Below are 118,152 nucleotides of genomic sequence, written 5' to 3' on the forward strand. Positions count from 1 at the left end.
AGGTTAAAGGGGGATTTAAACAATACCCCAGAACTATAAACATTTTCATATATCCTACTATTCTTAGAAAATGCACTTCCATATTTCCTTTGAAGTGAGGTACGCTGCTGGCAGTTTTATGCCATTTTGTCTCGCGTGACCTTCAGTTTGAAGTTACGTAATTTTTTTTAAAAAATGGCCCAATTCCATGGACCTTTGTATTTGTTTGCCAAAGAAACTTTATGCTATATCTATATACTGATTAAAAATTGAATTGTTTAATATTTAGTTTTTTAAACATTCCTCAATTTTTTTTAAAAATGCTGTTAATTGATCTTTTTTTAAATATCCCTTTCTGGAGAAGAGGGGATCGTTAAAAAAATTAATACATTGTTCATGCCAGAGGATGCATTAGAGTTTTTCTTCGTCATTTACTAAATACGAGTAATTGAGTGATTAAAGAAACAATGTAGTTTCATTTAAACTTCATATACTAATATATCAACAGATGATTATTTTTTAAATACAATCTGCTGAAATCATACAAATTTAGCTAAATTCGAAGAAAACTAAACTTAATGTATATTTGTCACTGATTACTAAATACAGGAAGGAATAGTATATAATCAGATATAATATCGATTGCTTTTTTGAAAAACTGCACACCTTTCATATTGTTGCACCTGGCATGTTCAGTTTTCAGAGAGACTGAACAAATTAGGTCATTTATTAACCAACAATACAACACTGATCACATTAATGGATCACAAGGCAGACCTTTTGAGTCTCCTTAAACACAAGAGGGCCGACATGTGCCATTATTGAAGAGCACAATGCGAGTTCTTAGTATCAGGTCATCCCATTATTCAACACTAAAGTCATGCGCACCCCTGATGACACAGTAGTCATGTGTTTCCTTAGTAACGCTCATGATGACATATGTAGCCCAGATTATAAAGGTCAGTCTCTTTGTACTCCGATACTTTCACGTGAGTGCATAGTACAAAGACTCCTCTTAATGACTTTTACGTTCTTTATCCAGCGTGACTTTTAACATCAAAGAGTGCAATAGTGGCTTCAAATTCTTTCCTTTTTTCATTTTGAAATTATTATCCTACCGGTCTTGTCGGTTTATGTAAAAAGATCTCTTTTTGATCGTGGAAAAACGACTATAGATCTTTGTTTTATTGTATTTTAAAATGATAATACTGATTAGGAAAGCTAGTGTCCTTTACAATAATTTAGATTATTGAGAATCAAAATTTGTACATGACAAAGGACACCAGCATCGATATTTTAATCATTGAAAGAAATACGTGTCGTGTGAATTAAGACAAGATGAATTCTCCGACGTATATAAAAGTTTAATTGTTACTCGGTGTACGTGTCAAAATTAACGTTGAGACTTGGTCTTTGACTTGGAATAAGATGTTCAAATGTCCAATGACACTCATTCTATTGTGGTTGTCACCGAGGACTGCTCTCTGAGTATAGCTGACATGTTGTTTTTAACGCATCGAAAACTTAAGATTTTGTATATTGACGTAGCTGTGATGAATTTTGTTTACATTTGTCAAAAAAAAAATCTGAAACTTAAAAATAAGACATCTTTTTACGCATCGGTAACTAAACACTCTGTATACTGTACTGAAGTGAATTTCTCTTTACATCTGGTGGCTAGGAACACAAGAAAATCGGTGAATATCTGATGTATTTTTTTCATTAATACCATAATGATGGGAGGGGTAATCAGGAAAGTATAGAATGAAGTGCATTTTAGAGATTTCCATCATTGTATACTTAAGGAGTAAGCTATCATTCTTTGAGTATTGTGAGGTGATAATTTTTGTCGGGACGGTCAAATCTAATAAAACCCGAAGGGCTTTATGGTAGATTTGATCACCACATAAAGAAGATGGGTGAATAAGGCGTGTAAAATGCCCATATGAGGAATGATTAGATACTGCAAAAGTAAAATATCATTAAATCTGATAATTTTTTGAATAATAATTAAAAACAATGTTTATTTAACATAACATCGGTCTGTAACCTTTAAATATTTTAAATACATGTAATAGGTTGATTTAAACTGGCGTATGCGTGTCAAAACCTCCAAACAGTGTCATTTTAATAACTTCATTGCCTTTTCTTTTATAGAGTGGGTTTGATCTCCATATTTTTATCATAGTCTAAATGCGGTTTAATGGTATTTAAACCAATTTTCATCGACAAAAATGTGGAGAGATGACCCACTATACTTTTAAAATGTCATTTTGTAGCCCAACAATTGAACGTTCTAGTAAAATAATACAAGTCCGTAAAACCGTGGCCAGTGTCTCATACAGCATTTAAACAATGTACTTTGTTGTGAATGAAATGGCTCAGTGGTTAGAGCACCAGACATTAGCAATGATTAGGTAAATTTATAGAACTTTGGTTTTTAGGTTGTGGGTTTGATACCACCAAAGCTTAAGTTAAGGATTGAATTTGTTTTCTTATCGTTTTTTGAAATATTTCAAAGTGAATATAGTAAAAAAAAATTTACCCTTTTGTAAACTTATATTATAACATTTCAAAGATATTTAATTGAAAAATGTTAAATTTGGAATTGTATTTTATGACTAAACCAAATGGGCAGTTGCGCAATCTTATTCCCCCATCTTCTTTCAAAAAATGATTCGCTTCTTCTTACAGTTATATAATTTTCAGCAATTGTACTATTAGAATATTGACATATTTATGAGATTTTCATTTCTTATATTTATGAAAACCCCGCTTGCGCCCAAACAATACGTCGTTTGAATTCATTGGACTGTACATCCAATAATTTCACTGATACTGGTAACTCTTGAAATGGTGAAACATTTTTGACGGGACATAAACAACATAAATGATGTTAAACCTATTTACTAGAGAGAAAAAACTGAAAGACACTGTACCATTCATAAAAAACAAGAAATCAGATTTAAGATTTAAGATCAGATTTATGTATTTAATATGAGGTGATAATTTTGGTCGGTGCGTGGTCAATTCCAATAAAGCCCAAAGGTCTTTATGATAGATTTGACCACTCTCTGACCGAAACCATCACCTCATAATATTCAAAGAATGATACCTTATTACTTATATTTACATTATATCTATTTTGTACACTTTAAAACAAAATTTTAAAACCACTTTCTTTTCATGAAGCAACCGAAACCGAAATCGGTATTGGCTTCGCCACGTAGTAACTATAAGTGGCGCAGCCAATACCGTTTTCGGTTATCCTACGAGACACGCCCATTTTGTGTCGTTTATCTTTTATGAAATTATTTGGCTATAGGATTCAAAATTGATTTGCAATGTTATCACAGACAAAGACAGTTGAAAATGTAAATATTTCAACCAACTGGTATAGCAGTGCAGTATAGGGTGGTCAAAACTGAGCTTGCGTCATGTATATATAGAACATTTAATACAATGTATTTTTAAACATTGTTTTCACAGCAAACGAAATTCATGTCTACATCAGATTTTGCATAAAAGTGTCTTTTGTTTTAGCTGTTATATTTGGGTTTTGATTGGTTGGTTGGATGACGGTTGTTTTCATTTTTTTGGAGGGGTTGTTGATCTCGATCTAGTTACCATGCATGCTCTTCATACCAGTCTGTTGAGTAAATTCAAGTAGTACACAGCTGTCTCCTTTTAAAACAGTATAACAGGCATGTATATACTGGTCGAGGCAAAACAGTTCTAGGAAATGTTTTGTTGCATATGTAGCCCTCTTGGTGTTTTTACGCTAATAAAGATAAATATTCAAACCAAAAATGTTGATGGCTTCCACGAAAAGCTGGAGGGAAGTTGACAAAATCACGCTAGGAAAACAATTTACTCGCATTGTTTCACCAATTTGTGCAGTATCAAACTAATGTTCCCGCAATCGAATGTCAAGAACATGTGCTGCCTTTAATGAAAGTGCCTAATCATTCGCCGGTTTATTTATTTATACACATAGATCAATACAACAGACCAATGTGCAGTTTAAATTTGAAGAAACCGGTTACATGCTACATGTAACTTTTAAATAAGGCCCTGAGTGTTCATTGATCTATGAACTTTAAAGATATTGTCTACTACTGATAGAGTCTATATCAAATTTAAATCGATAGTTGTGTCCTTAATGAGGTTTAATTTTAGTGCAGTGAATAAGTTATTAATTTTCAATACTTAACCCTTTAAGTGTGTGTTTCCTTGGTCACTCTATATAACGGGATAGAGATTGAGTTTGCTATTACGACTAGCGATATGAAGGAAGGAGAGTCCATTTATGTATGCATAGTGATATAAATCATATTTCGAAGTCTGATTATGTCGTTATGTCGTTTTACTTTCCATCTAAGGACAAGAAATTAGATATGATATTTGGTTCATCGCAATGGATTAATTCCTTATTCTTGGTTTCTGGTCTGGTAAATAAAAATCATATACAATTTAAAAAGAAAATGAACAGATTTTTTAGGGGGGGGGGGGGGGGCTACATATACAAAGCTAATTGGGTGGTGACTTCATACGAATTTTTGACCTTTTGTTAATACAGGGGTAACAGAATCGCATGCCATTGCTATGATCTGAACACCCTAAAAATAACTTTTTTGGTCACATTATGACGCTGTAAATCCAGAGTTTATTCAATATAAACCAGTCTTTGTAACGTTTATGATCTTGTTGAGCATAAAGTTTTGGTTTCATATACTTGACAAAAAGTATATACATGTGCATGCACATGCAATCACGTGACTTGGTCATCCTTTGTTCGACAACAGAATGTGTACTAACAGAAGTTCATACAAATCTCGTAATATTCAGCTGATGCTGAATCAAATGTCGGGAAAGGAGTAGTCACCCCCGTTTTACAAATACTAGTACAGTCAGTAAGTGCAGTTACCACAACCGCCTTTTCCAATAGAGATAATATAGTACAAATAAGATTGTGTGAGTCTCCGGTGTAAGTTTATGAATTGGACAATTCTTCTTACGCCCATCTTGATGTTGCTTCCTGAATCTAAAAGGATGGGGCTATTTGTACGTGTGGTCATTGCATCTTGTTATGATAGCAAACAAGAAATACGTCAAAGTTACACTGTTTTCCGCATCGTGAGATTTAACAACGCCTTATGAATTGACTTCCACGATGATGAAATCGTGAGAAATCTACGATCATCTGAGCATGCGCGGTTGTCAAGACCGCGGATGAAGTGGGTTCGTTGAAACACTTTGAAGTATAGTCTTTTTATTGTCGGTAATTTCATAATGAACCTAAAGTATTTAGAAAATTTGATATGGTGACATAAAGAACTTATTTATTATGAGTAATCAATGCACTCTCCTTGGCCATGTGAAATTGCACGAAGTTCGCATAGCATGTCAAAATCTGTATGGTGTGGTTTAAACGCAAGTTCATAATAATTCAATGGAACATTTTTAGATGTTTTTAAATGTTGTTGACTTGTTGTTATTGTTGTAAACTACCTATTTTATAACATTCTTTATAACATGCATGTCGACCGCCATGATCTAGTTATAGAAAAAGAAATAATCGGGTAAGGGTATCAGTGTGTTATGTCATGGTATTATCAGTTTTCAAAGAGTAAATAGATATGCTCTTGAACTTTTCGATGAAAAACGGAAAGACACAAATAACTGGTTCATTGCAATGATTAAATCTGGATAGAAATCCATATACTATGCTAACCGGATGTTGTTGACGTCACCAACAGGCGAGGATTATATCGAAGGAAGGAATCATGCAAGTCTATGAAATAACTCCTCAACCTTATAATTGTCCAAAAATGGGTGGGGGGGGGGGGTACTCATTTTGATATTCGCTTATAATTAAATAACATGAGACTTGAATGTATTTTCAAACGAATGACTGTTACATATTCAATCTATTTCTGATTTTATCAGAGATAAGTAAAACTTACGGTTAAACAATAAAATGCTTTCTTAAGGGGTGTAGAAAGCATTGCATTGCAATATAGCACGCGTTGATTTTTTTTTCTGCAATAGACGCCGCCTTCATAGGCCGTATGAACCACCGAAAAAAGCATTACACTATTACTTAACATTCAGTCTCTGCTTAACATTCAGTCTCTGCATAACATTCAGTCTCTGTGTTGTCCTTTGGTTGACATTACCGAAAAAGTATTTTTAAAAAGAGACTGGGTGATCAACAAATTACTCAACAGATCTTCCTTAAATCTTAAGATATCGTTTTATTCAGGTATAAACAATTGTTCAGAAAAGAAAAAAAATTATATAATTTAGCTTAAAGATCTGAATATTTTCCTTATATCTTTATACGGAATTCTTTTTCTTAGAAAGATCATGACCACGACCCCCAGCCCTTGTAAACAAACATAATGACCTGAACAAGTCTACCCTTCTCCGTATCTATCTTATATTAACCATTTCAATCGATTAAGTACTTTTTCTGTTATTATTGATTAGCATGCTGCATAGAAGGAAAACTTCCTTATGTATAAATGAATCATATACTACAACTGTTTGCAAGTCTGATGTCAGTCCGTGCAGTTTGTATATATAATGTAGCTAGGATATATCAATCACGAAATATATATCTACTCATGGCCAACCTCAGAGACTGTACTATCTAAGTCGATTTAACGATGTACACATTATTCATTAAAGGTATATGAATATAGTTTATGGGAGACATTTTAAAAAAGTTCAAAGAACGCATACACGGTATTCATACACAGACAATTGATTGATACTGGTTTTGATTCGGTTTTGTCAGTAGCCAAATGAACACAGTCAATTTTTCGAAATAGGGGAGAAAATACTCAGTATGTTAAAAACTCTCTCTCTCTCTCTCTCTCTCTCTCTCTCTCTCTCTCTCTCTCATTTATCATTCACAAAAGAAATGTCTTCCTATATTACTTTTTGATGACATCATGGACAACAAATAGGTTCAATACTTTTTTATGCTTTAGTGCTTCGCTACGTTAGATATACTAGAATTAAAAAACTGCACGACAAACAACTGATTTGGTAATTCGTTTCAACCCTATTAAGATGGATTGGTGTAAACCAATTTGAACTTTAATTCTGAAATATCAAAATAACAAATAATTTAACAAGGACTTTTTCGCACGGACTAACACACACGACTCTTGTATATATATACAGATTTTAACAACCATTAAAGCCCCAAAAGTCTATTATCAAAAATGGTTCAATCCGCTTTCAATATCATAAAGTTTTCTTTGATTTAGACCATAGTTCTCCGAATTTTCGTTTCAAATATATTTTTTTTATTATGTACAAATATGGAGATGACATGGGATTTTATTTGGAATTATCTACATGTACAGACATGGAGATGACATGCATGGGTTTTTTTCCAAATCGCCCGCCTACACGTTGATCTTACCTTAAATTGTTACCTGTTTTTAAATTTTGATTCGATCGTACCATATACGCCCAAGCAATATTCGTCATGCATAATTTCATTTCAGAATGGTTTCTTTAGTTTTGGTGGTATTTTCCGCGAAACTACAGTCAATGTTTATGTTACTTTTGAATGTTTTTTTAGTTGTTTGGCCATTTGATTTAGAGTTTCAAAACGCATTGAAAAGGAAGACAGGGGAAAAAATCAGATAAATTCAAAGAGACCCATTAAAAATAACATATTTTCCTCTCGGATAAAATAATGCTTACATTGATGAGCAAGCACGCTCTGAGTTTGACCCTTTCATTAGCAATTTGTGGGCTTCTTTTATAATAAATTGAATACAAAATATAAAGCGAGTTGTGGTCATTTTATTTTAAAGATTTGTTTGTGTTACTTTAAACCCCTAATAACGTACATGTAAATGTACTGTACCTTCATTTACCTGAGTTACAAAAGTTGACGTCATGAACTTTTGCCAAGATCATTTCAAACAGGTTGAAAGTCATTCAGGGACAAGGATACAATTATGATGATATTTTTCTTTGCAAAATTTGGTTTCCTAGAAATTATACTACATGTAGTCCATGTATGTTCTTCAGATTATCGACGGCAAAAACCATTGATAGGTATGTAGCTTTCTTTGGTCCTAGACGATGTGATTTGTTAATTTGGTTGAGTATCAATGGATGTTGCATTACATGTATTGTAAACCAAGATCGGTGTTTTTTACTGTTGGTATCAAAGCTATCGGCCGGGACGTCATTCAAATTCACAGAAGGAAAATTTATAAATGTGCAAGATGTTTGCGGAATGATGCCCATCATGTAATTTGATATCATACGTCAATACGAATATCGTTTGTTTTTTTTGTTTTTTTTTTATTAGAATTTTCCATAGATGTGATTTTTGTAAAACGAGTACTAATCCCTTGCACGTGTCAATTTCTGTGTTTGTTTTAATTATTATTGGGTTTTTTTACACTGTTTTGTACGTCGCGTTTGATTCTAACGGCCATGGCTATCACCCACTAGTCTAATAAACTGTGAAATCATCATACGTGTATTTATTTGTTTTCAAAACACCTTTTTGTTTATCTCACTATCACTAATGAGTTTCTAGCCTATAGTTTTTTATTTCATCTAATTCACATCTCTCTGGGTGCATTCAACCCATTTATTAATTCGCTTTGTAATTATTTTTCTTGAGATGTGCCATCTACTTTCACCGGAAAGATGAAGAAACTAAGTCGACTGCCGATGTAAGAAATAAATAGGATGACTGTATGAAACAGCAAAATTATTATAATGGACCACAAACCGGGGGGGGGGGGGGGTAAGGGGGCGGGTTAGGAAGGGGATACCACTTTGCATATTAGTTTGGTCGTTGACTGACACATTGTTTTGAAGGTCCCAAATCGAGGGTTTTGTACATTTAAGGAAAATAATTTAAAAGATAGGTACTTCAAGACAATTTAAGTAGCTATAAGCTAAAATTCCGGTCAGTTACAGGTCGCCAATTTTCTGGTTAAGAATGGCGGTTTTTTGTTGATGAAACATATATATCGTTCGATCTACAATGATAACAAATAGATGACTAGGTATAGGCCTACAGGCATCACACATTTCACAGTCAAGTGTCCACCATGCAAAAAAGTAGAATTTGACTCGATTCGTCTCGACATTGGTGGAATATTCTCAACAGGACTTTAAATCAATAAACAAAAAAAACTTGGAACACAGGAAGTTTTTAAAGAACGTGAGGTCATCCCACTAACTTACTTAGTCCTCGATCGCAAAGTGCCTCTGGATCTGTCAAGTGATGATTATAACTACTTATAGTATTGTATATACTGACTGTATAAGTATACATTCTCTCGAGGGCAATCGGTTGGTTCTCGGCTAGTGTTGAACGAAATGAGTAAAACCAGGATATGTTTGATTGAATCAAAGTGGTGACAGGCCGGTTATGTTGAGTTCTATCACCTGTTATCACCAATCACCACGCAGATTAAATTCAATGAATAATTAAAGCATGGTATCTAATCTCTAAAAGATTATTCGGTGTGGTCGATTCTGATGGTTAGGAAATATTCAGTATCGAACTCTTTTATGCACATACTCAAGTAGCAGAAGAATTAAGGCATTTGAATTATTAATATCAATGAAAAACGCTGTTTATCGAAGCAAAACACCCGAAGACATTAAGATTAGAATAATATGTTTACCGTTCGATGTCGGTGGTTTTTTCCAATGTAGCACGACGAATTAGAGGTAAATTTGCAAAGATCAATGCATCGATAATCGGGAAATGGTAATGTAAGTGATTAGGCAGTGTTTGATCACTATCTAATGTAATATTATTGTTAGTTTACCTTTGTTTTGTAGGGTCCGCTTAAAATTACGGAGTCATTTTAATCCATAAAGAATTTTGTGGTGTGCACACTTTACATGAACAGTGTATGCAAGTGTAACTTGCAAAAATAAAACAGAAAAAATGAGGAGGAAATCATATTGCACTGAGAAAGATCAATTGATCAGAAATGAATTTTACCTACATTAAGCAGTAAGTTTTATTGAACACCATCCAACATCCCAACCAAACCTTTCACCCCAACCCTTACTTTTGAACATTGAATTGTAATTTTCTGGTTAAATAAGAGAATTATTGCCCTGCTTATGGACTAGTGAACAAGCAATACAAGGCCTAATGCTAAAAAGAAAGGCACTTTTCAAAAAGTTGCCAAGTGCGCTTTTGTCTCCACAGCACTTGTGATATAATTTGAAATACCGGCAATATGCTTTTGAATGGTTTGCGTTTTATTGCAGCATTTTTGACAGAAGTGATAATTAACTGTATTTTCGGGTTCATGACACAATAACTGAAGAAAATCTATATTGCATAACAACCTTGCTCCTCACATTGAAGAAACTCTTAACGGTGAAAAGAAGGCTTTTAATTTTATCAACTAAGAAAACGTTTTAAATGAGCAAGCATTTTCATTATGTCAATAAAGACTGTACATTTACGTAATTGTTATTTATAGTGCAAAGAACTGAAGTTTGAATTTTGGTTCTTTTATGTGTGTCAAAGGTTGTATGCTACCTACATAAATCAATTTTATTCGTCTAGAATCTAGGGGAGCAACAATGTTTCATGCAATAAAAACAATGGCTATAAAAAGTTAAAAAGACGGATTTATTTTACACAAAAAAATTGGATAAGCAATTTTATCTGTATTAAAGCCGAAAACAGTAGGAAAACGAAACAAACAATTGATCCGTGCTATATAGGAATAGCAAATGCAACACTATACAGTGCTATAAAAACAACGAAGCAAAATGTTATAGAATCAACACCATACAGCTACCGACAACAAGTGTTGGTAGCAAAGGTAAAACCCTCCATGCAATTATAAACAGCATTGAGAACAATAGACATGTTACAGATACAGTTTCAATCACACGTCCCAACAGTAACTAGAACTTTCTTCGAAATGTCTATGCTTTTGAAATTGATATAAAAGAAACGCGTAAGCAACGATTTATTTTCTTTCTTACACAACAACAGATACAACCAAAGAATGACACTCAGTTTATAAAAGCCAGAATCATCGCTTCTCTTGTGGTCCTGACACAGCAGAGCAAACCAATTCATGTTGTATTTTCCGGAATACAAAGACAGTCACTGCTCAATACAAGACTGAGTTTGTCGGTATTTTTTGATAACAGAAGGGCAATAGTTGTTGAGACTGCAATAAATGCAACAGGCCCCGGGGCCCTAATGCTAAAACGAACTCACTTTTGAGATATATCACTCTCTGTGAGTGTGGGGCTTAGGTTAGAAGTGAGCCCGTGGGAGTTTGTGGTCCAGGGGGGGCAGGGGCAACGTAAATCATAGGACGCAACATGCAAAAGAGATGGTACTCAGAAGATCCAATTAATAAAACCACGTGTTACAAAAAAGCATGATAGCAATGTAGACAAAGTTTGCCTTTTCTACGAAGGATGTACCGATTACCCTTATATTAGGAACAGGTATTAAAGCAAACAGAGAATGCAATGTATCATTTTGATCTAAGTCAACAATTTGAGTAAAAGAAGGCGGTCATCAGCAATATGATAAGCAATAGAGCTGGGGTAAATAGCAACCAAAGCATATCCTCTATATATGAGGTCCCACTATACTTAGGTTGATCCCATCCTAGTCGATTGAGGATTAACTAATGCAATACTGTCACAACATGAAAATAACTCATTTTTTCTTGAAATGTTTTTTGCTTCTTAATAGACATAGTCTTGGTCACTAAGGTGTCGTCTCTGTATGAACACTGTTAGAACTCAAGAAATCACTATAAATATTTACATGTACATGCATTCGCTTAGATTGTGTAGAAGCGACAAATGTGGAATGTAATAGTGATAGAACTGTATATGATTAGCTACTTCTATTTATTCCAGTAATAATGCAGTCATTGTATGGAGAAAAACCACCAGAATATATATTGCTAATATTGGAATATTCCGTCATTGCATAATTGCCTTTCTATCAAATTCATCAATAAATAATTAACCCTTGAACATCTCACGCCTGTATTACAATGAAACAGATGTATTTCACGTAACGATAATGCCGCGGGCAACATGTTCTGGTGACAAAAAATTCTACAATGTGTGTGTGTGTGGCCAATGAAATCGTTAACCCATTTTGCAATCAGCCACGTAAAAGTGGCGAACCAAAACCCCTCAACTCGTGAGGGGGTAAAGTGTATCTTGGTATTTGTAGAGGAGAAGTGACACTTCTATATATCTATCATCGTATTGTGAACTACATTTACAGATTAGTGGGGTCTTTACTCTAGTACTTGACACCTTCATTTCAATGACTTCCACGATGATGATGAGTGCGTTATCTGTATGCTCTCCGTCTTACATCTTCACAATACAACCGGGTGAACCCTGATTTGGCGACCGTGACTGTTGTGATCTTCTTGTCACTGAATTTCGTTTTTTATGCAACATCGTACAACTAAATTACAACTTTTAAAGGATTTGGAAAAGTCGTTAAAAAAGCCCAATGATTTCCATGAGAATAGACATCGTAGCTTGTTCTCGACACCACATCGTACCCTTGCTGTACATGGTGCATTAGCCGGCGCCCAGTAATCCCTCAATAAAAGGGGGAAATATATAGATATTCAATCACTGGTAGGGTCGTTAGTTACGCCCAATAAGCCACTCAGGGCTCCGACCCTGGAACACACGGAAAATCGTTTCTACTTTACTACGATATAGTAATAGTATGGAAAGGCAACGTACGCCCGCAATGTTATTGAACCAAGCGCGGATTGTTAACTTGCTACGGTGGGAAAAATTCCCGGTGGATACATTTTGCATTTGATTCCATATACGATTACTGATATTGATTTCCGTAATCAAAAAATTCTCTCTCTCTCCCTCTCTCTCTCTCTCTCTCTCTCTCTCTCTCTCTCTCTCTCTCTACGTGCAAAACCACATGATCGCCGGTTCAAAACAGTGCTCTATCGCATTAACATTGGCAAATTGTAGGATATTATGCAATTTACCTGTAACGTACAGATCATCATGCGATACTAGATATGCTGATTTTGCGTCCGGGCTCTTTGTCTCTTTAGTGACCACAAATCAAACTCAACGTTTTTTTTTCTCTTTCAAAGTGGATTACATGGTTAGCACTTTAAATAGAAACTGATGAAATCATATCTACGGATAGGGACGAATGAATTACTATATACCCCTTTTGTTATTTGACATTCAGTTACGTCTGTATAAAAATTCAAATGTCTTATGATATGAATTTTGTTGATTCTTGGAAAAATAAATATTCAAACACCAAATACATTGTAACCGTTACAAAACCAAAGCTTTACACTAGTTTCAAAACACCAAACATGTACGACACCTTTAGTTCCTACGTATAGTATACGGAGATTTATATATAAAATATTTCGTTGTTTTCTTTCGCAACAAGGTAATGTTCTTAAACTGAAACTTAATGATAATTATCCTAATCGTTCTAGGATTCAAAATACACATACACAGTATTTGTGTGTCACTCCAAATCAATACATCATAACTGTCATTTATATAAATTAAGATTCTTGATATAATCAATACTGGTAGATGACAATTTACATTTGATTTTAAAAAGAATAGAATTGTACACATGTTTTCCCCCAAGTTAGATATGTTATATAAGTAATTTGCCTGAACAACATCATTAACATATACGATATCGATTTTATAAGGGGTGTGTGTGAAATCAAGTATTGTGTTATGCAAATGCATGATGTATATACTATGGTCTACATGTATGGTGACACATCTACATGTTATATATTGCAATAACCTTGAAGAGAGATCCCTCATCCTCCGCCACAGTACAGAGAATTAAGTCGGTTCAATAAGCCCAACAGCACTGGTCATTTTTGTTGCACGGGATCAGAGAAAACAGAGCGATATAATTTCCTGATGATATAGGGGGTAAATATCCTGTAAATGAAATAAAAACACGGTGATAAAGGATAGTATGGCGCTTTCTGATCAATGATCTCAGAACATGTATATCTTGGAACGAAAAGATGTTTTCGAGCTATGTTTAATGAAACAACAAAGTGTTTAAGCGTTGCTTCAATAATTGTTGCCCCCTACTTCGATTTGAATTCCTTTGATTTCATATCGATGTACAGTTTGTATATTCAAAAACATTTATTAGTTAATAAAGCGATCATGGTACAAATGGACGAACGACCATTGAACGCTGCAGCTACAATTTGTGTCAGGTTGCTTGCCAACATATTAGGACGCTGGCGATGGTCTGTCAACAGATAAAGCAAGATGGGATTGCAGGACATCAGACGAACAGAAAACTGCAAAACAGCTACATGCTTACAGCCAATTAGGGGAGGGTTTAATTAAGCTGCTTATTTGCATGACGTCGGCAAAAAAAGAAGCAACGTTAGGGTGTTCAGGAGTTCAACGATTTGTTGTTTTGCTGTGATATGGAATAAACAATCGGCTTTCTGGTTCTGATTGCTTTTATACTATTTTCCCCTCTGGTTCTTTCAAATATGGAGTTTGATGCTACATTATAGAAGAAAAATAGGAAGTTCAATGCCCGGATAGATTATACATTCAGCAATTTTGACAAAAAGCACAAAAACTGAGATCCTATTGGGAACAAAAATACAAGCTTCTAGAGGTCTTCTTCCCTTACGATATATACTAGGTACCAACTGCTAACGCTTTATAAAATCGTTCAAAATGATACAGCTGCTCAGAACAAAGGGAAAATAGTGTTCAAAAGACTAAATAGTAGTTATAAAACAGCGCGAATTCCAACGGACAGATGTCTCTTTGTACCGACAGTGGGACTGGTGCAGGAGAAGGTCATTGCTTTTGTCATTTTTTGAATTTTAATTTTAAAATGGGGTTTGTATGAAAATAAAATGAGCAGAAAACGAAATAACACGGCACACAACTATACAGTATACACATGTACTCAAACTGCTGACAAGAGGTCAAAGGGCACGGGTGTGTGGTCACGCGTGACAAGTCAGGGAACATTGCAAAGACTTTTACATAGTATGGTGTTTGAAAAAAAATACTATAGTAGTCTGTTCAAAATTGGAATTACCAGTTTAAATAAACCTACGCGTGTGTGACATATAAACATACATCTACGTATTGTATATCAATAATACAACTATGATGTAATCGCTTCCTTTTCGTGATAAATGTATGCATGTATTCTTCAACCTTACTGCAAAGAGAGAAACAGGGGACAACATTTTACAAAGTGGGTCTTTTTAAAGAAATAATTGCACGCCAACGACTATATTGCAATGAAATATTGAATTAATAATCGTCTCCAACGTGATGCATAAAGTTTCAGTTATTAGTGTTCTAGATCCATATTAAAATGCCAACCTGGTTTTATCGCATTTAAAACAAAGGACCCAGCTTTACCCTGCATGTCGGCTGCACAATACACACAAACTGATAAATAGACCCAGATTAAACCTGTTGTTCGGTTTGATAAAGCGACTCGTGGTCAAGGCCAACAAATTTCGAAGAGATTTAAATGCACCCGATTTCGGTGCAGGTTTTTAATCCACCCAGTGTTCTATTGCAAAGAAACATTTTTGCGGGTATTACTGCTTATTAGAGAGTCAATGTCCAAAGAAGCACATGTAACTGCCCTCTTTCGCTAGCTATCGATTATGGTTAATAGGGCACCTGTTTGATAAAATGATAAATTAGCACACATGATGTTTTCGTGGTGTTTTAGTACATATGTATATCATTAAATACTTTTCTGAACCATCGTCCATACATTTTGAAATTACATAGGACCCAGCACCTGTCGAGCATCGCGAGGCAGGCACAAACAGAGGGGTCTCTCCAAAAATAGACAATTGATGGGGGATGGGTAACATGGAAAAGATTGACATGGGACGAGATAAAAGTGGTGGTGGGTGGGTCTAGTCGGTGCTTCGCGCTACTACTGGATGACCTACCGAGTGGACCCTTTCGTTAGGAAATGCAAGCATAGTCAAACCGGCTGTGGCTGTTGATATGCATTATCGAATTCTTTAGACTAAGTGTTTTGTGGGGGGTGGGGGTGGGTTACAAATGTATCTGTTTTTAATTTTTATTTCATTTTTTTTTTGTATATAGTGACTCATCCTCACGTAATAATCTACCTGACTGAAACCTGATGATTTTGTTTACATTGACATTACTAACGTTTACGGAAATGAAATGTTTTAAAAGGTGACGTGTTTCAGAGCTGTCAAATTGGCACCTACGTTTGATAAATCATACCTGTGACTTCCCTTACTCAAGGTAAATCCCAAAAATAGAAATGCAGAATTACCTGTACATAAAAATAACTTTCGAAACTAGGTCAAAGTCGGTCGGCAAGATAGTAACTTACGCAATGCATATATTCAAATAATAGATGAAGTCAAAATGTATGTCTATCTCAAATGTGCATTCAAACTGGGGATTTCCTCGAACCTTTTCAGATTGTGAAAAACAAACTCGAACTGAATTTAATTAAATAATGCAAATTTATGCTAATAGGATCTAACTATATATACAAATCTGTGTGTGAAATCATATAACGTAAATGCTTGTTGATTTACTCCGATTTCCTTAAAATTGCATCCCGTTTGCAACTGATACATTTTATACAGTTCCAGAAAAGTGTAGCTCTCGGTATAGAGCAGGACGTTATATATACTCACATTTCCCATTAAATTGCATAGAAATAAAAATTCAATTATAGTAAATGTATTTATTAAAACTACACGTATTTTCAAAAATCCTTCATCTCTAAATTCCTAAGTACTGGCTGGCAAAAATGTTCCTGATTGCTGAAATTAAAGGAATAAATTAAACAAAATGAGAACAAATGTAAGTGTTGGTTAAAGTCCGTCTCTTTTAATAGTTGCTATAGTTCCTATTTTTAAAAAATATCTTATTGGATCAGATCTGACAATGGGGTTAACATGGAGCCCCACTGGTAGATATAACGTCTAAAGACATGGATATCATCAGGGGGTCAGGCATGAACCATGCACCTGATGACTACAAATTTTGATTACGTGTTCATCGCGGCCGAGAAAAGACCATAATCAGCCACCACCACCCCCTTTTCGGACCTATAGAGGTCACCTGTTAACCGGTCGCTGCCTTCAAAATGAGCGGTCAGTGCCCAGACTCTACAAAAAGTGGCCGCTCTGAAACACACCTGCCATTGATCTGACCCAAATTCGTTTCGCAATCAATTCCTCCAAGAAAAGATATTTTATGTGCACGAATGTAAATATTTGGTTTTGTATAGTGTACAATTAAAGGCCTTGGTCAGTTAGGTGAAACAGTTTATATACCGATCTCAATGCCCGGTGGTATTTGTGTGTATTTTGTGTGTAATTGCAAAGGGTCAAATAAGAGAAAAGATTTGTTATATCTTTAATTGGATGAATATCCGTGCACATGTAATGTGTTCTTTCCATCGTTAATTAATCTTCCATATCAAAACATGCGCGGATCAATAGATTTTTCGCGGTGGGTGTTCGAGAGATGATTTTATTTTGCTTGTATTCTACATTTATAAAAAGATTTTTAAAATAAGTTTGGATTTTTCGAATGAATGTTCCGGAACCCCGACCCCCCCCCCCTCCCAATCCCTTTAGATCCGCGCATGTAAAAACCTATCTTAAAAAAAAAAAAAGATATCGATAAAAAAAATAGCTCGCAGAAGTTCAGACGGTTAGATCTTCAAGGTCTAATCCGTGCACCTTTTGGTGACCCTTCCAAAAACATTCAGGTCAACAGGAATTCGTTCGAGGTCCTTAGTTTCCAGACCAGTACAAACCATGCGCTCTCTCTCTCTCTCTCTCTCTCTCTCTCTCTCTCTCTCTCTCTCTCTCTCTCTCTCTCTCTCTCTCTCTCTCCTCTCTCTCTCTCTCTCTCTCTCTCCGATAACTTTGGGGAGGAATCTAATTTTTCATGCTAATGCTTTTCATTGAATTTCCTAGATATTTTATTAGTAGCATCTTTTTTTCTTTTCTTTTTGGTTTGTCATTTATATTACAAACGAAAACAAATACTAAGCATAGAGCTCTAATGGATGCAATACCGGCTCACTACGGAACTCATCATTTATCACTAATCGTCACAAAACGGAAATGCTTTGTCATGTTTAACATTTTGAAATTATAACTTTTGATATCTGATATAGATTAGGGTTTCAAGAGGATTAACTTTTTCATATAGTACATGAATTTTGCCCGTTGCAGGTGTGATGATGTGGAGATTTATTGGACATATTTGTCAAAGCCATTCTGGAATCGTAATTAAAAAAAATAATTAATTAACAAAATGTATTAATAATCAGATTTGGAGATAAACGTCAGAATATGGATTCAATAAGGAAATTGTGAAGACCTTTGCTAGGAATTTTCTCCATTTACACACATTGTCAGTTATTACACCCCCCCCCCCTTTTTTTAAAACAAAAATGTCCGAAAGTATGCACAACATTTTTAACGCGGGATATATATATATATAAGTTGCATTCTGACATTTAACCTTGGAAAATATTACATGTTACATATGTGATAAGAGCATGGTGAGGGATTGTCATATTACAGTGTTATTTGTGCTCAGTCTCTCACGGAATTTGTCGTATTAATTCGCAAAAGGCTGAACACACCAACTTCTATCTCTTAAGCTAGAAAAAAAATGCAAATAGCACAATCATATACAGAGCATACATAGGCCCTACATATTGCAAATCGCGTTCCTCATGGTTAAACTTTTTCACTATATAGCCCTGACATAGCGTAAAATCTATAAATTAACCATATTTGGAAAAAAAGGCGTGGTTATGATTTCAGAAAAACTGTAATGTAACGCACATTTTCATTGGTTTATAGGTAACCCTCACAACCAATGAAAATCATTTTGCTGACGCACTGCGCTAGCAAGTAAACAAACTTTGCGTTGACTGCCCCAACGTGAACACGGCAAAACAAACTGGATCTGTCAAAGGGATAACAAGTGTTTCATACATTACAGGAATTTAAAGATGGAAAACAGCAGTGTTTTTAATATTGATCAATTAATTCAAGCTGCTGAGTTTTTGGATAGGAGAGAAAGAGGTAATAAAAAATATTTGGTAGTATTTGTGTTTCGCCACGTCATTTGGAAGTGTTTAAATTTTGACAGATCTGAAAAAAATGGTGACCATTTGTGTTCCAATTTTCAGAAGCTGAGCATGGCTATGCATCGACTGCACCTATGCCTGAATTTTTATCAAATAAAAAGAAGTCGAAACCAAAGAAATCTCAGGGAAATCGGTGAGTGGAAATTCTTCTTTCGATTTGTTGATTACAAAGTTTTCACGTGTATACCACGAAGTAGTCGCCATTTTGAAATCAGCTGACATAGGCAGTACGCTTAATTGCCGTTATTATGAAACATTCCAACCGATCATAATGATAAATGATTAAGCCGGTTATTTAAATATTAGTTAAGAAGTTTTCTTCAGAAAGTAAGCTGTATCTTTCAGATTTTATGCATAGTTTCGATTTAAATTAGCCTCCTGCCGACTTGTTCGTTGACCTACTTCGCCATCTTGGTTTTAGGAAAATTCAAAACAAATAACTTTGGAAGAATAATATGCATATATTCATATTTGTTATACTTTTTAAGATAAATGGTAATGTTTTTGGATTCTTTCAAAAACGAAAAAGCTTTGGACTGATCGTTTTTTGCAAGGTTTTGCAGAGCTAGATAGTTTGTTGTGTGGGCCCAACCGAGGGCACGTAGTAACGGTCGTTTAGGAAAAGGCACACACGTAGAACGGGCCTTGATGTTTATTGAGGAAATTCTTTAGTGATTAAAAAGTCAAATATTATTATACCTTAGTATTTTTTAGCAGTATCTCTGCATACAATTTTAAAAGCTCTTTTTGTGAGTTAGCACCCAAGCCTAACCGCCAAATTTTAGAAACCATCTGCTAACCAGGTGCTAGATATTTTCCCCCCAAATCACGAACTTAGTTTGTGATCTTTTTTAAAATCGGGGTTCTGAATTGCATTTCCTACCGAAATTAAGAATAAGAATAACTCATTAAAGAACATTGTCTTTTTTATGCAGAATAGTGTATAAGGTTATGATGTAAACATGTGCAGGAAATGCATATTTAAGAAAATGTTTATTTCATTATTTGAAAACAGGCCTGTGGAGAAAATGTGTATTTCATTATTTGGAAACAGACCTAATGAGTTAGATAGAGAAAATACTTAGTTGAAAATGCCTGTGCATGTCGATATATTTATATAATTTTAGAAGATTTTTTAATCGTTTTTGAATATTTATTTACAGATCCACACACAACGAACTAGAGAAAAATAGGTAAGTGTGCCGTGAACTTTTTCGAATCAAATGCTTGAACCCGTCGGCTAACACTATGAAAATTTGATAGTATGTGGCAGATCACATGATCAAAACAATTTAAAAATCTTTGTAGCCACAAGCTGGTTTGCACATAGCTGGGGTTGACCTAGATTCTTTTTATATCTCAAGTGGGCGTAACTGCTTCATGGGGAATACCTAATCGACAGCAGTGTGTATTGTGATAACTAAAGGGTCAGTGTAGTCTATAGTGTAGTTACAGGAGCCATACTTTGATCAGAAAGCTATTGTTCTATTCATCTGCATTCACTACAATGTGACATTCAATATTCTAAACATGGACACATTGATGAGATACTCAAGACTCCTCAGTTAAGTTAACCCAATCTTGCCAACACTTACCTGATATAAAGAAGCGATTTCTTTCTTTTCAATAAGGTGAAGATTGTTTCTTTTCAATATTACTTGTAAAGAAAAAGAATTTATTGTTTGCATGGATCAATGCATGGTGGGTTAGGTAATCTTTGAAGTCCAATGTTTACATTTTATGAAATGTAAACATTGCAGTTAAATCTTTTGCATGTTAACTTCAGACATAACATAGAGCATAATCAAAAAGCAATTTTGGGTTCTTGTCTGGGATTTAAGAATTTTTTTTTTCTACCCAACAGGCGAGCACATTTGAGGTATTGCTTGGAAAAATTAAAAGACATTGTCCCTGTTGGAAGTGAATCCTCTAGACACACCACCTTGGGACTTTTAACGAAGGCGAAAAGTTTTATCCGAGTATGTATTGGACTCTATGTGAAAGTCTGGTGTATGTTTATGATGTGGGTTTTATTTTTTGTAATATTTTTTTTTGGGGGGGGGGGGGGGGTTTGCTTGGAGTATTTAGCACTAGGTTGTTAAATTGTAAACATCTGGAAAGCACAGGCTGAATTGCTAATGATGCCCTCAGGAAATAAAACGTACAGAAAACCTTTGATCTGATTTAGGCCAAGTTTGAACTTGGATGGTTATTGAATTGGTATTGAATAAATGAATAGCTCATGTTCTTGTAAATATTTTATTAATTATGCTTATATATATGCAAGATATTTGAGGATTTATATATTGAATCAGAATAGATAGCTTGTGAGCATTCTTCATAATTTTTTTTTATTACTGACAAGAATTTAAAGGGTAATATATGCAAAAAATACTTGGGATAAAAAAAATTTAAAAAATGAATAAGCTTAACTATGTAAATAGTATTGATCATTCTTGGTTTTCTGACCAGCATTTTTGGTTTGTTTGTGTAGATGCTAGAGGATAGAGAGAAAAAGAATCATTCTACAAAAGTGCAATTGAAAAAAACACAGCAACAACTCCAGAAGAGATTAGAGTCATTAATGCAGGGCCAGTATCGTCGACAGGAACGCAGCATCAGTGAGTGTAGCACTACCACCAACTCCACTACCTCCTCCAACTCCGAATCCGGTAAGTACAATGAAAGAGAGAGGGGGGGGGGGACTTGTTATCATTCTAAAAAAAATCTATTTGCTTAGGAATGCAAAGAGGTAAACTATTACCTTTATTAATGCATCAATGAATCGGGGCAAATAAATTACAACTTTATAGCAGTAAACAGTATTGAGGAAGTGTTTACATTCCTGTGAAGTAGAATTGCCACGTGAAAACCAGCCTTAACATAAAAAGGAAATTTGTCATCATTTTGATATGGATTTCTGAACACGGATGTTAAACATTGTATGTTTCCCTTTTCTTTTTGTAGATGAAGTTGACATCTTAGGGTATGGAAGTTCACCAAGTGATACCGATGAAAGCTGTGGCAGCGACGGATACTCCGTAGATTCCAAACGACTAGTATTAAACTCATCTCCATTTTCAGAGTCCCTATGAAAAAGAGTGAAGTCTGCATGTATGATAGAGATGGAGATGGAGGATTTTTTCTTTTCAATTTACATTCAGAAACTGTGTATGTCTGTGTAAATATATGTGTATGAATGTTTTATGTGTAGAAAAAAGAGTCAAGATTTTTTTTTTGTTAAGATCTGTTATGTATAGTGTAAAAAGGAGCGGAATATGTATGCTGTTGAAGAGGGAGATTAGTTTTATTTCTGGTGTCAAGAATTCAAAGAAAAATACTTTATGTATTAACAAAGTCGTACTAAGCTTGCATATTTTGTGTATATTTCCTGTGTCGAAGCCAAATATTTTATCAAACACTTTTTATTTTTGCTGTGAAAAGAGTATAGGACAACTTTCTATGGATTTTCCAATATACTTCTCAAAGCTATAACTTCTTAGATAAGCAGTCAATTTTATTGAACCAGTGGCAGTGACCTTGGATTTGTGGACATTCACTGTATTGAAGACTGTAAACTGGACTAATTAATAATACTCATTTACGTTTGTTGATAATTGGGAGTTATGGGTTACACTTTAATAAGCATTGTAGCAGAGATCTTGCCACTCTCTCTCTGGGAATTTAGGACTTCTTTTTTGTTTTTGCACGTTCTTCTATGATTATCAGGAATACTATCTACGCAAAATGGTAGAAGCATGATTTGAGGATATTTCACTGCCTGAAATACAAATAATTTAAGCAGTAAGTATTCTGTACCAAAATGACTTTGTTAAATCTTCAGGGTTACAATGTATTTTTTATTTTTTTTTTGCTGTTGTGCAAATATTGATCTCAATAAGAAAAACGCTGTCTTGTTGCTGAATGAAAGATTTTGTTTCCTGAAATGGAATTACGATATATGGAACTCTGCACCAGGAGAAGGCAAACACAAGAAGTAATTGTCCACTTTAGACTCTTCTAATGTTTAACTTTCCGGTGTACCCATTTGTTTTTAAAAATGGAAATTAGTAGGACTTAACAAGATTTTTTCGTGTAATTTATTCTTTTCTGTGCTTGTTGAGTTTTACTTGTTTGGTTTACCTGTGCAATTCAGTGTGGGTTTTTATTCCAGAAAAAAAAAACTGAAGTGACATTTACTGGATTTTCTGTAATAAATAATTTTTGCAAAATCTGTTAAAATTCCAAACTGGGAAGTAGTGGAATTCATTTTCCCCCAAGGCAGCATATGTAAGGTTTGCAAAATATTAAAATAAAACAGAGGTCCTGTACTATTTTACTGATGAGAGAATAATATATTTATGTAAATGTATTGCCTGTCCTATTTGTATATAAATAATTTATTTTTATCTTGTAAATTTAACTTATTAACTACTTTTTAAATGTTATGGAAGGTCATTTCTTCTGTACCTTTTAAAGAATTTAGTGGAAATGTTGGTTCACAAGATGGGGGTTGCTGTGAACTGAATATTTTTTAATTGCGAGTTTGAACGACATTCTGTTTTGAATTACTCATTTCTGCTGAGGTAGTGACAATCTTTTTTTTGTGAACCAATATTTCAATGTATCCTAAAATTTTTACAAAGGATACCAGAGGCTGTTTTCTGTGATAATAATGATGAAAGATATTAGAAAATCCCTATCTCTGTTCATTTATGATAAACAATAATTGCCAAGTATTGTCTTGATGTATATATATAAATGCATATGAATCTACAGGAGTTTAAATTTGATTTGTTTTGAACAGAGTGAGAAATGGTTTTTTCTTTGGGGGATTGCTACTTAATAAGCAAGTTTTTGTTTTGTTTTGTTTTTTTTTTTTACATTTTTTAAAAGATGTCTGGAAAAAAATCAAACTTGTTACTTGGTTGATTTTAATGTTATTTCTTTTTATATCCTGTGCTTAATGACAAAATGGTATTGGTGCACCATGCCCCGTATTTCTCCAAAAGATCATTGATCTGCAATTGTGAAGTGCTAGTAGCTAAGTTAAAATAAGCCTGAAATCAAGTTGGTTAAAGTAACAAATCTATGATCTTTGTCATTCCTAACCCTTTAAATACTTTGACAATCATACAGGTAACAAAAAATCGGCTGAATGAACGAAAAGAAATGTTTGTACATATGTATATATGGACATTTATCAGTATACCAAATCCAGAGTTGATGAGGATTTTCAGAATGTGAAGGGGTTGTCTGTGTAATATGTTGGTATAAGAATAGATATATTCTGCCATATATATATATACATGTGTATCTATGTAGAGAATTCCTTGCCATTCCCGGTAAAAAATACAAAAAAATTCGTGTAATCTCAAGGTAGACGTTTTGCTTCAGTTTTATATGCAGAGATTGTGAGATATTTGGTGCAAAGTGAACAAGCATATGTTGTGCGTACTTGTAGAGAAATGTGAATATTAAGCTCGACACATTTTTACCACCCAAGTCATGTGATGGCAAATATGGACAACAGAAAGGGATTTAAAAATCCCACAGTATATTTGGCTGTTAATGTGTTGACATCTTTTTTTTTTTTTTTTTCATCATCTTTTTGATAAAACATGCATGCAGACTTGGTGAGCAGCGGCCTGTTAGATCTGCCGAATTGGACAAAGATTTTTGCATAAAATCTTGTTTTTTTAGATTGTACTTGGAAAGGTGGATCTAACATGGGGAAACGAGTCATTTTTTTTTTCTTTATTGTGACATCTGGATTTATTTACACAAAAAAACTGTAAAAAAAAAAATGATTGTTATTACATAGTTGATGGACACTAGGTAATATTGTATGTATGTGATATAAACATGAATGATCAATGTGTAAGTTAGTTCAAATCCATAGAAATCATTGTGTATACTTGTCAAGTTGTCCATTATTGTTTACCCCCAGAAATGGGGAATAAAATTTTATTAAAATTTACTGCTGAGTTTTTTTCATTATATGAAACTGAGTATAAATTTTCAACAAACTCTAACGGACCCTGGAGAGGACTATAGACTATAAAGCCTTTGGATGAATGCTTTAGGACGCTATTGTGAAATTAACAAGATTACTGTAAGATTTTCATCATGGCCAGAGGTGTCAAATGATGTCCAGCACTGGATTTTTGAAATAGTCCATGTCCAATGCTTGTCCAAGTATTGCTCACTTTAGTTATGCATATATGCAGTGAAGTATAGGATTGTAAATGCATGTTGTAATATTCTGCTAAATGTACTAAATTCTGTAACATATATCTTGGGACAAGATGATTAAAGTGGATACAGGAAAGGTTGCAACCTTACACAGATTATGCTTAATTTAATGTAATAAAAATGTGTATAAATAGCTTCTTTTCATGTTTGACTGCATGTACCGATAGATAATATCTTTATAGCCCTGAAAATGTATGTCTGACCCCATCTTTATTAGTTGAAGAGTTGTTGGGGGATAACATAACAGAACATCAAAACTGAACAGACAATTCACATACCAGTACATGTAATTACTTGTCGATAGTTCTAATATTATCTGGACTAGCTCTGTATATCAAGGTCATATGTACTATCAATGTTTATGAGAGTGTTTTAGTGTGCTCGCTACTCTCTGTACTGTTGTCCTTTCACTAAACTTCATCAAAGCATTTATCAAGCCTGGCTATATAGGCATGAATAACAAAAGGTTAGATTTATAAATCTAAACAATTATTCTCTTCAACCTGGATCTTTTGGTATGGCAAAGAAAATTGTTCCCAGCACACTAATTGACATCAGTTTATCGGAAAATCAGGAAGAAATTCAAGGCAAAAAGATTTTTAATGGGTCAGTTTTAACCAATTAAGTACAGAGCCTGAAAAATTATGACCTTTACAAGTCTAGTAAATTGCTCCAAGCTCGAACTATCTAAAATTCTAATGGACTAATGAAAAGAAATTCAAAATTCCCACAACAAAAAAAAGTAAGCACCCGAGAGTCAATAATCACCATGTTCTGATGGTGAATTTTTACCTGTGTAGATTTAAACTGGTAGATCATGCATTAGTTTCTGGTCATGTACCAGAACATGTACTTATATTTCTTTAAACAATTAACATGAAACGACGGGCAGTGCAAATAAATCTGGGTCATCACGATGCATGGTTGACCGGTGCCCTGACTGTTAACTGCGAACAGCTGGGAATGGTAAGATGTTGTAATGTATGTACAACAAACATGTACAGGTCACTAATGGCAGCAACTGTGTGACAAAAATACCACAGAGCTCTACACAAGGTCATCAAGGCTCTTACTGTACACCACACAGGTGTGTCACAGGTATATAAATATAGGTCAGCGAGTCCTTAACTCAAGAATACACCTGTAAAGATGTTGAATTAGGTCCAAGAGAGAGAGAGAGAGCAATGAAGTAATCCTCCACCCCCCCCCCCCCCCCCCCCCTCAGCAAAAAAAAAAAAGAAACAAAAATCATTCACAGCTCCCTCGTCTTTAAGCCAGTGTGCATTAAATGAGTAATTAACTATATTAATGACATCTGCAAGAACTTCAAAGGCTACAACTACCACATATATGTAATATACTGATAGGTGTGAAGATAGTTCAGGAGATACACATTTTGCAGACATGACCAAAGGTGATATTACAATGTTGTAAATATGTATCCTGTGGGGATCAAAATTGATCAAATACAGGCAGATAGCACCCTTTATCAATTACTGCCTACCTGAATTATTCATCCATGAACATATATATGATTTATCTACATTTGTACACTCAGTTGCAGTGATTGAAAAATATAAATGTAATATTTTAGCCACTGTTGCACTGAACTTAGACCAGTTTTTATCAACCCAACACTAAAAGATTACAGCTGTGCAAATTGATACAATGTTCATTAGCTTGGTTATGATGCATATCTTCCCTTTTTTCTCCATTTAAATGTGGGACAAAGAGCTTTTTGGAAATTGGACATAAAGAGAATCAATCAATAGACTCCAGTTACCTCCATATAATGTAAATATCATATCTAGGACTGAGAAATAATTGAACCAGCCGCTGATTAATGTAGCCAGCAAGCATATCCTTCTATTGATCTGCTGGGTCCAATCAATGGCAACCCATTGTCTCTCTTCTCTCTCAAGTGTCCCTCTTGTATTGTGCTGGCACGATCCACTGTCCAGCTACTGATTTTTTAACAGGTGAAACATCATTGACAAAATTAATGTGCAGTTTGTTTGGTAATCAACAAATAATTACTGTTTACTTCTCATTATTGAAACGGGAGGGAGAGAATCGACCTCATGATAATATTTGCACTGTCACCATGTTTACATTGAGGTTCAACCAGGAAAAGTTTATTTTGAGATGATTTATCTGGATATGATAAATATTTGCAATGCTCATTAAATTGAAATTCAAGGCACAAACCACAAATATTTTGATGAATATGCTTTTAATACTACAACACAATTAATTGTACTACACTTTTATCATTAACAGGAAATTGACCCTCATTTATTAATATTAATGCTCATTAAAAGCGAAAATATGCTTTGTGAAAAGTTTGTACAACTGCTAAAGCCTTTTTCCATATACTGCAGTCAGATGACATAAACAGATGTCATAAACAGAGATAAGGTATATAGTTCAAATCAAGGAAATGTCAACTGTGTCTTGGTGGAAACGTAACTGTACAGGATCAATGCATACAACGACCTGTCACATGTCAACAGCATGCATAACACGAATGCTAGTGTACGTGAAAACTCTTGCGTAACACTTAACCCAAGTATTTAATCTTAGTATTTGTCCTCCTCAACCCACAAGTCTCTAAGGTGAATCGGCCTTTCAATAAAAGAAATAAAAATTAAAGAGAATGTGAAGTACCAAAATATAATAGCCCGTTTTTTATCATGCTGAAAGGACCATGCCTCGAAAACTGATCAATTTAAGCATCTTATTACTCTGTGGTGTTTATAAAGTTATAGAGTGCAATCCCTTCCTGGCATACATCGACTAGGATATTGGTTACCTAATGGCATAATCTGCTTATTGTGTACTTAAATTATTGCTTACTGTGGGGAAAAAATAAGAATACTAATCATTGATGACCGATTTCAAGTCTGATCATTGTTTATTCATTATGTTCAAACACTTGAATTCTTAGCTACAAAAGCCTTCCTTTTATTACCATGCAGTGCAATGGCTGAAGGCATGATGAACATCAAGAGAAACCACACAGTTGAACAGTAATGCTACTGTATGAAACCAGGGTTTGATTTTTTAAAACAAAACAACCATCACCTGGAACTGCACACAACAAATAAGAATATATTGAACCATAGTAAAATATTGCAGCTCAATGCACTGCACTTGATGCAGACAACAGGTTTCAATTTCTGCAACATTTGCAACACAAAATCTATAGATAGCATACAAACACCAATTCTAGTCCCCCAGACCCTAGATTTATAAGATCAGGGCTACATTGCTACAGGTTAGACCTTATTATTCTTAACTAAATAACCGTTCATGTCTGGTCTCATGAATGTCACCTAAAGCAGACCTCGCTAATCGATCATTACATAACCAGGCCTAATGTTTTACACGGCCATGTGCCGTTGAACTGGGACATAAAATTATGCTGATTACACACATTTTCCGTGGATGACACAAATATGTCACACTTCCACTACATAGTACAGAGTACTCATATGTTACTACACTGTACAATTTTTAGGTACTCTTTTTCATTTCTACTTTCTCAGTGGGTTACTTGCCGCCACACAATATAGTACAAACAGGAGTATCTGTTACATTTGTTTAATGTCCAACAGCTCATACTATCACATAACATAAAATAACTGAGGTTAACTTAAAATAACTTGAAATAACTGTAAGGAAATGGATATGTATGTATATACCCCCCCCCCTTTCCTTACTTTAAATAATATGTTTTCATGGTGATGAATAATACATCAGATACTAACTAAACATAACAAACTGTGGAGTTTTATGCATATTTAAATGCAACTTATCACCACAGCGATCAGCACACTATTAATAAATCATATCATTTGAAAAATGTGTTATAACAGAATTGACAACAGAGCAGGAACATTAAATATATGATCTTGACAGCAGATATAAACAACCAGTGTGGTATGCTGTGAATGTGTACACATAAATCATACAAAATCCACTAGGATGAAATATAATGTCAGAGGTGATCATTAAATTTTAATGTGTGTCTATAACCCGCTTAATTTGTTTCTTTGCTGCAGCACTGATTCAGAAATCATCATGTCCTTTCCAGAGATTCTGAAAAAAAGAAAGAAAGAAGAACAGCATTAAATAAATGAGTTCAAGAAAGCTGTTGCATTATTCAAATTATAAAACAAAGTGGGAAATAATTTCCCATTTAAGCTCTTGGTCCATATTTTTATTTCATTGGCAGAGAGAGAATGTGCATCTCAGCAGGCTGAAAAATACCCAAGAGGCAGTTGAAATCTGCAAGTTTTTTTTTAAAAATCTTACGATATAAACAAGTTCTAATCTAGTTGAGCTAATAAAACGAGGAGATTTGTAGCATTTAATAAGACAGTAAAGTAGTAATTATGTCTCTCTGATCCCGAACATATGGAAAGCAGCATCCCTCAGCAACCAACTGCCATCTCAGCAAAAAAGAAGAAAGGGGGGAGGGTTCTAGAAAGAATAAACAATTTTAACTTAGAGGATCAGAGGAACAAAGGGGTACCTCCTTATGTTTTTTCCCCTAAGATTTTGATCAATTCAAAGCATAAAGATATATTTGATAATCTAACCCTTGATAGATGTTGCATACACTAACTATAAAAGACCAACCACTCTGGAACATACAGTCGTTCACTGCTGATGTAGCGGCATGTTTTGGGGTACATGCTGACAGGTACTTGGAGGAACCAAAAACTTTTTCAGATATTTCGCTCAAACCATCAGAAACAACAGTCAATGCTTCTATTAACTGAATGCCTGATCGACATAAATCAAGGACTCAGACAAGCTTCTTGCAATCTCAACAGTCAAGTTCTTAAATTTACGAGAACAGCGGCATCTTCTCGGAGAAATTTGACACCCCTCATCGCTGCCTTATTTTAAGAACCTGCCTGCTTTATGAACTATAAAAAATGCAAAAGGTCCCTATTATACTGGTACTAATCTTAATATAGAAATGTTGAGAGCCGCCATCAATGGTCACTGTACTATATATATCCTCTTTGTAAGAAGCAAAGCGGTTAATTATGAGTCTCTCCTGGCTCCGTGACCACTGATTAACCTAGTAAATGATCTTAGGAATCAACTCTCTTTGACATTTGCTGCTATTTTGCCTACCACATGCTTTTTTCTCTCTCCTGCATGAAGAAAGTATATTGAGATCTTATGAAGTATAAATAACCATGCATAGTGATATGTAGAAAACATAATTAGCAAGTAAGCCCTCAGTGGTGGTCTGGTGGAATAAGATTTTTAACTACCACTTTCCTACAAAAAAACCCCCACTATTTCTCTTCCTCATTTTACAACACTTAAAATAAAACAGAAAGCTAGTTTTGTTGACTTTTCTTCCAGTTGGATGAATTTAAACAACTAATGTGTAACAGCACTAAAACAGGGAATGCTAAGTCTCTGCTCTGTATTCTGACAGCCAAGACCATAATTACTGTCTTTCTGCTGAAACTAAATCTTGATAGATTTGAGTTTTTTTGCCTTGCTTTTCCAATTTAGAGGGATTTTTTTTTGCATTTACTCTGTTTCACATCTCGATTTTGCTAAACATCAAAACTTTTCCATCACTGGGGGCTGTCAGGACAGACTTTTAAACCAGGGAGCTTCCATTGTGTTACCAGATAAAAATCCTGGTCATCATTGACGGAGCCCAGCTGATATATACATCTATTTATATTTCAATTAAATACCTCCATTGTTATCTTGTTTCTCAAAGAACCAGAAATAGACAGCCAAACACAGTAAATCTTTTTTAACCAAGCCCCAGTAACAATGAGATCATTATCTCTAACTTGATGTAGTTTTTCTGTACGGACAATGAAATCACTCTCAACACATAAAGGTCCCCGCACATTATATAAACAAACTTTTTCATTTGAGCAATTATCATACAGACTATACTAATAGATTTATCAATAAGAATCTTGTAATAATAAAACATTTCCTGTACATTTCCTCTATTTTATTAACATAAACCATGAAAAAGCGATATGCTAGCTCATAACCAGTAAATGCAGATACATGTTACAGCCAAAATTAAAACCAGAATAAAAATACAATGCCCTCTCAATTTCCCTCTCAATCGGTTTCAAATTGATAGTTTGGAGTCTCGACTTTTGTTAATCAACACCTATATGCAGTGTGCTATAAATTATACATATTCTGCTGGTTTGTAGGAAGATACCCAAACAATACAGGGTACAAAAGAATTACCTCTACGCTTGTATATATTGATTAATTCCTGTCTGATGGACACAAGATGTGTCTGCCCGGGCAAGTTACTATCCATCTGCAAAACTCGCCAAAATGTAGACTTGCTTCATGTTGATATTACCTGAAAATTAATATAAAAATACCGATATAATTTTACAAATATTTTGGAACATATTGTATAAAACAGTACACAAAAGAATATGACAGAAATTTGGAATCAAATGTTCTTTTATCAATGATCAGGTACATTCAAATATAATACCAATCATAATGAAATGCAAGTGATCTGAAAATCAATAAAGTAAAACACAGTTTTATCAGACAAGCTTAATATAATGAATTCATGCTTACAATGAAAAAAGTTTCATTCCACTGATTTTAAACATATCAAATACAACAAATTAAATCTAATCAAAATCTCTTGTCCCTGGTGCTTCATTATGATAATCATGTTTTTCTGTATGGAGATGCTCATGAAGATATCTATATACAATTATTAAACATATGTTCAATCAACCGTGAATAACGGTTAAGGTATCCCACTCCTCAATGTTGTTGTATCAAGAATTTCTTGAGAAGTATATCATTGAAATCTGTAGACAAAACATACTTAAAAAATACAAAGATAATGGGGGGTCAGTATCCATCCCTCTGAGTTATGGCCTATTTAATTTGACTTTTTCGCACCTAAAATGCAATTTCATCCTGATTAGAATTTCTTGTCCGTATTTTTGATAAAGCAAACTTATTTCTTCAAATATTGTTTATAATTATGCACAATGGTCACAATGAATAGAGGGATTACGCAAAAAATTTGTACGAAGCTGCATAAATTTTTTTGTGACCTTTTTGCACTTAAAATAGACAATTTCTATAATAGTTACAATTTGATTTGAAATAAAAAACTTTTGGAATATCAAGAATTTTATAAGATTAATCCAGTTTGCCTAGATATGTATTCAGTATCATTTTTGACATAATATAACATGGGGGTCAGTGATGTCAAATTTTAGATATAGGGCTTCAAAGGTAAAATTCTCGCAAAATTTGGCTTAAAAAAATTCAGACATGTTCTATATATTTGCATGATTTTATGCTAAACGGCTATCACATTCTCAAGATTTGATTTTGTACATGTCACACAGAACCTATAAAAGATGTTACAAACCTATCAAATGTTAAAAATGTGAATAATGAATAAAGTATAATAAAAAGAAAAGTATATTGAAAATTCATAAAATTGCTTGTTTCTGTCATTTTCGTCTAAAAAACCTTCCGCACGAAAAAATAGTTCCCCCCAAAACTTGTTTGTTTCTTGAATTCAAATGGATTTTCTTTATGAATGTTGTGTAATTATGAAATAATAATCTATCTGTGATGATTAAATAAATAAAATCATATTCATTTCAAATAAAATGATCATCTGCGCAATGAAATCAAAACATGAGGAGTGAGATACCTTAAAGTCCAGCAGTTTCTAAATTCATAGACTTATTTAAATAAATATATAATCATGGTTACCACTGAGAATACTGGTAATTGCTCTTGCTAAAAGCAAAAGCTCTACAAAATTAAACAATGTCAATTTTTGAGAATAGTTTGCTACCAGTTAACAAAATTGAAAACCACTTTTATTTCATCAATTGTTGTCTAAATTGCATCAAGTTTATGGAGGAGGCATGGAATTTCACTCCGACACAAACTGCTTTCATCACTTTCAGTGCTCAAGTTCTATTCCTGCAGATAATTACTTGCTTAATGATACCGCCTCATTGTCAATCAAATCAATGAACCACTAATTACTCACATTAAATTAAGTCCTTATCTCATCATGCATAACACTGGAGTTTGGAGTGTATGAATAAAAACTATAGAAAAAGTGTTCTACTTGTTATCATAAACTGGTATGTATTACATTTGTATTACATACCATGGGGGACCAAGTAATGCATTCGGTGAATTACATGGACACTGAGGGAAAACAATTGTAGCTAGGGCAACAGTTCACACCAGGAATTAACATCCAAACTAAGGCTGAACTGCTGTTAGAAAACAAAGTAGATAAAATATATCCTTGTTAATTACTTTTCTTCGCAACAAGGAAATCTTAACAGCTACAAATGTCTTCAAATAAAAAAAGTATTTCCCTCTTTTTTGTTCTACTATCTGATAAATATACATAGTTACATAGCCCATATAACTTCTTCAGACCTCATTTAATTATACTGGCACTGACAAGCAGACACACAGAAAATCCAGAAAGACTGTTGGCTTCTCTCTTACTCACGTTATTGATGACTGTAATCTTAAAACATTAGCCGATTATGCTACAAGGTCAATAAATGGAAATTTTTCTCTTATCTATCTGTTAATGACAATATTTACAAAATTCACTTTCATTCTGCAAGGAGAGAATCGTGCAGAGACAACAAAGTTCAACAGTTAACTAAGCAACAACCTTTATTTGTCACGAAAAAAAATAACAAAACACAAAAAGGCAATGGACCTCTGTAAAGTAATCCACCACATGTTTCTTCATCACACAAAATCTAAACCCCCTCAATCAAAGAATGACTCTGTTAAATTGAGGCTTGATCTAGCCTTAGGAAAAAATACCATGGGAATAAAAAAAAAAGATCCCCTGTTCAAAGCTCATATGGTTATCACCAAATAACAGATCTTTCTTAACAAGTTATTGGTGTGTAATTACATTTGGCCATGCCATGTCTACTTCATGCTAAAGACACATAATTAGATACCACAGACTTGGGATAGCCTTATTGGATTGCTGATGGCGTTGGTCAGTAGAAATTGTTTTCCATTAACAGTGCCCTAATATGATTGGAAGATGCTCTCTTTCATAAATTTTGCATCCTCAACCATAATTAGCATGTTGAGAACATGCCTTTGATAGCAAATCTAAATCTAGAATTCTGTAAATTGGAACATCACCGTCATGCATTTCCTTAATAACAAGATTTCAGCCTGCTATAAAACTACTTAATCTAATTGGTATTTAAAATTTGCTGCTTAAAATTAGTATAGAACAGCCATGTTATCAAATCAAGTCCACAAAACATGCTTCAGTAGTCTGGGAGAAGACATGATTCATTGAGACCTTTTAGATACTAAATCTTTGACAGTGCATGTGGGAGAAATTTTCCATATTCCCAAGAACACCAAAATTGCAATGCAAATAATCATTACCAAACAAAAGTCAGATCTTTAACATGGAAAAAAGATCCATGCAACTGCATGCTTTAAATTAAAAAAAAAACAAAACAAAACAAAACTCACTTCATTTCAAAGATGCGATAATTGAAATAGCATGTCACATTTATAAATTGACCATGACTGAGCAATGAGCTGACGGAGTGTGTGATAGATTCAAATTCTCTGCAAGAACACCATGACAAGGGGCTCTCAATGAAATGGAGTCCAACCAATTCCAGAACATCTTCTGCTAATGGCCTGGACAGTAATTGAGTTCCAGAAGACACCCCATTCTACATGGTTCATTTGGTAATGCTCAAGTAATTCAGAAAATGACAAGGGGTTTAATTCTGTCAAATTCTATTGCCTCCTACAGAAGATAAGTAAGTAACAGATGCACAAGACCTTGTGTGCCCATTACTGCTAGAGTATTAAAAGGGATATTCACCTCCGCCTCCCTCCTAATGGCATATTACTTCAACACAATAACTAACATAAGCTAACTTCAAAAATCAGGGTTTTTTTAAGGGGTCTATACATGAGAGTAAATTGAGATTTTAAAGAAATTTAAAACACCAAAATTGAAAAAAAAAATTTTTAAGTGCAACAGAACCTTCAGACTCCACTTTCTGTCTGGTGGTTAAAATTTTTACATATACTGGGTACATAGACTTTTAACTAAAATTCAAACTCAGAATGACCTAAAACCATTTCAAGCATGGTTAAAACCATTAATGCAGCAGTCATGGTCAGAAGATTAAACAAATTTTAGTATACCAAACACCAACCATTAGAACCTCAGTGAACACCTATGAGAGCGGTAGAGCGGAGGGCTAGATTCTGTTATAACTTTGTCCTCCAGTCTATTTCATGTCCAAGGTCAAATCCAGCCCCTGTTAAAAAGAGCTAGCAGTGATGACCATGCCATTTTTACCCTTTCATCAGTCATATTTGTTGCACTGATAATTTCAGCAAGTATTCAACAACTTCATCAACAATTTAAAGTGGGCAATATTAACAGGTGTTTTATGAGGGCTTTTTCACATGAATCTAAACCTATTAAAAAACATCTTTAATAAGTGGCATGTAAATATTATCACTGACAATATCACAGCAAGTCTATACTTAAGTTTGCTACATGTATATACATACAACAAATGATGCTTAAGCAAAATAACACTATATGTATGTGAATTTTATTATTAAATTTTTTAATTGACACTAGAACGCCAAATATAACCCCCAAATAACAGCATATTAAAGTAATTGTCCCAAAATGCCTTTGCCATGCAACAAGCGACTATCAGCAATACTGGTGTTACAGTTGAACTGTGATTGGGAGATTTTTTATTTCCACCGCATCAATACAGCGACACCCAATCTATTTTATAACCCAGTTTATTGGCCATGAATAGAAATCCCCTCTTCTCATAAAAAACAACAAATATTAATTGAAGGCCCCCAGAATATTAAAGCCAAGGAAATAACTTGTCTGGGGTGAGAAGTCAGTAGGCTTTGATGTATGACAATCAGTAATATCAATAGATGGTGGGGTCACAGTAAACAGTGAATAATTAATGATTTAATGAAAATTCACAGGAGGGAAGCTGAATCAAAAGATGTTTCCCCTGGTTTTTCTAACTATAATTTTTGTGTTATTTGAAATCAATTCAGTACTGTTCAGCTGGAATAATGCTTTCTTTGTTTACTGGAAAATTCCATTTCCGACATGATTTTTTGCACCGACTAACTTAAATTAACTGAAATATAATCTCTATCTCTTTATATGATGCTGATGATGATCTTTATTTTTTCGTTCATGTTCTGATTTTGTTGCAGCAAAGTATGGCAGGGTTTAATGTACAGTTTTATTCATTAGAGACCCATAGGCCTTACTGCTCACCTGGGTGTATGCCATTCACTCTCAAGTCTAAAAATAATATTCAAGAAATTTTAAATTTCCTAATTTTTAAAAGAAAATCTCACTGGAAATGCATTTTTGTAAGTACATCCTGGTTTACCGAAAATTTTCAGGTCTGTCAAGCACTGACCCTCATTTCATTGAGAGGTCTGTCCAAGCACTGACCCTCATTAAGAGGTCTGTCCAAGCACTGACCCTCATTGAGAGTATGACAAATTCAACCAGAAGATCACTTCTCAATAAAAGTCACCTAGATTTACCAGTTGTCAAAGGTTTGATCTTACATTTTTGCAATTGATTAAAATCTCTTTTATATCTTATTAATTGCAGATCAAAACAAATCTTGAACTTAATAATTATTTCAAGCGCAAAAGATAATGTACCACATCTAAATTTTCAATTAAAGGGACTTGGACACGATTTGACTTAAAATTTTCAAATTTTATTTTTCCATTTTCAATGTTTATACTAATAAATATAGAAGTTAATAATGCTATGTCAAAATTTGAAACTAAAATATCAAGTTATAATTAAACAAGATACAGAGTTCATAATTCTTTGTTTTGTAAACAAAGCTCGAATATTGTCATTTTTTACATATTCGTTGTATTCGTGTAAATTTCAATCAAATGTAAGTTTCTTTTGTTGATAATAGAATTTATGATGATACTGAATAAGTTTAAAATGTTTTTACATGTCATCTTGTCTAAGAAATGGTATTTTTCCACATTATATCTTTAGGGACACTTAATTCCACACCAATGTACAGCAATATAACCAGCCTAAGTGTATGTCTATAATTCTCATGCATTTTGATCATTGATTGGCCCTTCATTATTGGGTACTTATGAAAACTTTAGTAGCAAACACATACACACATAATACCAGCGGAAATGAGGCTTCACACAGTGTACACCCTCGGGTCTCATTTGGGTACCTCAGCTGCTCATCGTTAGTCGTTGTCAATGGTTCAATGGTTCATCATCCAGTGCTAGTCTGGGCATTTCTTCCAAGATATTAATTTCAGGAATTAAAACCTACCCCACAGCAGACCATTTCTGCCTCCTTTCCAATCAATACTTCTCAGATGTAATAGAACCATTTTAACAAGGCCTTGGACTTTCAGTAGGATGTAACAATCTATTTTTGCATCTAAACAAGTTAAAAATGATGCTGATTTGTTGATTACAAAGAGCCAGGCTGAGTGGCGAGCAATTAAATAGACAGGCCTACGTCACAATGCTGTTTGACACAACTACCCAAAGTCCAAGCTCTTGTTAAAATGGTTCTATTTCCCTCCTACGCTGTGTCTGTCCTTGGTGAATTTTTACACCATTAAATAATGTAAATGAAATTGTGAAAGTTGTGTCATTTAATCATAGTCAATGTTATCTCCTTGCATTAAATTTACAAGTTATAATGTAAACTCTATTTCAAATCGCATCAGTTTCAGTTTTTTTTCTTGCCCCCAGAGTATATTCTTTTTCACGTTGATCACCCTTTTACGACACATTCCAACAAAGATATTGCTATTTTCAATTCATCACATGATGCATTATTAATGTAGAACCTAACTGCATTATAGTATTCTGCTTTTTCACATCTAGCTCAGGGAATTTTACATCCATTTTCAGTTTCTCTCATAAATTTTTGATAATTTTATCGCTCACTATGTGAAAACCTCACCTGAGTGAGTTCAGATGAGGAATTAAATGTGACAATGAATTGTTAAATAGAGCAATAGTTCTTTGCTTTGATAAACATTTGTTGGAGACCAATTTTCATAATTTTCATTGTTTAGCTGATTTTCAACAATTGTAAGAAATAGGACAAGATTTTCTATTAATTGGTAATGCCACTGTCAAGGAATATACGAACCCACAAAACTCTGCCATTAACGAAATGCACAAAAATTGAGACCTGTGAATATCAATGAAACCATAGAATTAAAACAAAGTATTTATCTTCATTCTATTCTTTAGGTGTGGATCTTGCTGAAACCCTATAAATGTTTCAGATGATGCTGTTTATCGATCCCAATACAATTAAGTTTTAATTTTAACTTTGAAGACTCTTAGATGTGTTAATTACAACTTTTACACCAAATTTCTGACATTATGGAGAGGCATTAGAGGCAAACAAGACTTGCTAAAAATAAAATATGTATGCTCCCTCATCTTGAACTTTCGTGCATTTTAAAAGTGTTGAATGATCATATCAAAAATATATCCTAACAAAGAAAGGGCCCCAAAAAATACCATCAAGGTCTCTGAAGCCTCTCTAATATCAAAACTTCAACACTCTCTCAGATAATACATGCAAATATTCTGTATCAGGAAATCAAATAAACAGTTAAGATTTAGTACTTCCTCACTGTTATGATAGCAGATGGTTAGCCATTCACGGTAAACACAGGGCTCCATTCCCACCCTTTTGTTTGGAGAGAGACACACTCCAACAGAAAGTTGTAATCAAAACTTATGCAGGAATGTAAATGGGCATTAGATGAGCTTTCTAACTGAGGCCTCATCAAAAGAAAATTGATTATCTTGTCCAACAATGTGTGATAATCCAAGGTCAATGAAATTGTGGTTGATAAGGCACAAGATTGGGGGGAGAGAGCAGGACCACCAACCAGAGAGGATCTGTGCCGGTACATGATGCATCTTCAATTAGGTGGCCAAAATAGTCTGACCAAAAACCGCAGAAGGCAGGCAAGTGCTTGAAAACAAAGATGGAGATAAGCTCATCACTAAGAGGCTACAGAAATTGCTTTCTGAGTAAACAAGGCCAATTTTTGAGTAAACACTCCAGGAAGTTTATAGCTTTGCATTGGGACCAATCACTTCAGCTGTGCTCTCTCATTACTGCTATCCATCACCCATTGTCAGTGGATAATTGTTTAACCTTCTCTCAGTTTCAAGGAGACTGCATGTTCTTCATATCCTCTTCATTCAGTTTATGTGATAGGCTTTTACAGTATGCATGGTGCTAGAAAGTCATTTTAAGTTCACAAACAAATTATAGAATAAAAATCCTTCTGTTCTGAATTAGGGGTGTTGCTAAAACGCGGAACGGAAAACGGAACGGAAAGCGGAACGGAACGGAAAACGGAAAATATCATATTACGTTTATCGCTTTTAAAGGGTATAGACTGGCCAGAAACAATTTACTTCGTATCATTTATTCATATCTAATGAATGATTATCAACATGTGGCTATCTTATTGATATTTTTATGAATGTCTATCAAATTTAGCATTGTGTTCAAAGCTTTAGTTGAGTACAAAACGGAAAAAATCAAATGTAATATACGAATTGTGAAATATTAACAGGATTAAGCGAGTAAATTAGCTATAAATTGTTTACTTTTTTTTCTTGTATGGTAATGCTGGCATTTCAGCGTAACGTACGCTGTAAGTGAAAGTGTTTCATGTGATTATAAATTGGGATTATAGTCTGTTGATCCCAAAATATTCATGCAGCACAGTAGGACGATTAAAAAAAATATACACATACCTGTAAAAGATGCAATTGAAATAGATGATACTAGAAAATACCCAACAAAACTTCATTGACACATTATCATTTTTTATCGGAAAAATTCACAGGATCGAAAACAGATTTCTTACGGAGAATTATAAAGGAAAACGTTGACGTCTGTTCTCTTTTTGGAAGTCACTATGAAGACCTTGCACAATTTTTCAACGTTATCATCTGGGTCTGTTGGAATGCAATACCCCGTAGACTTCTTTATTTTTAGACGTGTATTGAAACCAGCTGATGAGCTAGAGAGGATGTTCTAAAGAGGGAATAATGAGAATATTTCATGCTTGTAAAAGAAAATCGCTTGAACCCTGAGGTATATATAAATATCGAGTAATTCAGCAAAATGTGAATCGAGGATATTTCGGAACAGAATATAGTGGTCAATGCATGTACTGTTAAAGAGACAGTACAGCGCATCTTATATAAAAAGCGACTTGAAAAAAATTTCCGATAGGGTTCGGTATTTTTGTACTACTCATGAATGTATAAACTTTTAGAAAATTACAAAGTTCTTGAAATAAATCTAATTATTTCATTAAAATTAATAATTACGTATAACCTATCACATATTTACATCGCGACGTGTTATGGGGTCAGCCTTACTATACTATTACGCAAGCGTATTTACTGTAAACAAAACACGTGCAGGGCTTGCGAAGATTCTCCTGTACATGTTTGTTGATAAAAATATGTCTTTTCTACTTCTCCCAGGTAATAATTGTTCAAAGTTTTTAAGATAACCACAATTATTATTTTGTAAGCATGTAATTTGCGTGCTTATCATAGGAGTTGACTACAACCTTAATTCATTTTTGGGAGTTGATTTTAATCAACTCTCCTATGCAGTTACTCAGACAAACCGAAAGTGAAACAGTGTTTGGACCTCAGCACAAATCATTGCTGCTGACAAGACTTAGTTCTTGAAAATAATTGATAAATTCGATGTAATGTATGCTAAAGCATTGTTTTTCAAGGAAACTTATTTATAAATACCTTGAAAATAGTCAGTTTTTCAATGGTACGAACAATTTAAATATTTGTTGTAGTCGTATGTATTCCTACGCCAGAGTTCAATATAGTCTCGTTCAACTCGACGCTCGGCTGTCTCCGTAGATCCTTGTCGGAGATTTACGGTGTCAGCCGAGCGTTTGGTTGAACGAAGCTAGAGTTCAATATTGCTTGGATCCAAACAATTTTCGAGAAATATTTCTATTACTGATACATAGTTTGATTGAATTAATTTTATCTTTAAATATTATTCAACATGATTCATATGGGAGTTTCTCGACATTCTTGTCGAAAAAGTCCAAAAATTCATGCTATAAAAATGTGCGTAATTCAAATTAAAAACTACATATACTTGTCATGCAAAATAATATATCATTGATTTTAAAATAAACAAAATCAACTCCCGTCAGTTCTTCAGTACTTTGATTGTTAGTGAGGCCCCTTGAGGGGTTATTTGACATATTTATGTCTGTTCATTTTAAAATGAACCGAAATTGGGAAACCATTAATAGATTTTCGAGAAAGTGATGATGTGTTCCTTTTATAGAGTCTTTTTTACCTCGTATACCATGATGATCGTAGTCGGGCGAGGATCTTGTAATGTTCAGCTCGTGTTAATTACTGTCGATCAAAATCCACGTGGTACAAATAAACGATATAAGATTGTTCCGGTTTGTACGACTCTTAAATTTCCGGAAGCTCTTAACTACATTAATTAGGTACGTGAAAGGGGTTTTTATCTATTTCAACTGTTACAATCAACGTTATTTCTTATTTCCCAACAAAACAATGGGTGAATCTGAAGTTATTCACACGTGTTTTCAGCTGTACCGTCTCTTTAATTTTGAGGAAATAATCATTCTTAAATAAATAATCAAATATTGCTAATCTTAAAAAAAGAATTAAAAATTACATACAGTATATCATTTTCAGCATGATTAACAAATCTATCAAGTACATTGTAAATAACATTAGATAAGATTTTCCGTTTTCCGTTCCGTTCCGCTTTCCGTTCCGTTTTCCGTTCCGCGTTTTAGCAACACCCCTGAATTAGACCCCAAAAACAGCTGCATAAATAGCTAACTCAAACAAGGGTTAATTGGGAGAATTATAGCCGCAATAGTTTTTTGCAAATGATTCATCCTAGATTAAATATTGCCAATCTAGGAACAGGAGTTATCAGGATTGATTTTGTGATTTTTCCTTATCATGTATTGACCTTTCTAAAGCACCAGAATCATTTATAGCAAAAGTATGCATTGAAAAAAAAAACACCCCTGTTTTTTTATTGGTCAATAAAAATTACATAAAATTTCATGTACCAGGTAGTTCAGAAATAATGTCACAAAGATCTATCTTTTTCACTTTGTCCCTTGGTGTCAACAGCTCAAACTTAGGCAACCAAAGATTAGGTCAACCATTTACTAAACCCCAAATGTTAAGAGATGGTCTTCAAGAAGCGATATCTGCCTGCCTATATAAACCTTTTCTGAAGTAAATTCACCTCTGCACTAGAGAAAATATGTATGTCATGTTACAAGAGCTATACAAGAACTGCTAGTCAGAGAGTCAGATAAGGGTGGAGATGATCAGAATCACAAAAGGAAACCAAAAAAACTCGCAAAAACGCTGTAATACACTAATTATATACTGTCATCTGATGACCATAAAGGGCCTAGATTTCCCTCAGTATAGGTAGCCACTGCACTGGTATTATCATAAAGCCAACAGAAATCAATTAGGTCAACATGACACGACCAGTCTATAAACCCATAAGCATCTGGAGGCCTGTAGCCACACCTTATATTAGCTGTTATGATGAAAAATCCATAATGAAAGCAGACTTATATAGCCAATTATTGTGTAATATCCAGGGCTAATTTTCCTTAATATTTGATGTATTTTACAGATAAGTCCTATTTAATTGCAATGAAAATAGGAATTTTTTGTGATTTTTCAGGGCTTTTTATTCTTTGAAACAAAAGCTGTTTTTTGGTTATATTACAACAACCGGCCATATTTTGAATCTAATAGCTACTAACAATAGCCATCCAGTATCACAGCCAAATAAAAATTCCCATAACACAAGACGTTTAATGGAGCGGAATAATTGCACTATTTAAATGTGACTGTCATTTGCATAGCAAGTAGATTGGTCGGAAACTATGCACAGGAACTCTTCAGTTTTTACCTTTCAGCTTCTGATATTGTTTACAGTTGCCAGCTGTTTGGAAACTTGAAAGATTATAATGCCAATTCCAAGCCTCTCTGAAACTCTCAGTAAATCTGCCCTTCGTTTGATCGATCTGTTCCTTTGGCAGAAACCAGGTCACTGTAACAGATAAAATATATAGATTTTTTCCTCCCTCCATTGATCGTTTACTACTTTTATTTGCTTGTTTACAGATTTCTGCCTCCAAGGCTCCTAGAGATAAACAGGGACGGTACAGCGATAAAGATTCCTCTATGAATGAACAGAGGCATAAAAATCATATAAATAGTAAACAGCGAAAGTCATCTACCGGTATACACAAACATACTTTATGATAAAACATTTTTTGGTTCATAGAACAAGCTTATAAAATATTTTGGTAGCTATCTATGGAACAATTTTGATGCAATTTTCCAATATTTGTTGTTTTTGTTAGGGTAGATTGTCTAATAACATCACTCCATCTAATGCATTCTTGTTTTGAAATAATGGGGCTCTGCAATTGAATACCATGAATTGTGTACTAGAGCAAAACACATTTTTGACGTGACAAAAATAAGGTCAACTTGACACAATGGGGTTCTTCAGCAGTGTAGATTAGTGCCCCAAAGCCTTTTATCTGCACATGCTAGGATATAGTAAATAAAAACAGCAATAGATACCACTCACTATCTTCCACAAGACAGAACTTTTTAAATTATTTCAGTACGCAACCAGCGCACAAGGAAAGAATCTTTCTTCACCGCATTATCAAGGCATACATGAAATTACCCCCAAACTCATCATCATTATCAAAGGCCTGTTGACACTGCAGCTAATCAGAGGGATGTTCAAGGAATCAGTGCTGTTCCTTATCAGTGACTGACGTGCGGCCATGAGCGTCCATGGAGCTATAGATCAGTGTTTACTTGCACTTGGTGATAGCCATATGACCACTGTTTTCAAAACAATTTTGCTTTCAGAGTAAACACTATGCAAGGATAGAGGCAACATTCCCTCTCTCTCTCCTCAAAATATTTTAACCTAGATAAAGATATAATTAGTTTCTGTGGTGTTTATTTATATCAGTTACATTTTCAGACGATAACAACACAAGTCATTCTTCAACAGAATCTCTAAATACCTCCACGAAAATCCCTTTCAACTTTATTCTACAGTTCGGTAATCTTAAACAAACCATGTTTTTTTTAAATCTTTGTACCTGCCAAAACTAGTTTTAGCCATGTTTCTCCTCTAATACAACAACAACAAAGTATGCATATTTCTAGGTATGACCATGGTGCTCTTTGCTGTCCATATGTCAACCCTTGAAATACTGGCTTTAAAATCAATACCTTCTGCCCAATCTCCACAGAGATACTGGGGCTAGAAGTGGTCCAAATGCCCTGCAGAACAACACATCTGTAATTTGGTCAGCAGAGATGAATGAATTATCAATTAGACCTTCTCAACAAAGCTCAAAGCCATGGTCAAACTTCAGCTTTACTGTAACAATCAATATACCTGGTACTCTCCTCTCTCTCTCTCATTCATTTTATTAATACCTTGCTCACACAGGCAACATCACCATATGCAAAATATCTAAGCAGCACCTGTTACAATTTTATCTATATGTTTATTAAGTGAACAATTGTTTGACTCCATAAAAGATACTCCCCTCCCAATTTAGAAGAAAAAAAAATTAACATGCCCTAGACAATAAATGGAGCAAATCATAACTACTCAATGTAAACAAACACAACTCTTCCCCTCCCTCGTTCTGTCTTGGCCAATGGGAGGCATCTTTACATCAATCTTGGTCAATGAATTCGAGCACAAATGGCTTATACACATAACCAACACAATTACCTTTATATCCTTTGATAATCAATGAGATCTATGCCGTTAACACAGGGAATGTCAATGTTGGTGCTCTAGTTGTTGACCATTGACAATAATGGTGGATAAACAACAAAATTGCTGCCATCTCTAGCTACGTACCCTGACATTACCATACATTATTACTATACATTATTTTCCCAGCACTTGACAATGCCTTCTAGGTTTCTTTTGACCCCTTTTAATTTACACTTTAAAAGCAACAAATACAATTTTGGAAATCTAATCACAAGATAACCATCTTTTAGAATCTACTATCAAATATCAGGCCCTGCATGATAAATGGGATAATTCCAGGTACCATGATAATCTGGGTTTTTTTCTTTCAATCATCTGCAATACTTCTGAAGTGCAAAAAATTTTTTGACGAATTCATATAATTGTGAACTGTAAAAAGAATGTTTGGGGCCACCTATACAGTGTTATCTTGGGGGAAACTGATTCACTGCCGTCTTTTGGCATTGTTCATGTTTGATAAGTATAAAGTGACCCAATAGCCCAACTGTTCAAAAAATCTAAACCGATAAGCTAGTGTGCGTGTATATTTACATATTTCTTATTCCAGTTATGACCAGCTCTCTCTGATTTAAATACTTAATTTACCTGGGGTTGTCTTTAATCTGAGTTATATATAAAGACCCCCCCCCCCCTTTCTGGTTAGCTTTTACATGATTTATTTACAAATCTTTTTAAACTTCAAAAGACCCCAACTTTAGGTCAGTTTAACCAGGCAAAGAAACCAAAAATAGTTTTGTCATAAGGCATATGTGTTTCCTAGACATTGTTTCCTTTTCTGATACATTGCAATAAATCGTAAAATTTGGGCTGCATGGAAGCATTCAGATTTTAACAGAATAAATGCATGCATATATTCTCTTTATAAAGAAATGGTCAGTCCTAGCTTTCTTCCAATGGATGAGGGCTATGCTTGCATGTTCTCTTCTCTAAAAAGAATAGCAAGTATATGCACAGTCTGTGACTTGGAGTAATGAAAAAAGTAATCTGTGTCATTGTGCCTTCGTAAACTAAAGCATTCAATATAAAAGATGTGTCTGCTAGCTTAACCTAACAAGAGGCCCATGGGCCACATCGCTCACCTGAGGAACAATAGGTATGATAAAATCAGCTTAATGGAGTCGTAATACAAACTATCTGGACAATGTACAATAATACATGTAGATCCTGTATAATTAAAAACCCTTTTTTCCTTTGAATATTCTTATGTTTATAATCATTAGTCCCTTTTCTAACAGGATGATTTTATAGTCATATCATATGTTGAGTATTGCAGTTCTCAAAAAGATCCTTAACAATAAAATTTATATAAGGGATATAAACGTACATCAAACTCAGAACCTTCTCGGGAGGCCAAAGAATTGTCCTGGGGCAAAAGTCTTAACAATTATGAAGAATCATCTGGCTGATTAGTTTCTGAGAAGATTTTTTAAAGAATTACCCTATATATTCCTTTGTTAAACTTTGACCCCCCCATTGTGGCCCCACCCTACCCCTGGGGATCATGATTTTCACAACTTTGAATCTACACTGCCTGAGGATGCTTTCACACAAGTGTCAGCTTTCCTGGCTGATTAGTTTCTGAGAAGAAGATTTTTTAAGATTAACTCTGTGTATTCCTATGTAAAACATCGACCTCCCATTGTGGCCCCACCCTACCTCCGGAGGTCATGATTTTCACAAATTTGAATCTACACTACCTGAGGATGCTTCCACACAAGTTTCAGCTTTCCTTGCCGATTAGTTTCTGAGAAGCAGATTTTTAAAGATTTACTCTATATATTCCTATGTAAAACTTCGACCCCCCCCCCCATTGTGGCCCCATTCTACCCCAAGGGGTTATTATTTTAACAACTTTGAATCTACACTGCCTGAGGATGCTTCCGAACAAGTTTCAGCATTGCCGGCTGATTAGTTTCTGAGAAGAAGTTTTTTAATGATTTACTCTATATATTCCTATGTTAAACTTCGATCCCCCATTGTGGCCCCACCCTACCCCCGGGGGTCATGATTTTCACAACTTTGAATCTACACTACCTGAGGATGCTTCCACACAAGTTTCAGCTTTCCTTGCCGATTAGTTTCTGAGAAGCAGATTTTTAAAGATTTACTCTATATATTCCTATGTAAAACTTCGACCCCCCCCCCCCCCATTGTGGCCCCATTCTACCCCAAGGGGTTATTATTTTAACAACTTTGAATCTACACTGCCTGAGGATGCTTCCGAACAAGTTTCAGCATTGCCGGCTGATTAGTTTCTGAGAAGAAGTTTTTTAAAGACCTCCGGGGGTCATGAATTTCACAAATTTGTATCTACATTACCTGATGATGCTTCCGAACAAGTTTCAGCTTTCCTGGCTGATTAGTTTCTGAGAAGAAGATTTTTAAACTCTATATATTCCTATGTTAAACTTCGACCCCCCATTGTGGCCCACCCTCAGGTGAGCTAAAAAGGTGTTAAGTTTACAATACAATAAGTTGTTAAAGTTGGTTTCTGGAAGAACAGAAAATTTTCTTAATAAATATTGACATTTTTTTTTACTTTTTTAATCTTTAGTTTTTAAGATCTGTGTACAAACATAGAATTGTGAGCAAATCTATGTATCTTGCTTATAATTCGAAGTTTAACACTCAAATATGGTTAGTAAATAGAAATTGTAAACAATTAAACACAAGAAACATGCACTACATGTATAACAAATAAAGAACACAATTTATTTTTTCGAAGTATATACCTACATATTTCCGTCAGCGATATCAAACTCTATTTAAACTGAATAAACTCGAGAAAATGCCGAGCATCTCAACAAAACCTATTGCATTAATCTTCCATTACGCAAAAGATAATGCCGAATTACCGATAGAATGAATTGTATTTCAGTACCCCTACATAGATTTTGCTTAATTTGCGCAGGAAAACAGTTAACTGTTTGATATACCGAAGTCTCTGTTTGATTTGATACGTAAAAATCACGAAATACAGACGATAGTTTCCAGGTTACAAAGCATAAATAATGAAAACGAAACGAAAATCAGAACAAGCTAACACCAACGTCATGTGTGAAAACTGTCAACGCATTGAAATATTTAGCCTGAATTTACTTCACAAAATCGGCACCAATATATTTTGCATGTTTCAAAATTTCCCTTCATACGCGAACTGTTGCACAACAAGCAATTTCATCATAATCCGATCGACCCTTTTCGTATATATATAATGTCATGGCTGCTTGAAACAAAGAACCTCGTTTTAGAAGTATGGAATCATTTTACCGGATGCCGAACCCGAAGCTATTAAACTGATTGAAACACGCCTTTCCTTTATTATTATTTTCGTAATAACTCAAATTTGAAACAGAATTACACCTTAATTTTTGCAATTTATATTTTCCTTCCCATAAGGATAATTTATGCTAAACTGCGTTGAGTTTGCATCGGTAGTTCCTGAGAAGAAGATTTTTAAAAATGCACCCCCCTTTTTCTACAGTTTCAAGGTTTTCTCCGCTTTGAATGCAGATCGGACTTTTATTTCTGCAATTTATATTCGCCCTCCCATAAGGATGCTTTGTGCCAAATTTGGTTGAAATTGGATAAGCGGTTTTAGAGAAGAAGTTCAAAATGTAAAAAGTTTACAGACGGACAGACGGACGGACGGACAGACGGACAGACGGACAGACGGACGGACAGACAGACGACGGACAAAATGTGATCAGAATAGCTCACTTGAGCTTTCAGCTCAGGTGAGCTAAAAACACTATTCCAGGTATATTTATGTGTCATTTTCCTGGAAAAGTTATGTCATAGCATAGAGAAGGAGATCGGGTGTCGATGGAATTTGACCTTTGTTTTCTCCTTAGAGTCACAAAGACAGTCTAATATGAAGTAGTATTCTCTTGATGGTATTGAACAATCCTCCAATTTAAATTCACCATTATGCCTTGGCAAGAAAACTGCTCAGTCTTAAAGACTGAGTCTCAATTATTGTAAGTACATAGGAGGTAGAGAAAACAGGCTTACATCTATATCTATTTCAAAGTCTTCTGCTTCAAATTACTACTATTGTATTGATGTTAATATTCTGCTTTCCTAAAATTACTGTCCTTCGTGTAAAATTAACTCAGCTAGTAAAATAATCCTGACTCATTGTAAACATCCTCTAGTAATTTCACACCTTCTGACATTGCAAGGCATGTCAAGATGAGGGGCTTTTAGAATTTAAATTCCACAGGTAAAAGAAATCTTATCAACAATTACCTGTGCAAATAAAAACTTCTGCACTATACTTAGAAGGCAATTGTATCTTTTACACCTCCAGTGAGCTCAAATTCACTCCAGCTATTGAAGACATAGCAACATCTTTGATATCAAGCGTAGCATGTATTTGCTAATTAATCCTGAACTGTTGTTTATGTAACACAGCAAATATAAACTGTGTATTTCCCTTACCTAGTAAATATTACATAACTGCATACTTTGGCATACTTATCTTTAAGGCAGCAGAGTAAATGGAGAAAGACAGAGTGAAGGAACTTTCCCCCATTTTTCCTTCTTATTTAATCTAACTTAAAGGAAATAAAGAATATTGCAAGCTTGCAAAAAATGACCCGCATATACCCATGTGTACAAAGGACTTGTTTCAATCTTTGTGATTTATTTTTCTCTAGTGTTATGCTGCTCTGAGCATAGGACAAGATGCAAAGATAAACACTGTCTTCCACAAAGGAAGGCCTTTTTTCTTCTTAATAGTTCCCATTTTCTGCCATTGGTGATGAGCAAATCATACCTTGACATAGCAGACTTGGAGCCAACTTTTTTGAATGTGCAATAATATAAAACAAGAACGGTTACAACTGTGATAAAAATCTTGGCCCCTGTATTTGTAAGCCCTTGGAACTGGATTACAACCTCCTAAATTATAAGCTTGAGCCAAAATCAAGTGGCAATTTTCTTTCTGACATCATTTTTTTCTGATTAGATAAAAACTTCATTAAGTCAAGCACAATAAAACCCCAATATTTTTAGCCTCTGGAGACCTGATACTACCATCCACAAGATAGCAAAGTATACAATCTGTTGGACTTGCAGCCAAGGGGGAAATAGTCATGGCTTTGTGATCTTGAAAGGATTAAAAATGTTGACTGAGACTTACCTTTGTGTACAACAAAGTACTTTAATTGTTCTAACTCACAAAAGAGCAGGGCCGTTTGTAATAAAGTTCAACAGTGCCTTCAGCCATGTCACAAGATTTACACATATATTACAATGACTTTGAACCCTAAAGTCTAAAAAAAAACTTTAATTTTCAAACGTGTTGACATCTTCTTTGAAACGTTATCAGTCGTAATTGTGCTGCGTCAACACAAAATGTGACAGGGTCGAGATATTTCGTGATAACCCCATGTTACAAATTACCTCCAATTGTTTACAAATGACCAATTTAAAAACCTACTATATAAATCACCATACTTGAATTTCCCTCAAATTTATCGAAGATGTTTTTGAAGCTTATTCTTCATATATAGCATTATAGCCCAGGTGCAATTATGAGCTCTAAAACTCGCGAAGCATAATGAAAAATAATGGGAAGGTGAAATGTGATATGGACAACGGTGGGATTAGTTACCATCTCTGACAAATAACAAGTGACAATCGGAGCTTCTTTACGATTCTGTTATTACACAATTTCTATACGGACTCTCAAATGTCTTACTTTTTCTTTCCAGTGTTTTCACAACCTCTGGCTCATGTCGTAAATCTTGACAATCCAATTGTAGAACATTGAACTGCGAACTGCACCTTTGTTTCGATAGATCAGGATGATAAATCATGACAAGTATCCTACATCTGCAAAATAAAATGAAAAAACAATTCTTCACTGTTTCTTAATCATCAAGATGATTTATTATCTACTGTTACAAAGAAAATTATTTTGTCTTCAATGTTACAGTCTATAGAAAATGACTTATGTGGAATGCTACACCAAAATTTAATTTTATGGATCGTTAAAGTATCATTTCCCAAACATAATTTCACAGATATATATATATATATGCCGTTTATTTATGACATTTTGATTCAATTTCTTTTTTTAAATTGATTGTTTTATATTTCTTCTCTATAAGACACGTCTTTTCAAAAGATTTCATCCATTATAGGTTTAAAAAATATGAACAAAAGAGGTTTTTTTTAATCTTATTAAGAATTTTTTTTATTAAAAAGAGGTAAACTTCTTTTTGACATTTAATACTGGAATAGTTTGTTAGACATTGACATCATGCATTAATTGACAGCAAATACTGTAAATTCCTAATTAAACACAAGGAATTAATATCCGCGTAAAATCGCAGGAAGCATCCTTCGCGGATTTTAAAATCTCGCCATTATTTTCTGACAGTTGAAAACTATAAGAAAAAAGGAGAAAAGTTCAACTTTCGCAATTTTATGTCCTCGCGATTTGATACAATCCAGTGAGATCGCGGAATTAAGTACTCGTGTTATAAAAGGAATTTACAGTATTAAACTCTACAGTAGGTGTGTCACTTCAAGCCTAAACAGATATTTCACTTTATCATGATACAAAATTTTATATAAAATACGGCATATGCCTATATCACTCTTTGAACAATGAAATCATGTTTCAGAAATGATACTTTCATATGATCTGCAAAATAAAATTTTGGTGTAGCATTCCACCTTAAGGCTTTAATATTGAAGTAATAACTTACAAGAACTCTCTTTCATTTCAACAATTTAGAAAAGATGGTTAAAATCTAGCTTTTATTTTTCGAACAGTTGTGAAGTTAAGAATTAATTATAACATAAACTTGGTCCTCCTGAAATTATATTCCCATGCTTTGATTCAATTCATAAAACCAAGAAATTAGGTACCAGCAGTACCCATGTAAAACAAGGAATCTATAATATGTTTGCAAGGTATTGCTACGTCAGTGTGAACAGGCCCTACCACCTGCTCATCATTCAACAAGTGACCACTTTGAATTTGCAGATCAGGGGTCGATGTTCACCTACTTATATGTTACCTTGCTTTTTTTAATAAATATACACTCAGGTGACCCAATCTATATCTGAAATAATAACTCATTAATTAATTCATCATAAAACCGGAATAATTTGACAAGATCTAACTGCACATTATGCGAAACTTTTTTCCAAAGACTTAGATTTGTTTTTTGTTCAGACAAGAATCTTGTCTAACTTTATATATGGTAACAAAAGAGCTGTCAATTTCAGATGAGAAGAGCAAGGAAATAACAAACTGAAATAGCAAAAAAGGTTCCAAAAGAAGACAATAGACTAAATATAGAGAAGAGGCTCCAAAAGAAGTAGCTTTAGGCAACCTAAAGACCTTGTAAAACATGTTTCGATAAAAATAGAATGAAAAAAAACCCATTGTTTTTCAACACGCTCTTTCTAAGAAATGACTGTCCAGATCACATCAATTCTATCAAATTAAGCTTGAAAGCCCCACTTCTTATCGGAATCATCACTGACAATAGTTTTTGTTTTTACTTTCTCTAGCATTAAAGCTGTTCTTGTGATCTTGACTATTCTAATTTATTTGTCTGGCCACAAGGTCTTGTCTCTTGCAGTACTTTCATAATTTCTATCACTTTCCCCCCTTTTTTGATTTTTTTATTCGCATTTGTTCATCCAGAAGATAATAAAGAATTGAATTGAATACAAACATCTCACTCTCTTGTCAAAGTCCACAGACAACAATACTAAAGGAAAACATGCACCATTCAAATCACGAAATTGATCTACTTGTTAAACCAACCTTCTGACTACATTATGACTCTGTTAACAATGAACCTTCAATATCTTTGTAGAGTAATTAGACAAATGGAACAATGAACAAAAGTACAAAAGAAAGCAAGGAGACCCTTTACATTACAAAGATAAATTTACTTTGATACGCATTCCAATGAAGTGAAATATTGATATTGTGCACTAAACCTCTCGAGTCAATCCCTTTAGAACTCCTGGACTTTATAAAATTAAAATCATTACAGTAAGCTTGTGAACTGTGAACTATCTCTGCAATGCTTTAAGTACAAAAAATATTGAGACGACAGCTTATTGATATACCTCCCATTATCTAACAAGTTTATAATAGCTCTTATATATACAAATGAAATTCTGAAATATCAACTCAGTTTTGAATACATCTATCATTTTTCTTTCTCACTCTTTTTGATATAATTGTGTGAATTTGTATTTCTTTTCTATATAAAATTAAGTATTGAGTAACAAAATTGATTCTCAACACATTAATGAGAACTTTCTGAAAGTATCAGTTTTTCTTTATTTACCCATTAATACAAATACTTGTTGAGCTAAATTTAAATTATCCACTCACGAAACAGAAAAAGAGGGCAAAGTATAGAAATAGTTACTCTAAACGCCATGATGAAAGCCGTAATCTCTTCCCATGCTTCGGAATTTCCACTTTGGTGTAAATGAATCTGATACCTTTAATATTATTGTCAAACAATTGTCAACTGCACTTAAATGCACAGGTCGAGTGCATATGCATAGAGGGAATTTCAATACAAGCACAAACCGACCCATCAGAGAGATAATCAGTGTTATAACAAAACAAATGATCTCAACCTCATTAAAATTTCGTTCCACCAAAAATAAAAATCAACGGAACTGCAGCGTGTGCATATCAAATATAAAAAACAAGACCCATGCAAAAAACTTGAGGGTTCATAAAGTGTACCACAGCAATCCACTGCATACTCAAAGGTCGAAGTTTTCTTTCCTTTTTCAGGGAATATCAAGATTTGTATCTTTTTGACAGCTGTTATCTATTCCTTGTTTAATAATCAAAATGAGGAAAGACAGTTGCTAGATTTACTACTATGCACTGCACACTCGGGGAGGTGTAGCGCAAATTAGTCACCCCACACTCAATGGATCAATGGAGAAGTTTTCTGCCATTCATCTTGATATCGAGTTTTGATGTATATTTAAAGATGAAATTTTTTTTTTTAGCCTCTTTTTTTCGATTGAGATTAAATCACAAAAATTTGCACAAATGTTAAAAAGTCATAAAATACTTTGCAGTTCAATCGACTGCATGAACATGATGAAGGTAAAATAGCGGCTAAAATGACCTGCTGCTCATAAAACAAGCAAATCATAGAATTATCATGTTTCACATAAAATGCTTTCATGCTATTTTAATATTCAGGACAAAGTTTGGGTCAATAGCAGGTGTATTAACTTTGAACAAAGGAAAGCAGCATTTCAAGGTTACTAGAATCAAACATCCAAGGTGCTGATATGGGTGTTGGTCAAAAAGGAACCTCACCGAGGGTCAGTTTTGATAACGAAAATGTCACTTTATTCTAAAAGCTGAACTCTTTTTATGATGGTTTCCTTTTCTATTTTCAGACTTACTAAAGTCATTTGTTGAGAAGAAAGTCAGTTAAACCTTACACAAACAGAAACGGAATCCAGTTGAAACTAGTGTTACGAGAATTTAAAGGTTTTCTTTTTTTTTCTCCTTTCTCTCTTGCTTCAAATTGTGGCAATGCCTTTCCTGATCAAATTCCTGATAACTGGGTTTTTCTCAAATGACAATCAATTTTGTATTTCATTTCAAAGATGATCACTATATTTTAACAGCCCAAGAAATATTTCATTAAATTTTTTTTTTCAAGTCACATAAAATTCATTTTCAATTTTGACAAATTGACAGAACTGAACTATTAGCCCACAGAGGGCCATATAAGAATGACCTTGCGGATACTAATCAGTGAGATGCAAAAATAAACAACTTTATTTGCTATGCCTCATTTTAGTATCAGGTATATGTAAATTTCCTGCATTGTTGTTTGATTTTATCACATCTAATCTTGGGTCTAAAATTTGAAATAGACAAAAATGTTAATAGATATAAAATACATGAATGACAAATGGAATCTCTGATCGAATCTTCACCCTGCTCTGAAAAATTCCTCTCGCGCCATACTAAAAAAAAGTGATTAGTATATCATGTGATGTGCGTCTCTGGAGACCAAACTTTGATAAATCACTTTTCAGTAAGGGACAACAGATATTGCTGTCATAAAAGCACTAAACAGGATTCACTGTGTTGAGAAATTATTCAGAAAATTTTCTACCCATTGTCAATTTGGCTTGTTCCCCCAAACTTTACAGTCTTCATAAAGTAACTAGTCGTGCTTGGCCACGCTTTTTAATAATCAATTGCCTTTTCATACCCTCTCCTAAAACTAATAACAGGAGATTGCAATTTAAAAAGAACATCAAAGTGGGCTTTCAATAATGACTTGCTACTTTTCTCACTTTTGGTATAGATCCCATTGAATCCTACTCTATCAGTAATGGAAATCTTCAGAGAATGGAGGTGCAAAGTGGATCCATAATGATGCATGCCGAGTTGTCAGTTACTAGTTATCTCCCTTTAGTACAAGGGTCATTACCCCTTAATGGTCAAACTTCCAGCTGATTTCTATTGTGTAAGGGGGGTTGGGGAGATGAGATTACATCACCTCTCTCCCCAACCTTCTCACCAGGTTTCCACTTCTCATTCTGAAGTCTGGAACTGTGTTCTCCACCTACCAAAACGTATGTCAGAGATATACAAATTTAAAGCTGACACAGGATTTACTCAAATTAATTACAGACAAGGTTAAAATGTTCTTCTTAATGTCACCCAGGAAGGCATAAAAATCCCATCTAGTTATGTAATTTTTCCTGTCTTATCACAGACAGATCTCATTAATGGCAGCTCCCATCTCCTGCTTCCACTTGGCTCAGTTTTATCTTGTCCATTACTTTTAGCACAGGAAAAAAAATGATTCTACAGCAAAATCTTATTTCTACTCCTTGTTTCAATTTTGCATTGAAGATTTCCCTTAAATCCATTAATAATTGAACTTTGTTTCCTTTAAGAATAGAAGCCATAATTCATTAAAACCACAAAACCACACACTGACTTAAAACCATACAGCTCTATAAAAATAAGGGATAGAAGATAAATCAAATACACAAAACTTGAGAAGAAGTCACTTATACAGTGCAAATTCATTAACCAAATAACATAACAGGTGTAATATACAGTTAGCTCTTACATGACCTGTGATTTATCAGCATTAAGGCAAAGTTAGAAAAAAAAATCATTTTTTTTACCCAATACAAAGAAAGAGTAAATATGTTGTTTTTCAAAATACATGTATCTAAAGTTGTCCAAGAGGGTCTTTTACCTATGCTGGGTCTCTTTTGGATAAATGCCATTTCTATGACAATGATATTAATATGACCTTGAACTTAGTCAAAGGTCATCACACAAATTCTTGCGCCAAGATGGAGCCTCTAGTTATATTCCTTTTTTAAAGATATAAACTTAACACAATGGAGAAAGAGAGAGGCCACTGCCGTTAGGCTTTATCCCTAACGGCATATATCCCTCCTACCCCCTCTAGTCTTTGTGAGACATACATGTATACTGTAAAATGAAGAAGGATTGCCTAAACAATATGAAAATATCTGCACACAAGTGAATGCAGCAAACAAATTTTACGAAATGTCAATGCATTAGTTATTTAATACTCCACAAAAAACAATTGTTTTGGGGTAGGAGGGGGTCTATCTACAGCAAGACATTTTCTCTAGATCCCAGATAATCTCAAGGATATATGTATTTAGTATATCTGTAATAACAAATAACCCACAGACATGCTGAATAGGATTTTACCCCACCCCCACCTCTTTTGGAAGTCAGCACGGGAGGGGGGGGGGGGGGGGGGGGTTCCTTAAATCAAGATTTATCTCCAGTTGCTGCAATAACATAAACAATCACTGAACTGTTAATAAGCTGATGCCAAAGGGTCTTTATGTCACCCAATCAATATTTGTCCTTCTCTGCAGGATTAACACCAGCTGCTCCAAGAGATTATGGAAAATACAAATCAACAATTGAAAAATTACAAAGTTGTGATAATATTATTTAATATATCATTAATTCCTGGTCAAAACAATTTAAATGCATCAAAGGCCTGCAGTGTGAAAACAATAACATTTTCATCATGACAAAAAGCTTACATCATGTCCTGTCTTCATAAATCAACTGTTTATTTAATATTTTGAAAAGCCTTATAAACACACAATTTATTTATTCTACCTATGCAAATGAATTTTGTAATGACATGGCATGGATAAGAGGTGACAGGGGGTTACAGCATATGAACTGAATCCTTCTGCTATAATTTATGAGCTGATGACATAATTACATTTCCACAAGTTACAGATATATATAGAAAGAAGTTCTTCCCAGTTATGTTTACTTGCATTCTAGATGAGACGTCCAGGAAAAGTCTATTCCTGTACACACGCACTGAAGTGAAACAGACATGTCACCTTAGTTGTGATAAGAATAAGGGAGGCAGCTTTTTCAGACTGAATTATGTAAGAGACAAATCTTAAATCAACTTGTTCTTCTAAAATGAGAATTTATAATTATCATAACAATCCTCCAAAAATTTGAATTCAGGCATAAATTGCAATATGTCCATACGGATCCCCATGTATGGAGCAGCTCCATTTTAAAATCTTTTTACAATGAATATAGAACAAATTCTTAGCTTGGCTTTTAATCATTTCCATGACTTTGAAAAGGCTTGGTGTAAAATCTACAAGAAGAAAATATTTCAGTGCATGGATATCAATTAGCACAAAGCTGTCACAGAAACCAAAGTCAATGCCCACATAGATGTCATATAGTCTTTCAAGGACATGTGCATGCATAATATAAACAACTGCAACAGTTTTAATATAATCAAGACTACAACGACCAGCCTGGACTTGTAATACAAACATTAATGCAACTTGCAGGAACTTAGCTTGCATACAATGCATCGCCACTTGCATCTATAAACACTCTTGCATGTACATGCTTACCATTATAAAGGGATCTCTGGACTACTTTTTTTTTAATTCTTGTATTCAAAAACATGTTTAACTTAAACATAAATGGTGTATAATTTTTCTATGTCAATCCCTGGAGCAAACAATTTAAACTCAAAATCATGGCGAGTTGTTCAAGTTGAACAGAGGCATGTTACAATAATATTGTTACATATCATCTGTAAACAACTTCATACGCATTACTCCCACTCCCCTTTCCTTCAAGGCATGCATCATTCAAAACAACAAATAGAAAGGGACAATGATTCAAAACACAAAAAAGTGTAGACTACGTGCCTATTTACAGGGGACCTACTACTCTATGCTACGTTCAGAGACCAATTAGCCATCAGCTAGGGAATTAATTGTGGTCCCATTTCAAAGTTATTCCTACTGCGTATACTATACCCTAATTTCTCATCTATATCCAATTCTTCATGATAGGCTGAGACATTAACAGTAAATACAAGATTGATTCCAGTTACTAAAAACAAATTTATCTAAAAACGAGTCACATTAATCTAATGGACCATGGATGAGTCATGAATATAACAACTGGCTGAATTGAGCACTTGGTTGCAGACTTTGCCAGTATAATTTTATCCACAGAATCATCTGCACTGTATGATCTTAGCCTCATTTACAAATGTAAACATTGCATCAGCTCACAACACAAAACACACTTCTGTTGCATCATATAAAAAAAGAACCACTTGTCTGACACATTCAAAGGGAAGTAACTCTACTTGACATTTTCATAACCATGACCTTGAAATCTGAGTTTTTGATAAGAGAGAAAGAATTTCTCAAATATACTTTTGAAATGTTCTCACAATACTGTATTAAATGTTTATGTGAACATGAATCTCATTTGTTAACATCACATCCGTCATTGCTATTGCAGCTATAAATGCCACCATTAATTATCTTCATAATAAAGATATATAAGCTGGGGCTGTCTGTCTTACTAGCAATGTCAGAATGACTGGAACTCACTGAGGAGTTATATATAGCTTGTGTATACAAACTTACAATCTCCATGTCTGTAACTTTCCATACACACATAAAACATAGACTAAACAAAACAATCTCTCTCTCTCTCTCTCTCTCTCTCTCTCTCTCTCTCTCTCTCTCACAAATTGGCTGTCACTGAATGGTACACATGCTCCTCAATATCTTATCAACACAATTCAAACTTTATTTATATAACACTTTCTATCAAATGATCAGGAAGTGATCAAAGAGCTAACAAGTGGGAATTTCTGCATTATAATCACACAAATGTAATAAACGAGCTTGTTACTACTTAAAAATATCAAAGTACCGGTAATGAACAAAATGAAATACCAAGACTCTTCAACCCTTTCCCTTATACCATTGTCCCCCACAATAATATCCCTTAACTTTTTTTTAACCAAACAGGAGTCATCTAGGTAATCAATATACAGATAAATATCAACACAAACTCTGTTCTCTTTTGAGAAGTGGATAGGCATAGCCTACATACTATGGATGTAGGCTATGCCTGTCCACTTCTCAAACGAGAATACACAAACTCCACCCTGATATCGCAATACAATAAATATATTATTCACAAAAATCTTTTGCATGACTTTTTTTCTCAGCGATATTAAAGCACGATTAAACTTTTTAAAAAGAGTGATAGAGATGACCTTCGGCTTACATTGCCTGCATGGTTTCAATTGCCCGCCTTGTGCAAGTTGTGTTTACAATCTACAGCCAGTGGTGAAGCAAGGTAGAACCACGATGGTTTAACCTTGGCTGCCAACAAGTCTGCATGATACAAATGTTTATCAAGCATAGTGCACATTCTAAGAAAAGCACTTTTTATGATCTCCAAGGCTGAGTTTTATTGAGGACTTCACAGCATGGCTTTTCCTTTCACTCGTTACTCGTTAGCTGTGATATTTATTTCTGTCAGAGTTTTATTACTTTTATAACTTTTATTAGTTATAGGACTGCAACTAGTTCAAATATTACAAGTACTATTTTTGCTTATCATTCACTTTCAAATAATTTATTAAAGGAGTATATCTTTTTCCTGGTCTGAAAAGGGTTAAAGGAAATAAATGGCATATGTATTATATGTATTTTATGTATTATAGTTGATGCTTGTTTAAACATAGACGTCGGAACCGCCTTTACAAAATTATACATAACCATAAACCAAAGGACCATTCTTTTATTTTTTATTCTTTTTGCTTATTAAGAATTTTGATATAAGTCTAGCCCCCCCCCCCCCCCCCCACTTTCAATTTTCTTCCGCCGCCCCTTAAATATATATCATACATGTATTTTGACTGAAATCCCAAACAATTACCGCATATATGAACATTTGCCCTGATTTAACCAAGGGCAACCACACATCCTACTGCAACAAAAAAGATTACATAATTCTGAGAGGACACAAACCCTTGTTTTGACAAAACTTAAAACAAAAAGTTTGTTGGCAGCTTCTTTAAGTTTAAATCCAAGCATTTTTCTTTCTCAAGCGAATGATGTTAGTAGGCAGATAGTTCCACTCTGCTGTGTATCTATCATCAATGAAAGAGCTCAGCAACACCGCTATTACAGAGCTAAAAATAAACGGCAACAGATCAATACCAAAGTCTTCAGGTTCTTTCTTCTTCTTTTTTTCAACCGTCTAAAATATCTTGGCCCCATGTCAATAATGAACACAGCATAAGTACAAAGATATAGACCAGGTTTTCTTATTGAATTATGTCATTAATCCATTCCAGGCAGTGCATTCAAGTAAGCACTGTCCTCTCACTCTTTGAAGTTTATAATTAAACTTTTCAAATATCTAGTTAGTTAATTGGAAACATGATTATTGATACAAATCTTTCACATTGAGTGATTTTGTTCACCATCAGGAGTTGTCGAGTTTTATCTCATAGGCTTAATACATGAACATGAACATTGTAATTCATACTACCATGAACTCCTCCCATTTCCTCTGGCATGTCAGCTAATTTTAATGTAATACAGTATGTTTAATATTTTCTCATATCTTATATTTTAAAGTTTTTTTTTAGATCATCAGATCATACAGGTGGTATAAAGCTGTTATACACAGTAATTATAAACCGATGCAATAAATACATGTCACCTCTTGGATCCCTTCTGAAGCAGCATGTTACCCTACACCGACATTGATACTTCTAAAGGACATCTATCTTATCCTACACCGACATTGATACTTCTGAAGGACATCTATCTTATCCTACACCGACATTGATACTTCTGAAGGACATCTATCTTATCCTACACCGACATTGATACTTCTAAAGGACATCTATCTTATCCTACACCGACATTGATACTTCTGAAGGACATCTATCTTGGGGATCAAATATGAACCATGGGTATGAGCACAGCAATCTTTTAAACTTCAATAACATCAAAGAGGACGAAAAAGTATCAACTTCCATTTTAATCTCTTATTCTCTTTTGAGAAGTGGACAGGCATAGCATACATCCACATGAATGTGGACTAGGCCTGTCCACTTCTAAAAAGAGAATAATCTCTCTCTCTCTCTCTCTCTCCTTACATTCACAAATGACTGATATCAATCAACTAGCAAATATATATTCAAGCCATCTAGCAATATGTTGATGGATTTCATAATTGTTGATTTATGAATCACAACACTTATTTTTGATATATATTTCACATCTTTTGACATATGATTCGATTTGCACAAAAAAATAACTATCCATCATAATACCAAATGTCGTCCTTCTAACTAATGCATTATACCTTGCCGATGTCAGCAGAAATCTGAACCAATCAACAACTCTTGCTTTAATACATCAATCTGCTGATTACGATCAGAAAAGGTAGTTTTTTCATTCCATAATGAAGTCATCCATAATTCAAACAGGGGGATAATGATCTCTTCTTTAAAAGTTGACGTCAAGCATAATTCAAAGCAGCTTATACAGTCAACATTAATCTATGGGCATGGACCGAAGCTTTTAAGCTGAACATGTTTTCCTTTTGAGGAGTTCTAAGCTTGATCATTAGAGTTCTTTTTGAACAGCAGTGATCTTTTTTTAATTATCACTTTCATCACTGAAATAGCTATAAAACAGGCTGCAATGTATGCGCAAACATATTAATACACAGAAGAGCCTTATATTGATCCAGCATTGAATATTGTTACCACTTCATAATCATTTGCAAAGCCTTTAAAAACGTATGAAATAAAACCTTTTCTCATCTGTTTAAAAAAAAATTTGCCTGTGAAAAAAAAAAAAAAAATAAAATCTAAAATGACAAATACCTGGCTTGAAACAAAGATTACAGACAGCTTATTTTAGACAGGCTGGCATCATCAATATTTCCATTGAATTATTGATTTTCATCCACATTCTGTAATAAAATTTGATAAAAGACAAATGCAATATTACACAATAACATAATTACGATCTATGAAATTATATCTTATATTATCTTATCAACCGATTCATTGTTTTATTAAATGATATAATTTAAACTATTTGTCATTTTATAGATAAAATATTGCACTATGAAAATCTAAATCATATGCTATAGTATTGTCTATCATGTGCTTATATATAATTTTTTTAGACAACACAATACATGTATTGTAATATTGCTTAATAAATATGGTAATATGAATGTTATATTTTATGCGATATCATATCAAATATATTGCAAATTATCATATATTATATATACATTTAATAGTTTGGGTATGCCTCAGACTAGAATGTCTCGGCGTCACTGGATGAATCAGGTCACGTGATTGGCTTATTAATTTCTTTACACAGCGATGGACATAACGTTAATTGAGCTGATTTTTTACACAAACGTTCAACCACACCTTTAATTTATAAGCCCCAAGATATTTAGAGTGACCCCCCTTTGCCTGTGACGTAATATTACGATCCTACAATGGCATCCAGGTTTGCACAGAGGACTGACAAGGAAGGTAAAAAATTAGAGAATTAAGCTATGAATTTAATTGTTATACAATATCTTTTGTTTGTTAGCATATCAAACTTTAGGTCATCAACAAAACAAAACACTTATTAGGTTTGTTACTGACTGTTTACAGAAATTTGTGGGGTTGGTAAAGTCCATAGAAGGCGAGGCAGAGCCGAGCCCACAAATTTCTGTAAACAGTCAGTCACAAACCTAATAAGTAATAATATCCACAGTCACATCAAACAAGCAAGTGAAGTAAGATCAGCAGATACACAAAAACAGCTCAGTAAAGCATTGGGAAAATCAAGATGACTGCATGATCAAACAAACTTTAAATGAACGATGAACCAAAAACAAACACCAACAACCACTATTGACCATCTACTACTGTATACATTACATGTACCAGTCAAAGTACATCATCATGTACCCACAGGGAACTGAACCACTATAGAACAGTGCTCTGATTAACCTATGACTTGCCTTTTCTCTGTCAAGACCTACAAAATCAGTTATCTGAAATCATATGCCTATGGCAGGCTAGCAAGTGCAGATCTGTGTCCACCACACACTGTGATATTCATCTGGATTTTTACACTCAACGTAAGACTTCTTACTAATATCAACAGAAGGGCATTCACCTTCCCTTGCATTATCTTATTTCTTTATACAATCACCGAGTTGACAGAATCTCTTCTACTCTGACTGAAAACCCTCCAGCGCGCTTCATCTGTATGCTATCATGACCTACCAGCATTTAATTATTGTTTTAATGGCCTGTTTTTCTCTTCTTGTCAAAATCCAGCTATCAATTTCATAGCATGACGCCAATACATTCATCATATTTTTCTATGTTCAGGGAAAACTATTAAGTATGATGCTGTGTCAGTAGATCAATTCAGTGTTTGATAAAGAGAAGCCTTGTACTAGACAGGCAGAATAAAGTTTTACAATACACAAGTTTCAGTTACTTTATTTTGGAATGTGTAGAATTTTGTGCAAAACTGAATACTTTTACTATTCATATCTCATGCAAGCTCCAAGGTATCAAGTATTATTAACAAATAACATTCATGATGGAAAAAGTCTGATAAACTTCATAATACTCATTTTTATATACCTTGTATCTATGTTTTTTAAACTTTAATTTAAAAAAATGATATAAGACAGCGGAATAAAAAAATCCTTAAATCTTAGTAAGAGATGAGATTCCAGTTTCTAAATCTTTTAGAATACTAAAGCATCATTGGTGATAGACGGAGACCTGACAGCACTTAGTGAGTGACGGTACAGATTGATATGTCTCGGTCCATCATGACATTTGACCATGAAACATAAGTAAGCTAATCACGCAAGCTGGCACATTCATGCTAACACTCAAAATGGGTTACAGCAAAATAAAGTCATAAAAAAAATTGTAAGACAAGATAATTTTTGCCTTTTTTAAATCAATACTGTCAGGACTGACAAAAAGCTTTTTAAATTAAATAAAAAATGTTAATCTCAAACATACATCAAATACTATGGGAAAAAAAAGTTTTTTTAACAAAGTATTTTAAAACGTACTCTTTAATTTTCTTTAGTTCAAAATTATGTTGTACATGTATAAGCAAAAAGTAAACTGAATAGGATCAAATGTTAATTGAATTTCAATGCATCAGAATGTTGAAGTGAATATATCATTTCCAATTACATCAAAATTGAAAATTATTTGACAAAATAAATGGGTTTAAATGTCAGGAAAGGGTTTTTTTCATTTCTTAAAAGAAAGATTGTTGCTTCAGATAAAAAGATAAAATTTGTGCATTTTGCACCAAGCTCATTTTCTAATATATTCTGAATTCCATTCAGGCACATAGCTTTCCTCTTCTTCTTTTTTATGCAAATACCAACATGTTGCTTATAAATCTACATGGTAATCAAGTTTGAAAGAAAAATGAAAAAACAACGAGCTACAAAATAAATATAAACATTCAGGGAAATCAAAGCCAGATAAAAGGGATTCTGTGTCAGCACTTATCTCCATTAGTATAGTCAATATAAGGCCAGCCAGCTGTGTATAGCAAAACACTGCAGGGGACACTAGTAAACTTGTGTGTTTAGTATCCCAGTGACAGGGACTGTTACCAGTACTTCCTTATCAAATACTATTAAACTCCAGATCCATAACACCCCCGGGTTCAAGCCCTGGTCAGTGTGGCAGACTGTCACATCTCGGAACTGAACCTACACCATTAAACCTTCAAGTGACCCCGAAAATTCCCCCATCAGGTTAAGGTCATCTGATTTATATATAGTCTAGCCAGCTGTAGAGAGCTCGTCACTGTAATATATTTTTTGGAGAACACTGAACATCAAGCGATTGTTTTGACAGATCATAGTCATCACAGACCTCTGCACTATATGATGTCCAGCCAAGGTTGAGGAAACATAAATAATTCAGGTGGAAGAGAAAATAAATGTAGAAATTGTCACTTTTTTTTTGATAAAACTGCTTCTCTTTCTGAGGTACAAAAATAACTTCCATTTCTTTTCTTTATGAGATAGGCATACCATTTTCTATACTGCTGATCTGAGATAAATAGTTACTGATACCACTGTGTCAGATCCCTATTACATTTCATATTTATTTCAAGCACATTCACACTGTGACATATCAGACAAATGCTATACTTTTCAAAGGAAATAAAATATATATCAACTTGAAGGATGTCCCAAAATATCATTAATCTACAATTACAACTTAATTCAATCCTAGCAGGAAATTTCATATTTCACAAAGAAAGTGCCATAGCTTTAAGATTTAGAATTTGTGATATATATGCCAACTGAAATTCATCATATTAAAAAAATGACGCCAGTAGAAATTGAATAACATGAAATGAAATACAGTTCAATTCAGTATCTCAAACAGTGATATTTCCAATACAATGGATATGATGAAGAGATTTGTAAGTCCCATCTACTTAAACTTTTAGTAATTTACCCGTGATCTCTCGAATATTAGGATATCTCAAATTTTTTTAACCAAACAAGGTTTGAGTGTACATAAATTGGCTACACTAAAATTTAATTGTCCATCACCAGATACCTGTGAAAAAAAACGGTAAATGGGGTGGGCTTGATATTTAACACAATGCATCTGAATCCGATGAATCTTTTACTTATTTATAACTTAAATACCCAGAACATAGCTCCATTCAATTTTTTTTTCAGTTTGAAATTAATATAAACAACCAATGAGAGATAACTCTTACACTACATGCTGTCCCAAATGATTATGCAAACTTTTTGGCAAATTATCTGAAAAAGAATTAAGTGGCTAAATGTTTACCATAGTACATTTTCAAAACATGACATAAATTTTAATTTTATATAATGCATGCCGCTTTTCAATAGAATGAGCAGACAAAATCACAAAAGTTGGCAGTTGTGTACAGCAATTATGTTGTTCACAGACAGCAAGAACCGACTACTGGACACGGTAGACGGACGTCTCGGCCCAACGACACCTCGGCCCAGGGCGGTTGACACCTCGGCCCAGACGGGTCGGCCAAAAACTATTGACTCCTCGGCCCATGAACAAGACACCTCGGCCCACAGAAATTTTCAGTTACAAATATGTACAAGACACCTCGGTCCAAAGAAACTTTTGTTAGCATTTTAAATTATAAACAGGGGCAGGTAATTACTGTATCTATTCATTTATGTCGTTAATATTTTGCTGCTTCATTAATTTTCATGTCGTATGAACGTCTCATAATTAACTGCTCCTAAATTAACCCCCATTGACACCCGTGACATGCGTTTGAGACTCAAAAGGAGTGTGCCGTATCCTCTTGTTTGTTTATCTATTGGCACTTAATTGTCGTCATTTTCATAATTTTACTTTCTTGCTTGCTTAACAATTAGCACTAAATGGTCTCGTTTTTTCCTGATAATTCAACTTCTTTTACAAGTATTTGATATGTAATATTTTAATACTTTTAACATATTTTATTGTGAGTGTGTGTGTGTATATATCATATACATATAGTTATATGACACAAGTTCTTGCATCTTACGAGGTCTTTACCATTAGAATGGAAAATTTAAAAAAAAAAACAACTTACAACTGTTAAATAATTTTTTTATTAAAAATTTAATATATCATATAATCTATATTCAATAAAATAAAACATGAAAATCATTGAAATTTTATTTAATTCTGCTTGAGCCGAGATGTCTTTTGCTTGAGCCGGGGTGTCTCAAAATTTGGGCCGACCCGTCTTGGCCGAGGAGTCCTGGGGCCGAGGTGTCGTTGGGCCGAGGTGTCTGACATTCCTGGACACAATGAAAATTCACACGGGCCAACAAAATCAGGGACGTATATACTAACATAAGTATATACGTCACTGACAAAATCACTGTCAAAATGGTCTATCCTTAATTTATAAGTAATTGCATCAGTGTTTATCCTTCTGTCCTCAAATCAACACACGCTGTTCAATGTTACCAGGTTACAGCAGATAGTTAAACGCAAACAAACTGAAATATTTCTCTATATGAAAAATATTGAAATGCTACAATGTTTTAGTATCTCTAAATAATTATTTAAAATGACAATTGATTATTCAATCATGGTCAATGTACCCAGCAAATCCAGGAGCCCCTCCCTAACTTTGACGTGCATGAAGTTGAAGAGCATCAAATAATGATAGGGCAATAATCGCAACTCCATACACGTCTTTTTCAAAAATCAACTTAATAAAAAGTAATCTTACCAGTTACAACAGGCCAAAAGCAGCTGAAGCTGTCAACATAGTGTAGTTTTCCAGTTAAAAATCGTAAACAATAACAATTATGGCTGTGACAAAAGCGCGCGAATTTTACACACCAATTCGGATTTCTTTTACAAAAGAGTTCTACTTTAGGGTATGACTAATTACTGCAAATAGCATATGACTTGAATGTGAAATAGGTTTCACTCATATGCCTTTCCACAAATAAATTCATCATCGTTCTAGTTTTTAATCATTTGATTTTTTAGTTGATGAATATCAATTAACTTTTTCTTTCATAAAGTATCAAGGCAAAGATTACTTAAAGCAAATACAAATACAAATATTTTATTGGCACAAACACAATTACAATAATTGGCAAAGGCCCAATGAATATATAAGAACATAATACAATATCATAATATATAATATACATAGGATACAATTAGTATCATATGATACAATATAATATCACATAAGACATCACAATATTGTAAAATATGACATTATTGCATAATATTGTATTGTATGATATTGTATCATATAAAATACATAATATGATATTGTACCTATCATATGATACAACATTATATCATACTATATCATATGTGATATAGTTATATATCACATAATACAATATCATAGTATACAATAGAATATCATATGTTACAATCGAGCAGGTCAGTGCCGTATAAGTTTTTATCAGTACTTTGCGTTGTGTTAATTTTTGTTTTGAGACTGAATTTGACCTCTACATTAAGAATTAAACTTTACTTAATTATAAATAAGGTATGCAATATCATTTAACAACAAACAAATCTATCAAAGAGGTCTGAGTGAGGTAGGAGACTTTTTTAACAATTCCTTAATAATGGAGATCAGGTTTTACTTCTGAAGCTACCTCTGCGTTTCATTTATAATATAGTTAAATCCTTATTATAATGGAGATCAGGTTTTGCTTCTGAAGCTACCTCTGCGATTCATTCATATTATAGTTAAGTCAACTATGCAAGCTATTATCCATAAAACATGTTACCTGTTCTATAAAAAACAAACTAAACCTCATCCAGCATCCGAAACCTATGGCTCAGATTCAGCATTCAAGCCTGTCAGGTACATCAGTATCATAAGACCCACCATCCATGCAAGTTTGGTGAAGTTGGGAGCAGTAATAACTAAGATATAATCATCAGAGGGCACCTGCTCTAAAAACTTTAACCTCCTCCAGGATCCAAAACCTCAGATTCAGCATTCAAGCCTGTTTGGTGCATCAGTATCATAAGACGGACCATCCATACAAGTTTGGTAAAGTTAGGACCAGTAGTACCTAAGAAATTGCTATAAAAGGGCACCTGCACTAAAAACTTTAACATGCTCCCAAAACCTTAAACTTCTGAAATTCATGGCCTAGATTCAGCATCCAAGTCTTTCAAGTCAATAAGTAGGTCCAGATCCATCATCCATGCAAGTTTGGTGAAGTTAGGACCAGTAATAACTAAGATATAATCATCAGAGGGCACCTGCACCAAAAACTGTAACCAGCTCTAACAAGAGGCCCATGGGCCACATCACTCACCTGAGGAACAATAGGTATGATAAAATCAGCTTAATGGAGTCATAATACAAACTATCTGGACAATGTACAATAATACATGTTAGTAGATCCTGTATAAATAAAATCCATTTCCCCCCTCGATATTCTTATTTCGTGGACCCTGAGGTCCACGCAGAAAATATATAAGCGAGGTTAAACCGGATGCTATGGGGAAAATTCAGCCTGCGCATGAGCTAGCCTGGTTCCTGTGCGTAGTGGGTAGCTCAGGGAACCAGGCTAGCACACGTTTATCTGAATCGGGATCGGGATTCCGTGCCATATGCACACATAAGTTCAAAGGCGCTGTAATTGTAAAGTTATCGGTAAACAGTACAGAAACACAGTATTCCTTTTAAAGAAATGATTGGCATGTGATATGAACTATCAATATTATGAGATAAGTTAATGTTATGCCGAAACTACAACATGCATCAAATAGCATAATTTGCAATGTTTTGTTGTTTTCCGAATACACATGTAACTTAACTTTACTTTTATAGTAGGTGAGGCTAGAGAACTTCCCGATTAAATTTTTTTAAGCATTTAAGTATGATTGAATAATTATGTCACTGTATAAAAGTTTAAATCTCAAGAAAAATGTATCAAAATATGAAATTTTTAATTTACACAAAGCTGTCACTGCATAGTTAACAAAGTAGTGCGAATCGTAATGTGTGCGCAAATAGTAGAATTCACCGAATGCCTGATACTATACATGCAAACTTCATTCATAGATAGATCATAATTATTTTAGAAGTATGAACCCTTAAAATTCTGAGATAAAAAGTCAGGGCTATACATACATGTATACGTAATACAACATACAAATTTAGTGGTTAAAAGCAGAGGGCTAGAGTCGGTGGAATCTCTGATAATCTTAAGGCTTTCACGTTTTCGTTGGAAACACATGCTAATGGTCCACGTATTGTAGTCCTTTTTTAAAGGACAGCAACTTGTGTTTATAATCATAAGTCCCTTTTCTAACAGGATGATTTTATAGTCATATCACATGTTGAGTATTGCAGTTCTCAAAAAGATCCTTAACGATTGTTTATACATGTATATGGGATACAAAGCTACATCAAACTCTGAACCTTCTTGTGAGGCCAAAGAATTGTCCTGGGGCCAAAGTCTTAACAATTATAAAGAATCCTCTGGCTGATTAGTTTCTGAGAAGAAGATTTTTAAGATTTACTCTATATATTCCTATGTAAAATTTTAACACCCAACCCCCCTATGTGGCCCCACTCTACCCCCAGGGATCATAAGTTTCTCAACTTTACCTGAGGATGCTACCACACAAGTTTCAGCTTTCCTGGCTGATTAGTTTTTGAGGAAAAGATTTTTAAAGATTTACTCTATATATTCCTTTGTAAAACTTCGACCCCCCCCCCCCCCCCATTGTGGCCCCACCCTACCCCCGAGGGTCATGATTTTCACAACTTTGAATCTACACTACCTGAGAATGCTTCCACATAAGTTTCAGCTTTCCTTGCTGATGAGTTTCTGAGAAGAAGATTTTTAAAGATTAACTGTACTCTATATATTCTTATGTAAAACTTCGACCCCCCCCATTGTGGCCCCATCCTACCCCCGGGGGTCTTGATTTTCACAATTTTAAATCTACACTACCTGAGGATGCTTCCACACAAGTTTCAACTTTCCTTGCTGATTAGTTTCTGAGAAGAAGATTTCTAAAGATTTACTCTATATATTCCTATGTAAAACTTCGACCCCCCCATTATGGCCCCATCCTACCCCTGGGGGTCATGATTTTCACAATTTTAAATCTACACTATCTGAAGATGCTACCACACAAGTTTCAGCTTTCCTGGCCGATTGGTTTCTGAGAAGAAATTTCTAAAGATTTACTCTATATATTCCTTTGTAAAACTTCGTCCTCCCCCTTTTGGCCCCACCCTACCCCTGGGGGTCATGATTTTCACAACTTTGAATCTACATTACTTAAGGATGCTTCCACACAAGTTTCAGCTTTCATGGCTGATTAGTTTCTGAGAAGATTTCTAAAGTTTTACTCAGTATCCTAAGACGGACCATCCATACAAGTTTGGTAAAGTTAGGACCAGTAGTAATTTAGAAATTGCTATCAAAGGGCACCTGCACCAAAAACTTTAACCTGGTCCCAAAACCTTAACTTCTGAAATCCATGGCCTAGATTCAGCATCCAAGTCTTTCAAGTCCATAAGTAGGTCCAGATCCATCATCCATGCAAGTTTGGTGAAGATAGGATAAGCAATAACTTAGATACAGGACCTGCAACAAAAACTTTAACCAGGTCCAGACGCAGACGCGGAGGGTATAGCATAAGCTTCCCCCAACTTTGTCTCAGTGAGCTAAAAATGAATAAGTCAAGAAATGTCATTTGTCATGCAAGGGCTCAACTCCTCAGACCAGACTGTTTGCATGCACCATGCAGATACAAATAGGTCATGTATCAGTTAGAAGAGTACTTGAACTTAGAAATTCAGATGGCCTGGGTTGGAATCCCGGTCTGGTCCATCACATTTCTCCCATCCCATTACATTTGGTGCTTTGACCAACCACTGGAATTGACAGATAAACTCTTGCCAAATGTGTACACTTTGGATGTTGACCTGTTAAGGTGAAAATATTTAGGTGGAAGGATGCAGTACATCTGGTTTGTTCAATTGCTGGTGCCAGAAAGCTCAGTTGATAGAGCACCTGACTAAAGATTTGGAACGGGGGGGGGGGGGGGGGGGTCTTGGGGAGGGGGGGGTCTTAAGTACAAAACCCAATATAGTCTCCCATTATTTCTTCCATCCTCTTACAGTTGATTCAGTGTTTTGGTTTGGTGCCAAGCTAAAATCGTTTTAAATAACCTAGATATTAGAGTATTTTAAGTAACATTACCCAGTATATTTTGCCTAAATTACGTAAAAGCATTTGAAGAAAAATAATTGAGCGCAATTTCAATCATCAACTAATTGGATATTTGACACAGAAATATATCCTTTATTATCGAATACACTTGCATCAATGTTTTCTAACAAACATTTACATTTTAAAGTACATGCAATTAAGTTGACAATTAATATTAACATGCAAAACTTTTCAGTGAATTTGCATCCAAACTTTCAGAACATACAACTATTGCTGCATGATGACTAGCTAGGACTAAAATATCATAAACACTAGGTATGCATTTAAAATTTTGAAATCTCAAAGAAACAGTGGCTCTAAAAATAATTCCTTTATACTGTGATGGTCAGACCGTTTCGAATACCAGCACCAGATAGCTCAGTTGGTAGAGCACCTGGCTAGAGATTCAGGGGGTTCGGGTTCAAATCCTGGTCTGGTCCGTCATTATTTCTCCCATCCCGTTACAATACCAAGACTTGTTTGACATTAAGATCATCTGAAAATTAGCCAAACAATAATCTACTGGATGATGCACCCCTTTTAAAAGGAGCAAGTGAGCTCTGTATGAAGACAATGGAAAATACTCAAAATTGAAAGCTAAAATTTTAAAAGTTTATAGCTTTTCATCTCATATCTAAACATATGAGGTAGAACTGTCTGTTAATTTGTTGAACCCGAGACTCCATAAATTATACAACTACGGTTTGCAATGTCAGCAAATGTATACATTGTATTAATTTTCATATGTAATACTGGTTTTGGTTGGGTATTTTTTTGTTTATCTTTTTCTCTTTCTTTTTTTTTTGTTGTTGTTTGTTTTTTTGCTTTAGACTTCCTACACATTGAACTCAAAACCATGCAATGGCTTTTACCTTTATTGAATAATTCTACCAGTAATTTGATAGATTCAGCTTCATCAACACTGCTGTTCATACCTTAATCATGAATGAACAAAATGCAGCTACAAAATGCAGCATCCAAGTATGAAAATTTGTAGAATGGCTGTGTGTATTACCACAGACATTGGTATAACACAAGGACATTCTGAACCGGTTAAAATCAGTTTAAGCTTTCACATCAATATCATTGCAAATGTATAATCACTCAATTAAAATATAAAACTGACACAACAAAATCAACTTTCCATTTCAAAAGCTTATTTATATCTGATCAACCAATTAATACATATAAACAAAAATTAAAATCTAACAATACATAGCACTTCTGAAAGAAATATTAAATAGATAAATAGATACAGCTAGGTAAATAATTTGGTTTGTAAACAAAAGGTTACAGCTCAGACATTGAATTTGGAAGATATGCACACAAGTAAAAATAAATCGACAAAAAATAATCTGATGAAAATTTACTTTCACAACTCAAAACATCACAACAGTTGTAATGTTCATTGTCTTACTCCCCATAAATAAGCACCCTCTGACAATGGAGAAATTACTGTAAATGTACTATATTTAGCGTGCTCCATATTTGGCGGAATATGATTTTTTTCAACAAGTTAGCATGGATAAGATTTAGCACATTTCTGAATGCACCTATTTATCTTAATAAATGTTTTACATTTGGTGATGTACTTGATTTAGCAGACGCCGTTTTCCGCCAAAAACGCTCAATAGAATACACAGCCAAATGTAATACGTTTACAGTATATTGAATGAAAAGAACTTTCTAACTTGTACTCTATTTGGATCAAAGACCTTACCATTAATTGAATGGCACATCATAGATTCAATAGAATCAAAATTACATATCTTTATATTCGAAGTGGTTATAGATATGGGTTTCAAAATTAACACTAGCTGACAGACCTGTAATTGGTCTTGAATTGTAATTTCATAATACATGCACCAGTACATGCATAAAGGAGTGTAATTTGACTGAACATCAAAGTATTAGAATATTCACTAAGTACCTATGTATCAATCAAAAACCACAATTCAATTAATACAATTTTTTCCATAATATATTTGATATTATAAAAATCTAAAATCAGCAGAATTCATGATATTTTAAATATTCAAGATAAAATCTGCATATTTATAACACAGAACATCAATAAACACACCAGTCAATAAATCTACCACAATTAAGTTGATGTACAATGAGACATAACAATTTACTAATATCCAAGGCTTTATTTCGGCACTGCATATAAATGGGGGAGGAAATGATTGCTGAATTGTTTGCCAGCACGTAGAACAAAACCTAAAGATACACTATATAGGTTAATCTTTTGTGGCATATCCTTTACCAAGCATAAATTTGGAGAATTCCTGATTATCATTAATCACAGAACATAGGTAATATCAAGGATTGAAAATGTGTTTCATTTCATGGTTTTACAACTTCTGACACTCTTTGATCGAAACAATAATTTAGGCATGCAGACAAGTTAGTCCCTCAGTGTCCTTTATGCTACTAAGATGTTCTTCTACAGCTTGCACTCAGTGACAGCTGCGTGAATAGCATTGGCCACATACTCCATATTGGATGTTGTCAGAGCACACATGTTGATACGGCCATTTTTCAAAAGGTAGATGTGGTATTTCTTCATCAGAATGTCTACTTGAGCAGCTACAAATACACAAAAGTAATGTAATACATGTACATAAATATCTGAAACCGATCATCATTCATAAAGTAGATCAATTCAATTTGTGAAGTCCAGTTCTGATCAATTATCTATACATGCAGGAACATGCTCATTAAAAAAAATTATCATTCAAGTATGGGTCTGTAAGCATGAGACTTAAAATTTGTGGCAATTAACAAAATCTTCATTATGACTCCATAGCATCAATGTGTAACAAAATACAGACATGTTGGTAAGAACAATTATTATGATCATTTTTCAATGATTTCCTTTACAAGCTACATTACTGGTAGTAGTTTTTATATAATTATAAAACATTCGAAAATAAAGCATACATAGCAACACAATTGTCAATGTTTTTAGGTATACATTGATGTTGTCTGACTTACGATTCAGTCCTGTGAAGCTGAACATTCCCTTCTGTTCAATGATGTGATCCCATTTCCCGGGGGTACCAAGTGACTTTAGTTTCTGGAACAACATCTCCCTCATCATCTTAATTCTATCTGACATCGTCTTCACATGCTCTTTCCTGCAAAAAATAACCCCAAATTATACTCACATATTTGAATTATTCTTTAACTTTTACTTTGCAAAAAAGAAGTTATGAATGAGAACAAGCAAATAACCCTACACGGAAAACAAGAGGCCAATTGGCCTGAACGGTCACCTGAGTAGCATATATCCAATACACAAACTTGTCATGGAGTCTCATATATGCATCTAATTAATTAGGTTTCATAATGGAGTAGAAAAATTATAAATTTGTAATGACAACCACATTAAATTCAAAGAGAACTGTGAAACCTATAATTTTGGTGAAAAACTAAAAGATCTGGTCTACAAAATAATGAATTCAGTTTTCCTTTCAGGTGTGTGGGAGTAAAGAAGATAATTTTTTAACGTTATATGCATTAACATCTATACATCTATTTTGGCCCTGCCCTAGAGTCAAAACCCATACCCCAGGGGACATGAAAATTAAAATTTCAGTAGAGGACTTCCTGGTAAACATAATTATTAGTCGTTTTTTTTATACAGATGTGTGAGAATAGAGAAGAAGATTTTTAAACATTATATGCATTAACACTTTATTGCCATATTGCCCCTCCCCCTCATGTCCTGAACCCTGACCCAGGGGCCATGAATTTCACAATTTATGTAAAGGAGATTGTGGATATCATAACCATGTATTCAGTTTTTTGCCCACATGTGTGGGAGTAGAGAAGAAGATTTTTTAAGATTTAAATCATTTTTACTATATGGCCATATTGGCCCCACCCTAGAGCATGAACACCTAACAAAGGGGTCATGAATTTCACAATTTTAGTAGAGATCCTCATGGACATCATAATCATGCATTTAGTTTTTAACAAATATATATGGGAGTAGAGAAGAAGATTTTCTAAGATTTAATACATTTTTACTATTTGGCCATATCGGCCCCACCCTAGAGCCTGAACCCCTGACCGAGGAGTCATGAATTTTACAATTAAAGTAGAGGGCTTCATGGACATCATAACCATGCATTTAGTTTTTAAAAAATATATATGGGAGTAGAGAAGAAGATTTTCTAAGATTTAACACATTTTTACTATTTGGCCATATTGGCCCCACCCTAGAGCCTGAACCCCTGACCCAGGGGTCATGAATTTCACAATTTAGGTAGAGGGCTTCATGGACATCATAATCATGCATTTAGTATTTAATAAATATATATGAGAGTAGAGAAGAAGATTTTCTAAGATTTAATACATTTTTACTATATGGCCATATTGGCCCCACCCTAGAGCCTGAACGTCCCTGACCGAGGGGTCATGAATTTCACAATTTAGGTTGAGGGCTAACCCGGCTTCATGGACATCATTATCATGCATTTAGTTTTTAACAAATAAATATGATAGTAGAGAAGAAGATTTAATATATTTTTACTATTTGGCTATATTGGCCCCACCCTAGAGCATGAACACCTGACCCAGGGGTCATGAATTTCACAATTTAGGAAGAGGGCTTCATGGACATCATAATCATGCATTTAGTTTTTAACAAATATATATGGTAGTAGAGAAGAAGATTTTCTAAGATTTAATACATTTTTACTATATGGCCATATTGGCCTCACCCTAGAGCCAGAACCCTGACCCAGGGGCCATAAATTTCACAATTTTGGTAGAGGGCCTCATGGACATCATAACCATGCATTCAGTTTTTTCCTCACATGTGTGGAAGTAGAGAAGAAGATTTTTGAAAATTTGGCTTTTTTTGCATATTTGGCCCCGCCCGTGGCACCCCAGGGGTGGTAGAGCCATAAATTTCACAATTTAGATTCTTCTTACCATAGAGATGCTTCACACCAAAAATGGTAACGATTGGCCTGGTAGTTTTCAAGAAGAAGTTAAAAATGTAAAATTGTTAACGCACGACGCACGACGCACGACGCACAACGCACGACGACGGACGAAGACCAATTGCAATAGGTCACCTGAGTGACTCAGGTGACCTAATAAAACTGTGGATAAAACATTGTAAACTAATATTTTTCAATGCAAGTTAAATGTATGGTTAACATGATTAAAATTTTTTTTTAAGTTTAGACCTTATAACACTCTCTTTCACAAAACTTGATTATCAATTCTCCTTGGACACTATGAAAACAAAAAGCACTTGATGCCTCCTGTTTATATTTTTTATGATGGCAGATGTGCAGACCGTAGTTTAAATATACATGTATATTATATATGATTATCAGTAAATGTATTTACCATTCTGCATAATATGCTGGGTTGTTGAGTACTGAGGCTACAATTCTGGCTCCGTGGTTCGGAGAATTGGACCAGGTCGTCCTGACAACCATCTCCATCTGGGATTTTACTCGCAGCTTGGCGTCCTTATTGGCACAGATTATGGCTAAGTTCCCTGTTCTTTCATCTGTAAATAGTTAAGATGATTAAGTACCGAAAATTTTGCTTGAAATTCTGAAATTCATCAAAGTAATAAATACAGATGAATTGCAAATAAAATTATTACAAAATTTGAATACCCAGGTACTACCAGTATGCAAGTTATTAAAAAAATCATATTGGTTATCGAAATGACTGACTAGACCAAAAAGATATTTTCTTCTGCTCTATTAACATGCAGCTTTTATTAATGTTTATCTATAAAAATCTATTTTCCAGTAAAAATGTCACAATGATACTTACTGTATAAACCAAAGTTTTTAGAAAACGACTGTGAGACAAAAAATTCAAATCCCCTTTTGACGAAATATCGAACAGTGTTTCCATCCTGCTCCAAGTTACCAGAAGCGAAGCCCTGATAGGCCTCATCTACCAACAACATGAACTTCTTCCTCTGTCAAAGAATACAAATGCCATCAACTTTAAAATAATTTCTACATGCAGTCAATGAAGAATTAATCAATTTCAATCAAACCATCTGCTGGCTAGTGATTTTTTTTTAGTAAAGGAGATAATCAAGTGAAATCAAGACAGAGAGGACTTGAATTTATCTTCATGAAGATTTCTAATATAATTGCTGTTATTTTTTAAAGCTACTTTCAGATACTATCTCTAACTTTCTAAATGATGAATAGATTGATCCAATCATTAACTAGTACCTCTACTAAGTCTCCAATTTCTTTTAACTGTTCTTCTGTTGGGTTCACTCCAGTTGGGTTGTGACAACATCCATGTAAAATGACTACAGTCTTTTCTGGTGCTGCCTGGAAAATAAACAAACTTTCATATCTGATTAACCAGAAAAAAACAATGAACTACCAGTATACACGTACTAGTATATATCTAACAACAACCGATAGACAAGTTCAACTATTGGTACTTATATCAAAATCTTTTGCTGGCAGATGTTGGCCAGAGGGGGTCAAAGATTGACCACATACACAGTCACATTTCAATTTCAACTTTAACTCCTATCCCTGATATATCTTGTAACATTTAGCTTGAAAATTTGATATCCTGGTAAACATTTGGTGCTTAATTACCAAAACTAATTTAGCAATAACAAATTTTATGGATTAAACCTCTGCAACTTTCAATAAAAAGTACTTAACTTACATTAAATTATTAAGTTATATACCAATAATACCAAAAGAATCAAGAGGAGAAATTACATTCAATTCACCAATTTAAGAAATATGATATAAAATAATTTTGTCCCAAACTTAACATGTATAACACTACATACATTTAAGTCTTCCATCATTCCATTGAAGTCAATGGTGCGATTCTGTGCATCCCAGTATCTGTATTGTTTGACATTAGAATATCCACAACTCTTGAAGATACCCAAGTGGTTGCCTAAAAAATTCAAAGAGATGTATTACTTCTCCTGCTCATCTAAAAGAAATATAATTAACTGAACGAACAATAGGCGGAACACAATGAAAGTAAAAGAAAAGGCAAAATGAGCCAAATATGATTCTCTATCAGAACATTTAATTACCCCATGTTGGGCTTGATGTGTACATGCTGTCGTATCCCAACATCTTCTTACAGAAGTCTGCACACAGTCTGATTGCCCCTGTCCCCCCAATGGCCTGAACACCCTCCACCTGAATAATAAAGAACATTATTTATAATTATAAATAATATCTATCATATTATCCTGGTACACAAGTGATGATAAGCTTTTAAATTAGTGTTTATTAAACAAAGAAGATTGATTTATATTTTGTTTCTTGTCATAGATTTGCTTAAAAAAATAGTTAACAAAAATAAGAAAAGGCCTGTCTCATATATCCACATCACAGTGAGACAATTAAAAGAGATTAATTTGATTTGAAAATCTACCACTTTTGAGATTGAACTTAAATGTATCATACTCTGATCAATAAATGATCAACTGAAATTTAATCATATAATTGTGAATGTAAATTAAAGTATACTAACCCTGTTTTCCACAATGGCAGGAGAATCTTCTCCCAACAAGAGTCTGAGAGCAGCCAGTCTAAAGTCTGGCATGCCGGCCACTGGTAGGTATTCGTGATTCAGTGTGACATCAGTCGCCATCTGTGCTTCCACTGTACGCACGACTGGCAACACCCATGGTTTCCCCTCATCTGTTCTATAGGCTATAATGAAATGAAATATTATACAATTAATATACATTTAAACTCCACAGTGTTTATATAGTAGGTTCACCATCACATATTTTGTTTATCAATTTGTTATTGGAAGTCACATGATAAAAAAAAAATAATATATATTAACTTCAACATCTCACTATTTTAAATGTTGATATACCAATAACATTGGCACATCATCTTTATCCCTAGATAGAATGTTCTATCGTTAAAATGACAGATATCCTACAGACACGGTTTAACTGTTTGTGACCTGAGCGTAGCCTGGTCACGGTAAGATTATTCTTTCTACTTTAGGGACTACTTTATCCCTAAAAAAGGCTAATAGGATCAGGATATGTGAAAACATTTTTTTGTCAAGCAAGTAAGCACTGCTTCCTCTGATGATAAACTGAACACTTGAAACACTGGTTACTTCTTGTTCTACTTCATATAATTGTACCATCACTACCAAACACATGCAGACAGAGTGTGATTCATATTCACCAGTAGTTTTTTTTTTCTTATAACTGTACCAGTAAATGTATATCAATCCTAGGGTTTTAAGTCTGTTACATTATAATTGTAAAGAATTCAATGTGCATAGTTTTTCATAATGTGCATGATACACGCATGTATTTCTTGTAGAGGACTTAAAATTTGAATGTGTTACTGTCGTTATACATTTTGATGAAGTGCGATAGACACAGTGTTATACAGTTGTTTGACCAGTTCCGAATAGGGTATAGATTTGGAGGTGCTGTAAATGTTCCTGGGTGTTATTTTTAGATCTAATTTTTTGGCCGATATACACCATATCCCTGCTGATATAAATGCAATATTACTGTATTTAATTTTTTTTAAATAGAATTTTATTCTAACAAATTACGTGGGAAGCCATTTTACCAGTTGCGAATAAGCCGATGGGTTCCGAATAACATAACTGTTCCTATACATATGGAATGTAGATAAAAAAGTTTCGGTCCTAAAACTATTGATTGAACCTGTTGAATAACAGGTTTAATGCAAACATCTCAGTTATTGATATTTTCTTAACAATACAGTTTGATTTGCACGGAAATGACAGACAAAATCACCGTAACAATAATTTAGCCTGGTTTCTAACACCTTGTCGGAATACAGTCGCAGCCCCTCCACTTATCATTATTGTGGTACAATATGATTTATTTAAGACGGAGAAAGACATTTAATGAATTTCAGAAGTATTTGTTTCAATCAATATCTTCATTAAATCCTAAAACAGAGGGAAACAAATTGGGTATTCGGAACTCGTAAAATGACGGCTAAATAAAATTCTGCTTCCATTTGCGTTTTTATTTTATTTTTTATCCTGTTTGCTTTTGGGTATGTTAGAATACATACTAAACCTTCATTTAAAAAAAGAAATCTTGTTACAAGTAAAAATTTAAGGCACCGACAGACGATTGTACGTGCATATTAGCGTTCCAACGACCTGGATTTATTACAAAGCGAAAGTAGGTCGACTAATCTAAGACCGATATCAAATACATGTATGACCGCAAAAATGAAACTACAGCAGAATTCAAACAAGCATTAATACGTGTTTATATTAAAGGTATTGATTTTTTCCCACATTTTTTATTTCATTAATTTTTTGCTATTTAACTTCTTAACTATTCGAAACTGGTCAAAATTCGGAACTGGTCAAACGACTGTATCCTTCAAACCCCCAACCTATCAAGGAGAAGGTCAGGAGATAGACTATTCTTCAGCTTCTTACGTGCATACCATTAATATTTCTAATGATTAATCAGCTGTTCAATATACCCTTTCGGAAGATTTTTCAATCTCATGATACAAAGGTCCATCAAAAACCGTTCAATATTTCAGAAACCTCTGATATGGTTAATTATAAATGGTTATAATCAACTGACATTGCCATCATATGACGACCATGTTTCTACTCCCACTCAACCTTGCCTGTCATTGCTGGTGTTTTAAATTCATCCCACCCCCACCATCCCCTTTACTTTCACTTTACCTCCGACTCCGAGGTTAACTTTTTGTGGATGGTTGTCCTCGTTGTACTGAGCTGTCAAATTAAATACCTCGATCGGTGGGGCAATCTCGATCCCTCCAAATACTGAAGCCATGACTCTTCCAAGTGTTTCACTGTGCGATTTACCAATGCCAAGGTCAAATGTTGTCAAGGTGGCTGTAGGTTCCTAGTGAATTTCATCCACAGACGATTAAGATCAGGATAGTTAACCCCACAGATCTATTATGGGTTTTTACAATTCATGGCACACGCCTTCCAATTTCAAGTATTAAAGATGAATTCAACATTATTAAAATCGAAAGATTTTGAGACCATGCTAACATGATAGAATCATATGAAATAGAATACAACTTCATGTACATTTTGACAGACGTAACAAAATAACTAGCCAATTTGCCTTATTTGATTTGATGTGGGTTTTTTTTAAAGTTTCTTGAATTTGTCAAATTTTAATGTATTGTATCTAAATTGTTCATAACACACCTTATTGTATTTGATTAAATATCTAAAGACATACAAAATTAAAATTAAATGTTGATAAGCCATGTTCAACAAAAAGACAAAAAAGTTATAACGCAACCAGTATGTGCCCCTATGCACTAGCCCTTCTGTAGGCTAGCTAACTGCCGTACATCATTTAGTTTTCAAATGTGTTTGACGTGTTTGATAAGGCAACGTAAGTGCCCAACATCATGCGCGGATCTTGAGTGGGGGAAGGGAGAGGGGTCCAGACCTCCCTGGAAAACTCCAAACTTGTTAAATTCCCAAAGTAAAATTAGAAAACCATAAACCTTTGAACACAACCCCCCCCCGATGGACAATTTTCTTGATCCGCGCATGGATGACAAAGCTTGCTCAAATCTCTATGTTTAATAATTCGTTATAATTAGTGCTCTCTTCAAATGATACCAAACAACAAAACTATGTTTGATAACATGTAAGACTAGTCAAAATCCTAAAACACAGTAAAAACAAAAAGTATAGCAACAAGCATAGCGACTTGAACAAGTCTACATCTTCACAACAAAACCTTAAAATTGTGTCATTGTTGTCAATCTGTAAAACCCACAGGCGTCGGAACCGGGGGGTGTATGTGTAGGGGCGGGGTAGGGGCTGGGATGGCTTAGCTTTTTGCAAAGTTACCATCAGGCACATAGCATTAGGGAGGGACAAGCCCGCCCCCCCCCCCCCACACACACACACTTTTTCTCGCAGCAAACATAGTTTTTCTTTTTACATATCAAAAATTGAAGTGTCAGGATTTTAAAACACTTAGTACTGAAATATTAGATAAATGCCCGATACCTTACATATCAAAAATTGAAGTGTCAGGAAGCTGCCACCCCCTCCCCCCCATTTTCATTAAAAGGAATAAAAATGAAAATAAGGAAATATTAAGAGTGATATTGAAAATTGCAGTCATAGGTATACTACGCCCCCCCCCCCCCCCAAACACACTTTCAAATTTGCTGCCGACGCCACTGAAACCCGTGTGTCGGCATCATCGTCAGATGTCAAAATCTTTTCAGAAACTATGACTGGATGGCATACGCTGGGAATAGACAGTTTGTAAACATTTGGATAAGAAGACAAAGAGATCTGACAAGTCATCAACCAAATAATCAGAAAAAGACAACATAATAGGACTTAAAAAGACAATAAAATACTTAGCAGTGATCAACAAAGACAGCATAAAGATTTGACAAATAAGTCAACATCATAGGGTGTCGGAAGCAAATTCAAAGTGGGAAGTGGCAGACTTATCCAAAATCTTGTCAAGCAATTAAAAAAAACAACACCCCCCCCCCCCTCCAAAAAAAAGTATTCGCCAGTCCTGTAATCCCCTAGGAGGAGAGGAGTGTTACCGCGGTGCATTGAAAAATTTAATGATAGTTTTAGTATGCTACTATTCAGGTTAATTTTTTCCAGATTAAAACACTTAAGCCTAGTACTGAAATATTAGATAAATGCCCGATACCTTGGTCTTTACAAAAAAAGTTTAAAACAAGGACGTACGGTCAATAAAGAGTTCACAGGGAGTGACTGGGCCTTACACCATTGCAAACAAAAATAAAACTCCGGTTTTGCTGGGTTTCTTACTTTAAATGAATAACGCTCTGAAATATGTATTTATTTTATATTTTAAATGAATAAATTATAACATAACTTGTGTTTAGCAAGTTTGTATATACATAGAGGATCTTAAAATTGATAATTGATTCTATTTCCAAACCAGCGAATCAAACACTTGACATAAAAACAAATCCTTTCATCTGTAGATAATTTCAAATACATATGTTTATCAGTTATTATTCATGCAAAGCATCCATCTTTGAAAAGAAACGTTTTAACGGCAAGTGCCTACAGGTGCGACGAATCTTAATTTGATCGGGTTCGATATTCGTTTTAGTTTACATCAAATTGGTTTCCTTTTTCTGACACAGGTAGAATTTCTACAAGTTCTGACAAATCAATATATTCTACAATCATGGGTGATGGGTATGTATTTACTATAAAAGTAAGAATTCTCTGCGCAGCCATATTCAAAGCAAACGATCTTCGATCGTGAATTAATTAGAATAAAGATGTAGTGATCAGCTGACCAGTTGCACTCATTCATAATTTGACCTTATTAGTGAGTATGGAGGCTGAAAAGATGTCGGATACATCCTTTAGCGTGGCTAAATTTTTGTCTAGCAAGAAGTCAATGCTACAGAGTTTATTTGATAAATTTACATCTAAAGGAGAACAGGAAAATTCTGTTGGGTATGTAGAAATTATATTTTACATGGGGAGGGGGGGGGGGGGGGGGTGGGGTGCTTGTATATTGTGTATTGTTGGAAAGACTTCAATACTGTGTATTGTGCATTGTTGGGAAGGCTTCAATGAAGGTCTTGTGTATTGGCTAAAAATCATATTAAGTCATAAATAGACCCATGTTATATATCTAAGTGGTTCGATAGATATTATGATTTGTAAATCATTTTAAAAGTTTATGTTATTACTTTGTAATCATTTTCGATAAAAATCATAGCCAATCTATTTACTGGTAGGTCATGCATCAGTTCCAAATCTTCTTAAATAGCCTTTATATTTTATCCAATAAACTTTTTTCTAAAATGTGTATGTTGAGAGGTGGTAAATTTTCAAACCAGAGTTTGGCAGTCATGTAATTCATAGCGAGATAAAGTTAAAATCTGAATAATATTTAAAGGTTGGTTGGGAATGATACACATCCTTGCTCCTGATACATCATTCTTTATGATAATTGTTCTGATATGTTTGCTCATTGCAGTTTCACTGATATAGATAAGTAAGTAGAGGCCTCATGATTATTCAACCCATTGAATGCAGAACCTCCTGTGAACTGTTCATTCAACAAAGAACATTCCCCTCCAGTCTGATGGATTACTAAAACAAATTATTACCGTACCTATTTTTTTTTATTTTCAAGAATGTGAATCCCAGTGTTTCATTAGTTTTACCTTGGTATAAACTATAAGTCGGTTCATAAAAGTCTGATAAAGCAGTGAAAACGTGAGAAATCCAAAGTACTGTAATGACTTTTTTTAATTGCCATTCGATCATACCATGTACATGCAATGAAATTTTAATGGAAAATGTATACCCATTAACAAAATTATAACATTTTGATGCATTTGATAGTAATCCCCTTTCTGTTGTCCTGTCAGCATCATATCTTATTACTTTAACACAAACATGCACTTTTGATTACCATCAATGTTTTGGGGATACATTCTGGTTTTACCTATAGCGATTAAAAAAAAGAGAGGTGTTCACACTGTTTTGAGAAGTCTGTAAGGTAATAAATCAATCTGAATTCAAGGTTTGAAGATTTTGATTTACAACAGCCCTGCACCTTAACATTGATGTGCCAAATGACACAAATGTGTACTGTGGAATTATTTTTATTAATGGGGGTCAATGTTCATGGGTGGCCAAAATTTTCCTGGTTTGTGGGGACATAATTTCGTTGGTAGCAAGCATGAATTCTGGGAAAATAGTCCTCTGGATTGCATAAACTAGAACGCAATAGCCATATCTGATGTCTTTGCAGTGCTTAGAACTGAATCGTTATTGGACAAATTAAAAGCTAACAACATTCAGCTTTTACATATACGGCTGCAAAGGCTGATAAATTATAGTCGTATGACCAAGTTAATGGAGCATTTTATCCTGCTATATACAAGTCTAACATGTGACTGTGATAGACAGACTATGTAAACAGTAAAAAGCAATTACTGCTTAACAGTTTGGGACTACTCAAAAGTTCATTACAGTATTACTTTATTACTTATCTTATATTGTTACTGTCATTTTTTGATTCATTGTATTAAATAATGTTATTATTTTTTCTGTTCAAATAAACACATCGATTTTCTCCTTTATACATGACCACATGGGTCCGAATGTATCAGTCATTTTATGACAAAAAAACAGCTAGTGTAATAAATATTCATCAAATGCTTGAATACAATTTGTTGGGATGTAAAATTCATGGGCAAGGGTAACCCGTGAAAGCCATAAACATTGGTCTCCCACAAACAATGATGATTTAACAGTATGTTTGATCCAAGGTCACTGCATTATCCCTCTACTAAGGAAATGTGAAAAGACAATTACAAGATTTCAAGAAGTCTTAAGTAGGCACGTATCGGGTACCTACTATATTTTACCAATGATTTTTCACCTGTTTGGTTTACAGACCAAGTTTTGAAGAGGTCAACTCCATAGCTCAGAACATTTTGGGTCGTGTGAAACACCGTCCAAAGATCGGCATCGTGTGTGGGTCCGGTTTAGGTGGTCTAGCAGACGATGTCCAGGATGCTGAGATTCTCCCTTACAGCGAAATACCGACTTTCCCAGTCAGTACAGGTAGGTCAAGGTTAATTCAAGGTTAAATGTTGACTACAGTTCTTTATCTCATATATAAGTATAGGGCCAAGGTTGTTCATTCATCTGGATTGTTTGTCTTCAGGGTTCTCCTTTTATTTTTCTTTGAATAGTGATTATGAGTGAAGGAGCAAGTACATGTATAGAAAATCACTTTGCTTGCAAATAACTTTACCATAAATAATTTAGTATAACAAAGTAAGTTGGAGTTTTAAAAAAGTTTTTGTTATACATTGTACATAGCAATATATGACTTCTGTTCTTCTAGTTCCAGGACATATGGGAAAGCTGGTGTTTGGTATACTGGAGGGTAAAACCGTGGTGCTAATGAGGGGACGGTTACACTGCTATGAAGGCTATCCTATGTGGAAGGTGAAGCACTGCATGATTGAAGACTCAGATTGATAAATGTATTATGTTCCTGAGAACTAGAAATTTCCTTGTTCCACTCCGATCAAATCCATTCCATGGGGAACTAAATGTATTGTCATTATAGACTAAAAGGATTGACACGTCACTTCCAACACATTAGGAATAAGAGTGTCATTAATTGTTTGGTAGATTTATGTCTCTATTAACTCTTGATGAACATTTCATGGGATATGTCAAAGAATCTATTCTTTATGTGCCAAATATTTTATTTTCCATGCTCTTTAGAAATAACCATTGCTTTAACTGTAGATTAATACTATATTAAATAATGCTAAACATATAAGAATTTAAGGAGATTAATAATGCATAATTTTATTTGTATCTCTGAATATTTGCTATTTCTGCTTTATTGATTATTGAAATACATGTATTAATATTGGAAACCTACTGGTATATTAACATTAAACAAAGAATTGATTTTGAACTCAGACCACAATTCCAATCCGAGTAATGAAGGCTCTGGGGGTAACTACTATATTCCTGACAAACGCAGCCGGTGGCATCAACCCAGACTTTAATGTTGGCGACATGATGATTATTCGGGATCACATAGATCTTCCTGGCTTAACTGGCGAGTGTGTTCTTCGCGGAGCCAATGATGAGAGGTAGCAGTTCATTGATTTTGTTTTGTAGGCACCATTACATTTAGAGCCCAAATTATAATGTTTCTGTAGCTTACATGATATTACTCAGTCTTATCGATCATATGTTACAAATTCATGAATTTTCATGAATTTTCTTCCATCATGGTCCCATCCAATTTCTGTCTGATATAATGACAACAGTTACGACTCTCCTATTTCTGTAGGAACTGATCTTATCTCTGCAGATTTGGACCTCGTTTTCTTGCCACAGTTGATACTTATGATCCGGAGCTTCGAGCTACCTGCAAAAAGGTTTTCCAAGACCTTGGTCTGAGTCAGCTCATGAGAGAAGGAACCTATGTCATGATCGGGGGACCGACGTTTGAAACAGTGGCCGAGTCAAGGTTACTGAAAGCCTTTGGGGGTGATGCAGTCGGTGAGAATCTATAATTTTGGATGTAAAAAATCTTAATAATTAATTCATGTGTTTGCAAAATTGAAGTCAATTGGGATTGACTGAAATTGTCACAGCAAAGCTACCATAGAATAAAACTTGTTGACAAGGTTAACAGGCAACAGTTGAACTGTTGGACTGAAGTGTAAACTTTAAACGTGGGCAACTGTTTTATTGCTGTCAGGTTTGGACCTCGTTTCCTTGCCACAAATTCAGCCTTGAATGCCAGTCAACATAATAATTACGATTTATCATCATGGATACTCAAACATCTTCATTTATGTATTTGTCAAGACCTTGTAAAGTTTTAAGTGAGGTATTGAGAGAGGATTGAAGTTAACAGATCCTTAAGACAAAAAACCCTTTTACACTTTTGAAATAGGTTCATTTAACCATGTGGTTAACTTTAACACTGAGTATTACATAGAGTTAACACATTATTAGGGTCAGTTTAAGATCTTTTTGTTGCACTTGTCAGTTACTAAGACAATGTTGCTTAAAAGATTTACACTATTTAATATTAAGAATCCTGAATAAAACTCATTATCACAAATAATATCTAGACAAGTATCTGGTTTGCAAATACTAAATAATACAAATAAAGGGACATAATTCCTATCCTTTCGTTTTAGGTATGAGCACCGTTGCTGAGGCCATTGTGGCCCGACACATGGGGATGCGGGTGTTTGGCCTCTCTCTGATCACTGACATGTGCTGCCTGAGTTACGACACTGCCAACCACACCACCCACGAAGAAGTTCTTGCCATTGGTCAGAAAAGAGCTGAGGATCTGAAGGCTATCGTCATGCGTCTTCTGAAGGACACAACTGTAGAATAATGAAGGACATGGTTTTTAGGAGTTAGTGAGCCATTTGCTGGATTTTTGGGTTTTGTAATTTTATTTTTAGCTTGTATTTTACCACCTAATTCCTGTCTTCCCGAGAGAGATTTTTCAAAAGACCAGGGAAAACATATACATGTACTTGCTTTTTTTTATTTTATATGTAGAATATTAGTTTTACTTACAATTTTTTGTTATTTTTTTTTGTTATATTGCATGTGCTTATAGTTTATTCATGTTGACCTAGTACTTTTATTTATTTAACATCCATTTCCCTTAGAATATTTAGTCCCATGTCTTTCATTTTGCAATTTTCTTCTCACATGACCATATCATGATTTAAGATAAGAACAAGTATTGGCATTTATACACTCATTCCTACAATAATTTTTTGCAGTTTTCATTTTTTTTTACCAGCACATTGATTCCAAGCAAAAATAATTGGTAAAGGGGAATACACATGCAAGTTTTTAAGATGCATTACTGCATATTGGTTCTGAATTGTTGAAACCCTTCTGCCCATATTTTTGGCCCTTTTCTTTAAAATGCATAAGTTTCAGCATAATTGAGAATATTTTGTTACCTACCATCTCCTGCATATGAAGAATTTCAATATTTTAATAGGAGAGGATTCTGTTTATTTACCTTTCTCTTTTTTTTATGATTTTTGTTAAAATCTTAAAGCTGTATGATCCAAATCAAAGTCTTATTCAGGCAGAACAATACTGGGTTGAACTGATTACCCTATTCATTAAATAAATGAGAAACTCTTAAATTATTTTCATATCATTTGATATTATTATGACTTTGCAGAGTTAAATAATGTTTACTATGATGGACCTTTTATAATTTTTAAAAACAACTTTCATAGTTATGTAAAAAGTTTTTATCAATATTAAAGATATCAAAAGTATTTTTAAGGAGGTCAGGCAATAATGCATTTTATCAGACCATACACCTTTATTTATTAGTCATTACAAAAACAATTGCTTAGTGGTCATCTATCAATCATATTTAATCCAGACCAAATTTCTTTTTTTCTTTCCTTATATAGTGCCATATCTTAATTCAGGCAAGGTACTTGAAAACAATCTTAGTTAGTCAATCATCATTTGCTAAAATTCCTGTCAATATGATTATTTTTAGTAATGGTGTTTTTATTTGCATTATTTTGCCCAGAAATTAATTTAAAATCACTTTAATCAAAGTCCTGTTGCTATTGTATGGCAGTGCCGAAATTACAGATCATTTTACACTGTGATATTAATCTAACAGTTCTTAATTATTGCATTGTTGTTGATAGAAAGGTTGATGAAATTTTGATATAAAATTATCAATTTCATGTTTTCCACCAGTTAATGATGATAAGTTATTTGAATTTTTGAAAATATATCTGTTTCTTTTTATATATAGAATCAATGTTATTTTATTGTTACTTGTTATTAAGTCCAGGTGGTTTTGGACATCTTCAGATATTTAAGCGACTACCATACATGGTCATTAATTTGTTTTTGTGTATGCATGTATCAAAAACTATTTGTGCTAGCAGAGTGATGCATTGTAAGTAAAAAAAAAATAGAACAGTAAATTCCTTTCTTCTGTTAGCAGGGTTGAATATTGTATCAATTTGAAAATGATGGATTTTGTGCTTGCTTGCAAATTTTCTATTAAAAAAAATGTACTGTATGTGCACTTGTAATGCTGGTATGCATAATGTAGATTTTTTTCAATTCTTGTTATAATGGGATGAATTCATTAGGTCCCAAATTTGTGTAGATCTACAAATTTTCAATGATCCTACTAAACATGTTCCTGATATATGCTTACAAACTTCCAAAGGAATATTGAATGATGTCAAATTCATCTGCATCATGAAAAATGCAAATTTTTTTGTTTCCCTCTTTTTTTTTTTGAAAAATTATGTAGTCATACTTTTTGTATTCAGTGCAATATTTGAAGATAAGGGGACAGCCAGTACTCTATGTATGAGATTTATTTGGTTAATTACATAACAGAGAATGCATCTCATTTTTGACTTGTGTAGCAATGGAATGCTTACAAAACTTTCTCTCTCTCAGGAAACTTCAATATCTTGTCATATCAAGTGTTTCTATATCTATAGATTCTCTGAATCTCAAGCGTTCTATATTAAGAGAGCACCGTGGCGTTTTCTTATTATTTGTTTCACTTCCTTAGTTAATATCTCAGGTTTAATCTCTGAACAAGCAAAATATTATTGGCATTTACTGGTACAATATTTAAGGTTTTGTATGTTTCTTCCTAAATTTTATCCATTTAATCTATATAAACTTGCAGATATTTAATTAATATTTACACAGACGTTACGAGTTATGTACAACATTTCATATCCAACAGTACAGCTTCACAATGTTAAGGCTTATTGTAATGTTCCTCACACTTGCACATTAATATGAGAGCCTTAGCATTATGGAGATGTAAAGAGTGTAATGACCGTTAACTTTGGATTGTTCAGAATTCTATTGTTATCCATCAATAAAAAAGACACACTGGTACGTAAATTGGAGTTGTTTTATTTCATATTCTTTCATCAGTAATTATAACTATCAACTGATCAAGAACCAGAAATTTTCCAGGAGGAAAAACTCTGTCTTCTTCATTCAATGATCATGCAATGGATAATATGATTAGAATAGTTGATTGAAAAATGTTGAACAATTGATTATATGTAATAATTGGCCAATGAATAAATATACTAGTTTTAGATAAACCTAATAAACTGCATGAAACAAAACAATAGTCATATGTAACAACTAAATAGGAACATGTACACTGATGGAAATTTTGACAATTTAGCAGCTAGATTACCAGTGAGTAGATTGGCAAAACTCATAAACCTTGGGATAACATACTATCCCTAATAATTTACATACCCGTTTTTTTTTAATTTGGAAACGAATCAATTAAAGAACTGTGGTAGAGATTAAAAAGGTAAAAGTTAGACATAACTCAATAAACTTCGAAAAACATTTTAAAAAGTATTAAATGAAATATATATAATTAACGGTTGGTTTGCTGGAATTGTCTGTGTACCTTGTGTCCCAGCACAAGTATGTGTTCACATCTGGACACAACAGAAGTATACAAAAGATCCCCGTATGATTACCACAAACCAGTCGAGACAGAGACAATGCTCTATTCATTCCTCTGATTATGTAAATCATTAGTTTATTTAATGCACAAGAGTCTTTCTGTGTCTTTAAGCCACAGCTGGGTCTTGAGGATTATATGGTCTCTTGCAGACATATATCCTATGGTTTGACACTGTGATAACATACATAAACTGTTCCCATATCACTGAAATTCAAAATTAAAACTTTATGATATATCATGCATGAGACCAATATTAAGCAAACAATTAACATTCAATGCCTATAAATTTGATGATAATTTATCAATTCAATAAAATGAAGAAAAAAAATCTTTAATTTTTAATGTGGCAAAATTGACATGTATTAACATTTTTACAAGGCACTGATCCAACAAGCAAAGGATTCTGAAGATATTACACAGACAGATGTCCATGTCAAGATGGGTGTAGTTTGCCTGTATCCTCAAAAATAATAGTTGTCCTCAATTCTTAAGGTTACCAGGGAACCATGTTTGATGTCTGTCAACTAAATGTTTAGACTACTGGTAGTTAAAAGATGATAAATGGGTGATATCTATGGCTTAAGTGGTCTTAGGAATCATCTACTTCTTAAGGAGTGCCTCTGTAATAAGTTTGATGTCTATCTAGCAAATTGCTCTAAAGAACTGATTTGACAACGCATAGTCTACCAGTCAATCTCCAAGTAGACTGAATCTTCACCTTTGACCCTATGACCTCAAAATCAACAAAAGTTGTTTGCTCTCCAGGTGGTATCTACCAGTATGTACCAAATTTGTACCTGTCTCCTTGATAGGTGATTATATATGATATCCAAAATTAAGTATAGAATGATGTGTTTATTTGATAAAAATAACTCATTGATATATTGATTGGACAAAAGTCTACAAATTAATGTCCAGAGTAGTTTGACCTTTGATCTTGTGGGTTCAAAATCAATAAGGTCATCATCTGTTTATTGGGTATTCATGTACCAAACAGGAAAGGGTCCAAAAGACATTGATTGGACAACCCTTAGTCTACCTACCAACATGCCAGCCAAAATCTTAACACTAACCTGAGATTTTGTGAAATGTTTCTCTCCTGTCTGGTGACACAGGTATCCTACTTGCTGTATAAACAAGTTTGGTCAATCTGTCAGCCAATGCCTCCGCATTTTGTAAATCACCTCCTGACTGAAAATAAAAAAGAGCTTTTTTGTTTCATTGTAGTGTATAAAATATAACAGCAACAAGTTGTTAAAATGTGAGTTTCCGGGTGGCAGGTAATAGAACTACAGTTACTGTGATCAAGCTCATAAATGATACACCTGCTAAGAAAATATCAAAACTGAAGTATTTCTCTATTTAAAAAAAAGGGATGCTTCTTTTTGTTAGTGATATTGAACTAGCACAAATTACCGCAGCTCAAGTCAGACACATATTTACAGGTCACAAGCAACCTTTGTGTTAAATTTTAGCTTCTTATCATTTTCCATTACAAGATAGGACCCAGACAGGAATTGAGCATATTTTAAACAATGACCTTGAACTTGCACAACTGACCCTAGGTGAAGATCACATCCTCAAGTCATAAGCAATGTTAGAGTAAAGTTAAAAATTCCAATGTTTCTCCATAAAAATACTTATGGACTGGACATAAATTTGGAACTTTTCCTGCCAGTGATCTTGACTTTGCCAAATTACCTTGGGTCAAATTCCTGACACATCATCAGGTCATAAGCAATGTTTGTGTGAAGTAAGAACTTCCAATGTTTCTCAATAAAAGATACGGACCAGACACAAATTTTGCTTAGAGGGACAGACAGACAAAGTGATTCCTATATATTGTGGGGGTGTAATAAGATAAACAATATTTTGGGCCTATTGACTTATATATGGGAATCAGTTTACAATTTTTACGCCTATAAAATATAAGCTGATCACAGTGTCCAAAGGATGTTTCCAACAAATAGCACTATCGATCAAAATTATTTCTTAGACCAATTAACACCATTTACCTCCTTTTGCTTATTGCATCACAATGCAGTGTATACAAATAATCACACTGATCATTTCTTTGCTCGATATTAAAAATGCAATAATCATTATATATATATATCAAAACATTAATACTTATAAAATATAAACTAATATATATAGTTCCTTTAGAATTTTCATTTCATTTAAGAATAAGGAATTATTCTTTGAGTATTATGAGGTGATAATTTCGGTCGGGGCATGATCAAATCCAATAAAGTCCGAAGGGCTTTAAGATAGATTTGATCACTCCCCTACTGAAATTATCACCTCATAACATTCAAAGAATGATTCCTTTTACTTATATGATTTTAAACCATTGTACGATTAAATATAAACAAACCCCCCTGGCGCCCCAATTATACGACATTTGAAGTTATGGGTTATATAGTACAAAATCGATATGTAGTGTTACCACAGGCAAAGACACTGAAAAATGTAAAGATTAGTGTATATGTTACATTCTAATTTGACATGTACTTCTGATTAGAGAGAGAGAGAGAGAGAGAGAGAGAGAGAGATGTTGGATAATACATAAAATGTGTATTTCTTATGCCCATTGATATTAGGTAGAATGGGTAAGTCTTATGTCAGATAGTACGTAGAACAGGTATGTCTTATGTCAGATAATATGTATACTCTGTCCCAAGATATCCTGGATTCACATTTTGCTTAATTGCTTGATATTTATACATTTGTAATTACCTCAAGGTTCAAACGATTTTCTTTTAAAAGTATGAAAAATTTCCAAGATTTCTAAGTCGAAACGCCCGTTAGCTTATCAGGTTTTAATACATGTACAATGCCAAAAAATGTGATGTCTACGGGGATTTTGTATTGCAGCAAGCCCAGTTGATAACGTTGAAAAATTGCACGATGTATTCCAAGTGTAGAAAAGATGTAATCATTCCCCATTATAAATCAACGTAGGGAATGTTCGTTCCTGTGATTTTTTCTGAGTGAAAGATAATAATGTGTCAATGAAATTATCTTGGAAATTATCCCTTTTAACTATTTCAATTGCACTTCTTTCACAGGTATGTGTATTTTTATTAAAAATCGTCCAAATGTGCTGCATAAATATCTTGGGACAGACTATAGAACGAGAGAGAGAAAGATACTTCAGAAAGTTACATGTGCTTAATACACCAAATAAGCTTGTTAAATATCGTTGGAGCTAGGCCCTAAATTAGTTGAAGTCCTATGGTCATGTTCCATTTGGTTTCCTCGCAAATCTTGCAAGTTTTAGTCCAAGTTTAATGAAAAAAAATAATGAATATAAATGTAAATTAAGTCATACAAAGAAATTAATAGAAGTCCTTTATATGTATGTGTAGTGTTTTTTTTTATTTGTTTATGTTAGTTTTAATGCATAATAAAGATGTTTTGTTTTATTTGTCGTCATATAATCACTAGGTAGCCTAATGGCATCCTAACGACATTGGTCGTCTTAGGCAGAGGCCTAATAATGTTAGGTGCACAGGCCCTATTGCTTGGTGCCTAACGCCTAATGGTGGCCTAATCTTGTTAGGTAGCAAGAAGCCCTATTATTTGGAGCCGAATAGATGCCTAATAGGAGCCTAACTATGTTAGGCTGTTATCTAGTATAAATACATCGTCGGAAACCCACGGTCGGTCTCGCTTCTCTTAGAAGCGAGACCGACCGTGGGTTTCCGACGATGGTATAAATATAGGTTGAGAAAATGTGTAGAAGCACTTCTCCATTATTCCTGCCTTACTTGCTGTAATATTGGTGTACAATACAATTTGTTATACAAAAGTACGGTGTTATTCTTCATTGATCTATAAAGATCACAAATCCGGCGCATGTGTTGCGGGTTGCACAGGACCGAAGTAATTTTTGTGACGTCTGAGGTTGAAGTGGAGTTATACATATTTGTTAACATCATCACCCCCAGTCGTGTTACAAATGTTATTATTCAAATTAAGTGTAACAAGTTAACCAAGCGCCTAATGTGGCACACGTTTTAGGGTAACGACTCATAGGTCCCCGCGAGATTACATTATAAGTTAAACATTTCAATTTTTTATACTTACACTTATTACAGCACCTTCCTCAGTCAAAACCAAATATCCAAGAGAGTCTTGAATCTTATCAACCCCTTGAACATTTGCCATTATGATCTAAAATAAAAAGAAAATGGTGTTTTTATTGTTAAGTATTTTTGAAAGTATATAAATTTTCTAATGCACTTGGTACTTGCACAATTGGACAGTTTGAGAGCATTACATAGGCAGATACTGAGATAGGCTCTAATAACAACTAAAGTTGTACAATCCTATTCTCTTTTGAGAAGTGGACAGGCATTGTAGGCTATGCCTGCCTGTCCACTTCTCAAAAGAGAATCTAGAATAGTACAATCCAAGTGAATGATTTGCTTTAACCAACAATAGGGCACATAATGAATCATAATCATAAACAAAATGAAATAAAATGCATACCATAAACTCAAAATCAGAATGGAGAAAATCTCCCAAAAAAAATAATCTTACTCACCACCACTTAGCAGACAACCGGAAGTACTGGTTTTCATCATGTGACCTCAATTCTCGTTAGTAAAAAAACTAGAACAAGATTAAATAAAAGCTTTCTGTTATGTTTATGATTTTCATGGAACCAAACTTTGGTGTGTGTTTTATCACTCATTTTGATGCCGAGGAAAAATAAGGCACAAAACGCCTTCCACCCGCAAAAGCATTTTTTCATATAGGAAGTCACGTGAACAGATACGAGATGTTGAAAATGGTGGGCCCTTTGACACCTCCTTCGCAAATCGATAGATAAATCTAGTTGTCTTTAAAGTATGAGGAACTTTGACACACATAATAAATTATGGTTTATTGAAAGCAATGGATTTTGTCAATACATCAAACGTTTTTGAGCTTCCAAGTTATCAGGTTAGATTTTTTTATTTATGAGATGCTGAATATTGATTTCAGCTTGTACAGAATATTAACACATCTGTACCTCTGTACTTATGCATTTATATAATGTAAACATTATGCCAGTCATATGTTGCAATTTTACAGGTAACATATATTTTCGTATTATTTTATTTCTTAGTTAAACAACCCTACAAGAATTATATATATTTATCGTCAAGTACACGCAAGGGGAGTTTATAAAAAAAATAATAATAATAAAAGTAGGACCCTCTTTTGGGGGTAAAATCGGGTTAAGTGAATTTTTGGCGTTCCTATCCTTCTATTTTTATGCATGCACATACAATGTATTTAATATATATATTTACAATAACTTCCAGCGCTCATGGATACATACATCTATAATTGGTTACTATACTTATAGTTTGTCCCAAGTTATTGCTTCCATCGCTTTTTGATGATTTTTAATAAAATTACACATACTTGTGAAAGAAATACAGTTGAAATCGTTAAAAGGGAATATATCCAAGATATCTTCATTGAACAATTATCCCTTTCCACTCAAACGAAAACAGATTCCTTACGGAGATTTATAATGGGGAATGTTTACATCTTCTCTCCATTCGGAATACATTGCGGAATTTTTTAACGTTATCATCCGGGCTTATTAATGGCTGTTGCAATGCAAAATCTCCGTAGACTTTCAATTTCGGGATGTGTATTGAAACCTGATGCGGTAGAGGGGGCGTTTCAAAACAGATAATCTGGACATTTTTTATATTGGTGGATGAACGTAGTTTGAGCACAAAGGTATTTACTATTATTGAAATATCAAGCAAAAAGTGGTGGAAGCAAAAACTCGGGACAGAGTATAAGTAGATTGAAAAAGTTAAACCCAGGATATCTATATACAAATATAGAACTCTAAGTGGGATCACAGGACAGTATCCCAATTTGGACCCTGGGCAAGTTGACTCCCCAGAAATTTTTTAAAAGTGATAAACACAAAATATTCCTTAAATCTATAAAAATCTGAAAACAATGAAGAAAATTTAATTTTCATACCACCCCTTACCCTCACATACATGAGAAAAAAAATGAAAAGTATGCTTCTTTGGTTTGTTTACATCATTACTCCTCATAACATTTCAAAACAATGTAACCTGTTGCCACTTTAATTTTTGAACAATTACAGCTATACTCTAGCATTAGGAACCTGCGTCAATCACTGAATTCATTAAGAATCTTGCAAATGTAGCATCACCTTATTTTAATGTCTTCAAAAGATGGTTTTCCATTTATAATTCTAAATAAAACTTACATTGTTTGAAAGAGAATGCATTAAATTTTCATGCTGAGTATTTTCTCACTTTCAAAAAGTCGTGCTACACAAGCTTTGCTTACACCTCTGTCAAATAGTCTGTAACATGATCAAAACAAGCATTGAAAGCACATGGTATTGTTGATTCATTTCTTCTGTACAATCAGCTTGAAGGGAAGATGTTAACTGGCAACGACTTTGCAAGTTTAAATTTTAAAAGCATGAGGAGAAATTAAAACTACTACTATAGTCTTTTGTAATCTTATTAAACCATGTCAAATTAGATGGATTTTTTTTTTTCAAAGTAATTGTAACATATTTACATAAGTTACCATAGATGACATGTACACTCTGATATGGGTTTTCATATGAGGAATCTTAAATTTTTGCAAGGAAATAAATATCTGCATCTGATTTTCTCAGATATGATGTTATCTTATATTGACTCAAGATTTTTACTTCAGCTACTGTTTCAAATCAAAGTGGCATACATTTTCTTACTAAACGTGACGTCTTAATTTAACATTACGTCGGTTTCATTCAGCAAAACATGGTTACTCCAATGTATGTTGTATAAAAGCTGTTGGTTAGAAGTAACGGTGCTCTTTATCTAACTCTGAGCACTGTTGATTAATGTCAGATGATTGAAATAAAATGGAAAAGTAACAAAATAATACAGTTAAAAAGGGCAGATTTTTGAATTAATGTGGAGCATTTAATGCTGTTTTATATTTTTATTCATAAATTGATAAGAATATGTTCAAAAATGAAATGGTTTTTTTGTTAAAGTGCTTGGAACCTTTTTTCATGCATAAAGTTGTTGACTTCTTGTAGTAAATAAGTTCTGCGGCTCATGATTATGATGTTTATACAAAAGATTGAACTCCAACAGAAGACGTTGTATAACATGTGATTAAAGCAATCTCTCATGATTTGCAATGATAAATGATTTTTATCCAATTTATGTGTTTTCTAACTAAAAAACACACAACATTTACAAGTTAAAATCATATACATGTACCATCTCTAATCATCAGAGATCCTGTGTATGTATGTCAGGTAGTCCCCTTCCAGAACCACAAACTCACAGAATCAACTAATGGTACCGAATGAGGGTACTTTATCAATGATTATGATACATAACTCTTACATATTAATAATTAATATAATTAACAAAAATTCCTACATTCATTACTGATACTTGTAACAAAAATTCCTACATTCATTACTGATACTTGTAACAAACTTCTTGATTTATATTGCATTTGGGTTTAACCAAAAATCAGAAAAAAAAATCCAACAGCTGTATGTTGAGGAGACTTGCATAACAAGATATTTCCCCTTCTAATTGACACTCGGTACAAAGTTTACATACAGGAAAACTGAGTTGGTTCTGATGATTGAGCCAGTTAAATGATTATCATTCTATTATACATGTATCTAAACTGTTGAGTGTCCATTGTCAATTTTTGTGGTTATACGCACTCCAAAACTGCATATACTGGAAAGTGCAGGGTTATTGAGAATCATATATAAAATCATCAGCTCTTCTTTATTTTCTTTTTAGATGTTCTAGCATTCTGTCACTACATTGTATAAATATTAAGTGGTACATGTGTATTAGAAATAACATTGAGAGTAAATGATTATATAATATGAAATGCATTAAACAGAGATATGTTTATTTCCTATTCATATAATATATACTGGTTCAATAAATATTACTATAGCGGACCAAAATTAGCTAATCGTCCATTTTCATAAACAACCATCCTTTTCTTATCATAGAGGCGATTGCGCCATTTGAAGCTGGTCGCTGTACGAAATTTGAAATGCCAATTTCAATCGGGAAAAGAACTGAGCGATCTAGAGACATTTTTCTGTCTCCACAAGGACAGAGATAGCAAAGGTATTGAACGTACTAACACATATGTGACTATTATAAAAATCAGTCCTTTTTTTCTACTGTGTGATGATAAAGTACTAGTATTTGACAATGTCATATGTTAACTGTTGATGTCATTGTATCACGTGCATGGAGACGTTTAGCATTGACTTGTGTAGGACTTGCTGACTTGTGTCACATCATACTAATATTCAATTCAGTTCAATGGTTTATTGACATCACCATGTTGGCATACAGTCAAAATGAAATCAAATGACAGACAAAAGAAAATTATAACATAAAGGCTACAGCATGCAAAACAGTTTCATACAATACTTCATAGTCCCTGGAACTGTTTTCTCTGCATAAAACATTTATCCAAGTAGATACATAGACATTTTGTAGCATTATAATCACATGGATTAACAATTTCTTTTATGGGATCAATACCACAGTACAATTTATCATTAAAAATATAAATAAAATATAGATGATATCAGTTATCCAGCACATGAAAACAAGTACTCTCAAAGTTTCCATTTACAATACATGTACTGTAATATACACTGAGTCAACATTTAGCATAGCATACCAAGGTAGGGTCAATAAGAACTGATAGCTATACCTTATTTATTGGTATTTTCATTACCCAGTTTGGAACGCAAAGTTTTTATTTTATTAAATCAAGTACGGTAAAAGTATCTGGTGACTTACGGTAATTTTCTGAGATTTTGTTGATAGCACTCGCCAACAAATTAATTTTCTCAAAAATTCTGAGACCTGGTCTTTATTTGATGTCAGTAAATCTATATATATCCACTCAAACCTTTAAAAACAATTGACTGTCCATGAAACTTTGTTCCTACAAATATAATTTTTTTGCAGATTCCACAGTATCGTATATATTCCAATTAAATCAACTGTATTTGACAAATATAATTTGGTTAAAATCTTATTTTATAGAAATGCAGTAAAATTAATCATGTCCACAATGTATCGTACAACTATACTATCATAATTCAATATTTTGTGTTGTTCATGTCTGAATAAATATTGACTAGGTCTTTGATTTGTATTCAGAGTTCTACCAAAGTGAAAGAATTACAGCATCTCTGGTGAGTACATGAAGCTAACTCAATTTGCCTTCATGATTCTGTTATGGCCTGCAGATATAGTTCACTTAGAACACTCGGATGACATAATGATATCCACTTTCATATGTTGTCATGTGTTAATCATAAACTTTGGAGTATTTTCAGCCTCTTCTCATAAAATCCTTAGCCAGTCTTGACCGTATTTGGTGTGAAGCATGTGTAAGGCAGGGAAAACAAAAACATGTTTATCCCCCACCCTTAGGGGCAATAAGTTTTTGGTTAAAATTGTTAAACTAAAAATCTCTTTTTACCTGGGTATTCCTGTGCATCTGCTAGCAGACAAACTAAGGAAATTATAAGTTATGATAAGCAAGGAAGTCTCAACCAAAATTGTGAAATATGGGATCTCTCTGTGAGAATTATGTTCTTGTGTTATCATGCAGCTGGTGTAATTGGTTATATTATATACTAGTAAAAATTCAATTATTCTTTCCAAAAATAATTCTTTTTCTTGACATCTAGCAGACCAAATGAGTGCATGGTTAAGATGTACATAAAACTTTAAAAGATGCTAACAAAATTGTATTGTAAAATTATTGACCCCTTGGTCAATGTTCTGGTAGGGGTCTTTTGATTATGATATTGAAATTCATTACTGTACACAGGGAAATATTCACCTTATCTTATTTTTGCCCCTTTTACCCACATTGTCAGCAGGCAAATTTAAGACTACCGGTAGGTGAATTCTTATGTCTCAAATTATCTCTCTTTAAACACAATTACATATGTATTTCTAGATGAATTTAAGATTGGGCGAAACCATTTGCAAGTAAAGAAAGGGGAAAATAACCTTGTAAACAGTAATTTATTTTTGTATAATTCTTCAGTTCTTAGCTCCTTTAAGTCTAGCAGACAAAATGAGTGTATGTTAAGTCTCTACCAAATTTATGATGCTAAAAGTTGTCATAACAACCCTTCTCCCACCTAAGAACCCTTTTCTTTTACTCATGTGTCAAGAATTGTATAATACCCTGAATACTGCTCAGATCTGCAATCTTTGGATGCATCCTTCTTTTCAAATTTTTTTGCAAGCCAACATCAATTACATAATGAACTGGAAAGTATTGCAATAATTAAATACAGAAACCATTCCTCAGTCTTTGTTGGGCTATTTTATACTCAGATGTCCCTTAATGCCTGTTAGCCTCTTGTATATTTAATTACCAATTTCTATGAAGTGATATAATTGGTGTTGATATTTCATTGATTGCTTTAAGCAAGATCTGAGATTTTTATGCAACAAGGAAGTTTGAATTATTGCTTGTCTTTGACAAGTACCGGTGCAATCATGTGCTGTAGGACACTAGTTGATCATTGAAATATTTTCTATTTTAATCGGATAAAGTCATTGCATTCCAATGCTTTATTATGCTGAAAATCATCATAATACATAATATGAATAATACAGAGTTTGTTTTGTTTTTATTCACAATAGAATCCTTCCTGGCAGAGCTTCGATATTAGCAGATATGAGGACAAAATTAACACCACTAGTCAATGTATCCTTTACAATTATAAAGCTCAAAATCTTTTTGTAGATCTACAAAATAAATATAGAATTGTTCTTTTCCTCTCGGGAAACACTCTACTTTGTTGATATTTAATTTTTTTATACAGAGCATAGGAAGATTTTTCAAAACTTAATTGATACATGTATTTTAGTTAAAACATGGACAAATTCTTTTTACACCTCATGACTTGATATGTATCAAAGATGATAAACATTGATTTTGAAATTCCTAGCCAAAACTGATTTTCACTCACAATGGAATGAATTTAGACAATTTGCACAAAGTCCATTGTGTAATGTTAACATGATTCCAATTAGTACATGTACTTAAAGAGGCATCTCTGATTTATAACATGTATTTCTCTGCCTGTACATTCTGTTTCAGAAGGAAATAGACATATTTTCTAATTTTCATGCCTAATTTATAAACTTAACTCCAACAGCTCTGCTGGTACGAGTCTGGGTAAAGAACAAGACAAGTACCCGCCTCCTCCTGGACTGGATGGTGGAGCTAAACGCCCTGGAATATCTCGCAGACAAGGTAATGTTTACCCATCAATTAGACGATGCTAACCCATACACCCAGGGTAATGCTTAATGTTCCACCCCAGGTAATGCTTACCCACCCACAAGGTAATGCTATCTTATCCATCCCACTTCCCTATCCATCCCAGGTAATGTTTACCCATCCACCCCAGGTAATATTTACCAATGTTTACCCTTCCACCCCAGGTAATATTCACCTATCCACCCCAAGTAATGCTTACTTATTCACCCCAGGTAATATTTACCCGTCCACCTAAGTAAATGCTTACCCATCCACCCCAGGTAATGTTAAATTACCTATCCACCGTAGGTAATTCTCACCTGCCTACAAGGTAATGCCAACCTATTCACCCCAGGAAATGGTTACCCAACCATATCCTGGTAAAGCTTACCCATCCCCAGGTAATGTTTCCTCATCCACCCCTCATCCACCCCTAGTAACATGCTTACTCATCCACCTCAGGTCAAGTTTGTCTACCCATCCCCAGGAAATGCTTACCCATCCAACCAAAGTTATATTTTCCTATCTACCCAAGTAACCTGCCTACTCATCCACTCAAGCTAACCTGCTTACCTACTCATCCACTCCAGGTAATGTTTACACACCCAGGTAATGTTTACCCATCCACCTCTATTAATATTTACCTACCTACAAGGAAATGCCTACCTATCCATGTAATGCTTAACCACCCATCTCGAGGTAAAACTTGCCCATCCATTCTAGGTAATGATTACCAGCCAATTATCAGGTAATTTTTACCCATACACCCCAGGTAATGCTAACTAATGTTTACCCATCCACCCAAGGTGATATTTACCTATTCACCCCAGGTAATGATTACTTACCTATCCCCAAGTAATGCTTACTCATCCACCCCAAGATGGTAATGCCTTCCTACCCACCTCCAGCTAATGTTTACCGATCCACCCCAGGTACAGCATACCAACTGATCCTCAGGTAATGTTTACCCATTTACCTAATGTAATGTTTACTCACCTATCTAATTAATGTTTGCCCATTCACCTCATATAATGCTTCCCACCCATCATTAGAAAGTGCTTACCCATGTACCCCATGTATTGTTTACTCATCCACCACAGGTAATGCTTGCCTGCTCATAGTCAGACAATGCTAACTCATCTACCTGAGGTAATGCTTATCTATTCAACTCAGGTAATGCTTACCCATCTACATCAGGTAATGCATATCCATTTGCCTCAGGTAATGCTTATCCATCCACCCCAGGTAATGTTTACCCTTTCATCAGGGAATATGAACTAATCCACCTAGAAAATCTAGATTTTGTAATTTATGCATTGTATCATTCAAAGACTGAAACATACTTAGTTTAATACAGACCATTTCTGAATGATGGTAGATGACAACAAACATGTTAAAACAGTGTAACTGGTAAATACATCTTTCTGTATATCTCATATGTAAAACATATTACTTATTTTATATATTAGCTCCAGCAGGATAAAGGCATTAAGTATGCTCCAAACACTCTCATCTTTGGAATGTTTGATCAATTCTTCAGAGCCCCTGAAGTGAAGCCTGTGGTAAGATCTTTTTTGCATAACATTACATACATATATGTTTAATATATTGTTTAAATTAGGCATTTCGAATCTCTTGAGGGCCCTTAATTATTGAATAAATGATGAACATATGCTAATGCTGTCTGACTGTTAACCATTTATCAGTAATGTATTTGCAAAATACTGGTTTATCTATGAAGAAAAATGTAATTGTAATTCAAGACTAACATGCATATACATGTATATGGATATCAAGTATTGTTTTTTTGCCCGCCAATGGTAAGTTTGGAATAGAGGCAATTTTCTGAATTTGATGTGTAAAATGAGATTGGGATATGTTTACAGGGAGTGGGTGTTGGAGACCCAGGAGTTGAGGCAGAAGATGATAAATCCAATAAGTCACAATCTGTGAGCACACAGTGCTTCCTCAAGGTGGAAATAGCCAGCACCAAGAAGTCTTACACAGCCAGTTCTTTGTCCAGGTAAATGTAAAAGTATGTGAGACAAGCAGCACATGTAACAGTTCACAGTCAGCTTTCTAAAGCCTAGCCTTGAAGAAATTATAACCTGTACTCATTTTCTTGAAACATAGTTTGGGCTTACACTAAACAATCTGAAAATCCCTTAAATACCTAGCAAATTGACTGCGTCAAGATTTTCTCTAATTCATACCCAATTTTGTGGTACACCTTGATAACTGAGTTCAAACGTTTGTCCTTTGGAAGACGAATTATCTTCCAGATGGATTCTAATTGGAAGAAAACTGAGATTGTAGGGATAGAGAAAATTAATCAAATCTTCACTGCAGTATTAAGTGTCCCATAATATAAGGCAGTACATAGATTTGACTTAGTAGAGACCTACTGATGTGTCTCATATTTTTCAATATTTAAATGAAAACCTTGAAGGACTCCTTCCTTTAAACTGATAAAGAAATTCTATTGTATATCTTACAGAATATACACCGTCTTAAGAGCAATCAAGCAAACTCAAGCCTCGGTACATAAAGTTCGAAGGTCAATTGAGGACAAGTTATTGTCCTCACAAGAGACAACAAGGAAAAGGGCAGAGCATGAGGACCTGCTCCTCAAGAGGGAACAACTGTGTGCAGAAGTGACGTGGAGGACAGCCTCCGTCAACAAGATGAAGGACCAGGCAGATCAACTCCACAGGTCCAACCAAGAACAAGGTGGGGTTCTGTGACATGCGTTAGTTCTGCCTCTGGAATTTGTAAAAAATTCGATAATATTTTTCTATATGTACCATTCATTTGTAGGCTTCAGTAACATTCACAATATGCTTTTCAGTAAAGATATGATTTTTGTGTTTTACACATTTGAAGTGTACACAGTTTTATGGAAAAAGTGCAAATTAAATCTTTGTTATCCAATTGATCTTTACAAAATTGACATGATATGTTTTGGAATTATTGTTTGTTTATTTTTTGTTTTGTATTTTTTCATACAAAAATTTCCTATTTTCATTACCAGAAACAGCAATGAAAAAGAATAAAGAGAAATTGGAAGAGAAACAGAGAGAACAGGCAGAAAAGAAGAAGGATTATGACCAAACAAGGTATTCAAGTCTTCCATAGGAAGTATCTCTATTTGTATCCTGGAAAGTTAAAACGAAACCTAAAAAATTGGTAATCTGTGATTTATTGGGAACAGAAGGATTTGAGCAGGTCAAATATGCCAAAGATGCATTTTTCAATTTTGTCGATGAATTAACTAAACTCTCAATTACAATGTAAATACATGTACATTAGCAAGGGATTAATGACATAAAAGATAAAGGTTGAGTGACTGAATAGTACAACATGTACTAGTGATTCCAATTAATCTATTTTTGAACTTCCTGGAATATTGTAAATCTACATGTAGTTCCATTATCATTAGTAGCTTATTGTTGAACACACTCCCTCCCTTTTTACTTCATGTATAGAACTGGTAAATTGTGTAGAGTCAAATGGATGATGTATATCTGAAATAGAATTTTTTAACAATTTGTAGCTCAAATCTGATTACCGGTACATGTGTAACTCTATTGAGTGTATGATTTATGAACATTTCTATTTTCAATATAGAGAAAAGCTAATTAAAGAGAGTGCTCAACTTTTCATCAGAAGGAAACAGCTGATCCGTGAATTAGCCACCTACATTTATCCAATTACTGAGGTTTTTATCTATATCCATTCAACACCAGTAATTTGACTGCACTATGAAATATTTTTTCTTTAATCATACTTCTTTCTGTTCGAATGTTCCAATAAATTAAGATGCTATAGCATGAAATAGATTCTTCAGTGAACAAACTTTTATTTGGAGTTACAGTCGGTATATGTATAAACTGGATTCATGTTCATTCATTACAGTAAAACCTGCTTATAAGGAACCTCTCTGGATGTATCTTTTAATCGTAATGACACTAGACTTTGACCCGTGTGTGCAAGGGTTGAAATTGCATATGATATCAGACATTTAAGAAATAGATACATCGACACACCATATATTGTTGACATTTGCATAACCAAGCTTTAAGCCTACAATAATGCTATTAATTTCGCTACACTTTGCTGAGTTGAAATAATCTAACTGTGTTACGGGAAAGGCCTTCACCACAGTTAAAATGCCTCCCATATACCCGTAATGTAGCAGAAAATTGGAGAAAATTAATAAAGTTGCGTTGAAAATAACAGTCAAATTGTTCATAACAAACTATTTTGAAGCTGTAAATACCTTTCTTCGAAAAGTCTCATTCTTTAATTGCAGGATTCAACATCTTTTCAACAATGTTTTTTACCCACCATGTTGACATTCGAAACTCTCGGGATTTTTATAGTAAATGCACTTTGTTAGAGCTGTCTCCCTATTTCGTTTGATGAACAGAAAAATATTTCCAATGAAAATTTACAGGCATTTGTTTTATCGTTTCTGAGTTATCCATGCAAATGTGATATTGTGGAAACATCAAATAAAGAGCGTTCTGTGATTTAGCGTGAATGTAATGCGCATGCGCAAGATTGTAGATTCCCAAAAATTCAGATGATTTCCGTAAATTTTTGAGGAATTTTCATTAATTATTAATAAGCCAACTTTGATTGAGAAAAAAATGAAAACAAATTGGTACATGTAATCTTTAAGTACCAATGATGTTAAAAAAATATATAAAACAAAAGACAGTATTCTTCCGATTTATCGGTATTAAAGCCCAAAAAGTCGAGTCTATTATTTTAATATATTAGTATAGATGTTTAAATAAAATCATTTCCTTTCTGTCCTCTTCACTATGTTCCTTATAAGTAAGATTTATTGTATATGTACCGGCAAGTTTAATTAATTATTGTTAAATGTGAATGTGTGAAAATATGATATTAAGTGAGTTTACTTTTCTTAAATAAATCTTCAACCCTTTTCATTGTAGAAAAAAGGTCTATATTACATTGCGAATGTGTACTTGCCTAATTCAGAAGATTTCCAAGGTAAGTCTCAAACATCTTACAAATTTTACATCTTAGTTTGTGATTGTATTTGAATCATATGATGTGATTAATGTTTCTGATTTGTTGTACGTGTGTATTGTTGTATGGATATTGTTTTAATTTGCTTGTTGTTGTATGTTGTTCTCCATTGTGAGAATGCATGCTCTGCAAAACTCTGAAGCCGACTGGCATCGCATTTTGCCTGCCTCGCACATTGCTTGTATTTTGTATTTGTATACTACTGGGTATACTGATGTGTATAATGGCTCAAAGTTGAAATAAATATCCTGGTAATAATATTCCTATGTAGCTTGTAACATGAGATCTGATTGGCTAATACTGAAAACCAACTTTTATTCTCATGCGAAAGATTTTCGCGAGATTCACGACAGCCTCAATGTCGTGAATATTTCTCGCCGCGAACCAGTCCTCCAATGTCTTTGGTAATATTTTCTTCAGATAAATTAATCGCCGTGAACCAGTTTTTCTTCGGTAAATTGCAAAATAAAGTAGCCGCGAACAAAAGTTGGTTTACAGTAAGCCGGGTGTAAATTTCTGTACACATGACTTGAGCCGGAGGTAAATAACGTGACATCATAATGCATTAAATGTGATGTCACAATACATTAAAGGGGCATGGTCACGATTTTGGTCAAATTTTATTTTTCTGTTTTTATTTTTTACAATGCTGTAGAAATGCATTCCTAATGATCAAATGAAATTTGGGTGCCAGTCGATGAGATTTAAGCAAGATACAGGGCTCACAACTGTTCGTCATGTAAACAAGGCTCGTGCCCTGTTTTTGTTTACATAGGTTTAATATACCAATAAAAATTCTTTTTTAAGCTGATTCGTCTATTTTATTATTCATTTTTAAGCATAAATAAACAGTTCCTTACGATCAACACATTCACTGTAGGTCTACAATGCACTGTGCACTTGGGTGTACTGTAGGCCTAAAACGGAAATTTTCACTTCAACATTCAAAATGTAAACAAAAGCTTTGTTTACATAGCGAAGAATTGTAGGCTCTGTAACTCGCTTATAACTCAACAAATGACAGTAAAATTTTGGTTGCCTATTGAAAATGCCTTACTGAAGCATCGTACACATTGAAATCGGAAAAATAATTTTTGACTAAAATCATGACCATGCCCCTCTAAATGTGTAAATGGTAAATCTTGAAAGTGTAATACACCCTTGATTGGGCATGAGAAAAGATTTATTTGGTTTACATAGGAAATAAATTCATTATCCAGGTCTGATAATACTCTGATTTGCTTGTCTTACATGTATTATACATGTATATGATATATGTATGTTTCAGGCAAGGATGACAACATGATAGGAGTTTCCCTGGGCTACACCTGTCATCTGTTGTTGATGATTTCTGGTATTCTGGACATTCCACTCCGGTACAGCATGACTCATCTAGTGTCCAAATCAGTCATCCGTGACGACATCCACAGCAGACTGGAAGACAAAGAAAGGGAGTAAGTAATTTGTGACAGTTTTTTGGGGCAGCTCCTTTAAACTGAATGTATAATGATGTTTTTCCTGATCAACCTTTCATTACCCAACATATCTTGATCAAAGGACTATCATGTGCAGTATAGTCAAATATCTGCCCCTGATTTCAACCAATTTTTAAATAGTTTCGTATAAAAATCAAATCTTCACAAATCAATGTATAGAGGATGCCTATAACTTTAATCTTGATTTTAGTCATCATTGCTCACTCGCTGTTTATCTATGACGTCACCTAAATGACCTAATACCCGCAAATTTGCAAACAAATGAAGATATTATCATTTTTGCACTATATTTTGCATTCGGAAGTATAGAGCGCAGGTCTGCTCAAGTGTGATTTTAACATATGTTTTTCTTCAGGTAGGTATACATATTACACTAAAAAATGGTACTTGAGCAAGCCTGCGCTCGATGTTTCCCAGTCGAAAAACCATCGGAAAACACCCATATTTTGCTACAAAACATCAATTTATCAAAATAATGCAATCTTCATGACGTCATTTCTACATTATGACGTCACTGTGGTGATAACCTTTAACACCTTTATTTCCAATATGATTTTTTCTATCTTTCACCTTATTTTTGAAGCTCTTTCTAAAACTTTGATTTTGGGGGCAAAAAATGCATAAAACCGCACGTAGTCCTTTAAAGGCAACATTGATTATTTTAGACAAGACATGACAGTTTTGACTGAATTGATGAATTCTTAGAAAATTTATAGGAATTGATTCATGGTCAGAAGCTCATGCCATGCCGGACTAGCCATGGAATTTTGATAATGACAATCTTCTAAATTTGAATGTTATTGACATTTATAAACTTTTTAATAATCTTTTATTTATTGAATGTTGTCAGTTATGAAAACTTTTCTCTGTAGTTAAATGCTAAGTTCGATGCATATTTAATGTTACCTATTTTAATACATGCATCTTTTTTATATAAATTTTCAGCTTCCCTTTATATTCCAAGGGCAAGGAACAAAATTTATTCCGATATGGAGTGTTCACCCTGAACAAAAATATCAGTCAGGTATCAGTAGACTCACTATAATAGCTGGATTCAAAAGCTGAAGTTTTGGCGCCAAGCATCAGAAAGATATGTGAAAAATATTCATTAAATTTTAGATGCGGTTTTATTTGGGGATGGGAACGGTGGACCTGAGAACCACTCTGATGAATATAAAGACGTTGCTGGAGAATAGACTAGGCTTGAAACCGTAAGTACCTATTCAGTCCACAGTTTACAGTATGCAACAGGTGGTGAAAAATCAAGTCTCAGTTGGGACTCGAACCCAATGGCGCACCATGCCAGTGCTCTGACCACTTAGCTGAGACTGAATATATTGACGGACAGTCATGCATCTGTGAGAAGTAAAGCAAGACTCGGGGACTCCCAGTGGTTACATTTCAGATGGTTGGCAACCAGACCTAATAAGACATGCACAACCAAATGATCCAGATATAGTTTTGCTTCTAGCAACTTTAGATATAACAAGAATATATTTTTCAATTGCCTGTTACACAATTTATTTCTTATTTTTATTAAATTACGTTGAATAACCTGAAGTATTTTGAAGTTTCAAGGTATCCAGGTCTTAAGGAGAAGTCACCCTATGAATCATGTTTTAAACAACTCATTTTTTCTACAAACATTTTTAATATGCTTCATAATGTACATGTATAGCTAAATTCTCCCACTTTTGGTCAGAGCTTTTGTGGGGTTATCTTTTGATGTGGTCAGGTGGTCCGTTACATGTTATAGAAATATCTTGCATGTAATAAATAATTCTCTTTTGTTATAATACATAAAGCTAACACCTAATTGACCACAAATGTATTTCATTACTGGCAGTTAATATTATGTTGGAGACTATCATTTTATTTTTCTAAGATTTATTGATGGTTATTTCCCTTTGATTACAGAGAGAGTCAGACTGCACAACTTCGTCCAGCGAGTGAACCGGGTGACAGACAATACAGTGACTTTGACAGAACAGACACGCGAAGTTCCCTGGCGTCCTATGGTAGGATGGCAGTGGACTTCCGGAGGGAACTTTCTGTGCCGCCCACGGAAGAATCTTCTAGACAATCCTCGCCAAATCTTCACGAGGTGGAGGAAAAGGAGATTTTCCATCCAAGCAGTGATGACAATTTCTTCAAAATTTCAAACCCTGTGTCGGAGAGATTGGCAGATTTTGAGAGTGAAATCAATGGATGTGCACAGGACACAGTGAATTTTCATAAGCCTTCGGACAATCGCCAGCAGACTTGTTGGAACGGTGTAGGAAGCAATGACTTTAATGCTGGTGATCAGCCTGAGGAAGACCATATATATGAAACTGTTAATGTCAGAAAGACAGCCAGTGAAAGTTTAGATAAATCACCGAGTCCATCAAATATTCTATCATCCTGATGAGTGCTGAATGTTAGATGTGTGAAAATTATATACCTACTGTATACTCGATGATGAACTTACTCCTTTGGCCTCAACCCGCAAGTCTTTGCTTACTCAAAAAAGACACGTGATTTTAAATCTGAAAACTGACAGAAATGATTTCAAAACATGTCCAAATTGCTTTTCAGTGGAAAAACAATTGGGTGAATTCATCCTTGTATACAGTAATTGTTTATTTGAAGAATCAAATTGTGCAATATAGTTATTAAATATTGAAATAATTAAAGAATATTTCAAAGTAATAAGGGACAGGTTTGATGTTTGACACAAGGACAGAAATGATATCAAAGTTAACTTTTTGTCATAAGGTATCCATTTGATAATTTGCATAATTATTATTTTTAAATTTAATTTCAATGTATGTAGTACATGTATTTATTTAATACAGATACCAATAGTTGCATCAACTTCAGGCAGAATGTCCTGACGATTCAGTTTTTAAAAGAAATGTCCTTACATTGACAAACTTGAAGGAAAGTGTGTATTTGAAGTTGAAATATTTTGAGCAAACTAAAACATGCATATATCATGTGGACTGATCTTGAATAGAAAAGTCAATAAATGATCTAGAAATCTTTCAATTGACTGTAAAAAGTTAATAATGACTCTGTATTTACCTGATATGCTTTGTTAAACAAAACACAGAATTCTAATCATATGCCTAAATATAACTCTGTTCTAGAGCAATGTCTCTATCAAAGTCTTAATATATCACGGCAACAAAAAATATGTTATACCAATGCAAAGAAATGTACCATCGATAGTACATTTAGGACACATTGATATTTTAAATTGTCAAAGATGCATTGCTAGAATAATTACCCCAAAATTATATATATCTTGTGTGCACAAAATAATACTCATGAATGTCCACAACATAATATCTCATCCGCATCACATAAATAATATATTTTAATTGTGCATACTCTTTAAGATACCTCACTACAATTTTTATGACACTACATCCCAAATGGTGATTCAAAAGTTTTGTTGAATTGTTTGTACCAATGATTAGGCTGAATACCATCATTGTTCAGTGTTAAAAGTATTGGGCTTGTGAACTGCAGATCTCGAGTTTGAATCCGCCTTCGGCTTTTCTTCATATTTTCTGGCCAGGAAATCATAATTTTTCGCCTATTTGACATACATCTTATTCATCATGCGATCTTTTATCATCAAGTAATTTTCTGCTGATTTGAAAAACATTGTTAAGGTTTTGTGAGCCACCTTAATCTCTTAATTGACATCAAAAGATGAAAGTGTAAAATATTTCATTACATTTGGGTTTTTTAGGTCACCTGGATCATTGTTCACACTTGGGATTTTGTTTTTGAAGGGCAAATGACATATTATCTCATTTACAAAAGATAATTACATATATTGCCAGGCATCTTTATAAGAGTTTATTTATTTATACAAAGCACTGAAGTAGGGTGGGTTGGGGTGTACATGTAAGTGTTAAATTTTCTCCTCTGCTTTACAACTTGTAAGGACACTCAACAGAATGTTATTTTTTAATAAAAATTTAAGGTACTGAACTTTAAAACCATTGTAAACTACATACTGTGTTAAATTAATTAATTTATAGTAAAACTTGTTTAGTACAAACATGGATATAGCAAAATCCCGGTAATAGTGAAGTTTTCATGAGTCCCCGGTAAAATCCTTTACAAATCTTTTCAAGATTTTACGGTTATAATGAATTCGGATGTATAACAAACTGATTTGAAGTCCTGTAAAAGTGAATAATGAAGAAAGTTAACCCTTTTATAACAAATTTCTTAATAGTTTAAAAAGTTTGCACTACCATTCAACATAAAAGTTTGAATTTAATTATTTTCACATAAATTCTTCTATTTAAAATCCAATTATTAAAGGTATCAAAAGAATGTATTTTCATTTTAAGCCTTGTAGTCAAAAAAAAAAAAAAAACATATATACAGTGAATTCGCTATAGTTATTATTTTGAATTCGTTATATTAATAAGGATATAACGAAGTAAATCCTTTGGTCCATAGGATTTTGCTATAAATTAACTGAGTTTTACTGTATTTAGCAAATTTTTCCAAATAATCATAACCTGTCTTTATCATAATAAAGATAAATATTGACTAGAGCAATTATGTACATTGTTTTCTTATGGATGATGTTATTGTGAATTAATTGGATTGTCCCGGTAAATACCAAAAGTAAAATCCTTTGATCCTGCCAGTGTCAAATATTTTGGATCCACCTCTTTGTACGCCTGAATTTCCGGTATGAGAAAAAATGGGTCGAAAACATGCGCACATGGTATGAAAATGGGATTGGTGTACTTCCTGTAATAATAAACACATGATATATCTACCTGGACTGATGTAGGCCTGATGGAGAGGTTTAAAACGCTGACTTTTATAAATGTAAGTAATTTTAATTGTCATTGCTTCCCCCAGAATTGGAAACTTGGTGCAATATGCTAGAAATTCTTTGAAAAATGTCAACTATTAAAAATGGCGCCGTTCACTTCCTGTGCTTCTATAGTTGGTCTACTGGCATTTTACCAGAAACAAGCACCTGTTGAGAACAATAATTTCATACACGTGTGTTTTACCCTAGTTTTAATGATATTTCAATAAACGGAAAGAGAAAGTTTCAAATTTTGTAAGAGTTTGTATTGGAACGAAAGTTGCACATTGAAGCTCCATATCATATTCCCATAGTAGTTTTGAATGAATGAATGAATGGGCTGGTGTTGCTTGTTCTCACAATTCATAAATGCTAATACTCTTGTACCTTCACGTCAAACATAATAAACTCACGTCTTGTGTTCTGGGCCAGGATTTAGGCTCATCATTTAGCACGTTTTATGTTTATTAGTAAAGATGAATTATTTTTGTTCAAAAGAAATATGCAATGTTAGGCTAGTCACCCTATGTATGTTATACTGATTGAATGAATATATTTGCAAAAAAAAAACAACATAACATTTAAGAAGGATAAGATAAAATTATTTAAGAAGCACTTTTAATTGCTCTGTTTCTATTTACGGTACCCTTAAAAACCTTTCTGAACAAAAAAAATATGAATAAAAATGTAAATGCATATTAGAGTGGGTACTAACACCCCATCCCCTACCCGTTGCAGACCAGGATTATATAATGGATAAACATTGAATATTGTTTAATTAGTGGTCATTTGAACCTAACAAATAGTTCCTATGTTCCCTTAGAATTTAGAATTATACTGTGTGGACCCCCCCCCCCCCCCCTTTTGTGTGCTGTTTGGCATTTTTTAGAAACATTTATCGATAATGAGGTATCCTACTTATTTTGGAAATTCCTGTCTATGAAAGCAAAAATATACCCCTAAAATTGAACCTTTACCCCACCCCTAATTACATGTAGGTATTGCAATTTATATATAGTCAAATTTTACATATTGTTTGACTCTTTAATTTCTTGACAGTTTGGTTGGAAATGAACACTTTCAGTAAATGATGCTCCACTCTATGAATAGATCAGACAACACTGGTCAACTTCACTGAATATTATGTAATGTTTTATGTTGTTCCTCTTAAATATATTTTAGCATGGTTAGTGGAAGGAGAAGGTGGGAGGGCGTATAAGCAAATCATCACATGAAATGCCTTTTTACTAATGTAATCTTGAAAGTTGTAATGATGTGTTGTATTATACTGAGTGTTTAAAGTGTTCATATTATTAATGTTTCAGGTCTTTTTCCTTATCAGCACGAACAAAATTTATTTAAAGAGCTAGACTATTTTTTTTCTGTCTCTAAACCCGGCTATTAATGGTTGATAATGCTCATTAAATTTTTTGTGTTTTTTTTTTATTGATCATCTAGCTGCGACTGTTTAAAAAATATATTTGTTGAACCCTGACTCATAGATTTGAAGAGTGTTACAAAATTTGCATTCAATCAAAAAAAAAGAAAGAAAAAACATCATCCCAAAAGTAAGCATCAAAAAAGCCTTCCAATTGAATAAAAAGGGATTTGGGTAAAAAAAGAGCTATCAAAATATAGAACTTTTTGGGGGCACGATTGATATTGAATTTGATGAAACAGCATTGCTCAGATTCAGAACTAATAAAGGTATTTGTCAATTAATATTTGCAAAAATGTCTTTTTTATGAACCGATGTAACAGCCAAAACATTTATTTCCATTTAAACTTTTTAATGATGTCACATTGATTACTGCACACACTTATCAAAAGATAAATATGTAAGTAATAAACAGCAATATTAAAAAGTTCTTTGAGATATGAACTTTTTAATATTGCTATTTATTTCTAAAATAAAAATTAAAGATGAAACATGAACATTTCTGATTCCTGACAGTATTTTGCATCACTTGGATTTTTTTTTTTTGGCATCATATCAATATTATACACACTGGTATATATAATAGATAAGATAAACGTAGTAGATATATTAGGTATTCCTAGATTATAGAGGGGACAATCCCACACGCTGCACCTTTTTATGAATGAAATCAAGTCTGGAGCAGCATGAATAGCGCTAGTGTTGGGATAGCTTTGCCTATCTCATGTAATGGGTTTTCCCTAAAGAGACAAGATGTGATTCAGAGAGGAAAAAACAGTTTTAAGGTTTTGAAGCTAGTTTTAATCAGAGTATGTTCAACTTGCATTTTTTTTATGTGGGAGTACCTTGCAGATTTCTTTATCAAGTTCCTATGGTTTGAGGTTCAGCTTTAATATGTGTTTTCAGGTTTTCCTTATTTATAAGCACCGTTTATTAACGTTAATTATTTTGCAAATACATCTTTGCAAGAAAAACCCAACTAAGTTAAAATAAAAACAAAGGAATATATTTGCCACTTATTTTGGTCCTATTTTTAGCCCCTTCCCGTAAAAATATTACCAATAATTTGGAACATAAATTTTTTGTCTTCATGCACGACGGTCTATATTGATTTGAATATATATATATAACACTGAGAAGAAAAAAAATAAATACATACATAAAAAAC

The 118,152-nt window shown here is 33.9% G+C and overlaps 6 protein-coding genes across 20 annotated transcripts; 3 read left to right on the forward strand and 3 right to left on the reverse strand.

Moving 5' to 3' along the window:
- The first annotated feature begins 18,983 nt into the window (after window positions 1-18,983).
- On the forward strand, window positions 18,984-22,861 carry LOC105330195 (max dimerization protein 1). The gene is made up of 6 exons (XM_011431793.4): window positions 18,984-19,145; window positions 19,253-19,343; window positions 20,374-20,403; window positions 21,075-21,189; window positions 21,705-21,882; window positions 22,178-22,861. Exons 1-6 carry the CDS (start codon window positions 19,073-19,075, stop codon window positions 22,303-22,305), a joined length of 615 nt encoding a protein of 204 aa, XP_011430095.1. The 5' UTR covers window positions 18,984-19,072; the 3' UTR covers window positions 22,306-22,861.
- A 6,191-nt stretch (window positions 22,862-29,052) lies between these two features.
- On the reverse strand, window positions 29,053-68,348 carry LOC105330193 (uncharacterized). 13 transcript variants are annotated; one of them, XR_004602220.2, is made up of 8 exons: window positions 68,217-68,337; window positions 62,786-62,874; window positions 57,857-58,201; window positions 57,378-57,452; window positions 51,229-51,362; window positions 43,605-43,745; window positions 31,724-31,844; window positions 29,053-29,566 (listed from the first exon to the last, which is right to left on the reverse strand). XR_004602220.2 is itself a non-coding variant. In XM_066068713.1 (5 exons), the coding sequence occupies exons 1-4, from the start codon at window positions 61,632-61,634 to the stop codon at window positions 31,792-31,794; spliced, it is 354 nt and encodes a 117-aa protein (XP_065924785.1). In that variant the 5' UTR covers window positions 61,635-61,649; the 3' UTR covers window positions 29,053-29,566; window positions 31,724-31,791. The 13 variants fall into 13 exon arrangements, 1 of the variants encoding a protein (XP_065924785.1); XR_010708430.1 differs by lacking the exons at window positions 57,378-57,452; window positions 57,857-58,201 and adding an exon at window positions 55,994-56,128; XR_004602221.2 differs by lacking the exon at window positions 57,378-57,452.
- A 6,130-nt stretch (window positions 68,349-74,478) lies between these two features.
- Window positions 74,479-82,599, reverse strand: LOC105330192 (aspartate aminotransferase, cytoplasmic). Its single transcript, XM_011431792.4, has 9 exons — window positions 82,426-82,599; window positions 80,230-80,411; window positions 79,784-79,892; window positions 79,526-79,638; window positions 78,939-79,043; window positions 78,523-78,673; window positions 78,082-78,247; window positions 75,709-75,851; window positions 74,479-75,300 (listed from the first exon to the last, which is right to left on the reverse strand). The coding sequence occupies exons 1-9, from the start codon at window positions 82,535-82,537 to the stop codon at window positions 75,158-75,160; spliced, it is 1,224 nt and encodes a 407-aa protein (XP_011430094.2). The 5' UTR covers window positions 82,538-82,599; the 3' UTR covers window positions 74,479-75,157.
- A 2,188-nt stretch (window positions 82,600-84,787) lies between these two features.
- LOC105330190 (purine nucleoside phosphorylase) lies at window positions 84,788-92,208 on the forward strand. 3 transcript variants are annotated; one of them, XM_066067980.1, is made up of 7 exons: window positions 84,843-84,942; window positions 85,739-85,756; window positions 87,170-87,339; window positions 87,626-87,729; window positions 88,219-88,394; window positions 88,619-88,809; window positions 89,460-92,208. In XM_066067980.1, exons 1-7 carry the CDS (start codon window positions 84,932-84,934, stop codon window positions 89,663-89,665), a joined length of 876 nt encoding a protein of 291 aa, XP_065924052.1. In that variant the 5' UTR covers window positions 84,843-84,931; the 3' UTR covers window positions 89,666-92,208. The 3 variants fall into 3 exon arrangements, with proteins under 3 accessions (XP_034329191.2, XP_065924052.1, XP_011430092.3); XM_034473300.2 differs by lacking the exon at window positions 85,739-85,756 and having other exon boundaries at window positions 84,788-84,942; XM_011431790.4 differs by lacking the exons at window positions 84,843-84,942; window positions 85,739-85,756 and adding an exon at window positions 85,053-85,209.
- Window positions 92,205-97,493, reverse strand: LOC109618986 (ragulator complex protein LAMTOR4 homolog). Its single transcript, XM_066067981.1, has 4 exons — window positions 97,353-97,493; window positions 96,893-96,979; window positions 93,874-93,991; window positions 92,205-93,004 (listed from the first exon to the last, which is right to left on the reverse strand). The coding sequence occupies exons 2-4, from the start codon at window positions 96,971-96,973 to the stop codon at window positions 92,907-92,909; spliced, it is 297 nt and encodes a 98-aa protein (XP_065924053.1). The 5' UTR covers window positions 96,974-96,979; window positions 97,353-97,493; the 3' UTR covers window positions 92,205-92,906.
- Window positions 97,494-97,554: 61 nt separating this feature from the next.
- On the forward strand, window positions 97,555-113,738 carry LOC105330189 (UV radiation resistance-associated protein). Its single transcript, XM_034473299.2, has 15 exons — window positions 97,555-97,753; window positions 100,848-100,968; window positions 102,025-102,059; window positions 103,534-103,597; window positions 104,052-104,149; window positions 105,625-105,717; window positions 106,042-106,178; window positions 106,653-106,885; window positions 107,187-107,271; window positions 107,783-107,873; window positions 109,120-109,177; window positions 110,505-110,670; window positions 111,658-111,736; window positions 111,832-111,923; window positions 112,630-113,738. Exons 1-15 carry the CDS (start codon window positions 97,706-97,708, stop codon window positions 113,117-113,119), a joined length of 1,890 nt encoding a protein of 629 aa, XP_034329190.2. The 5' UTR covers window positions 97,555-97,705; the 3' UTR covers window positions 113,120-113,738.
- Window positions 113,739-118,152: the final 4,414 nt, after the last annotated feature.

Source organism: Magallana gigas, chromosome 8 (genome assembly GCF_963853765.1).
Source record: "Magallana gigas chromosome 8, xbMagGiga1.1, whole genome shotgun sequence".
Taxonomy (NCBI): Eukaryota; Metazoa; Mollusca; class Bivalvia; order Ostreida; family Ostreidae; genus Magallana; species Magallana gigas.

Excerpts from the sequence above, each read along its gene's own strand:
- LOC105330195 (XM_011431793.4), top strand. The coding sequence starts at position 19,073 with ATGGAAAACAGCAGTGTTTTTAATATTGATCAATTAATTCAAGCTGCT. Across the intron at positions 19,146-19,252 it reads TTTGGATAGGAGAGAAAGAG|AAGCTGAGCATGGCTATGCA; the intron begins GTAATAAAAAAT and ends TCCAATTTTCAG. Across the intron at positions 21,883-22,177 it reads CTCCTCCAACTCCGAATCCG|ATGAAGTTGACATCTTAGGG; the intron begins GTAAGTACAATG and ends TTCTTTTTGTAG.
- LOC105330193 (XM_066068713.1), bottom strand. The coding sequence starts at position 61,634 with ATGCTGCTTCAGAAGGGATCCAAGAG. Across the intron at positions 51,363-61,608 it reads CTTCAGAAGGGATCCAAGAG|ATGTAGGATACTTGTCATGA; the intron begins GTGACATGTATT and ends TTTATTTTGCAG. Across the intron at positions 43,746-51,228 it reads GAAAACACTGGAAAGAAAAA|TGACCTGGTTTCTGCCAAAG; the intron begins GTAAGACATTTG and ends TATCTGTTACAG.
- LOC105330192 (XM_011431792.4), bottom strand. The coding sequence starts at position 82,537 with ATGGCTTCAGTATTTGGAGGGATCGAGATTGCCCCACCGATCGAGGTA. Across the intron at positions 79,639-79,783 it reads CACATCAAGCCCAACATGGG|GCAACCACTTGGGTATCTTC; the intron begins GTAATTAAATGT and ends TGAATTTTTTAG. Across the intron at positions 75,852-78,081 it reads CCAGCATATTATGCAGAATG|GAAAGAGCATGTGAAGACGA; the intron begins GTAAATACATTT and ends TATTTTTTGCAG.
- LOC105330190 (XM_011431790.4), top strand. The coding sequence starts at position 85,085 with ATGGAGGCTGAAAAGATGTCGGATACATCCTTTAGCGTGGCTAAATTT. Across the intron at positions 87,730-88,218 it reads AAGGCTATCCTATGTGGAAG|ACCACAATTCCAATCCGAGT; the intron begins GTGAAGCACTGC and ends TTTTGAACTCAG. Across the intron at positions 88,810-89,459 it reads CTTTGGGGGTGATGCAGTCG|GTATGAGCACCGTTGCTGAG; the intron begins GTGAGAATCTAT and ends CTTTCGTTTTAG.
- LOC109618986 (XM_066067981.1), bottom strand. The coding sequence starts at position 96,973 with ATGGCAAATGTTCAAGGGGTTGATAAGATTCAAGACTCTCTTGGATAT. Across the intron at positions 93,992-96,892 it reads AGGAAGGTGCTGTAATAAGT|TCAGGAGGTGATTTACAAAA; the intron begins GTAAGTATAAAA and ends TTTTATTTTCAG. Across the intron at positions 93,005-93,873 it reads AACATTTCACAAAATCTCAG|TGATATGGGAACAGTTTATG; the intron begins GTTAGTGTTAAG and ends TTTGAATTTCAG.
- LOC105330189 (XM_034473299.2), top strand. The coding sequence starts at position 97,706 with ATGGATTTTGTCAATACATCAAACGTTTTTGAGCTTCCAAGTTATCAG. Across the intron at positions 109,178-110,504 it reads TAATTCAGAAGATTTCCAAG|GCAAGGATGACAACATGATA; the intron begins GTAAGTCTCAAA and ends TGTATGTTTCAG. Across the intron at positions 110,671-111,657 it reads CTGGAAGACAAAGAAAGGGA|CTTCCCTTTATATTCCAAGG; the intron begins GTAAGTAATTTG and ends ATAAATTTTCAG.